The sequence below is a fragment of the Spermophilus citellus genome (genome assembly GCF_964194105.1).
Source record: "Spermophilus citellus genome assembly, chromosome: 6".
NCBI classification, from domain to species: Eukaryota; Metazoa; Chordata; class Mammalia; order Rodentia; family Sciuridae; genus Spermophilus; species Spermophilus citellus.
The window spans coordinates 98529328-98642706 of NC_138187.1; the positions used below are offsets into that span (position 1 = coordinate 98529328).

At 42.9% G+C, this 113379-nt stretch overlaps 4 protein-coding genes and 1 pseudogene across 9 annotated transcripts; 1 reads left to right on the top strand and 4 right to left on the bottom strand.

Moving 5' to 3' along the window:
• Nucleotides 1–16231: 16231 nt before the first annotated feature.
• On the bottom strand, nt 16232–18142 carry LOC308651733 (geranylgeranyl transferase type-2 subunit beta-like; annotated as a pseudogene). Its single transcript has 2 exons — nt 17202–18142; nt 16232–17032 (listed from the first exon to the last, which is right to left on the bottom strand). The product of its transcript is annotated as a geranylgeranyl transferase type-2 subunit beta-like (transcript).
• A 3782-nt stretch (nt 18143–21924) lies between these two features.
• LOC308650827 (uncharacterized protein) lies at nt 21925–23482 on the bottom strand. Its single transcript, XM_081297192.1, has 2 exons — nt 23039–23482; nt 21925–22779 (listed from the first exon to the last, which is right to left on the bottom strand). Exons 1-2 carry the CDS (start codon nt 23348–23350, stop codon nt 22699–22701), a joined length of 393 nt encoding a protein of 130 aa, XP_081153318.1. The 5' UTR covers nt 23351–23482; the 3' UTR covers nt 21925–22698.
• Nucleotides 23483–23519: 37 nt separating this feature from the next.
• On the top strand, nt 23520–71349 carry B3GALNT2 (beta-1,3-N-acetylgalactosaminyltransferase 2). 3 transcript variants are annotated; one of them, XM_081297185.1, is made up of 13 exons: nt 23520–23771; nt 31697–31844; nt 36445–36545; nt 40481–40674; nt 45905–46000; nt 52765–52875; nt 54086–54253; nt 55855–55933; nt 58531–58714; nt 59516–59641; nt 60434–60593; nt 61119–61175; nt 63036–63729. In XM_081297185.1, the coding sequence occupies exons 1-13, from the start codon at nt 23660–23662 to the stop codon at nt 63168–63170; spliced, it is 1671 nt and encodes a 556-aa protein (XP_081153311.1). In that variant the 5' UTR covers nt 23520–23659; the 3' UTR covers nt 63171–63729. The 3 variants fall into 3 exon arrangements, with proteins under 3 accessions (XP_081153311.1, XP_081153313.1, XP_081153312.1); XM_081297187.1 differs by lacking the exons at nt 54086–54253; nt 63036–63729 and adding an exon at nt 71258–71349; XM_081297186.1 differs by lacking the exon at nt 54086–54253.
• On the bottom strand, nt 64252–113151 carry TBCE (tubulin folding cofactor E). Of its 3 annotated transcripts, none has more exons than XM_081297188.1 (17): nt 111712–113148; nt 100792–100922; nt 93505–93589; nt 84357–84542; nt 82521–82609; nt 78425–78524; nt 76831–76933; nt 75676–75752; nt 73834–73929; nt 73250–73314; nt 72891–72955; nt 72379–72531; nt 71435–71588; nt 69107–69175; nt 68344–68403; nt 64713–64804; nt 64252–64538 (listed from the first exon to the last, which is right to left on the bottom strand). In XM_081297188.1, exons 2-17 carry the CDS (start codon nt 100889–100891, stop codon nt 64446–64448), a joined length of 1587 nt encoding a protein of 528 aa, XP_081153314.1. In that variant the 5' UTR covers nt 100892–100922; nt 111712–113148; the 3' UTR covers nt 64252–64445. The 3 variants fall into 3 exon arrangements, with proteins under 3 accessions (XP_081153314.1, XP_081153315.1, XP_081153316.1); XM_081297189.1 differs by lacking the exon at nt 111712–113148 and adding an exon at nt 111607–111658; XM_081297190.1 differs by lacking the exons at nt 78425–78524; nt 82521–82609 and having other exon boundaries at nt 111712–113151.
• Nucleotides 103269–104046, bottom strand: LOC308652038 (S-phase kinase-associated protein 1-like). The gene has a single exon (XM_081299725.1). The coding sequence runs from the start codon at nt 103944–103946 to the stop codon at nt 103455–103457; it is 492 nt and encodes a 163-aa protein (XP_081155851.1). The 5' UTR covers nt 103947–104046; the 3' UTR covers nt 103269–103454.
• Nucleotides 113152–113379: the final 228 nt, after the last annotated feature.

The window sequence follows — 113379 nt, forward strand, 5'->3', positions numbered from 1 at the left end:
GGAAAAATCCTACATCACATGGAAAATGAACAATATGTTACTGAATGATCAATGGGTTACAGAAGACATAAAGGAGGAAATCAAAAAATTCTTAGAGATAAATGAAAATAAGACACAACATATCAGAATCTATGGGACACAATGAAAGCAATTTTAAGAGGGAAATTCATCGCCTGGAGGTCATTCCTCAAAAAAAGAAAAAACCAACAAATAAATGAGCTCACACTTCATCTCAAAGCCCTAGAAAAGGAAGAGCAAAACAACAGCAAATGTAGCAGAAGGCAAGAAATAATTAAAATCAGAGCGGAAATCAATGATATTTTTTTTTAGAGAGAATTTTTTAATACTTATTTTTCAGTTTTTGGCGGACACAACATATTTGTTTGTATGTGGTGCTGAGGATCGAACCCGGGCCGCACGCATGCCAAGCGAGCACGCTACCCCTTGAGCCACATCCCCAGCCCGGAAATCAACGATATTGAAACAAAAGAAACTATTGAAAAAAATTGACAAAACTAAAAGTTGGTTCTTCAAAAAAATAAATAAGATCGACAGACCCTTAGCCATGCTAACAAAGAGAAGAAAAGAGAGAACTCAAATTACTAACATACAGGATGAAAAAGGCAATATCACAACAGATACTACAGAAATACAGAAGATAATTAGGAATTATTCTGAAAACCTATATTCCAATAAAATACAAGATAGTGAAGACATCGATAAATTTCTTAAGTCATATGATTTGCCCAGACTGAGTCAGGAGGATACACACAATTTGAACAGACCAATATCAATGGATGAAATTGAAGAAGCAATCAAAAGACTACCAACCAAGAAAAGCCCAGGACCAGATGGGTATAGAGCAGAGTTTTGCAAAACCTTTAAAGAAGAATTAATACCAATACTTTTCAAGTTATTTCAGGAAATAGAAAAAGAGGGAGCTCTTCCAAACTCATTCTATGAGGCCAACACCACCCTGATTCTGAAACCAGACAAAGACACCTCAAAGAAAGAAAACTACAGACCAATATCTCTAATGAACCTAGATGCAAAAATCCTCAATAAAATTCTGGTGAATCGGATACAAAAACACATCAAAAAAATTGTGCACCATGATCAAGTAGGATTCATCCCTGGGATGCAAGGATGGTTCAATATACGGAAATCAATAAATGTTATTCACCACATCAATAGACTTAAAAATAAGAACCATATGATCATCTCGATAGATGCAGAAGAAGCATTCGACAAAGTACAGCATTCCTTTATGTTCAAAACATTAGAAAAACTAGGGATAACAGGAACTTACCTCAACATTGTAAAAGCTATCTATGCTAAGCCTCAGGCTAGCATCATTCTGAATGGAGAAAAATTGAAGGCATTCCCTCTAAAATCTGGAACAAGTCAGGGATGCCCTCTCTCACCACTTCTATTCAATATAGTTCTTGAAACACTGGCCAGAGCAATTAGACAGATGAAAGAAATTAAAGGCATAAAAATAGGAAAAGAAGAACTTAAATTGTCACTATTTGCGGTTGACATGATTCTATACCTAGAAGACCCAAAAGGGTCTACAAAAAAACTACTAGAACTAATAAATGAATTCAGCAAAGTGGCAGGATATAAAATCAACACGCATAAATCAAAGGCATTTCTGTATATCAGCGACAAAACTTCTGAAACGGAAATGAGGAAAAACACTCCATTCACAATATCCTCAAAAAAATAAAATACTTGGGAATCAACCTAACAAAAGAGGTGAAAGATTTATACAATGAAAACTACAGAACGCTAAAGAGAGAAATAGAGGAAGATCTTAGAAGATGGAAAAATATACCCTGTTCATGGATAGGCAGAAGTAACATCATCAAAATGGCGATATTACCAAAAGTTCTCTATAGGTTTAATGTGATGCCAATCAAAATCCCAATGGCATTTCTTGTAGAAATAGATAAAGCAATCATGAAATTCATATGGAAAAATAAAAGACCCAGAATAGCAAAAGAAACTCTAAGCAGGAAGTGTGAATCAGATGGCATAGCAATACCAGATTTCAAACTATACTACAGAGCAATAGTAACAAAAACAGCATGGTACTGGTACCAAAACAGGCGGGTGGACCAATGGTACAGATTAGAGGTCACAGACACTAATCCACAAAGTTATAACTATCTTATATTTGATAAAGGGGCTAAAAGCATGCAATGGAGGAAGGATAGTATCTTCAACAAATTGTGCTGGGAAAACTGGAAATCCATATGCAACAAAATGAAACTGAATCCCCTTCTCTCGCCATGCACAAAAGTTAACTCAAAATGGATCAAGGAGCTTGATATCAAATCAGAGACTCTGCGTCTGATAGAAGAAAAAGTTGGCTCCGATCTACAGATTGTGGGGTTGGGCTCCAAATTCCTTAATAGGACACCCATAGCACAAGAGTTAATAACAAGAATCAACAAATGGGACTTACTTAAACTAAAAAGTTTTTTCTCAGCAAGAGAAACAATAAGAGAGGTAAATAGGGAGCCTACATCCTGGGAACAAATTTTTACTCCTCACACTTCAGATAGAGCCCTAATATCCAGAGTATACAAAGAACTCAAAAAATTAAACAATAAGATAACAAATAACCCAATCAATAAATGGGCCAAGGACCTGAACAGACACTTCTCAGAGGAGGACGTACAATCAATCAACAAGTACATGAAAAAATGCTCACCATCTCTAGCAGTCAGAGAAATGCAAATCAAAACCACCCTAAGATACCATCTCACTCCTGTAAGATTGGCAGCCATTATGAAGTCAAACAACAACAAGTGCTGGCGAGGATGTGGGGAAAAGGGTACTCTTGTACATTGCTGGTGGGACTGCAAATTGGTGCGGCCAATTTGGAAAGCAGTATGGAGATTCCTGGGAAAGCTGGGAATGGATCCACCATTTGACCCAGCTATTGCCCTTCACAGACTATTCCCTGAAGACCTTAAAAGAGCCTAATACAGGGATACTGCCTCATCGATGTTCATAGCAGCACAATTCACAATAGCTAGACTGTGGAACCAACCCAGATGCCCTTCAATAGATGAATGGATAAAAAAAAAAGTGGCATTTATACACAATGGAGTATTACTCAGCACTAAAAAATGACAAAATCATAGAATTTGCAGGGAAATGGATGGCATTAGAGCAGATTATGCTAAGTTAAGCTAGCCAATCCCTAAAAAACAAATGCCAAATGTCTTCTTTGATATAATGAGAGCAACTAAGAACAGAGCAGGGAGGAAGAGCAGGAGGAAAAGATTAACATTAAACAAAGACATGAGGTGGGAGGGAAAGGGAGAGAAAAGGGAAATTGCATGGAAACGGAAGGAGACCCTCATTGTTATACAAAATTTCATATAAGAGGTTGTGAGGGGAATGGGAAAATAAACAAGAAGAGAAATGAATTACAGTAGATGGGGTAGAGAGAGAAGATGGGAGGGGAGGGGAGGGGGGATAGTAGAGGATAGGAAAGGTAGCAGAATACAACAGTTACTAATATGGCATTATGTAAAAATGTGGATGTGTAACCGATGTGATTCTGCAATCTGTATACAGGGTAAAAATGGGAGTTCATAACCCACTTGAATCTAATGTATGAAATATGATATGTCAAGAGCTTTGTAATGTTTTTTAACAACCAATTAAAAAAAGACCTTGTCCCAGATATAAAAAAAATAAAAGAACTGGAGGTAGAGTGGCAGAGTGTGACAGAGTTCAATGCCTAATACTGAAAAATAAATAAAGGCATGCAGTTCAGTGATAAAGCACCTTGGGTTCAATACCTAGTACTGAAAATATATATATATTAAACTTAAACTTTACCAGTATGATATTTATAGTTAGACATAAGTGAATAATTCATTTGTGATCACACTGAGTCAGATATTTATAATGCAAATTATATTTTTAGCACCCAGATAACAGCAATATATTACCAAGAATTTATTTGCTCACCAAAGTCCTTTATTAGCTTGCATATAATTAAAGCAATTTTTGGCACATGTATGCTTCAACACAACTATTTACATTTTTTAGAACATATTTGTTTATGAACCAGCAAATGCTTTACAGTCTTTAGTCTTAATTGGAAGAAGAAAAATAGAAATTTCAATAAAGAAATTCTCTCTAAGCACCCAGCCAAATAAAATATGTAAAACCAAGGTAATCAGTAAACCAGGCACTGTGGGAGACACCTGTGATTCTAGTGACTCATGAGGCTGAGGCAAGAGGATGGCAAGTTCAAGACCAGCCTCAGTAACCCAGCAAGACACTGTTTCAAAATAAAAAATGAAAGGGACGAGGCTCAGAGGTAGAGCCCCTCTGGGCTCAATCGCCAGTACCACATATACACACAAAAAGGTAATTCATGCTAGATTTGGAAAAATTCTAATTTATAATGTATGTGTCATCAGTGACTGTTTCATAAACAACACGAGACCACTCATTTCCTGTCAATTATGAGCTGGTCGTGTTAAGATCCTAATCTTAAGTGATTTTTAAAAATCTGATTACCAACATACATGCTAGTAGATCTGACTGATCCAGTGTTTAAAACTGTGGCAGAAAAAAGCACATGAAGCCAGAAGCCACTAGACCAGGCAAAATGGGAGATGAGCCAAGAGCAGCTCATGCTCACCAAGTACTCACCGAGCAACAACCTACTTAGCTCTCTCACACACTTCACCACCAGGTGTGCATCCCATTTTACGGATGGGGAAACTGAGCAGCGCTGTTCTGGTCCATGGTAATAAGCAGGTTGGGGAAAGGGGCTGGTGTCGACTTGCTGGTTTCCTTGGTGCAGAGACTCCCTCCAGGACCAATCTCTAGCTACCAAGGTAGCATCTACAGGTTTGCCAGCTCCTGAAAACTCAACAGCCTGCTCAGACTGGCCAATCTAGTTACTTGCCTACGCTCCTAGTCAAGGCAGGAGTTTGGATTTGAACTCAGGAACTCTGATCTCAGAACCACTGTTTTCAGGAAGGATAATCTGCAAGGGGAAGATGAGGGTACATGCATGGGGCTCCCAGGGCTGCTTCTGAGCAAAAGCAGCTGGGGCAGTTTGCACCGGTGTTCAACCGCTCTGACTGGAGATTTTAGATAGAAGAGGGAAGAAAAAGTCAATCTTATAGTATATGGACACTTAGAGGAAGAAACATTGACAAATTTGACAGTTCTTAAGTTTGAAACAAGGTTATATGTTTTGTTTTGTTTAATTAAATGCTGTGTTCCAGAGAGATCCTCAGGTGGTGGGGCAGGCAGCTAAGCTGCTGTCATTTGGTGGAGTCAACTCAAATTCCTTTAACCCCTGGGAAATGGGACGCAATCAGAGATGGTAGTGCTGTGTGGGCCCGTGCCCAGGAGGTCAGTGTTCTTCTTGACTGGTCCTCATTCCTCTTCATTTCTGTCAGAGGCATTATGGAATACCTTGGAAAAACATAGAAAGTATTGTTTTCTCCAAAGCAATTTACAAAATCCATGTGTTCTCTGCATTTTTATGTATTGTCCTCTATATAGTTTGTACCTCGGCACACAAAGGCAAGAAAGGATGTAATTCCTTTTCTCTGAGCTCAGGGCAAAGACTGTCAACTCCATGGGCTGATGGGGGAAGTATGGTCAGGGCTATTCCCAGAGGGGGTTTCTTGGAATCAGTGGGGGCATCTAGGAGGGCAGGAGCCTCATTTCCAGGAGTCAGGAGGCAGGGCTGTCCAAATAGAGACCCAGGGTAAATTAAAGTCTCATGAGACCTAAGGCTCAACCACTTTAAGAAAAGGATAACCAGATTACCAAATCAGGTGCAAGGGCTCCGGGTGGACTCTGAAGCTTCAGCTTCATTAGCTTCGTGGGAAATGTGCCATTTCTGGTAAGACCTGAAAAATAAGTGGGAGCTATCCAGGCCAAAGACCTGGAGGGACGGAGAGCAGGCAGAATGTGTGACTCATGGAGGACAGGAGAGTGACGGTTCCTAGCCTTCAAGAGGTCCGGGAGTCAGGAGTTGCAACCAGATGGAAGAGGGCAGCGCCTGAGTAGGTGAGCAGGCGAGAAGGAAGAGCCAAAGCGCTTTGAAAACAGAGAGGGGAAGACCGTGGTCAGAGCTGGTTCCCTGGGACATTCCAGGCCCCCATCAAGGTGCAGAGAGCTGTCAGTTTTGCTTTGTGCTGTAATGCCGAGACTCTCCCTGTTTGAGCATAGTCCCCCAAAAGAAATGCATTATATATCACAACTGAGAACCTACATGAGAGGTTCAGAATGCATCTGACCTTTACTATGTGCAGGGGCCGTGTTTTCTACTGTGTTCTCTCATTTGTTAACTGCCAGGCACGATGCACTACATTGCTTCCACACACAGCAGTGGCTCCTGACCCCAGTTCAGAAACTGCCTCTGTATAATGTATGGAATGTATAGCTGGAAGCCTTTGAACTCCCCAGAAAAAAATCCCACTCACATTGGAAGCAGTAGCGGTCACTGGAGAGTTTGCAGGGATGATGGAGGAGGGTTCTACATCAACACAGCCTCATCAAGTTCCCCTGGACGTGTCTGCCCCACCAACTGAGAGTCCCCAGCCTTCTCTCCAGCAGGCCCAGGCCCCTCTCCTCCTTGTCTTTCCCTCCCAGGAACACATGCACCCTTTTCCATGTTTCCCACTGGCCAGCACAACTGGTGGCTTTCACTGGTCCACCTCTTACAACCTGCTAAGAAGTTACGATTCTTAAATTTTCCCCCGTTCTTCCATGTATCTATTTCCCCTGCCCACTGTGACTCCAGGTGCTCAACAAAGGTGCATCAATCCAAGAATTCACTAATCAGTGACGTGGATGATCAAAGCCATTTTATAAATTAGGGAAGAAAGGCTCACAGGGATGGAGGATGATGGCTCCGCTGGTGAGCCGAGTATCCCCTTCCAAATGGAAGCCCAGGTGGGCAGGACTCACTCCAACCAAATGCACAAGTCAGTTCTTTCAATGCCCCTGAAGGGGCCCAAGAATGAGTCAGTGACAGGGAAAGAGTGAGCCTGGGTCTTACCACTGTGGAGGGGAATGTGATGGTGAACGTGTGCACTATTTCAGATTGAGTCTGGGCAAAAGGGCCTTCAGAGAGTACTCACAAAAGGCCCTACGTTCAGTTCCATTTGACATTCAAGGTCACTGGTGGCATCTCATCTGTAAAATCATTTTCCTTATTCAATTTGTGAGTGCTCTGGTCCGCTCCAAGTGTGTTGGTCCTTTTCAATTGAGATGCTGTATCTTGTGCCCGAATGGGAACAAGACAGTGAGAAGACTGGAAGGGGGCATCAGTGGCTGACTTCCACAAACACGTTCTCAAAGACTTCCATTCATCATACCAGATGCTTATAAATCCAAACGCTAGAAATATTGCAAAATTGTGATCTAAATTGTTAGTTTTTGCTGGGAGCCATCTGTGAGCCATGGGTAAACTGAGAGATGTTGGAGCCATTAGGCAGGAAAGCCTGGTATCAGGAGCTCCCAGAAGGAATCCACTGGTTCGAGAACACCTGATTCATGTGTGGCACCCTACTAGCTCATTGCTCAAGTTCTGGCTCAGCTCCGAGATGCGAGAACCAAAACAAGACTCCTCCCCCTGAAACCTATCCCTGCCTTTCATGTACTCCCCCTTAAATAAAGAATCGGGGCCTTGTTCAGTTTCAGCTCCTATCAGGACAGGAATACTTATCAAGTGCTCCACTTTAAATCTAATTTCTGGATCTGTCTTTATTTCTTACTGCTCATTTCAGAGTTTTTATTTTCCCAGGCAGCTCATACCTCCTGGGCAGGAACCTGCTCCGTTGGGGTGCTGACTACCTTAATATAGGTTTAGGAAAACACACAGAATCCATTTTAGACTTTTTGTAATTCGAGGTCATTTAGCAGACTGAGTCGTTATATAGAGGAAATGCCCAGTTCCTGCAGGGCACATAGCAACATACAGGTGTATTAGAAGGGTTTGTAAGGAGAGAGAAAAACAACTCGGTGGAGTTCCTCATTTGACATTGGAGGGGCTGGGGATGCAGCTCAGCAGCATTTCCTTGCATGCGTGAGGCCTGGGTTCAATCCCCAACATGGAAAAAAAATCAGTTCACATGGGTCAAGGATTATGGGTTACCTTCTCTCAAAGCATTTTCATGTTCTATTAACCTCATCTCAGATGATCACAGCGACCAAAAAGGGCCTCAGTGAGCTGGATAAAACATGGAAGCAACTGTCTACCTGCTCTGAATTCGTGAAAGCCTCAGAATCATTCCCATAATGTTTCGTTCCCCACTCGAGCTCACACTATGGAAACTCACCCCAGTGGAGGTGTCAGACCCAGCAATCCCACTTCTGGGTATAACTAGAGAGAAATCCATGTGCACACAGCAGTGGGTGTAGGAGTAAATACTGCAAGACTGCTAGAGTGAAAACTCAGACACTTCGAAGGAGCAGCAGGCCCAAGGTTAGGACATAGAGCCTGATGTGAAAGGGAACTTGGATTTGAATCCTGGTTTCCCATGCACCAGCTGTATGACCTCACATGGGTTAGTTGGCCTCTCTGTCAGCTTTCTCATCTATAAATAAGGATAGTAACAATGCCACCTGTCACATGGTGTCCAGCCCCAGGATTGCAAAGGCCAGGCATACTCTGTTCCCATCCCCAAGAAAGAGCTTGGAGTACTCAACAGGGAGGTCTTGGACTCTCTTACTCACACACTTCTCATTGGCAGTAGGCAGGGAAACAATGGAGGGCCGCTCTGGGCCTAGGAGCAGGGGGATCTATAGGGTGGGCTGCACGCCCACTGCACAGGGGGTTTCCTGGTGATTTATTAGTACATTCTTACTTTACAACCCAGATCCTTTGCTTTGATCTTCACCTAAGGATTGGAGACCAGGGAAGTGGCCAGGGGCCCTCTCCATTCCCTCTGTTATCACATTCTTTAGAGCCCCAGCCACCTCCCACCCTGGCTGGTCTGTGGCTTACTCCGCCTTCTATTCTCCCCACCTCACTCTGTAAGGCCTTCAGCACACGGACCCCCCATTTCTCTCCCTGACTAGGGGTCTGTGACCTTACTTTGACCTCCCTCCTGCCTGCCAGTGCTCCCTTCACATACTTTCTAGTTTCCAGAGAAAGCAGGTGACCTGGGCTTACACCTGCATAGAACAGGTGACTGTCTCCTCCTATGCTCTGGAACTGAGGGTCAACCTGCCTCCTCCTGAGGCCATGTCACTCATGCGGCTTAGCAGGGTGTCCTGCTGCCTGTCACCTGGTGAGGATTATGGGTTACCTGCCGATAGCCCACTGTGGTGAGCCCCCCCCCCCCCCGGCACAGGCCCCTACTGCCTGGCAGATGGTCCAGGCGGTTTTTGTTTATTTGGGGGGTTCCCTGGCCTTCCTTCCTCCCTCCCTTCCTTCCTCCCTCCTTCCCTATCCAGGCGAGGTTTGCAGGTGCTGCAATGAGCCTGAGCAGGCCTGTGCACATAGCCTCCTTCCCCTGGAGTCTGGCTGCAGTCCTCTGCCTTTGGAGAACCAAACCCTCATGAGCAGAAGGCCCTCGGCCTGGCCTTCTCCTTGGCTGTGGGTAGGACAGCCTTTTCCCTCCTAGGGGACACAGCACCTGGCCTGCACCTCCAGAAGCTCCCTCTTCCCTGGAATCCCACGACATCTCCAAGGAACCAAGGAGACCTCAAGGTCCTCCCTGAGGCCAGACCAAAAGGAAGGACCTCTGGGTGTGTCCATTCATGGGTAGGTCACTGATCTTCAGGAACCACGGGTTCACCCACCACCTGTTCGTAAACATCAGGTAATAAATGTCAACAGCAGAACTGTCACTTTCACCAGCATCATTCATTTGGTCTGTCTGCTTTGCCGAGGGCACTGTACTGTGTCCACCCAGGCTCCATGTGAAATGATGGACATTTCATTGCTACCCGTCCATTCCTGCTCCCCCAGTTCGCAGGCTGCCAGCTCCTTCTTGCTTTTCTTCTTTTTTTTTTTTTTCTCCAGTGCTGGGAGTTGAACCCAGGGCCTCACATGCCAGGCAAGCACTCCACCACTAAGCTGTACCCACAGTGGTCCACTCCTTGCATTTTGTTAGCCTGACCCAGACCAGGCCCAGTTCTTTCCAGTGAGGTCCAGGGACTGCTTCTCTGTGGCCCAGGAGGTTGCTCCCAATCCTCATCCCTCCACATCCATGCCCTTTGCGTGAGTCTTTGTAGCTCCTCCTACAGAGGTGGCTTTTGTCTCATTGCACCACCCAAGGTTGTGCAGGGCCTGTGGGTAAAAATGACATCACCCACCTCTCAGCTGAGGTCTGCTCAACCCTCCTGTGCTTCTACCTCTGTCATTAGGACAAGTCTGAGCCACCATTTGTTGGGTTGCACGAGACTAAAACACTCAAGGTCACTCCAGGGGAACTGGGCTAATTGGGCTGTGCAAAATAACCACACAAGAGACAGAAATACCTTTTCCTTTGGGGTCACTGTGACGGCTCCTCTGACCTTAAGGTCTACTGGAAGAGAACGAGTGAGCACGTGCTGACCACTTTTATTGAGGAGAAGCTATTCAAATGAGGCAAGGGGGTCAGGTTTCAGGGGGCTGAGTCCAGCTTCATAATGTCCACTGTCAGCAGGTTGACTGACACCTGGATAGGCCACACTCAAGGGCAGAGTAAGAGAAGGGGACTCACAAAGGGCGTTTCCATGCAACATTCTATCCCAAACAGGGCAAAGGGGTAATATTACAAAGAACAGGTGAGCATAGCTCCACCCATGGGGCTGTAGGAAGGCACGCCCATGTACAAAGACACAGTTGCTGGCACCCATGAAGACCGGGGCTATCCAGATCATGGCGTGACAGCCAGATGCCACACCGGTCAGCAGGGGAGTCTGACCCAGCCACGTGCTAGTTTGGCCTCCCACAACCACTTCCTCCTGCATCGGACACAGGAGCAAGAATGAACACTGAGTTTGGAGTTCAGGTATGGTTTCTTACACTGAGTAACTAATCCTGAACTCTCATTCCTTTGGACTCACAGTTCATCTTTATTTATTTACTTTGGTACTGGGGTGAATCCAGGTGTGCTTCACCACTGAGCTACATTCCTCTTTTCGATTTTTTTTTTTTTTTAATTTTGAGACAGGGTTTTGTTAACTTGCTGAAGCTGGCCTTGAACTTATGATCCTCTTATCTCAGTCTCCCAAGCTGCTAGGAATACAGGTGTGTGCCACCACATCCAGCTCAAAGCTCATTTGTAAGCAGCTGCCAGTGGTAACTACTTTCATAAATAGCATAAGTTTGTTTGGTTTTTAATCTTGTGGTCATTCTTTTTCACATTCTACAGACAAGGAAACTGAAGCTTAGAGGAGTTAAATTAGCTCCTCTGACATCAGGATTAGGATTTCTTACCAGATCTTCTGATGTCACGAGAACCCTATTTCCACTACCTATGACCTTAGTAAGATCAGATGATGTCACTCACTACTGCATCTCTACAGAAGATTATCAAAGGTTTTGTTCCCCAGCTTCTGTTTATCTGAAGAAAAAGATTCTCAGCTCATTGTGTCTAAGCCAGAAGAAAAAAAGTTTAGTAGTGTATAAAGCAGAATCTAGTCCTAATATCACACAGGAAATTCACCTAATACTTATTCCAACATGAACAGTGAAGCCTATGCATAATAAGCTACTTGGAATTGCCCTTTTATCTTTTAAGATCAAAATATATCCTGTCCTCTGACTCAGAATGGCTCTAAGATATTCTTGCTGAATTAATGTAACATCATTTTGAAAACTATCCTCTCTGCTAGCATTTGAAATTAATTTGCTTTGCAATTCAGTGCAAGACTTCTTTGCACACATTTTGGTCTAAAAGCTTTGAAGTAATTTTAATGATGTGTCTTGGGCAAATACAAAAATAATGTTGACTTTTAACCTAAACAAAAGACAAAAAATATGGGAGAAACTGGTTTTTCCTTTTCTTTGATCTCCTAAAAGCTAGGTTTCTAACACATCTCAAGGCACAGAAGGAACAAGGAAGAACAAGATGAAAAAATGAGAAGAGGAGGGGACATAAATCTGAATCACCCGAGTACGGAGCTATAGAACTCTGCAATCTGGGGAAGGTACACTGGTGAAGAATGCTTAAGAGAAATAACAGATGTTTAATAAATATTTTAGAAATAACAGTTCTACATAACACAGTTAAGAGGAATCTTAGGGGACAGCCTTCTCAGAAGGCTTTCAGATAAGCAAAATTGGAAAAACCTGAAACCTCTCTAGAAAAGGGACTTGCTGTGTTCCCAGAGTTGCATTCACAAGAAGAGACCAGATGCTTCTCAGGTGCCTTTAGACTTTCTCATTAGAGCCGTCTCTTTCATTTTTAAAGTTTTTGTTTATTATTTTATTATTATTATTATTATTATTATTATTATTATTATTATTATACCATGTGGAACGCTGCCATCTGCCCACTGCAACCTGGAGAGCCCCTTCCATCCATATCACAGAGCAAGTCACTCCCGTGTGTTGGCCATTGCTGAGTGTTTGCTTCCCGGGCCATAACTGCCCCCTTCCTTGACTCCTTTGGGATTATTTCTGTTCCTCCTAATTGCCCTCTTTGCTTCCAATTACCTTGATTCCTTCTTACCCAGCTGCTGGTCATCCTCCGCATCTGCTGCCATCTCCATCCTCTGTGAGGCATTCTCTGTGTGGCAACCTTGACTGCAATCTGCCTGAAGGCCCAACTAGTAGAAATCGACCTTCATCCTACCTGCCCACTGCTACCGAGCCACAAGCACAAGACCGTGTGGCTTTGAATCAGACACAAGCGGGCACTGTATGCAGGATTTTCAAATGTGACCCATGTAGGAGAAAATCCAAGAGCATCTCCTGGATTCAAGACAAGTGGCGGGAGCCCACTGGACAGGTGGGGGTAGCAGTGGTTTGGTTTATGCAGCAGTCATTGTTGGGACTCTGAGCAACACTGCACCACTAATGTTTTTGTTTAGCTATAATTATAAATGTTTCTTGGTAAAAGGAAATTGAACCGCCATGCTTGCAAACCTGCCAGTTGTTCATTTCAGTGGGAAATCTGGTTGTGCAGACCACACAGCCACGAAGCCACGGAGGTGTCACCATCCATGTGGCAGTGGATCCTAAATCCAATCAATTCCAAAGAAAACCAGCAGTTGCCCCTTTCCACCCATCTGCGTGTTCTTTGTGTGCCTTCCCACCAGAAGGGTTGACCTTGGGGCTGCAAGGCGAGCTGAGACGCGTGGCCAATGTTGAAGAGTCGAGTGAATGAATGGATGCCATTAAATTGGGCACGTTTTTATGACAGGTAAACTTGGCCTTCCTGGTGCAGTCATGCTCCCATGGTCTTCCTCTTCTAGCCCTCACCTCCCTCCAGCCTTCCTCCCCAGCCGCCCCTATCACACTTCTCACACTCACTACCACTCTAGCCACTGGGATGTCCAGGACTGAGGATCCTCCAGCCCATGAACAAGCATGTCTAGGATACTGGCAGAACGCCAGGAGAACTTCTAGGAACAGGGGCATTTTAGAGAACGTTGCAGAGTCAGACATGTCTCGTTTGTTGTCATCAGATCCCGTAGTGACGCCAGCTTTGACACTCCCAGGCTGGCCAGGGCATACTCTCGTCTCAGGACCACCCTAATGCAGCAAGGCTCTGGGTGTGGCAGCCCCCAGGACCAAGGCACCTCCACATGGCTCTAGCAGGAACTGTAGACTGCCAGTGTTTCCTCTCTGCCATGAGGAGGGAAAGAGAACATGGAGAAAACAAAGGAGTGACGTAGTTCTCTAACCAGGAAAAGGCAGCGGACTCTCAGCAGAAAGAGCCTGAATTCTGACATGAATCCAGAGATCGCAAAGAACTGTCCCCTCATCCCCAACTCTCTTCATAGGGAAGCTTCTTCCTAGGTCAGGTGATGCCCGAACAAATGAAGTCTGAGATGCAAAATTGAAGAATTACAGAATTAAGGTGTTTCCAAGTCTTTTTTGGTTGTTTCCCTTGTTGTAAAGCAGTCGTTACAATTAATTTATTTTTCTGAGTCTTCCTGGTACTTTTTCGAGGGATTAAAGGGACATATACCTAATTGTAATCTGAAAGTGTTCGTACTCATGTTTAGGGAAGAGAAGGAGTGTATCACGTACAGGCTTTACCTTCGTGTTTTCTCCTTTAATATTCAAAACAACCCACTGAAGGATGTCCCATGAGTCTCATTTTACAGATGAAGTATCTGAGACCTAAAGACACAAAGCACTTCCCTGGCTAAGGAAATAAAGGTGTTTGCCTTTATTTTGCTTAGATTTTGAACTTAGATTACTCTAATACAGCTGCAGAGAGCGTTTGATTCTGTTTTTTCTCTCATAGAGTTTTCTAAATTTTAAACTTTATATCATTAGATGGGGCCACAGTTGCCTTGGTGGCATGTGGTCTTTTGTGCTACCATTTGGAACCTCTAAAATGTTTTCTCTTTGGACATATCTAGTCCTATCTTTGATAATAAGAAATTTCCTACCACGTGTAATAGTTTTTGTTTTGTTTTGTTCTGTTTTGGTACTGTGGATTGAACTCAGGGGCACTCAGCCACTGAGTCACATCCCCAGCCTTATTTTATATTTTATTAAAGACAGGATCTTACTGAGTTGCTTAGCGACTGGCTTTGAATTTGCAATCCTCCTGTCTCAGCCTCCCAAACTGCTGGGATTACAGGCATGCACCACCGTGCCTGGCTTGTAATAATTTAAATAAATACATGTATGTGTGTGTGTGTGTGTGTGTATATATATATATATATATATATATATATATAACATAAAATATATATATGAATAAGAAATGTTTGCATAATGGTTGCATATGGGCAGTGCATTGTTGAAGGGGAAAAATTAATACAAATCATTCTGTGTGAGGAGGAAGACAGAATCTCATCTTTTTAAAGGCAAAATGACTCAATGTGGAAGTACAATACAACCGACATATTTTATAATTACTAAAATGTTATTTTCTCTTTGAGGACCAATAGACATACTCCTTTTCGTAAAAATGTACAATATGGATTTCCCAAAGGAAAACCTGAGTTGAGATCTATTTTGAGCTTACAACTGTTGCTAACTATCCTTTCCCAATCTTGTTTGCCACCTAATTTCTCCAGACCAATAATTAACAGGCAAAAAGAGGCAAGTTTTTTACTGCCACCTACTGTCAGAAAAAAATGGCCCGCTAAATGCAATTAGGAATGACTTCATGGAGGTGCGATGGGATGACTGACCACACGCCTGCAGGAAACCCTTGTTGTCTTGAGTCTGTCTAGGCTCACATTTGTCCGGCTCCCCTCTCTCCTCACTCCTCACAGCCCTGATTCAGATGACCATGGTATAGTTGCTACTGGCTCTTCCTCATCCTTACACAGGCCCCAATCTGGCTTGGCTTCCATCTGCAGTCTTCCAGCTCCCATTCTCCCCCTTTCCTGACTCAAAATAGCAAGGCACACACCATTTCCACATCACTACTTCCTTTTGCTCCTCACCTCCAAGTCCTGTCCCTCAGCCCTCCCTGCTCCTCCATGGAATCTCCCTGCCTCTGAAGGTGACGGCCCTGCACACACCCTGTCTTTCCTCCTGGGTTCTGGGTTATTCTCGCTGTCCCTTTTCATTTTCTCTCCTCATACCTAAATGTTGGGGTCTCAGTTCATCTTGACTCTGCGCTCCATCCCCAGCGCTGTGAAAGAAAAAGATGTTTAGTTTTTAAAACTTCCTACGGAATTACATACACAAAACAATATACGCTACATGTATTAAGCTATTTAAGGAATTTTGGGAGAGCAATTTTGATTTCATAGATTGATGATAGAACTGAGATCTGTTGAAGAGAAGATCATCAGCAAGAATGACCTTCTTGTGGAGGACATGGACAGGCTTTTGCAAGTGGCAGTATAGGAACAGGGACCTGTGGTAAGAGATGGGCCGCAGGAAACAACCCCTGGATCCCAGTTTCATCTCACACTTAATTTTATTTTATGCATCTTTTAATTCATATATGTTTATCCATTTATATCAGTGAACATTCTTGTTGACACAAACCAATTTACATGAACTATGGTTTTTGAATACAAGAGCACATTCAAAGAAATCAAGTAAAACTCAAGTTCTTTTAAGTTTCCTGCTATAGAGATAAGAGTAACAGATACACTTATACAAAAAAAAAACATATAAGTAAGAGCATTTCAAAAAGGAATCTAAAATAAAATGCAATGCAGCCTTTATTTTATAATATGTATAATTATATAATTTATTAAAATTAATTTAACAATATACAAAATATTAGCAGTAATTTTTAGGTTCAAAACAAGAAATGTTGAGATGGCAAAACTCTACAGAGATCTTTTCCATCAACAATCTGATCTAGCTCACTAGTTCAGGCTGAACATTGACTCTTCGAAGCACTTCTTCAGTCATGCAAAAAACAGGACTAACAGGTTTAATCTATTCTTCCCCCAAAAGTTACAATCCAGCAATGCCAAATAATATATGAAAAGGATCCACCATGTCTCCTGGCCTATCTGCAAACCCTCCAGCTTCTTCATCTTGATATGCCAAAATGAAATCTTGCAGTTTGTTTCTGTCAATCCACTGAAGCCTTCTAATTATCTTTAGGGAAGCCAATACCCACCACAAATAGCACACATCTGGTAACTTCTCCAGCCTTCCATTGAGTCCTCCTGAAGGTAACTGTCAGTTCACAAAGCCACCAACCAAGTAAATCAGAACTTACTTGATGCAAATGACTAGTAATAGCCAGGAATCCTGTGCAACAATAGATCTGTTCAGCATGGGATTCAGAACCAGGTTTACAACCCAATCCACCATCAAAGTTCATACAGGATAAAACAAATTCAATTGCCTTTTCCACATTAATAGCATCAAGTTTCCCCAACAGAGCCAAAGTTGCCACCGCACAAAAGGAGAATCTTGTATCATTTCTCCCTACTTTACAAAAGTAGATTTTCATATCCCATGAAGCAGCTGGTCTCTCTGGTCTGCACTTATGTTCAGCCCTTATCTTTTTAGATTGGGCCCCTCTGTTCCAGTGCTCCTATATGCTGATATTACTACCACAGGGCATGCTGGAACTCCAGTTAGACCAGTTGCTTACTGGGATCCCAAATGTTTCCAGCAAAAGAACCATCTTCTTTCTGTAGACTTTGAACATATTCCACAACCTTACTTACATCAATAACATTAATACTATCATAAAGAGTAAGAATCTGGACAGCACTAAGGGTATACAAAAGATGAAGATCATGTCCAATGCTTGCACTAATTCCACCACACTCATATTGGTATGACTTAATAAACGTCAGAATTTCTTCTCTATTCATCTGATCAAGTTGTCCCATGAGATCCATTACTCTCAGACCCCAGGAGATGCCACTCATTCTCAAATACTCAGACATACAGTATTCATAATCATCTTTCTTTGAGCCATAGGATGCAATATAATCTGCATGTTTCACCAGTAAAAGGGTGATAGGTGCATCAGACTTGAAGATAACATCCTTCTGTGGTGTGCCCATGTCTGGGAGTGAAAAGCTCACACCTAATTTTAAATGTTCCTGTCGGTCACTTGTTAGGCTAATTCCTTCCTAAAGTATTCAACATGCCAGTTGTGCCTTAGCTATGATTTGGGGGCCATAGGGAGGCACTGTGTCCATTTGTGCGGCCCAGAGAAGTGGCATGAGTTGAGGAGGTTGGTGGGGAAGGCTGGGGCAGTTGTTGGGACCAGACAGGGTGAGCGAGGATCAGGATGAAATGGGGGAAGCCAGTGCTCCTGGGGCACCCAACAGTGAGCTAGGAGGGAAAAGCATTTGTGGAGTCCCCAGCAAAGGACAGGCTGCGTTCATCACTGTAAAAGTAAAGTATATACATCAAGAAGAAATAACTAGGGCTGGGGTTGTGGCTCAGTGGTAGACTGCTTGCCTAGCATGCATGAGGCACTGGGTTCGATCCTCAGCACCACATAAAAATAAAAGAAAGATATTATGTCCACCTAAAACTAAAAAATAAATATTAAAAAAGTGGAGATGATGAGATCTGTTCAATGCTAATCACCAGCAGCCCCCAGATTTATGATTATCTTTAACTCCAGGGCAGTTGGTGTGGACAAGTTATTTCCCAATAAATGAGCTGACTTCTTTTGAGCTCAGGTACAAACTGATGCTAAAGGAACTGTTTTCAATAAACATTTATTGAGCACCCATTAGGTGGCTGTGGGGGTATCCCTAGGACTGTCAGTACTGTCCTCTGAATCTTCAAAGCATGGTGTCATGCAAGCAAGGAGCACAGGAGACAGGAGCACCAGCTCTGGGGAGTATGATGTATTCTCTTTGGGACAGGTGGAATTTGAGTGGGTCATGTAGGTGGAGGTGCCAGAGGATACTTGAGAATAAAAAGAAGAAGAAGGAGAAATAACTAGGCCATAGTAGTTAAATCTGGACAGAAAATTGGAGTGGGCTAAAGGAGGATCCCAACATTACATTTTAATTTACATTTTATTATATGTATCTATTCTGATAAGCGTGCATTCACTTCACGCTACACATGAGGTTTAGGGGAAGCAGAATAATCACGAGCAACAGTGATGACAGCATCAGAACGAAGAGCACTGAGACAGAGTCGCCCTCTTGGGTACAAATGTTAAACAGCCACAATCACTAGAGCGCTGCAGTGCTGAGGGAAGGATAGACTAATGCAAATACGGAGTTCATAAAAGGTGTCATTGTGTTTAGAACTCTAATTAAGTTAGTGACTTCATAAAGCAAGAGGTGGGGTGCAGTGGCCAATGCTTGTCAACCCAGGTACTCAGGAGGCTGAGGCAGGAGGGTCACAGGTTGAAAGCTGCTGGGGCAATTTAGGGAGACCCTGTCTCAAAATAAAAAATAAAAAGGGCTGGAGGTGTAGTTCAGTGGCAGAGTGCCCCTAGCTTTTATCTGTAGTAGAGCAAAATCAAAGAAAATACTTAAGTAAAGATATAATGTGCCCAGGGCAATAGTTAGCTTATGGAAAAAAAAAATTTAACTAGCTGAAAAAAAAAATTTAAAAAAACCTATTTAGAAGATTTTTGCATCACACCATATTCCAAAATAATTCCCAAATGGATTAAAAAGTTTAAAAAATAAGAATATGGATCAGATGGGCTGGGGCTCAGTGGCAGAGCACTTGCCTAGTGTGTGTGAGGCACTGCGTTTGATCCTTAGCACCACATACAAAAATAAATAAAATAAAGGCATGCTGTCCATCTACAATAAAAAAAGTGTATTAATCAGATGCCCTGGTCAGTAACTTCCAAAATTATGGAAAAATAAAATATGGATAATTTGAATTTATAAAAATGTTAAATGTTTTTGTGTTCTAAAAGTCATAATTCAAAAGAAAAATATTTTCAATAAAAGTAAAATATAAAAAGTTAATATGTAAAAAGCTCATCCAAGTGGTTAAAAAGCAAATACATGGATAATTCACAAAAGAATAGAAACAACTGAAAAACCATAAAAATATTCCATATAAAAAATGTTCTGCCTTTTGAATCAGGAATTCTTTTTAGTTCTGGGGATGAAACCTGGGGCTTCAGATATACTAGACAAGCAGTATACTATACTACTGTACTACTGAACTATACTACTGAACCACATCTTAGCCCTGCAAGGCAACATTTTTAATGCCAGGGGAAGTGGAATAAGAGATTCATGTTCAAGACAGCCACCTGCACTGATGATAGGGCAGTGTGAATAGAGACCCCTAAAATAGTATTTAAAAAGAATATGCTATGTAATGTGGGTTGTTTTGTGAGCAGATGTGCCCATATTACTTGTTTTAGCAGAATTAAGGCAACAACCTCTACATCCAATGATAGGTATACCAAATGAGAAATCACAATGGGATAAATGATCAGGTGGTTAAAAATGATAGTTTCTACACTTACAGGGTAGGAGAAAATAAATGAATATAAGTTCTTATTTATAGTATTCACAAAAATATTTTAAGTGGGAAAAAACTAAATAAAACATATGACTTGTATTTAGTGTAATTTAGTTCTTGACGTATCATTCTACATTTTCCAAATTTCTTCTCATGGTCACATTTTGATTTTGTAACAGGGAAACAAAAACAAAAACAAAAGTCCTCCCCTGGAGCCCTCAAGCTGGACTGTAAGCTCCTGGTGGCAGCCTTCGATCTGGTGCTGCCTTCTGTCCTCCTTCTCCACCCTGTTCCCTGGCATTGAGGTCATACCAGACTGTTGAGATTCCCTCACAGCAGGTCACCTCTCCTGCCTAGGGTACCTGTGAATGTCCTTCCCCACCCCTTTGCCTGCAGGCAAATGCGCTAGTGGCATTGGATGGTAGTGCAGTTGACCAGCCATCTGAGCTTGCCCTTCCCTAACCCCTAATCCTTGCACCCACAGGTCCAAGGATTTGAAAGATGGTAACAAGTTATAAAAAACTATTTCAGCTGTCAGAGAGCCAGTGACCACCCGCCCCTCTAGGTTGCCAACTGGAGGGATACCACCTTGATTAGTGAGTACTGTATGGTGGTTTTACTTATTTCTACCTTTAGTACTCACTCGAAAGTTGTTTCAATACTGATATTTAATACTGCATTCTAACTGGGCATGGTGGTACAAACTGTCATCCCAGCAACTCAGGAGGCTGAGGCAGGATCACAAGTGCAAGGTCAGCCTCAGCAACTTAGTTGAAACCTTTTCTCCAAATAAAAAATAAAAAGGGCTCAGTGATAAAACACCTCTGGGTTCAATCCCCAGTGTATGCGTGTATGCTTGTGTGTACACACACACACACACACACACACACACTGCTGCATCTGTCCACCTCAGGCTCACACTCAAATCCTCCTGCCCTGCTGTTATGATTTACATCTGGAGTGGCCCCCAAAGGCACTAGCCTCCTGTCTGAAAGGAATGAGGGGAGGCGGTGGAACCATAAGAGGGACATAGTTGAAGGGTTGTTGGGGGTATGTCCTTTGGGACTGTATCTTTTTCCCAGCCCCTTCCTCTCTGTCTTGGAAACTGCTTGCCAGCCTCCTCCATAGGCTGAGTGGCTTTTCTCTGACACACCCTTCTGCCATGATATTGTACCTCACCTTAGACCCAAGACAATGGAACTGGCTGAACGTGAAGTGAAACCTCTGAAACTGTCAGCAGAAGTAAATCTTTGTTTTTCTCAGGTATTTTGTTACAGCTAAAACACCTGCTCTTTTAATATTTTACATAGAACTTTCAAGAGCTTTGTAATGTTTTGAACAACCAATAAAAAAAATTTTACATAGAACTTATCACCTTCCAATATTTATGTGTCTATATATGAAGTCTGAGGTCTGCACTTGCCTCTCTATTACCACAGGGCAGGTTTTACTTAAAGTGCCCTGCACATACATAATATACCTGTAAAAGATAATAGATGCTCAGTGAGTATTTACTAAATGAATGGATCTGACAAAATTACAGGCAATTTCTCTTTTGGGGCTATCTCATAATTCTTTATTCACAAAATGAAATGATAGGTTATTAAGAGGGCATTACTACCTTTTTTAAGGATTAAAATATATCCTTTGTGATAACCAATTATTACTCTCTTGACAATGGGTTTCCCTCCCACACACACACACACACCCAGTACTGGCACTTGAACTCAGATGGATTTTACTAAGTTTATCTCAAACTTGCTATCTTTCTCCCTCCTTGCCTCAGCTGGGAGTTGTGACAACTTGACAACAACTTTTTTTTTTTTTTTTTAAAGATAGAGTGAGAGGAGAGAGAGAATTTTTTAATATTTATTTTTTAGTTATCGGTGGACACAACATCTTTGTTTGTATGTGGTGCTGAGGATCGAACCCGGGCCGCACGCATGCCAGGCGAGCGCGCTACCGCTTGAGCCACATCCCCAGCCCCGACAACTTCTTTTTTTTTAAATATTTTTATTTTGTAGTTGTAGTTGAACACAATACCTTTATTTTATTTTTATGTGGCTGAGGATCGAACCCAGGGCAGCACAGATGCTAAGCGAGCCACTACCCCAGCCCCGCCATGCTCTTGACAACTTCTAACTGAAATGTAGAAAGCATATCAACATAGCTTCTAAAACAGAAAATTCTCTTTGTGCAGTACTGGAAACTGAACTCAGGGCCTTGGACTTGTTAGGCAAGCACTTTACTACTGAGCCACATCCTAGCCCTGAGAGTTCTATCAGGATATGTGAAGACAATACACATTCTCCTTCCTTACCGCAATATGCACATGATGCCTGGGAAAGGGAAGGCTGATCTTGGTGACATTTTCCCATGTCAAAATGATCAGTCTTTGAATTCCATCTGTTTCCTACAGGAAGGAAAGTGTTCCTTTCTGTCTTCAGGGAAACTGCCCAGAAACAGTTTCTGCTCAAATTTGCATCCAATACTGCGGTAGTCAGCCTGAGAGGGTGCCCAACAATCCTCTTCTCTTGGAATTCACTCCGCATTGACTGGGGGCTGCTCTGTGCAATCAACAGGCAAGAGCGGCAGTCATCCAAGGGTTCACAGTGCAGGTGCCCACCGCGTGAGTCAGTCATCCAGGACGGGGCTCTCCAACCAGTGCCCGTCCTTCAGGTGACTTTAGGGCCAGCTGACATCTGCCTACAACTTTTTAAGATCCTGAACCCGGACTTAGCTCCCAAATTCCGGACCTACAGAAATTGAGATAGCAAAGGATTACAGCTGTTCTTAGAATTTTGCATTTGTAACAGATAATTTAAAAAAATACACAAATCTCTTTTTAAAAAAATATTTTTGGCCTCACGAGTTTATTTAAAGTATAGACAGTGTATAAACCCCGTAGACCCGTAGCTTTTACACGACCATTAAATCAAGAACACAGTGCAACAATGTTTAAGAACAACCAAATACAAAGTAACTGCAAGAGAGGGCTGCTCTGCAGAAACTAACAGGCCCGGCAGCGACGCTCGGACTCTGACGGCGCGGAGACCCGCGGAGGCCGCCAGAGCCTACGCGTCCGTGGGGGCCCCACCACCCGCGGCCCGCACACGCCCGGCCCTCGCACTTCCGTCCCGCCGGCCGGGTGCCGGCCTGAGTGGCGCCCTGGGCTGCACCGCGGGGGCCCCCGCGGCCCGACGTTCCCGCCCTGCGGTCCTGGAGGGCTGACCCCGCCGCCCCGCGCGGGGCCGGCCCCCACACTCTTCCTCGCCACGGCGGGCAGGCAGGCGCGGGACTTCGGCCCGGCGCGAAAGGCATGCGCATGCTCCGGTCGCGCGGGACCCTGGGAGCTGTGGTTTCCGGGGTGCGGGGCTCTGGGCGCGCCCCCTGCCTGCGGCCCGCGCGGGACTCCAGCTCCCGGCCGGCGCGCGCGGGGCGGGGCCTGCGCGCCGATGGGCGGGGTTGCGCGGGGCGGGGCCACGGCGCCGTGCTCCGCTGCCCGCTGTCGAAGGCAGGCGAGACGCAGGCCGGAGTCGCCCGCGGGGCCGGGCGCGCGCGGGGCCCTCGCTGTCGGCCGGGACGCGGGGGAGCCCTGCGCACGGCGGGGCGCGAGGGGGAGCGGCTGGGCGGCCAATGCGAAACTGGCTGGTGCTGCTGTGCCCGTGCGTGCTCGGGGCCGCGCTGCACCTCTGGCTGCGGCTGCGCTCCGCGCCGCCCGCTCGCGCCCCGGGGGCCGGCGCGGCAGGTGAGGCGCGGGGCCGGGGCTGGGAGTCTTGCGCGGAGCGTGGCCGTTGGGCGCCGGGGCGACAGGCCTTACGGAAGCCCATGCCGGGTGGGGGCGCTGTGCGCTCTGGGCCACGGCGGGGTCGAGTGGGACCGGCGCGGTTCGCGTGCCGCGGGTCCCGGAGCGCGGGGCCGGTTGGCGCGGTGCACTTGCGGGTACCCGTCCTGGCCGAGCGCGGCCACCGCGGGAGCGCACCCAGGTGCAGAGGGGTCCAGCTCCCCAGCACCCCTCCATCTTCCCCTGCCGTTCCTCCTTAAGGGTTTGCCGAGGACTGTACCCAGAGCTGGAAAGCAAGCTATTTTTAAAGATGAGGTAATACCTATTTTGTTTTTTTAACTATGTTGGGATTGTTTTCTTACCTCCTTTTCTCAAAACGGCTGTTTTTTTTTTTAATCGGAAAGTTTTAAAAACTGGAATATTTGCCGTTAGGCAGATGTCTCTTGAGTCTTAACAAAATATTTAGTAATCTTCAAAACTGGCTCACTGTCATATGAGATGATGTTGGAGTTATTTTAGTTTCCTATTTGACAAACCACCAGCTTTTTGAAAAGGCTGTTTATGTGACCTGAATAAATGAAATATTATTTAAGTGATATGATGGAAGTACATATCACTTAAATACATATCACTTAGTGCTGTTAGCCTATTAACAAGTTGGGGGTTTGTTTTTTTTCTAGACTGAGTTAATAAGAAATTGCCATACATTTGAAGTGCTTGGTAACATCTGTTGGGTTGGTGTTTTATCAATTTCCTTTTCAATCAGTGAGTCCTACTGAAATGTACTTGCAGAGCACCCTTAGAATATGTTTTACCTTAACAGTCTTTTGGGGTTCAGTAAAACAAACAAAAACCTTGCCTTCATGCTTCCATCTTTGTGAGCCTGCAATCAGTTTCCTAGTTGGAGACAGGCTTTTCCTATTTGCTTGGTGTGTGACTAGTGCCTGTCACCCTGTTAGACCAGGCTAGATTAAGTAAACAGGTGAACTGTGGGAAGGGACAGTGAGGAGATCAATACTGGTTGTAGAAATTAACTCTGACTTTGAGTGGGTATTGGGCATCTGGTCAGATAATAAATAGGATATTGTAATCTAAACCTGACAGACTCTTTTTTCCCTTAAGCACTTTCAAAACAAAACAGGACAAGGTTTGTGATTGCCAAGATTTCCCACAGCTGCTTTCTCTGTTATGCTTCTCCATGTTTAAACTAAAACATTTGGGAATTTTTGCATTTTGATCCTACTCTTTAAACCTAGACAGAAAACCCCAGGATTTTGCTAAATATTCTTCCCACGAGTTAGCATATTAAGATTTACTTCTGTTCTCTCTTCTGCCTCTTTGTCTACCTTCGATCCAATCAAATCGAGACAGTATTTTCTGGGAGATTTACCTCCCCAGAATATTAAGAAAGGCCTTCTGGCTAGCAGTTGGCTCAGCAAACATTGCAGCTTTCTCTGGGCCAGCTCCTGTTTTAGGTGCGGAATTAAGCAGTAATCAAGATAAAGGGCTTGCCCTTGTGCATTTATTAATTGGGAGACAGAGGATAAGAAAATAATTATAAATCTCATGGAACGGTGACAAATATGTTTCAACAGGGAGTCACCGAAGGCCACTGAAGAGGTGACAGTTGAGCAGGGACCTGAGTGAAGTGAGTTGTGTTCCTGCCAGGATCTGTTCTAATGGGGATTGCCTTCAACAGCTGAGACCCACAGGAAGCAGCTGTTAAGGGGAAGCAGGCCTCCTTGTGAGCTCCATGCATCTGGAGGATCCTGCAGGATGAGGGAGATAGCCATCAGGCCAGGCATGCAGCATACTGGTTTTGGGTAATGCCTTAGTAAGGATGTTTTAACAGTTAATTTAGAAGAATGATGTGATTTAAAAGAAAAAAAGGGGGTGTGGGGGGGCCTTCCCTGTGTAGGCTATTTGGAAAGAAGAAAACCAAAGAAAGGAAAGGAACACATTCACTGAGTGAATACCTGCAGTACAAGGTGTGCTGGATGTCTGGTATGCTCAGAAGCCTGTGGGGACCTAGGGCAAGTAGGTCAGAAACCAATTGCTGCTTGCTTTGCAAGTTTGCCTAGGCCTAGTTCTTCTAAAATTACCCCTGTATGCTGTGTGCTAATTGTGTCTCTGTACTTAAGTTTCTTTGTTTCGAAAATGATGACATAGGGTTGTTTTGCAGACTCAATGAGGCCCAGGACAGGGCCTGAGTCACAGCACTCCATGGCTTTGGGAGAGGAGGAGTAGTGTGCAATGGTGGTAGCTGAAGTCTGTTAGCAGGCTGTTTGGGAAGGTACCTCTGAGGCTGGCAAGAGCACACTGTAGTAGAGTACATGGTGATTCCTTCTCAGTAGGTCTGGGAGGAGCTTGTGTGGTTTCCTCATTTTCAAGATTTTCACCTTTGGTGATTGATATTATCCAAGAGCATGCAATGTTAGAGTGGAATTTTGTTTTGTTTTTGTTTTTGAGCTTATTTTGAATAGTCAGTTTGAGGTCAGCCTCCCTAGGTTTTTGGATGTGCACTCCCTAGGTTTTTGGATGTATAGTTAGTGCAGAGCCTAGCAGGTAGCTAGACTTTCAGAATGTATTACAGTGTTTAAGAAAAGAAATGGTCACTATCCTGGGGAGCTTCCCTGGAGATATGACTTATTCCTGACATTGTGAAGAACTTGCTTGCTGCTGTCCGCACCTTTAAGCACAGAGAACACAGGAGGTGCTCAGTAATTTGAATGAATGAATCAAGAGAATAAAACTGGGGGGGATGAATGAATAGGTCATCCATATCTGCTTTCATGCCACAGTGACTTTATGATTTAAAGTAGTTTCTTTGAAACAAGTTCTAAGTGTACTTGTTACAGAATCATATTGGTCATATATACATACAGTAATAATGTCTGTTTCATTCTACTATCTTTCGTATCTCCACATCCCCTCCCCTTCCCTCGCATCACTTCCCTCTAACTCCAATCATTTACTGGCAAATGCCATAATTTTACTCTTCTTTAAAGTTGAATAATGGGCTGGGGATGTGGCTCAAGCGGTAGTGCGCTCGCCTGGCATGCGTGCAGCCCGGGTTCATCCTCAGCACCACATACAAACAAAGATGTTGTGTGCCGCAGTCTGGCTGGGCACAAAATAACCGTGAGGTCACGAGCCACTTGTAGGTTCAAACAGTAACTACTTTATTGCCTGAACCCCACGGGAACTCTCTAGAACTCCATGAAAACTCCGCGAGAACCAACGGGAACTCAACGGGAACCCCGCGAGAACTCAAAAGTAGCGGGCACCTACAGCAGCAGGAGCCGCCCCACTGCCGGACAGCAGAGGTCCACATACACAACTGAATACACAGCTTGCCCCAATCCAGCATCATCCAGTTACAGCAATCAGTCATCATCCCAATAATTATACACAGCTTAACCCAATTATCACCATCCCAATGGCTCGCCAGTGTTACCTCCCAACCACTCCTGGCAAAATGCCAGGCACCATCCAGACTTGGTTGTGGCTCTCAACAGTTGTGTCCGCCGAAAACTAAAAAATAAATATTAAAGCTGAATAATATTCCATTGAGTATATATATCACATGTTATTTATCCATTCATATTTTGAGGGACACCTAGGTTTCTGGTACACATTTGGGGGAAATTATTTAATATGCTTTAAAATGTCATTGATGTAATACACATTCTTTTCATGTATCTGTGCAGCTTAATTTATTTGTACAAGTTCAAAATCCCCAGCTAATGAGCACTTAAATTTTTTAAAAAATCTCCACTGAAGTGCCCTTCCTGCTCTCCTCCATCCCTGCCTAGTAGAAGCCATCACCCTGACATAATGGCAGAGCTTTGCCTGCTTTTGTGCTGTATATAAATGGAACTGAACAGTATGTACATAGTTTTTACAGCCTATTTCTCTTGATATGATGTAGGATAGTATCTGTCTCTGTGGTATTCTGTCATAGATACACCATGATTTATTTGATGGGTTCCTTGCTTGTTCACTGTGGGCTTGCAGTTTTCACTGTTGGTGAGTGGTGCTGTGGTGAGCAGATATTTGTGTCAGTGACTGTGTCTTAAGAGTTCTCAAAAAAAAAAAAATTTCTCAGGATGGAATTGCTGGACAAAGGTTATTCCCTTCTAAGGTGTTTGCATATTGCCAGAGTGCCCTGCAGAAGGCAGCACCAGATTATATGTACACAGCAGTGAAGGAGAGGGTCCGTTTCCTTGAAGTCCCTGCCATCATTTAGTTCATATCACTTAAAACACTTGTCAGTTTGTACGTAAAGGAAAAGTGGTGTTTTACTGCTCTAATTCAAGTTGAACTTTTTTTCTATGGATTGTTGACTATTTGCCTTCTTTCGTGAGTGATCTTTATGTCCTTTTGTCCCAGGTTTTTCTTAGTTTTCATTTTTGTCCCTGTTTTCAGGCACCAGAGTCAAACTTGGTGCTGTGTGGTTGTAGCACATAGCAGGGTGGAGAGAGCACAGAGTTGGACTGGTAAAGGGAGCTGCCGCACATTCCTGCCCAGTGCTCATGAAGCATCCACTTGGGGTGTAGACCTGTAGCACTCAGCAGTCTGTCCTGCTGTTGCTTTTGATAGTGTGTGGGAGAAGAGGCCCGTGTTTCTCAAGTCTGACTTCCATGTATCTGGAAGCAGAACTTCCAACCACAATCCTATGGGATTGTCACATGCCACGTGTTTATCTTTGAATGTGTTTATTTACTTACTTTTAGAAAAATCTTGCAGGAATATGGAGAAATCGGGGAGAATAATTCATGTACTTTTGTCCTGGTCCAGGTGAAAGATACCACTGAGACAGCAGCTAGAAATAATGCCAAGACAGCGATAAATTTGAGGCATTTTTTATGAAGATTTTGATTCATTCATTTTGATTTGGTGGCACATGCTTGTAATTGTTGTGACTTGGCGGCCCAAGCAGGAGTTATAAGATTGAGGCTAGCCTCAGCAACTTAGAACCTTAGCAAGACATTGTCTCGAAATACTAATTATTTATTTATTTTAAAAAAATTATTCTTTTTTTTTTGTAGTTGTAGAAGGACAGAATGCCTTTATTTTGTTTATTTTTATGTGGTGCTAAGGATCGAACCCAGTGCCTCACGCATGATAGGCAAGTGCTCTGCTCAGCCCCAGACTGAAATACTAATTATTTTGATTATCACTAAAACTAAGGTAATAGCTGTTTGGCATTCAGATGGATATTTTAGTTATTTTGAAATTTTGCTTTTGTGAAACACTTTTGTTTTCTGATGGCATCAGATAAATGAGGCATTTAGGTTAAGTGTAATTTTTACCTTTCTATATCTTTAAATCTTTTGAGGTGACATTTTGAAAGACTGAACTAGAGCATTTAAATACTTTTTCATTCAAGTTTTCTGTCATTAAGAAATGAGACAACCAGTGGTAGCGCGCTTGCCTGGCATGCGTGTGGCCCGGGTTCGATCCTCAGCACCACATACAAAGATGTTGTGTCTGCTGAAAACGAAAAATAAATATTAAAAAATTCTCTCTCTGTCTCAAAAAAAAAAAAGAAGAAGAAGAAAAAGAAATGAGACAAAGCTGAGCATGGTGGTGTATCCCTGTAATCCCATCGACACGGGAGGCTGAGGCAGGAGGATCACAAGTTCAAGGCCGTCTTGGGCATCTTAGTGAGATCATCTCAAAATAAAAAGTGCTGGGCGATGTAGCTCAGCGGTAGAGCACCCTGATTTTAGTCCCTAGTACTTGAAGGAAAACAAACTGAGGCTGAGGGATGTAAATACCTTCTTGCTGAGGTCACATAGCACATTGGCTGTGGAATCCATGTCCGACTTGACTGGTGATGGCATTTGCCTACCTCCTGTCACTCGAAGGTCCTTACTGTTTTTCTCTGTGCAGGGAATGGTAGGAATGTCAAAATTTTCATGTATGCATTTCAGTTTTCCAAGTTCAGATTCATTTACTTCCAGCAACAGGTACAGCTTTCATAGTATAGTTATATATCTGAGAGAACAATGTTTCTGGGCTAAGAATTAAAAAAAAAAAATGTGTTAACCAGCATGTTCAGTGATTCGCCCCATTGCTGATTCCCCATTTTTAACTGGTGTTGTGGATAAGATCAAATAAGCTACATGGGGCTGTGTAGACACCGAACAGAATAGAGATGAGGGCTAGACTCGGGTCTTCTGGAGTAATGTCAGCCCAGTGCTGACTAGCTTTTGACTTGGGGCAGGTCCTGAGTTCTCTGTACCTGCTTCCTCATTTTGTCAGTCTGTACCTACCAGCTGGGTCGTGAGCATTAAGTGAACTTCTGTGTGTAATCATTTATCACATATCAGGTGTTCAGTGAATAGGACTGTTAATAAGCAGCTTAATCCATGAAAGTTTGGGTTTATTTTAAAGATATTTCTGTATTTATAAAAGAATTAATTTTGGTACAAATGTAATAACAAGTATCTGTTTCTTTTAGAAGTGAAGTCTTTTGTAAATATATATTATCTGTTATCTAGAAAATTAGGTATGCATTTCCTGTATTCCTATCATAATAATGTAACAGCCTTAACATTTTCCTAGAATAATCTTACCCTGATTTTATTATTTTAGTTGGACCTTTGAAAAAGCATCAAGGTGTTTTTTGTTGTGTGTTGGGCTAAAAACCTGGATCCTGTAGCATATAAAAGCACTACATTTAGTGTAGTAAAGATTCCTGGCTAAAAAAAAAAAAAAAAAAAAAGATTCCTGGCCTCATAGTTTATTTTTGCCAATATTCTGGGTCAGTTCCCAGACCTGGAGAAAGGTGACGTGGATCGCATCAGAGCTGTATATAAGCTGGTAGCTCTCAAACTGTAGCAATGAGAAACAAGGACGGAGCCTGTATCCTCTTTCTAAAGACAAGTTTTAGAGTTTGCATGTAGTCCTGCCCAGTAGAACTATGACAGTGAAAGATGAACCATTTATGACTTGTTACATGAATTTTTAACTAAAAATGTTGTTTCCCCTCTTTTTTTATTTTTATTATTATTATTTTTTTTTGCAGGGCTGAGGATTGAACCCCCGGCCTTGCCCATGCTAGGCATGTGCTCTCCACTGAGCCCCATCCCAAGCTCCTTTATTCTTTAGAATAATTTGTATATAATGAAAGTTTAGCTAGGTAGACTTCATTGACATAAGTAAGGGTTCTGATACTTTGCAGTATGAAAGTCCTTTGACTTCACCCCACAAACTTAATAACTAATATCAATGCAGGACTTTACCTGTCGAAGCACTTTTCTTCTGGCATTTGCTGTTGAGGGTCTCTTCTGTGTCTGGAGCCAACCCAGGACCTTGGTACACATTAAGTTTTACTAGAGCTTTATGGAAAGTGTTGTTATACCCATTTTTAGTCAATGAAACGGAGACTCAAGAAGTTAAATGGGGCTGGGGATGTGGCTCAAGTGGTGGCACGCTCACCTGGCATGCATGAGGCACTGGGTTCAATCCTCAGCACCACATAAAAATAAATGGGTGAAATAGAGGTATTGTATTCAACCACAACTAAAAAATAAATATTAAAATAAGTTAAAGAACTTTCAGCTGATTGTGGCAGAGCCAAGATTCTGTGGCCTGATTGACTTGTTGTCTGTTATTGTTTGACATATTGCCTTTTCCCTTACCACAAGCATCTTACCTGTTTTGAAAAACTTCCATGCTTGCATGAGTGCAGAAAGATGGAAAAGACTGAGGTAGTGTTTACCTTTGAATGGGGGCTTATGGGTAATTAAAGACGTGTTTTTCTTTGTAATCACTGCACACCTAAAGACATTTTATTTGTAATAAACTGCTCCTGTTATACACTGAACTTACAGCAACTGAGACATAACTTTTTCTGGTTTCTCATTGTTTGTTTATAGATTCCCCGGCCTTCTTTCCTCAGTGGAAGTCCAGTCACTATGATGTGGTGGTGGGTGTGTTGTCAGCTCGAAGTAACCGTGAGCTCCGGGATGCTATAAGAAACACCTGGCTGAAGCACTCGCTGCGTCACCCAGCCCTGAGTCAGCGGTAGGTGTTCTGCAGGCTTCTTGCCTGCTTTGAGGGTGTTAAGACCCTGTCTTCGGGAACTGGAGATGCTGATTGAAATACTAGGCCACCTTGCTTCTCTTACACGTTGTTGGGCCCCAGAAGTGGATTTGACCAGTTTGAAGCTGATGGGCTCTTGGAGGAGAGTGTGTCTGTTGGTTATGCGCCGTGGTTTCTTTTTGGCTCTGACCTCGTCTAGCAATCCCAAACATTTCCACTCCAGAGTGCTTTTCCCTGACTGCCCAGAGGTGGACGCCTGGGGTGTGGCGAGCGCCATGCACATGCCCTTTCCTGACTGCCCTGGCCACACTGTGCTTCTCAGCACCCCTCCTGCGGCCAGAAGGTGGCTCAGCCATTGGTTAGGAGCATGGGGCCCTGTCTGTTCTCCTTATAATGAGGGAGCTGCAGAAAGGAAGCTTAGAAGCCAGGCCCCGCGATGTGCAGACACTTGAGCCATGAGCAGAAGGGGCCTCTTGGGAGTTGAGCTAGCACTTTTGAGTAGCACTGCAAGTGAATTGCAGGTGTGAGTTTTCTTGTCACTGGCCATGAGCATTTGGGGATCTCCTGTCCTCCTCACGCAGCTTTCATTCCTTTCCAAGACAGGTTTCCTTAGTCATGATCCCAACGATGGTAGAAATCATTGCCCAGCAAGCAAAGGCCTAGGATTGTCACCACTGTCAGACCACCTCCAGAACACATACTTCCTACAGCCTTTCCCACCTCGGTGCCAGTTTCACCGTGGCTTCTTTGCTTTCATGGGCCACATCCTGTCCCTTGGTGCTGCTTTAGGTCAGATCTGGAATGGACTTCTTCCACCTTCTCTGTTCCATTGTTACCTGATTGTGCAGGAGCCCCTTCTGTGGATTTCTTGCTTCTACCTTTGGCCCTATACATTCTGTTTTCCATATAGTAGCCAGCGTGGTCCTTTTAAAATTAGTCAAATAATGGTAGTTTATACCCCTGCCCGACTTCCTTTTCTTGCTTAGAATGAAATCCCCAGTGTCCAGTGGCCTCTGTTCCTCTCTGCCACCATCTACTCTGCACTCTATGCCCCTGCTGTCACCTCACTTCCACTAGAAGTTCTCCTTGCCATAGGCCCATGAATGGGTGAAGGGCCCCCTGTTAAATAGCAGCCCCTTCTTGCCCGCCTCTTATTCCCTTCTGGTGGTATTGCCACACTCACCACCCGCCAGTGTGCTGCTGTACTTAGATGTGCATCTGCACTTCACCAGAGCAGCTGTATTTAGATGTACATTACACATCATTTGTCTCCTTGACTTGGTGAGAATCCGGCCTCTGTGTCTTACTGGCTCCTGGTGTGGCCTGGAGCAAGGCACTCAACACTTGAACGAACAACTCAGAACTAAATGTAATGAGCAGAATTTACATTCAGACGCTGGCCAGTAGTTCATTCACCTTCGTAGCAGTTCTTGCTTTAAATTTAGTAAGCTGGGTAGCTTGTTTTATGAAAATGATGGCTGTCTATATACAAATAGGTACTAGCTAAAAGCACCTTTCTGGGGAATAATTACATGAATTCAGTAAGAGCATTTAAGACAGCTGAAAGGCCGCTTTTGGTGAATGCATGCAGTAATTGAGTGCATTTGTCCGTGCCTGTTTTGTTCCTATACTGGCCGGCCATGTGTGTGGGTTTCTGCCTTCAGTGGCCTTTGGAGTGCTTGCATGTCTGGGGCCTGGCGCACTTTCCTTTCCTTTCTCTGAGAGCCAAACTCAGCACTAGACACCTTGAGGCCCTTCCTCAATTCTAGGCCTTTGTAGTGAAAACGTCATTTGTCGATTTGACATGTTTGTCAAGTGTCCTTTGTAAGCAGGCGGTGCTGTCCGTGGTGGAACACAGATGTAGGTGCAGGATAGCCCAGGTGTTTTTGGAGGGCTCACTATTAGGAAGGACCTGGACGTGATGGTGTTGCAAGGTGTTTCATGGGCAGTACTGTAAATAGGTATAAGATGGCCTGGGGTGTTTGGGGCTAAGGGGGTTGATGAGGGCAAGTGTTAGAAAGCCAGGGAAGGAAGGAGGGACCCTGAGAGGTTGTGCAGAGGGGTAGGGTGGGGTTCCTGTGCCTGCAGGAGTAGGCAGCGGCCGAGCAAGCAGAGCAGGTGTGTGGAGGCTGAGGGGGCTGGGCCTGTTCAGCCAGGGCTGCTGAGGGACGAATTTACCTGGTCAGAGAAAAAGGGACTGGGGTGACTGCTAGCTTTTGTCAAAGTACTGAGTGAGAAGAGCGGTTTGCATGGGAAAGAAGCTCAGTGCAGTATGCTGAGTTGGGAGCAGGGTGTCCTGAGAAGTGTTTGTTGCCTGGCTGTCTGGAAGAAAGTGCTTCTAGGGGCTGGGGATGTGGCTCAAGCGGTAGCGCGCTCGCCTGGCATGCGTGTGGCCCGGGTTCGATCCTCAGCACCACATACCAACAAAGATGTTGTGTCCGCCGAGAACTAAAAAAAAAAAAAAAAAAAAAAAAAAAACATTAAAAATTCTCTCTCTCTCTCTCTCTCCTCTCTCACTCTCTTTAAAAAAAAAAAAAAAAAGAAAGTGCTTCTATATACATTTTGTTCATTGTAAATTTCCCAGTTACAAAGGATGTGCACCACTTAATTGACAGATAATAGAATATATAGCACTCTCAGTGAATTCCACGTGGTCATTCAGTTCTCACAGAATGTTTTTGTTGTTTGCTTGACTCTCTCTTTTTTTAAAAAAATATTTTTTAGTTGTAGTTGGACACAATGCCTTTATTTCACTTATTTATTTTTATGGGGTGCTGAGGGTCAAACCCAGGGTCCTGCACGTGCTAGGCGAGTGCTCTACCACTGAGCCACAACCCCAGCCCCGTTTGCTTGATTCTTGTGTCTTAGCCAACTTGTGGTTGCAACTGGCAACTCTTTAAGTTAAAGAGTAAGACTGAGGGGCTGGGGCTGTTGCTCAATGGTAGAGCACTTGCCTTGCACATGTGAGGTGCTGGGTTCAATCCTCAGCACCACATAAAAATAAATAAATAAAAAGGTATTGTGTCCATCTACAACTAAAATATATATATAAATAAATAAGACTGAAGTGCCAGTTAAGATATGTCAGAGTTTGCTGGGTGCTGTGGTGCATAGCTATAATCCCCGCAGTTTGGGAGGCTGAGGCAAGAGGATCGCAAGTTCAAGGCCAGCCTCAGCAGCTTAGTGAAGCCCTGTCTCAGAATGGAAAAATGAAAAGGGCTGGGGGATGTGGCTTAGTGGTTAAATCCCTGGGTTCAATCCCTAGTGTCCAAAAAAAAAAAAAGATATATCAGAACTTGACTGTCAGACAATGAAATCAGTGATGGCTTGGCTGAATCAGACCATAGTCTTGAACACTGGGAGGGAGTTTCCTTAATTTTGGGGTCCCATCCACAGTGTAACAGCTATGGGTACTTTACATTAAGTTTAATTTGCATTATTAACATTTTCCCCACACTTTCTTGAATGGAGACAATCAAGAAAACAATGTGTTGAGCGCTTCTTTTTTTGCCAGTTTCTATGGTGGAAGTATTTCCGCCATAGCAAATTGCACACCACTAAAGTGACATTCCTGAATGCAGAATTGGAGAATGATGTGCATAACATGCCTTTTGTCACATCTCCATCATACAGCTATAGATACAAATAACTTCAAGTGCACAATAGTAAAATATAGTAAAATCAGAGAATGGTGAATCTGAACATTTCCTTGTTTTTGATATATTTAATGGTAAGATGTGCAATTCTAATTTTTAATAAAGGCTGTGCTTAATCATCATTTCACAGCATTCCTGTGAGAGATGGCACTAGCTGGTTCAGGACGCACCTGCCAGTGGGTTGTGCAGGTAAAGGTGGCTGACTTAGGGATCTTTTACTTAGAGGATGAGTCCAAACTAAAGATACTAGTTTGAGTCATTCCCAGGCTAGTTTACCCTTGGGGGTAAGTGACACTGTCCAGGGGGAGGGAGTGGAAAGAGTTAGCAGACTGAGAAGAGCTCCAGAGGTGCAGCTCAGGAGAAGAGCCGGTTACAGGCGTCCTGGTGGATGAGGTCTAGGAGTGGCGGGACCCTCCCCTTGGGGAGGCTGAGCTCGAGCAGCAGGAGTACCTGCCGGAGCAGAAGAAAGCAAAAAAGGAAAATTGTGGCCTCAGAGGTTTTTGAGACGCTGCTTCAGGGTAGTTTGCTTCTGCGTGGCTTGCCTGTTTGCTCCTGCTTGCTGTTAGTGCTGTCAGTGCGGCTCACAGCAGAGGGCTCTCTCAGAATGCACGAGCTGTGGTCAGCACTGTGCCATTTGCGTCTTCCCCCATTTTGCTTGACTAGAAGACTGTAGAGTATTCTTCAGTGATATTCAGATGCATCTGGAAATTCCTTATGCTTAGAATCTTGAATTACTGAATTTTGAACTTTGGAAACTGCTGATTTTACCAGTTAATTTATAACAGTGTTGATGCAAATACCGTAGTATGGTAGAGATTAATCCTCATGAACACTTGCATCTCAAAATAGAAGTTCTGGAATGGGTGAGGAAGCAGGCACGGGCGTGGTCAAGGTCACTGACTTGTGGATACCCACGTGTCTTTCAGGGTGCTTGTGAAGTTCATCATAGGTGCTCGGGGCTGTGACGTGCCTGTGGAGGACCGAGAAGACCCCTATTCCTGCAGACTGCTCAACATCTCCAACCCAGGTAGGTCATCTTCCTCCAAGCTGCATCCACAGCTCAAGTGTTGAGTAAAAGTTGCTAAGTTAAGTGGCATGGAGTCTGTTTTTTTGGGGGGTTGTTACTGGGTATTGAATTTAGGGACACTCGACCACTGAGCCACATCCCTATCCCTATTTTGTATTTTATTTAGAGATAGGGTGTCGATAAGTTGCTGAGGCTGGCTTTGAACTCGAAATCCTCCTGTCTTAGCCTCCTGAGTTACTGGGATTATAGGTGTGCTTCACTGAACATGGCTGGAGTCTGTTTTTAACAGACTAAATATTTGTCATGAGAATTTGTGTGTGTGTCTTCTCTGACAGAGTGACTAATCACTCAGGGTATCTGTAGAGCTTCTTGACAGATACAGAATTTTAGGATCCAGAAGAGTATTTTTCAATGATATTCAGATACATCTGGAAATTCCTTATGCTTAGAATCATGAATTACTGAAATTTGAACTTTGGAAACTGCTGATTTCACCAGTTAATTTATAACAGTGTTGATACAAATACTGTAAGTCAGCTTTCTCTTAGAATCATTGCCTAAGCTTCTACAAAAGGAATCATAAAAACTTTAAATGCATGTAGTATTTTTTAATTCTTGAGAGTTAAAGATGTGTGGGAGTCCAGTATGGTGGCACATGCCTGTAACCCCAGGTGCTTGGGAAGCTGAGACTGAAGGATCACAGTTTGAGGCCAACCTCAGCAACTTAGTAAGAACTTGTCTCAAGGTAAAATAAAAAGGGTTGGGGTTGGGTAGCTCAGTGGTAGAGCACTTCCTAGGATGTCAGAGACCTTGGGTTCTACAGCCCAGTTTGAGGAAGTGCCAATTCTCTCTCAGCATTTCCTGTGTTTGTTTATTAGTACTTTCTGTTGTGTTCAGCTGTGACTCTAAGGGAGGTTCAACATTTCCCAGTATTCAGTGGGCTGAGTTGATTTCTGGCATTTTGAGGTTTGTCTAACCTTTGCAGTGACCCATAGGTTGCTTTTAGAGACAGTGCTAGTGTACTGGTCAGAGCGTGGCTCTGTGGCTGGCTCTGCCCTACTCAGGCTGTGGGGCCTTCTGTGCCTTCCCTTCGTCCCCTGTACCTGGCCGCAAGGAGGGCGCTGGCTGCTGAAGTGTCTGAGAGGGCTCCTAGGACTGGAAGCAGGACACGCTGCCCCCACGGGGAGTCTGAAGATGTGCGTGTGCCGGGGAGTGGCACAGCATTGGCAGTGCTCCGTATTAGTTTATTTTAAAGAGCCTACCTTTTTATGAGGTTAGGTTTTAGTCGGCTTTTAAGTAAATTGGGCCGTGTTATTTGGGTCTGTGTTATAAAGCGGGGTTTCTTACTTAGGATGTCTAATGAATTAACGTTAATTAATGTTTATGTTGTAAGCAGAACATTGTATGTAAGTGTGTTGTTCTGGGGAGAGGATCCTTTAGCTTTCACTGGAAGCCCAAAGGGTTTTGAACTCCTTAAAATGCTGTATTGGTGATGATGTGGTAGCCTACGGCAAGTTACCCTTGAAAACCAAAACCAGACCGCAACCAGGAAAACCCTTACATTTAAACTAACTGGAACTTCATTCTCAAGAGCTGTTATTCACTAATAGCGAAAGAATGGACCTTTGCATTAGTAGAAAATTTCGATATATGTATTCAATGGGTTGCACACTTTTTTAAATATATAAAATCTAAGTTAATGTTGAATCTAACTTTATCTTTTTGACTACCCTGAAAGCATTTATAGTTATTTCAATACCTTAGAAGGTCATGCTGGGCATTAATTATGACACTGTGGTGTGTAGAAGGTTTGATTAGTAGCATTATTAAATCAACGGGGTTTCCTGTGTCTAGGGAGCTTGAGTGCAAGGCATATTTCAGACAGAAAATATGACTGTTGTGATGTGTTTGACCAGTTGCTTTTAACAGCTATGCTTCTACTTTTTTTTTAACATTTATTTTTTGGTTAGACACAATACCTTTATTTTGCTTATTTATTTTTTATGTGGTGTTGAGGGTTGAACCCAGGGCCTCGTGCATGCTAGGCGAGCGCTCTACCACTGAGCCACAACCCCAGCCCATGCTTCTACTTTTGATGTTCTTTATTTCTTGCGTATACAAAAGAGAGTTTTTGTTGTCCAGTGTGTTTGGAGTCTGGACTCCTGACGGTTCTTGCCCAGCTCCTGACCGAAGTCTGTCCGCTTTTCCTTCCTGCTCATGTCTGTGATTGACTAGGAGCCATCACTTCCCTTTAGTTACATTTTATTGAAGATCCAAGTGTAAAATAGCTCCTAGGAACTCTGAGGTTGGAATCTAAGTGATCTGCAGGTGTGTGGAAAGAAATTATAAGGTTTTAAAACTTATAAATTTAACTTTTGTGTGTGTGTGTGTGTGTGTGTGTGGTGCTTAGGGTCAAATCTAGGGTCTTGTGCATGCTAAGCAAGGGCTCTCCAGTGACCTACAGCCCCAGCCCTAATACCATTTTTATTTATCTGAAAATAAGTAAATAATCTTTATTTAAAAAAACAAGTAATTAATCTTTATTAATACTGAACATACAGAGTGACCAAAATGTATATTCCTGTGCATACAAATTAAGTAATTATGTGGGTTTGCATGTAGACTTAAAACTGATGGAGTGGTATAATCAAAATTTGAACACTGGGCTGAGGCTCAGTGGCAAAGCCTAGCATGCGTGAGGCATGGGTTCGATCCTCAGCACCACATATAAATAAATAAAATAAAGGCACGCTGCCCACCTACAGCTACAAAAAAATGTGCACACTGTAAGAACTTTGTTATGATAACTTCAAATAAACATAGGCTTTATATCATTTCTCAAAGTAGCTCTGATGTTCTTGGCCATATTGGTGGTTTCACATGATCTCTGGTGATTCTCTCCTGGTACCTGGGGAGGTAAACTGGGAAGGACTGGGTGCCCATCAGCCATCTGGGAGAGGGGAAGGAGCATGGGCTTTGGAGTCCTTGCAGCTGGGTTTGGTGCCTCCTTTGCCACTTTCTGCGGCTTTGGCAGATAGATTAAGGTCTCTGCACTTCAGTTTGTGGACCTGCGAGCTGGAAAAGGCCCCCACCCAGAGCCTGTGAAGGTGCCTGGGGTGGTGGGCGGGGATCAGACGCCAGCCTCTGTGCTGTGGAGATTCCTCTCATCTGTGGTAGTAAGCAGGCATTCTTAAATTGGCCGACAAGAAGCAGCATTTGGGGGATTTGCCTATCAAGAACAGACTTCATGACTGCAGTCAGTGCGTTTTTGTTACTTCTGTTCATCCAGTTCTTCTGGTTGACCTGAATTTAATATTCTCCTGTGGTTTTCAGGTGTGTCTGACCGTGTGTGCAAAACCCTGTTAAGGCTGTGCTGATAATTGAATGACTTACCTAAATTTGGCTGAAAACTTCTTTTTTTTTTTTTTTGGACACAATACTTTTATTTTTTAATTTATTTTTATGTGGTGCTGAGGATCGAACCCAGTGCCTCGCACGTGCTAAGCAAGTGCTCTACTGCTGAGTCACAACCCCAGCCCTGAAAGCTTATTCTTAAATTTCAAAATAGGTTTTTTTCAAGGAGCAGCCTTGATTTTCAAACATGAAAAAAAATTGCCATTTGTGAAAAATCATATAATAAGTAGTTACCTGTATTTTGCTGTTAAGTCCACTACTTTGTTATTTTTTATTTTTTTGGATACTAGGACTTGAACCCAGGAGCACTTCACCTCTGAGCTATATCCTCAGCCCTTTTGAGACAGGGTCTTGCTAAGTTGCCTAGGGCCTCGCTATGTTCTCAGGCTGGCCTCAAACTTTTGATCCTCCTGCCTCAGCCTCCATGGAGATGCTGGAATTACAGACTCCACTACTTCTTGTTGGTAAAGGAAAAGTTCATATCTGTTTGTGTAAAACCCATGTTCTCGTTATTTCCATAGTTTTGAATCAGGAAATCGAGGCATTCAGCCTTTCTGAGGAGGGTTCATCTGGGCTCTCCGAGGCCCGGGTCGTCAGTGTGAGCTTCCGAGTGCTCCATCCGATTGTCATTACCAGCCTGGGAGTGTTCTATGAAGCCAGCGATGAGGGTTTCCAGAGAAATATCACCGTCAAGCTCTACCAGGCGGAACAGGAGGTACGCGCCTTGTTCAGAAGCCTAAGCTCTTGCTCTTGGCGAACAGCAGGTGGGAGGCCAAGCAGCTCTCTCATGTGGGAGGCTCTCTTTTCTTGCCTCTCAAATTGAATACATGGTACTGCAATACATTATAAATGCTGGTTTGAGGGCTGGGAATGTGGCTAAAGTGGTAGCACGCTCGCCTAGCATGCATGAGGCACTGGGTTCGATTCTCAGTACCACATAAAAATAAAATAAAGATATTGTGTCCACCTAAAACTAAAAAAATATATATAAAAATATATTTGGGAGAGATTACCTATGAATAAATGTGTTAGATCTAGAAAACATAAGTAACTAGATTAGATTAGAAGTTCCCAGCCTAAACTCCCCTAAACCTCAAGGATTTCAAAATCTAGTCATGGAGGGGTCTGGGGAGATAGCTCAGTTGGTAGAGGGCTTGCCTTGTTTGCATAAGGCCCTGGGTTCAATCCCCCTCCCCCTCCCTCCAAAAAAATCTAGTCATGGATATATAAAGTTTGGGACTCTTAGGATACGTGAGTGTTACTATGTCTTCTAGCCCTTAAAATCTATAATACAAGGTTAATAGCTGCTTGAGATCTTTTTTTGTAATGAAGATGTGTGGGAAATGTGCGTTTACAAGAACTGAGGTCACTCTGTTCCTGAATTTGGGGAAATCTGATTTGAAGAAGCAGAGGATCTAAGAGGACCTGTTTCTGGGTCTTAAACGTACAGAAAACTACACAATTATGCAGTGAGCACTCACTCATAGCCACCAGTCATGGTCTGCAGTAATGCACATCTTGCTGTTTATCACCTATATTCATCCATCTTTCGAAAATGTCTTTCAGATTAGGTTTCAGGATGGGTGCCCTTCAACCCGAACGTTCAGCATGCTGCCATTCACCATTTGCATAAAGTACAACTTGTAGATTTTTAAACTGCATAGACCTGCTTAACCCACACTCCTCTCAAAAGTACGTGGGACACACATCCCCTAGAAATTTCCCTGCGTTCCCTCCGGGTCTATTCATCTCCCATCCTCCAGGGGCTGCTGCTGTTGGGAGTGTTTGCCATGCACTGGCCTTGCCTGTCCTGGGACTTGGGTGGAGTGGAACTGCACTGCAGTGCTCTGTGGCCGTGTTCCTTTTGCTCGTTTTCTGACTCACTGGTCCTGCTGTGTGACTGAGTTTTCCTTTAGTCTTCTGTTAGCGGGTTGTGCTGCAGCATGGTGCTCGCCTGTGTGTTCCTGCCGGTAGGCACCTGGGATGTGTCCGAGAGTTTTCTCCTTTACTCTGTGTGAAGAATCACAGTCACTGACTTAGTCTACTGCTCCTGGATAAGCTCCTCTTGGTCAAAGTCTGCTGTGATTTTCATACAGTGCTAGAGGTTTTGTTTCTCAATGGGCAATGTAAAGTTTGGTCTTTTTTTAAATCTAGTCCTAGAATTTCTGTTTTGTTTGTTTTATAGAAAGTGTTTATTCCATTTACATTTAGCATAATTATCAAAGAGTTTTTTTCATTTTGCTTCGTGTGTGTGTGTGTGTGTGTGTGTGTGTGTGCGTGTGTGTGCGTGTGTGTGCGTGTGTGTGTTGGGGCAGGGGGGTGCTGGGGATTGAACCCAGGGCCTTGTGCCTGAAAGGCAAGGACTGCACCACCTAGGCCATATCCCCAGTCCCAACTGAGCCATATCTCCAGCCCTATTTTTTTTTTCTTAAGCTGTAGGTGGACATAATACCCTTATGTATTTTTATGTGGTGCTGAAAGTCGAACCCAGTGCCTCATATGTGAGGGGCAAGCCCTCTCCACTGAGCCCCAGCCCTGTTGTGTTTTGTTCTGTCTTCTCTGTTGTTCCTGTTTTTCCTTTTTTGCCTTCTGTGGGTTGACTGAATATTTTTTAGAATGCTGTTTTTAATTTCTGTTCTTTCTTTAGCTTCAGCTCTTTGTCCCATTGTCTTGTGCGAGGATAACAGTATGCATTCCAGTCTTCTGTTCCTGTCCTTCCCCTTCAGGTCCAAGGCAGAGCGTTTCCTGTCGTTGCCCGTGGGTTTGCTGTATGTGCACCCTCAGTCCCACAATACTTGTTACAGTTTAAACAGCTGAGTACATGTTAAGGGAATATAGAGGAAAATACTCTTTGACACTTGCCCACATATTCACCATTTCTGATGCTCTGTATTCCTCCATGAATGTCCAGTTTCCATCTGATATCATGGTCTTCAACCCAAATAATAACCTTCAGTGTTTCTTACAAACAGGTTTACTAGTGATAAATTTACTTTTCATTTTTCTGAAAATATTCTTATTATACTTTTATTCTTTTTTTCTGCTTTATTACTGTGGAATATTTTCTGGATATGGAATTTTGCATTTTTTTTTCTCTAGTATTTTAAAGACGCATCCCTGTGTTTTTGGCGACAGTTGTGCTAGGGAGAACACAGTCATCCTTCATATTGTTGTTTGCGTATGGATGTGTGCAGTGGTGTGTGCGTTTGGGGCTGCTTTTAAGGTTCTTTGTATTTTGTTGTGAGCAATCTGGATGTATTGTGCCTTGGAGTGACTTTTCTCTCTGTTCCCTGAGTTGCTGAGGCTGGCCTCCCGAGTCACTGGGATTGCAGATGTGGCCCCTGCACCCGGCCCTGTATGTGCATGACACTTATTTTGGTATCGTCCCCTTTGTGAACCACTGTTCATTTTTCCTGTTTTTCAGAGTTAGGTAATTTTTAAAGTTTTTTTTTAATATTTATTTTTAAGTTTTAGTTGGGCACATTATCTTTATTTCACTTATTTATTTTTATGTGGTGCTGAGGATTGAGCACTCTACCACTGAGCCACAATCCCAGCCCCAGAGTTAGGTAATTTTTGTTGATCTACATTCAAGTTCCCTTACTCTTTTATCATCTCAATTATACAATTAAGCCTATCCAATAAATTTTTTATTTTAGATTTGTTTTAGATATACTTTTCTTCAATTTTCATCTGAAAACTCTCTCTTGCAATTTCTGTTTCTCTAAACTTCTTGTGTGCTCATTACTTTGAGCATGTTTCTCCCTGACAGACACTTGACTACAGTTATAAAGGCGTCATCCTTGACTGCTTGTCTGTGAATCGTCTTCTGTCTTGAGTGCAGTGACCTTTTCTGTTTGATCTTCTGTCCAGTAACTTCAGCTTGTGGCCCAGATGCTAGAGCAAGTCGCTGTGGGAGCTTGGGTCCCGCTGTCTTCCTAGGAGAGCGCTGGATTCCTGTTCTGTTTCAGCAGTTGCACTGGCCAGATTCAGGCTCTGCATGACTTCCCTTGCCAAGGACAGCAACTGAAATCTCTGTTCAGTTCTCTGGGCCTCAGGGGGGCTGCTTCAGTGCCCTCACACTGTGCTTCCTGAGCAGCCACAGGTTTGGGCAGAATCCACAGGAAGACCGTGGCTCTCCCTCTGTGGCCCCTTCCTTGCAGGGGTTTCCTCTTCACTGTTTAGCTGATGAGTCTGTGCCAACTCCACCCTCTTAATTCTTTAGCCAGAAAGACTGCAGGTCTGCATTCAGTCTCAGTCACCCTAGAGTGGTGCCTTCAGACAGAGATGGGATGAGCACCCAGGGTCCCTTCTGGTTTTGATTCTCCTCTATGTTAAGTGGAATTTAACTGCCTTCAGGTCACCTTTTTATGCTTTGTCCAGATTTCATGATTGTTACCTCTAGGAGAATTAGTCTGATATTACTGGAAACAGAACTCTGTTTTCTCAAATATTTCTGTATTATTGTTATTGTTAGTGTTGATTGTTACCAATGGATACCGTGTTGGAGTCACAGATAATGTATAAATCTATTTCAAGATTAAGTTTCTATTCTGCAGTTTTTCATAGTACTTCCTCTGAGAGCCTATAGTTAATGTGTTAATGGAAGAGGGAACAAGTGACTCCAGCCATTACGATTGTGGCATGAAGAGCTTTATCAGGTTACTCCACTTCGTAGTCTCTGTGTTCCTGTGGTTAAAGATTTCATGGAAGGGCTGGGAGTGAACCTCAGTGGTACAATGGTTCAGGGCTTGCATAGCAAGCCAGCACTGTCAAAAAAAAAAAAAAAAAAAAAACCCAAAACAAAGCAAAAAAAGCCAGGTGTGCTGGCACATGTCTGTAATCTCAGCTACTCCAGCTCATGAGGCAGGAGGATGCAAGTTCAAGGCCAGCTTGGGCCACTTAGCAAGACTCTGCCTCAAAAGGAAATTTACAAAGGGCCGGGGATGCAGCTCACTGGTAGAGCATCCCTGGGTTCAGTCCCCAGTACCGCCTGCCCCACAAAAGATTGAATTGATACTGAAGTTTAGATAGGTAACTGAAGTAACAGTACTCTGAATTCTGCTGTTGTCCTGATTTAGAGATTTGAATTACTCTTGAATTTTTGATGTACTTAATTGTCTTAGTGCGTGTAGTCTATATGAAAACTATTTGTAATGCTTGCATTATCAGTCAAGTAGTTTAGTTCAGACACGTAATACTTTGATCATGTTGAATAATCTCTTGCTGTATTTTTAGCTAGAGAGAAGTCCATAGTTTCTGTCTTTGAGGATGCACTAGTCTAAGGTGGATACTAAAGGGTTCACAGGCAGACACCAGAAGTATCCTCACTTCATTTCTAGAACTGGTGTTCATGAAAGATGTCATCTTAATCCATTGACACACCTGTGGTTGTGACTTTCTGCATGGTCTTGATCCCTGTGGTGACTTGGTGTATAAAAATAGTCATGGAAGAAAGAAATGCTCCTGCCTCACAGTGACATCCTGAGAATTGTCTTTTTTGTAGTCCCTGTTTTGCTTAAGATCAAATTCCTTTTTTGTGGTTTCTCCTATTCTTACTTCTTTTAGAGAGTATGGAGGTTCATTTGAAGGCGGTTTCTGAGTGCCTTCTGTTCTCTGGAAGCTGTATTCCTCAGTCTGTTCTGCACTCTCGGGAGCGCTGGGGTTTGACACTGAATTGGCCTAACTCCATCTCCCTTCCCTGAATGCTTCTCATTTCAAATTTCCTTTTAAGGTCATGTGGGTTACATTAGTATGTGAGAACCTCGTGACAGTTTTGATTGTCTTCTGTTTATTTAATAAGCCACAATGGTACTAGAAAACCCCAAAGTTGCTAAAACCTCCATGGCACGATATTGGTGACCATGGTTGGGGTGCCTGTGGATTTTACGTACCAAGGGGCAGCGTTTGTCTTTGTTTTCATGTCTCTTCTCCCCCATGTGCAGGAGGCCCTCTTCACTGCGCGCTTCAGTCCTCCGAGCTGTGGCGTGCAGGTGAACAAGCTGTGGTACAAGCCCGTGGAGCAGTTCATCTTACCCGAGGTAAAAGCACAGTGGAAGCCCCTGCCAGTGTGGTCCTTCACAGGACGGTTGTGTGTTGGTGGGCAAGGCAGATCTGCAGGACGGGAGGCAGATGCTGGGCGAGGTGTACTGGAAGGTAGCCATCGCTTCTAGACCCCGAGGATGCTGTGAGCCCTCGGGTTCTGAACACACTTGGGAAGAGTCTCGCACCTGGCCGTGTTGGCTCCTTGCAGTAGACACCCCATGACTATTTTAGTGAAAGCCCAGTGGGGGTGCTGACGGATGGACAGACATTCTGGTAATTCAAACTGTCTGCTTATCTGAAGAAGGAAGGAGAGCCAGGTGTGGTGGCGCATGCCCTTAATCCTAGTGGCTCAGGAGGCCGAGGCTGGAGGATCGTGAGTTCAAAGCCAGCCTTAGCAACTTAGAGAGGCCCTGAGCAACTCAGCAAAACATTGTCTCTAAAAAAAATACCAAAAGGGGTTGGGACTCAGTGTGTCCAGTCTTGAGTGTGCTGGAGACGCCTCACCTGCGGGGCCTCAGCAGTCCTGGAGTTGGCCACAGTGTGCCATAGGGTAGGTGGCTGCAGGCATGCACACAGCGCCACCCACCACCTCAGCCCACTGTGAAGTGCTTGGCAATTGAGCACAGTAGTTGAAACGGCCTGTATTGATTCTGTGAATGACAGGGATCTTTTTTTTTTTTTAATACCTTTATTTCATTTATGTATTTTTTTATGTGGTGCTGAGGATCGAACCAGGGGTCACATGTGCTAGGCAAGTGCTCTATCGCTAAGCCACAACCCAGCCGGCCATGGGGTCTTTCACCTACATTTCAACTTCCACTTAACAAACCTCTCCAATAAAAGCAACACTAAAACATTGGGAAACAATAGAAAAATGCAGATAAACTAAAGAAAACCATTAAAACCACCAAAATCTCATAACCCAGGAATAATCACATTTTAAGATTTTGACTTCTGTGCATGTATAGATGTTAGGATTATACTTCCCCCCTGTTTTATAGTTTAACACAGCATGGACATTTTTCATAGAAGTATAGTTCACTATTTTAATGCCTGTGTAAAATTATGCTATATAAAAATATTGTCATTTTTTAACATTAGCTGCATTTTGATGTGTTGAAATTTTTCAGTGTTATGAAAAAAAATTATAGTGAACATCATTCCACTTCTGTGTGCATCACTGATTGGTTTCTTAGGATGAGTTATTAGACCGAAGGGCATATATGTTTTGAAGGCGTATGATTTTTTTTTGGAAGGCATTTTAGCAATTGTATCAATTTGAATAATCATTAGCATTATATAAGAGTGCCTATATCTTTTTGTTTCCTGTATCTTTTTTTCTTTCATTTATGAACTTGTTTCCTTTCTTTTTAAGGCATGAACAGCGTGCCTTTATTTTGCTTATTTATTTTTATGTGGTGCTGAGGATCGAACCAGTGCCTCACACGTCCTAGGCGAGCGCTCCACACTGGGCCCCAATGCAGCCCTGAACTTGCTTCCTTTTGAAGTGCAGCGTGTACCATTAAATTATCCTTTATTTTGGATTAAGATTGTGGCTCAGCTAAGCAGTGCTGGCCAAGCATTGGATCTCAGTTTTTGAAGGAAACTATCTTTAGTTAGTTCCTATGTTTACCCAGAAGGTTTTTGCTGTGTGCCAAGCGTGGGCCTCATCAAGACTCAACCTGGGGTGCTGCTGCCTAGTGGCTCACATGCGGTGGGTGCTGCTACCTGTGCCAGGATGCTGCTGAGAGTGTCGCCTGGTTACCTAGTTGGTTTGGCTCCTTTAGACTGAAGCAAGCCAGTAAGAGTCCCTCCTGTAGGCTTTTCCCAGTGTGGGCAGAATCTCCCGCAGACTGGTTCCCACAGGGAGGGTCACTTTGTCCCAAGGGACCAGGAGCACTGGTGTGGTGTTGGGTACTACCCAGAACCATCTGAAGCCTGCGGAAGGCCTGCTTTTCACAAAAGGTGCGAGAGGACTGGTCTGAGAAGATATGGGGATACACGTGACTTGAGTCGGAGCCACCTCTCTGTCACTCTGGGGCTTGCGACCCTGCGAGGAGCCTGCCCTCACTGCCTGTTTCTTCTGGGCTGCGGAGCCTTGCCACCCAGGTCTGAGGCCATTCCAGGGACTTGGTAGTCCATGCCAGGAGGCTGCTGAGACACGGCAGGAGGTGTTTGCACGCTCCTTAGGCTGCTGCTCCCCGTCTGGACTTGGGTCTTGCTTCTTAAGAGCGGTGTTTCAGTCAGGGGCATTGTGCCCTCGGAGGACATTTAGCAATGCTTGGGGACACTGCCCAAGCTGGTTTCTGGTGGCTGAGGAGTAGGACGATGCCGCACGTCCTTGTCACTGCACGTCCTTGTCGCACAGGAAAAAGTGGCGCGGCCAGTGTCAGTGACGCTGAAGTTAAGGGAGAGAAGGAAGAGCAACCCTGGTGCTCCAGCTGGTCACAGTTAGTCTGCTCCTCAGTTGTCCTGGCTACACACTGTTCCTTTTCTCTGGATGCCCTTGTTCTTAGGAAGGCCACACTGAAATGCTTAAGGGTGTGCTGTTGTGATGTCCCTATTTTACTTTCAAGTAATGTGGCAACTGTCAGTGTGGTGAGGGGCCCAGTGTGGCCTCATGGGAACTGCTGGGGGTCTCTGAGATCAGATGGTAAGTCCAGGCTGACCACCTGCTGATGCTGGTGAAGGAGGAACTCGGTGGAGTAGTGAGTGCAAGGCAGTGTGCCTGTCATCCTGAGACCTCCGGGTCCCCGTAGGCTTTTAGATGTACTTGCTCCGTCATGATGGTTGAATAACATTAACAAAAACTCAGTTATTTAACAGGGCTACATGGGAGATGAATGGTTTTCATTTTCTTTTTTTAAATTGGTTTCCTCAATGGTCTATAATACATATTAGCTTTATTGGGAAAAAAATAAAACCATGGCTTGGTGCGGTGGCCAGTTGTAATCCCAGTTGCTTAGGAGGCTGAGGCAGGAGGATTGCGAGTTCAAGGCCAGCCTGGGCAACATAGCAAGACCCTGTCTCAAAATAGAACAAAGGGGGCTGGGGATGTGGCTCAAGCGGTAGCGCGCTCGCCTGGAATGCGTGCGGCCCGGGTTCGATCCTCAGCACCACATACCAACAAAGATGTTGTGTCCGCCGAGAACTAAAAAATAAATATTAAAAATTCTCTCTCTCTCTCTCTCTCTCTCTCTCCCTCTCCCTCTCCCTCTCCCTCTCCCTCTCCCTCTCCCTCTCTCCTCTCTCCTCTCTCCTCTCTCACTCTCTCTTTAAAAAAAAAAAAAAAAGAACAAAGGGCTGGAGATGCAGCTCAGTGGTAGAGAACCCCTGGGTTCAATCCCCAGCACCACCAAAATAAACATACACACGCCTGTGCAGGAAGCACGAAGCCGGAGTGAACATGGGGAATGGGTTGCAGACAGCTTGCAATGTCACGGACAGCAGGTTTCCAACCTCTTGTCAGGCTTTCTCCTTTTCTCTTGGTTTTATGTCTTGGCACAAGTTGCCATGAACATGTTGCTCCCCTCCTTTAGGTTCCTGGTGCTGTGACAGCTTACGTCAGAGGATGGACTGCAGGCGTGTGAGGAAGAGGGGAGGGCGTGGCGCAGCCTGGGTTTGCAGGCAGGTAGATGCAGCTCCAGCGGGTTCAGTATAGAAAGATGGTTTTCTGAGCCAGGCCTGGGGGTCATCTCCTTTGGGCCAGTGAACTCTGGTACTTACCTACCCAGAGTGTCACAGACAGGCACAGTGGAGTTGGGTGTACTGAAGGAGCACAGTGGGAGAGCAGATCAGACACCAAGCGTCAGCTAGTGGGTAGGGCGAGAGCAGTCTTCAAGACGGGGAGGGACTTTCCTTGACATGCTGGCTTTTCCTGAGGTGTGGGTCATTATTTCTCCTTTTGCTTTTTGATGCTCGCCTTCTGTTTGGCTTATTCTTCTCAGGCCATTTCATCTGTCACTGCCAGTGGGCTGGTGTCCTGTCACTGTAGCCCAGACTGCTTTTGACTGGCTGCTTGCTGAACTCTGCATGCACATCCCACAGGCATCCTACTGGGGACATCCCCTCTGTGCTACCCTTTCTTGTCTTCTGTGTCTTCAGCCTTAGGTCTGGTGTCTCCACCTGAACCAGCACCATGGGACACATTCTTGGCTCTCCAGTCCCCATACTGGCCAGCGGGCACTCTATTTTAAGGTCCTCCATGGTGTCCAGTGGGTACATTTTGAGGTCCTCCATGGTGTCCAGTGGGTACATTTTGAGGTCCTCTGTAGTGACCAGCAGGCACATGGCTTTGAGGCATTGGTTTTGCTGCTGGAGCCCTGCTTCGCAGCTCTTCTGGTCTGGGGACACTGCCTCCTTCCTCTCAGGCGAGCTGATCCTGACCCAGCCTAGGCACCTCCTGCCCCTCCCTCTCCAGTCACCCTAGCAGGTGCCTGCTCTTCCCTGACCTTTGTGTGCGTGAGCCTCTCTCTCTCTCTGCCCCTCCTGAGGCCCTCTCCTGCTGCAGCCCTCTGTCTTCTGGCTTCCTGTCCCGGGGGTGGGCGCCCACCCCCGCCTTGGCTGGTGCCAAGCTCTTCATGGTTTTCTGTGTGTGCCTGTGGTTACCTCCCACTTTCTGACCCAGAGCCCTTGGGGACAGCGCTGGTGGTACTGGGAGCCTGCCGAGCCCCAACCCCGCAGTGACTTCCTTCCCTTGTCATGGAACCTCATCTCGGTGTGTTTAGATAATTCCATATTAGGGTGATTTAAAGATATGGGCTCTTTCATTTTTGTTTCTGATCTTGAAACACACAGCCAGAGGCCTGGTAAATCATACATACTGAAACGTTTAAGTAATGGCTTGTGGAGGAAGACTGACCTTAAATTTACTTGTTGGTCATATGTTCCAGGTTAACATTTTTTTTCATGATTATCAAAGTACAGAAATGTATGAAAGTGACATGTATTCATTGTTGGAAATTTGGCAAAATGCAGAAAGTTTTAAGGACATGACTTCACCCATCTGTTGCTCAATGTATTTGGTGTATTTCTTCCCTAATCTTTTTTCTTTATCTCCCTCCTGTATATTTGTCTATTTATGGGAAGGTTTTGTTTTTTTAACACTCAGATTTGAGCTAGAGGGTTAAGGACACCTAGGAAAAGTAGAGTCTTTGAAAAGGACAGTTCGCATCCTTCTGTGCTTCTGATGGTCAGAAGCCTATTTTCTGAGCAGAGAGTGCACTTCAGAGCAGCCCTCAGAGAAAGATGTGGCTCTCTGTGTTTTATTAAGAACTGAGAAGCAAGGACACAGGCTGCAGTGTGTCTGCAAGGTCATCTCCAAGGAAGGGGGGGTGGAGACAGTGCCTCAGGGGTTTGCAGATGAAGGTTAAGGGCACCTGAACAGCATAACCCAGGCTCTTGCAGTGTTTTTGTCTGCTTTGGTAGAGAAGAAAAGTTTTATTGCTTTAAAAAAAAAAGTTTGTAAGCCACTGACCTAGTCATGAGACAGATTCACTCACTTTGCCTAGTTTTCTGAGCTGTTGACTGAACTAGACGGTACTGTCAGTCCTCACCTTTTCATTTCATACATGAGACTGTTGATATGTTAGAGCCGGGTCTTCATGTGCCACATGGAGGTCATCTACTTGGCTTTAATTCCACAATTCAGTTTTAGTTACGTCAAGCCATTCTCTTGCTGGGGACACGGTGGTTGGAAAAACAGCAAGATGCTTGTGTTCCAGTGGGAACCATCAGTTTGACAGTGGAAAAACCAGAAATAGCAGAGCGATAAATGGCATTAAGGAAATGAAACAGGTCGATGTGGTGGGCAGATTGGGCCTTGGTGGCTTCTGTTTCTGGAGAAAATGGAGCTAAGACCTGAGCAGTGTCAGGAGCCAGCTGCAGAGTTGAAAACTGACCACAGAGAAGTCGGAAGGCGTCAGGACCTTGGGGCGGGGAAGCGCAACTGGCTAACTTGGAATTCAGCAGTGATCATCACAAAAAAGCTTGTCAGAGTCCATAAGGAAGCATTTTATGGACGTTTGAATTTCAAAAAAAAAAAAAGTGGCAAACAACTCTGAAAAAATACTTCTAGTGCATACAGCATACACAGGATCAAGATAAGTATTCTGCAGAATTGCACACAGATGAACAAAGAATAAAAAACTCAAAAACCAGGTGACGCAAAAGAGGACAGGCCGAGAGGAGAGAACAGCCCTGGGATCAGAAGTGTAGCTGAACCAGGGGTCATTCCCTGCACCCATATCAGGCATTCTCAAAACCCGCTCATAAGGTGATTGAAAAGAACTTTTGAAAAGCACCTTAGCGATGTGTCCCAACACACACAAACCTCAGCCTAAGAATTTCACCTCTGGAAATTTAGTTTTTAAAATACAACTTATTCGGGGAAAACAGACATTTAAGCCAAAACACTCCCGCATTGAGGTGGTAGCTGTTTGGCAGCCCCAAATGTCTGCCGCAGGAAGTGTTCCAGTAAACCCAGGTGCATCCACCCAGGGCGCACTGTGCCCACTGAAGGAAGCTGCTGGGCTGCACGGGGAGGCTTTGGGCCAGGGGAACCGAGGCATCTGCCGCCCAGCCTTATGCACTCTGGTTGATTTCTAGATGTGCATGGAAAAAGGTGTTAGAGTTGCAGCATAATAGCTTAACTGATGTGCTTTGGGGAAAGAATAAGCATTTCTCTTAGGTCTGAACCTGAATACTTAATCCAAATGACAACAGTAAAGAAATTGGCTCACTCTTCATCTTTTCCCCAAAGAGCTTTGAAGGGACCGTGGTGTGGGAGAGTCAAGACCTCCATGGGCTCGTGTCGGGAAACCTGCACAGGGTGACCGTGCATGATGGTGGCGGAGTCCTCCGGATCATTACTGTAAGTCAGCCTTCTCTTGGGCTTTTCCTATATCTAAAAGTGTCTTAAAATTTATACCATCCCAGGCAGTATTGAATAATGATTCTCATGTGCTTTTAAAACATATGTAGTAGTAAGTGTTGTTAAGTCGCCATGGTAAAGACAGAAAGCTCAAGTGTTCAGTGTGATTCTGTAGTTCTAACACTGGTGAATATGGAGTTAGCCTTAAGATTGGTGCATGTTTTGGGGGCTGGGGATGTATCTCAGTGGTAGACCACTTGCCTAACGTGCGCAATACCCTGAGTTTGATCCCCATTGCTGCAAAAAAAGTGCATTGTTAAAGTACAATATTTTATTTCTCAAAAATTTTAAAATAATTAGTTAAGAATATTTGTTCAGTAGTTTAGAATGTTCACTAACTCACCTTAATAGTGAAATATCAGCTAAAATTCTATAGATACCTGCCACATGCCTGTAATCTTAGCTACTTGGGAGGCTGAGGCAGGAGGCTCACAATTTGGAGCCAGCTTCAGCAACTTAGACTCTGTCTCAAAAACAAAAACAAAAAAGAATGGGGATGTAGCTTAGTGGTAAAGTACCCCTGGATTCAGTTCCTGGTGCCAAAAAAATATATGTGTAAAATAAAGTACTAGAGATAAAGTGCCGAGTCAGATGCAGTGACATGCACCTGTGATTCCCACTACTCAGGAGGTTGAAGCAAGATCACTTGAGCCTGAGAGTCTGAGAGCAGCCTGGACAATACAGTGAGACCCTATCTTAAAGGGAGAAGTGGAAAATAAGTTGGATATTTGCTTTTATTTTTCTTGCTGAAGCAAATCTGATTTTCTGATTCTCCTGTTTCTCATTTTTTCAGACTTGCTTCAATTTAAAAAAAAATATTTTTAATTGTAGATGGACACAATACTTTCTTTTGTTTATTTGGTTTTACGTGGTGCTGGGGATTGAACCCAGAGCCTCACACACGCTAGGCAAGCACTCTACCACTGAGCTATAACCCCAGCCCCCACTTGAAATTTAAAATATACAAATTAGGCAGATTTCCGAAATGTGGAGTGATGAGGAAGGTGGGGCGGCGGGCCTGTGTGTGCTGTCGGGCCCTTCTCTCATTCTGTCTCTGGGCCAGTGGTTGAGGGTGGGCAGTTGAGGGTGGGCGTGGGGCCTTCAGTGAGTTCTCTGAGTACTCATCTGTTCACGGGGTTGGGTTCCCCAGACGGAGATGCAGAGGACGTCCTGTGGGAGATGCAGAGGACGTCCCGTGGCACAGGGGCGCTCTGCTGCTCCTGCTGAGATGTTCACTGAACCTGCCCTGCCGCAGACCTGTCATGGGAGCTTGGTGTCCGGGAGAGGAAGGACACCAAGCACACAGACTCAGATGCATGTCCGACGGCTCCCAGCCTTGGCCATTTGCATCCCGGGTTCAGGATTCCACCCTTTTTTGAAAAGTCCTTTGGGTAGAAAGTTCTATGGAGTTGATAGGTTTCTCTTAATTTCCATATTTTTTAAGTCAAGTGCCTTTAATTCTTGCCTCCCTATAGTATTTGAGTTTATTAGAGTCAAGGAAATAAGTTCGGAGTTGAGAAGCGGGTTCGGACGTAGACTCCGGTGCTCTGCTCTGGAGTACCCACGGTGGCAGAGGGTGAAAGGTCAAGGTTCAGGTGGGGGAAGAGGAAGCTCCGCAGAGAGGTGCTTGGGCAGAGGAGGGTTTTCACCAGTTCTGCTCCCTGCCAAAGAATGCTGTCCTCCAAACAGGCCAGCACAGCACAGTGGAAGCAATTCAAAGATGAAGAGTACATGACCTTTCACAGAACTGCAGGGTTGGGAGGGAGAGGAAGTGCTGGGGAGTGGTACTGGCCAAGTTGTGTTGTGTTATTGTGTAGTGTGTGCAAGTGTGAATGTGTAACAACAAAACCCACCAGTAAATACAGCTGTCACACACCAGCAAAAAAAAAAAAAAAATGGTGGGTAGAACTATGTGGCTGCATTCTGTAGCATTCCCCTGGACTAATTTCTTCAGCATTTGGCTACAAACCGTATTTTAAATTAAATGATGTGTTACCACAGTGCCTTCAGAATTCTCTCACTGCTGGCCCTCGAAATTGCAGTAAAACTCTGCTGAACAGATTTGTTTGAAAAGCAAATAGCCCAGCAGTATCCCTTCTGCTGAGGTGAGTTCACAGAGGAAAGGCCGGGAACACTCCGACCAGTAGCAGCTGGAGTGCAGCTCTGATGGACGCTCGCTCTGAATTGGCGTGTGACACTCGGTTTGAGTAGGGGTGTCAGGCAGCTTTTGAGGTGACTCTAATAATAAAGGCACTCTAAGCCTAATAGGCAGAAAGGTCTGTTTCTGGCTCTCAGCAGAATTGGCTCTAGCCCTGAAATTCACCAGCAGTCCCTTGGGTTCCATCTGAACTGTTTGGGACAGAGTGCTGACCTTAGAGAAGCTTTTCTCTGCATGTTCACTGAAAGGTAAAACATGCTTATCTATTTGAACTTATAAGAATGATCAGTCTCCAGAAAGTCAAAATTTTCATTAATTTTTAAAGGGGTGGAGTTGGGATGTAAAATAAAGTGGTTTTGGTACCATTATGGTAGCGAATATAAGAACATATGATTCCACATTAAGTTGGAATTCCGAACACCTTTGAGCCACCAAGCACATATGATCTTAAGACTACAGTTAAACCAGGCATGCTGGCGCCCACCTGTAATCCCAGAGACTCCAGTTTGAGGCCAGTGTGGGCACTTAGCAAGATTGTGTTTCAAAATAAATAAAATGGCTGTGGGTGTAGCTCAGTGGTAGAGCACCTAGGTTCAATCCCCAGTACCAGTACCAAAAAAGAGATTGTAATTAGATAACAAAAGTAGCAGCTCACTGTGTGCTGCAGTGGGATCCTGTCAGGACCGGTCAGGTGATGGTCCAATGCAGTGCGTTCCCTTCTGCTGTGCAGCCCTGTACACTGCCATTCTCATTCATTCCAGGCTGGGGAGGGCGCACTGCCTCATGAATTCATGGAAGGTGTGGAAGGAGTTGCAGGTGGCTTCATTTATACCATTCAGGGTAAGTCAACCTGTTGAGAAGAACACTGAACCTCCTTACACCTGATCTTTTTATTTATTTATTTTTTTAATACTTGGACATAAAACGTGATCTTGTTAGTCGCTGAAAAAAATAGCTTTACTGAGGTAGCTTTACATACCATACAATTCACCCTTTTAAGGTGTTGATTCAATATTTTGGGAGTTCTGAGACCATCTACACTAATTCAAGAACATTTCCATCCTGCCAAAAAGAAAAGAAAAACCCTATACCCACTAGTCCCATTCTGTTCTCCCTACCTATTAAAACTACTAATTTACTTCTCTGTGGATTTGCCTATTTTGAACATTTCATGCAAATGGGATCGTACAACATGTGGTACTTGCCTAGCTTCTTTTGCTTAGCATAATTTCTCAAGGTTCAGCCTTATTGGCCAATATACTTCATTCTATTTTTGTGACTATAATATTCCATTGGATATATAATGCCATAGTGCCATTTGTTAATTGATGCACAATTGGGTTGCTTCTACTTCTTGGCAGTTATGAATAACTGCAGTGAACGCTAATGTACAAGCTTCTGTGATCATATATTTTCATTTTTTGTAGTTAAATATCTAGAAATGAAAATGCTAGGTCCATATGGTAATTCTGAGCAGCCATCTAAGGCCCTGCCAGACTGTTCCCAGCAGCGGCTGCCCGGTTCTGCGTTTTCGTCACTGTGTGGGTTTCCGTTTCTCCACCTCCTTAGTGTTTACATTGTCTGTCTTTTTAATATTCCCCTCCTAGTGGGTGTGAAGTAGGATCTCATTGTGATGCTGAGTGGCATTTTCAAGATGACCAGTGATGATTATATATATGGTGGTGGGGGGGAAATCTCCCCCAAAGTAACCACCCAGCTGAGCAAGGTGCAGTGGTACACGCCTATAATCTCAGCCACTCCAGAGCCTGAGGCAGAAGGATTGTAAGTTTGAGGTCAATTTAGTGAGACCCTGTCTCAAAATTAAAAATTTAAAAAAGAGCTGGGGATGTAGCTCGGTAGAAGAGTGCCCCTGGGTCCAAATCCTAGTACTACACAAGTACAGATTCCTGGGCCCCACCCCAGACCTACTAACTCTGCAGGCTTTGGGCCCAGGAGTCTGTATTTCAGGAAGCATTCCTCAAAACCACGGATTTAGTCTGCTCTGTTTTATTGCAAGAACACTGTGGCCCAAGGGTGTTCTATGGTGCCGCCTGTCTCACAGACAGTGGCAGGGGTGGGCCCCACCCACCCTTCCTGTGCAACAGAGAATGCAGTGCTAGGCTGCTCTTGTTGATCGTCTCCTAACCCCTTGGCAGCTCACTCTTGTTTTTTCCAGAAATTTTCCTTGAGGTGTTTGAGAAAATCCTGACTTACTGTGTCCTAGTGAAAGAACTGCTGTCCTAAACCCATAGGATCTGGGGAGAGTCCCTGTACATACATGATCTGTGACTCACTGCCAGCTTGTGAGCTGGTAAATAAAATATCTTTTAATGACATCAGTAATTATTTTTATTGTGGAATATCATAAATATACCAAAAATAAAGAATAAGAAATAGCTAGCTACACATTAAGGATTAGCAAATGCTTGCTTTTTGTTCTATTTGCTTTCCGTTGTTTATTAGAGGAGGTTTTTTTGTTTTTGTTATTTTGGTGCTTGGGGACTGCCATTTATTAGAAAAAAAAAATTTTACAGAGGCTAGGTTGTAGCTGGTAGTAGAGCTCTTGCCCAGCATGGGCAAAGCCCCCAGCACCAGGGGAAAACCAGGTGCAGTTGAGACCTCCTCCCTGGTACTGCTCCTGGGCCCTGTTATTCTCTGCCCCTCCAAAGGCTGCGTCTGCTTCGGCAGCCGTGTGCCTGCCCCACTGTTTTTCTGCTTCCTACTATATGTTAACATACCTGTAAACAGCATAGTTGAGTATTTTTTAAAATTATTTTAAAGCAGCATAATGAGTAAATGACATCTGTGCTGTACATACATCATTCAGTGGTTTTCATCAACATTACCTTTCAATGCCATTCCTTTTAACCTTCAAGGTCAGGTTGATTTTTATAACTGCTATATTCAACTGTTGGGCTGCTTTTGACTTAGGGGTCTGGTTCCCCCCACTGTTATAAACACAGCTGCAATCAATGTCCTTGCACCCAGGTCAAGTATGGTCTCCAGGGTTACGTCTTGAGATGGGCTTAGCTGAGCCACAGGACTTGCATATCTTCAGCTTAGCTAGATACCACCACATAGCTCCCGCTAGCAGTGTGTGGACTAGAGCCCCATCTCTCTACCTGAAGTTCCTAACTGTCCTGATGTTGCCTTGGCCCCGTGGTGCATCCTATAATCCTAGTTACATGAGAGGCTGAAGCAAGAGGATTCAAAGTTCAAAGGCCAGGTGTGGTAGTCCATGCCTATAATCCCAGCACCTTGGGAGACTGAGGGAGGAGGACATTCAAGGCCATACTCAGAAACTTAGCAAAGCTCTAAGCAACTGACCTTAGCTGGGTTTAATCTCTAGTAACACCTCCCCTCCTTGGGAAAAAAAGACTTTAGTAACTTATCCTACAAGTTCTGGATCTTGGCTTGTTTCTCAACTGTCTTTTCAGAAGGTGACGCTCTCTTGCGTAGCCTTCACTCTCGGCCTCAGAGACTCGCTGATCACATGAGGAGCCTCCATGAGGAAGATGCCTTACTTTCAGAGGAGAGCAGTGTTCATGGTGACATTGTTTTTGTGGATGTTGTAGACACTTACCGAAATGTTCCTGCAAAATTATTGAACTTCTATAGATGGTAGGTTGGGTGGCTAGAACTTGTTTTATTGTTCTTTTGATGGAGGAAAAAAAATGTATTGACATCAAACCACTGAGATTTTAAAAAATAGAAATTTAAGGTCACTGCACACCTGGGAGGTGGCCTGTTATGTCTCCGTTCCTTAGGAAGACATCTTCTAAGATGCTGCTGCTGCTGCTTATTTTGACGAGTGAATGTATTAACTGATCGAAAACAAGGCAGAAGCTAATCCATCTGGAGTCATTCCTCCTTGCCTTGGGAGTATCAGCTAGGAGTAGATAAAAATCAGTGAGTTTGGAAATGGTACCTTTCCAAAGGATCTACCCAGATCCTCAAACTAGAGTCACTCCCATCCAGGTCACTGAGTTCTGCTCAACTAAATATAAAACGTAGCATAGAATGCATCTTGTACAGTAATGTCCCATTATGCTGGGCATTCATTAAGAACACACTGGGCAAGGTTTAAAGTTTTAATAGTTATGGCAGCCTGACATGAATGCCTAAGACATTTGTTTGAAAATATGTTCCTTCAGCCAGAGAGTTTTCATTGTACTTTTTCCTTTACTTAAATGAGCTTGATGTTTCTCTGACTATCACTTAGTAAATATCAGTGAGGATTGTAATTGAGAGCAGTACCATTCTAAAGCCAGCGTTCTTGGTTGTACATGAGTGAGACACTGGGCATGGTCACACAGGCAGCTGTGAGAGGGTGCTGGTGATGGGTCTTCACTGGGTCTTCACTGGTGTCGCTGTGTTTCCTTGCACAGTTGCACCAATTCACACACCCTTTTCTGCCAACAGGACTGTGGAAACCACCAGCTTCAGTTTGTTGCTGAAGACAGATGATGACTGTTACATAGACTTAGAATCTGTGTTTAAAAGAATTTCCCAAAAGAGTCTGGATGGGCCTAATGTTTGGTGGGGAAAGTAAGTGAAACATGGTTTGTCTTGGCATTCGTGTACCTGAGCAAATGTGATTAGAGTGAAAATGTGCAAGCCATTTCCACAAGAAGAATGCGTCTGAGAAATGCATTTCCTACTAGATGCCTGGGTTACTGTAATAGTACTCTGCAATTAGAGTGAAAAATATTTTGAATGAAAAACCTCAGGCTGAGATAATGGTGGAGAGCAAAAGATGTGGTTTGTGTCTTTGTGCCCTAAAAATACGTTGTGCTCAGAAGCTTCTCTACCTTCTGTGTTAGAATGAACACATGACACGTCTCTGCAGCTATTCTCTGCTGCTTCAGGAGCACTGTAAAAGGTTAATGATTTGGGGTTTTTGTTTTGAATATACACCAAATCATGATAGCTGGGCTCAATGTTATATGCCTGTAATCCCAGCAACTCGGGAGGCTGAACCAAGAGAATCACAAGTTCAAGGCCAGCCTCAGCAACTTAGTGAAACCCTGTCTCAGAATTAAAAGGACTTAGCTTAGTGAGCAAACGCCCCTGGGTTTAATCCCCAGTACCTAAATAAATAAATAAAATGAAAACATGGTAGTACTGTTACCTTCCCATTCAGAAACTTAGAACTTAATATACCCGTCTTCTATATAAAATACTCCTGGATAAAATAGTTCCTTTTCTTAAGTTTTTTCTTATTATTCTCTGCTTTTCAAGCTCTTTCCTTTGTAGTGATAACAAAGGAGTCCACAGTCTGATAGTGGCAGGATACATGTCATAACAATACAGAGAATCCACGTTTTTTAAAAATCTCAGTTTCAGATTGAATTGGGCAGTGGACAGAACTGGAAAGTGGCAAGAATTGGAGTACCCCAGCCCAGCTTACCCTGCATTCGCATGTGGGTCAGGATATGTGATCTCCAGGGACATTGTCAACTGGCTGGCAAGCAACTCGGGGAGATTAAAGACCTATCAGGTAATTACAGATTTCTAACCCAAGGCAACTCACAGTCCAAGTCTCAGCAGCCTAGGGTTGCATCCCTGCAGCAGCCAGCTTGCCGTGGGGGGAGCATGCTGTTCTGTGGGAGTCACCCATCAAGGGTTACTGTTGCTCACATCTGGCTATCCAGTCTGCTCCCGAGTCGTTTGAGCCCACAAGTGTAATCGGTGTGAATATCAAGATTGCTGTTCATAGGAAGAAAGCTTGAAGAGCTTGCTCTCTGCTGAATCTGGGTATAGTGTTAACGTGCAGTTTCTCCTGGTTACTAGAGCCACAATTTGCTGCTGTTAGCCCCAGGAGTCTAAGGTTCATGAGGGAGGGGCTGTCTGCTTGCTCTGTTACCATGCAGTGTGGTGCTTTCTGTCTGTGATCACTGCTTTTACATGTGAACCCATGTTTGGCCTTAACAGAATAATAGCAGAACAAAGAAGTGGAAAGACTGTTTATTTGGGAGTGGGTATGGCATTATTTTATAACATTTAAACTTTGGGACCTGTGTAGGGTGAAGATGTAAGCATGGGTATTTGGATGGCAGCCATAGGACCTAGAAGATACCAGGTAAGCAGGCCCAAGGGTGCTGGCCTTGTGGTCTTGGGAGTTGTGGCGTAAGGCCATATAGTGCACAGCTGGTCCTGGACCACAGCTGTATGCTGGATTTAATTCAGAACTATCCACCTCATTTCTCATCCAGTATTTTTCTGAGTATACTAAAAAGGAAATGCTATGAATGAAAGTTCCCTGACTCACAAAGAAGAATTAGGTTTTCATAGAGTTGATCAGAAATTCTTTGCAGTTTTGAAACTTAGAGTTTGCTGGCTTGTGTTCCTAGCAGTGTAAGGACCTCTGGACCCTCCTGACTGATGTCCATTTCTTCTGTTGTAACACAGTATTTTTAAAACAAACTGACTGCTGAGCCAGAAAAAATGAATCTGCAAAGACCAAATCACTAAGTAGGAGCCCTGGGAAGAAAGCAAGCTTTTGTCTCATAGAGTATTGTTACATTCTGGATTCTTGCAACTTCCACTTTGGGCACAGAAGGTGCCAAGAGATGAAGGCACACACAGTGCTCCAGAGGAGCTGCAGGGACTGTCGCGTCCCCCCCCCCCCCCGCCCCATTGCAGCGTGCCCTCTACTCAGTAAATGAGACCGTGAACCCAAGTCAGCCTGGCAGCTTGGTGGTCCTGTTCTTTTGACCTGCTGTGTCCCATCTTTGATTCACTTTATGTTGAATATGATGTTTTACTTTCCATCTCTGAGCATCCTGAAATGTGCAAACCTGGCAGTTCTGATTTCCTGGTGTGCTGCTTCTGTAGGCTCCTTTGAGGCTCTTGTTCCTAATGTGTTGATTTTTTGGTGTGTGACCTCAAGTTTTTGGAACCCCAGCCTGTCTTAAAATTCAGCCCTACAGAAAGGGTGTCCACTGTCTTCTGCCTTGGGATTTTGTGGGCTGCACAAATTGGCCTATCAGCCCCAGGCACTCAGGAAGACCCCCCACTCCACTTGGCAAGACTGAGATGGAGCATTGACTTTGTTCTCATACATACCCTGGGAGGCTGTGGCCCTTCGGGGTGTTCGCTCTCTGGCCATTCTGATTGGTCTCTTGTCCTGTGCACATGGCCTTTATTTTAAAGCCCAAGTATCCAGGTACCTTCAAGTCACATACTGACTTCAGCTGTTTCTTCTTCATTAACGGAGTCCATCCAAACTTTAAAGAGTTTGTTTCTTATCTGTAAAAGGGAAATGATCCCTACCTAATTTTATTTTATTTTTTTCAATTTAATGGCGGGGTGGGGGGGTGGTTGAAACCAGGGATGCTGTACCACTGAGCTACACCTCCAGCCTTTTTTTTTTTTTTCAGATAGCTAAGGTGCTCAGGCTGGTCTTGAACTTGCAATACTCCTGCCTCAGTCTCCCTAATGCTTGTAATCCCAAGTGTGTGCCAGGCACCTGGCCTCACAGGGTTCTTGACAATTAAATGAGGTAATGTTTGTAAAGACTTGGCATAGTTCCCAGAATACTGCAAGCATTTCATCCAAATAGTAGCTGCTATGAATGCTGCTACACAACCAGTTTCTCAAAGCAGATATGAAACTCACCATTTGTAGTTCCCAAACTTTTCCTTCTTCTCCACTTGCTAACCCATTTTTAACAAACTAACAACATACTAATCGTGCATGTATGGGGTCCAATGCGGCATTCAAGACGTGTACATAGGGTGCCATTTGCCGACTGTTAATCCACACACAGCCGCACAACTGTGAGGCCTGATCTTTCCTGGAGACAGAAGATACCCCTCCTCAAACCTCGAGTTGGTTCATACATGGAGTTGTCCTTGAAATAATTTCAGCTTCGTTAGCATACATAAACACGCCCTGGTGCATGCTTGCACAGTTCACAGCTTGCTCTCCCCCTCTGCAGGACAGCCTGTGGCTGTGTGAGAAGACCTGTGAGACAGGAATGCTGTCTTCCCCTCAGTACTCCCCTCACGAGCTGACAGAGCTGTGGGAACTAAAGGGAGTGTGTGGTGACCCTTGTCAGTGTGCAACAAGGTGACAAGAGATTCATACGGGCTGCGTGAAGACCAGGGCAGGTGGATGATAATCTCCATGTAAGTCTGAGAAGAGCAGCCATGGTTGGCAGTAGAATAGATGGTCTTTCAGGAGAGCCCTCGGCTGGCACCTTCACCTGAACCAGTGTGGTACTAATTGTGCAGATATCCTTCTTTTAAAAAAAAAAATCAATAACTGTAGTTAAGTTTTTATTTATATATTGGAAAATGATTTAAAATTACCAAATTATTTTATAAAAGGAAAAGTATTTCTAAATCATGATTAATAGTTCATCTGAGTTTGAATTTCTGCCTGGATTGCATAGGTCTGTATGGCTTGATTAGACAACACATGCCAAAAAACTCACAAATACTGTGTGCTTACTTACATGAGCAGTGATCACTTATACCAAAGTTTTGGGTTTCTGGAAATAATGTCAGATTTTGTGGCTCTTGAATGAAACGAGCAGTTTGACCTTGGAAAGGAACTGATATAATTCTCAGTCGTGGACCTGGCTTAAATATGTTCATTTACTTAGACTAATATCCATGGTTTTTTGTTAATGCTTTTTTTTTTTTATTTAAGATAAATCCTGAAAATCAATTTAGTACTCCTGTTAAAACACATTTTTATGAATATATCTCTTTGGGTTTTTGTGCCATAGGGAGGATTTTGCTTTCATCATTGCCCCCTGGGTAAGTCGGTCAGAGCTGGGAACCTGCGAATACTATGCTCAGTTTAGGTATAACTACAGAGAAAAGCCTGTGATTGCCTTGTTAAGGACTCTCAAGATAGTATATCTGAGAAGAAAAAGTCCAATACTCAAATTCTAATAAATATGTGCTCCCTGCTCAGAACTGGACCATGTCAGACAGTTTAAAGGATGTGCCTCCCTGAATTTAAGGGACAGACACTTCCCCACGTGACCAAATCATTTTGGTAATCTTTTAAAATAGTATCAGAGAATTTCATTAAAACTAGTCTATGACAGACATTAGCTATATTCAGATGTTATTAGACTAGTTAGTTTCTATTAATAGTGAGGAGCTATAAAAATACATATGAAGTAAGATCAGAAGATCATGAGTAGTCAAAGCCTTTATTAGTGCTATTATATACAAGCCTACAAATGGTCTCTTCCTGGTGAAAAGTACATCCTTTGTTATACTTTGGGCAAGCTGTAAAACCTTGATAGTAGAACCGTTCCAGCAAATCATTTCTTCCCAGCGAACCCCAGTCACGATGAACAGTCTAGTCACTAAATTTTTAAAGCTGGTTGTTACCATCTCACTAGTAGACAATCTCCATTTTCCACAGAATAAAACTGTAATGACTGAAGGTCATTTCCTAGTTCAATTTCTCTGCCCGGCATCTAAAATTAGAACAAAGGTAGGGGGTAAGACAGATCTGACAAAACATGACCTCCATGCCACAGGTTACTTAAAGTCTAATAAATATGTGCTCCCTGCTCAGAACTGGACCATGTCAGTTTAATCATGTCTTACTGTGGAGAATTGAGCTTGACTGCCTCTTGGGGGTGGCTTACCTTGGGACTTTCATAGGACAGCAAAAGTTCTGACACAGGAACTTTGAGAAGACGTGACAGTAATGCCTTTACCTTTTGAATGGTCATGGAACCTATCAAAGAAAAGGAAGATGTCTCAAAGGACAGCTACCTGTAAAACCAGGTCACATAATGAGACCAAGCTGCAATGATAGCTGTCCCTGTTGGTTATCAGTTCATCCAGGAAAATAAGTAGAGGTAGATTTGTGTCTTTCTACCACTTACTTGAGTTATTTGGGAAACTCGTGGAAGTGAAGCCAGTGTATGACCCAGGTGCCCCTAACAGTTTTCGTGCCGTTTCAGTAGGTATTATTCCTTAATCTGATAATCTAATTTCTGGTTTCTGAGTTACTTACTGAAAGAAGCTTGGAGTGGGCTCAGGTGCCCTGAGGAGGTAGCTCAGCCTCCTCTGGGAAGGGAGGGTATAGACTGAGATGGACAAGTTCCAGCATAGCTATCCTGTGATTATCAAAAATGTGTCTCATGTTACACATACAAGCAACCACTAGGCCTGGAATGTAATTTAACTGAGCAAATGCTTTGGTGTGTTCAGAACATGGTATGGACTTCTTTCCAAAGATGGGTTGTGGTAAATAGTGGAGATTTAATTATGAAAACCAGTTTCTTTGAAGCTTTAGCTGGAGGTACAGCAATAGTGTGGTGTTCCCACAAATATCACGATATAGTCAAATGAGTATTTTTCTATCATTTTTGTAAAAGCTGTGTGTTTTTATGCAACTTGTGATAATAAATGTGATCTTTATTTTAGAATAAAAACTGGCCTTTTCTTATTTGTGTACTGAATACAGCTACTTGGTAGGTATTTAAAAACTTTATCATATTCACACCTAGGAGTAAATTGTAATTATAAATTAGACCTTTCAAAAGATTTGGGTGAATTGGCTTTCACTGTTGGAGGGTGGTGAGGAACTGATTCCTGCACACCAATGGGAAATAACACATTCCTAATCAATGCCAGAAACAAAGTTTCTAAGAGGCTTGCCTACCTCCACTGTGTAGGAAAGTGGCAACCTGTATGTAAATAACTATCATTTCTAATGTGATTGTCTTATTTAGAAAATATGAAGATAGTTACTTCTTTTTCTTTCTCTCTGACCAAGCCTGTTAAAGGCTTCTTGTGTTCTCATGGGGGGTGCCTGAGTTTTTGTATTTTTTACTTGCCAAATCCTCTAGACCTGCATTACCCAATATAGCAAGCACACATGGCTATGGAGCACCTGACAGAAATTAGTGAATTTAAACTTGCTTAGCCACACGTAAATAGTGGCAGGCACAGCGAGCAGCACAGAGCTAGGCCTGGTTAGCTTTCCTTGACTTCACATGATAGTATGGTTTTTTGAGTTTATTCAACTATGCCCTGCCCGCCACTGCCATCAAACTTTACGTGTTTTTTATCTTTGCCATTACAAGTGGTACAAAGTAGACCACTAGAAAGCCTGTACAGAGCATGTATGTATTTTCAGTTTTTATAGCAATTACCACATAACTTAATAAAAAGGGTATACGAATTTTTCATACCAGCCAATATTTGTTTTGTTAAATTCATGCTACTTTTTAAAGGGTATTTATCTACATTAGTCATAGCATGTGGCAAAAAAATTACAATTAAGAACCCTATAATCTGGTTTACTGCTGAGTTTATAGGATACAGGACTCAGATTCTGAAGTCTGAAGCAGTAATCATCACACATAATTTCTATGGTAATTCTAACCTCTGCTGGTTCATCCAAGGATTAAAAGAAACAGTGCATGGACATGGCAGGTGTTTCCAGAACAGGTGTGCAGTGCAAAAGAACCATGTTAGCACACATTCCCAGACTGCAGCCTTTGACTGATGGCAGCATTCTTGAGTATCAGTATTCCTTAGTGATAACATTTCCATATTTGTGGGAAAGAAAAGGGAAAGACATCCAAAGCTAGTAACACTGACAGAGTTCTGGCTCTTTTGTTATTTTGTACCCATGTAGCATTTACGTTTGGAAACTGAATATGAAAGGGAATCACTACTAATTTTAATAGTAGCAAAATTATACACTCTAGGACTAGAAATTGAATTGCTAACAAATACTTAAAATGGAGAAACAGTGGTAGATTAACACTAAATAAATAGTTATCGATCATAAATATACTTCTTGAATACCACCCACGCGTACCATAAGCAATGCCATGGTAAGCTTGCTAATGTGCAGTTACTGCACTGGGGCAGACATGTGAATTTAGTTTACTGAAATCCTATAAACTGATCCACATTTCATTCCTCCAAGTTTTCACTAGATTTGGTATTTTAACATTTAGCTCATGTTTAGCTATGAATCAATTATGGTATACTAAACAATTATTTGTCTTTTGAGTGAAAGTTTAATTTATTTATCTAATTTGTTGACATAAAAGTATTTTTCTAAAACTAATTCAGTTCTTGGGATTAAACCCAAGAATGCTATACCTCTAGCCCATTTTTATTTTCTGTATGTGTTACTTACTGGGGACTGAACCTAGGGGGTGCTTCACCAAGGAACTACATCCCTGGTCCTTTATTTTGAGACCTGGTCTCAAAAATTGCTAAGGCTGGCCTTGAACTTGTGGTCCTCCATCTTCAGCCTTCCAAGTTACTGGAATTACAAGTGTGAACCATTGTGGCTGGCCATAATTTTTTTTATTAACATTTTTTAGTTGTAGTTTCACACAATACCTTTTATTTTTTATGTGGTGCTGAGGATTGAACCCAGTGTTTTGCATGTGCTAGATGAGCACTCTACCACTGAGCTACAACCCCAGCTCCTGGCCATGTTTTTAAAAAGTTCCAAAGTCTTTTTTTTTTTTTCCCCCTAAAGGAAACCATTCCAGTGTGTCTGATAGGGGGGAAAAAAAACATCTGAGAATGTTTTCTGTGGGGTCCTGATCAGTGGGCAGAATGGGAGCAGAATAAAGTCACAAATGTGCCAGTGCCTCACTAGGACATGTCTCCTTTTCTCTTTAGACAAGAGCCTCCAGAATGATGATCAGAACTAAGCTCATTGGGCCTGAGGAATTCCTAAGAGGCTAAGCCAGTCAATCCCTTAGGCCATAAATATCACAAGCAAAGGCTCCCAATTAAAAACAAAAGACTTTTCCAGATAAGCTGATAAAAATTATGTCTTTTGCCTCCCATAACTTTAAGTATACCATGGTAATGGTATACTAAATTCCCAAGATTCCCAAGATAACTTGATTCATAGCTAAACATTAGCTAAATGTTAAAATACCAAATCCAGGGAGTTGGGAGGCTGAGGCAGGAAGATCCCAAGGTCCAGGACAGCCTGTGCAACTTATACTCTATCTAAAAACGTAGTATGTATCCTTGGGTAGAATCCCCAGTACTGCCAAAAGGTATGGGAGACCTGAATTTTGGGGGGCTAGAGGAGTGACATTAGCACAGTTGATTATATTTTAGAATACAAAAGACTAATGAAAACCTTTAAATTCTGAGGTCCACACTTCTAGATATGAATTGAATTAAAGGTTTCAATCACTGGTCTATATATAAGAGCCAACCCATCCCCACACCAGTGATTCGTAAGTGCAAGGAAGGCAAAGATGGTTTCATTCATCTTACCTGGCAGTTGCTTCTCTAAGACCTTCTGTTCAAGTTGGTTTGGATATTTTATCTTCAGTGCTTTAAGGAAAGAAGGAAGGACTACATTGATGTCTACTACAGTACTGATTTAAAGTTTACATGCAGGGTTGGTTTACATGCTCTTTGGTAGAAGTGTGCTTAGAATGTGCGAGGCTTTAATAACTTCAATCCCAGTAATAAAACCTACAAGTTAATATGACTGCCAAATAATAGAGCTGTTTAGTATAACTTGTGTCAGTCCTGATAAAGAAATCTATCTAAATGATGTTAAATTTTTTTCCTGTTAACACTTCCATGAATTCCTGGTGACTACAAAACAGCTGGAGCACCGGTCTTCCAGTGCTTTGCTTTTCGCTTCAGCATTCCTTTCCTGACAAATGAGCTGGATTTTCAAGTGTAAGAAAAGTGACTGGTTTCCAAATCACAATGTGGTTTACTACTCAAATCCCTCCCACCTTTATAACACTATTAATGAGTTTAAAGCCCAGGAACTGTAGAAACATTGAAGGTAGAATGTAGGGGGCTGGGTGTAGCTCAGCAGTGGAGGCTTGCCGAGCATGTGCAAGGCCTTGGGTTCCATCCCAGCAGGACACCACACACCAAGGAATTTCGGTATAGAGAATTCCTTTAAAGCTCAAGGCATTTCACTCAGTTCTTCCTAAAAGAAATGCACATCCCTATCAGGCCTTTGCTATCCCTTCAGCCTAGAATATAGAGCTGTGTGTGAATTTGGGATTCTTACTCAGTAGTTGGTTTTTCAGCATAAATGGTTGTTGTACTTTGAGTTCTCCATCCTCAGGTGCACCATATTCTGTTTTAGAAGAAATCAAGAGGGACAAATGATGAGAGGTGCATGTCAGTGCACCTCTTTTCCTTCCATGTCAGTGCACCACCTTTTCCTTCCCCAGGATAAGCCTAGCAACCACTGTGTGCTAACCTGAACAGTTTGCTTTTATTCAGCCGCTCTGATTTTTAGGAGAGTGGATGCGCCCCTCCCAAGGCAGAAGCCTCCCGTGTACATCACATCACTGTTCCTCAGGACCTACAGCGTCCTGGCTCCAACTGTGAGTTAACCTGCTTTCAAACACTTCAAGTGGACACACAGTTTCAATTTTGAAAAATGTTCCCTTTCTGTAAGGTCTGGGAAAAACCCAGTACTATTTGGGACACAAGTCACAGGACACCTTCAAGTGTTAACATGGTATAAGGTCAGACTGGGACAGACTGGGTGCCCAGTGCCTGCACTGCAGACCATCTCTTCTGCCTAAAAATGCAGTACAGCAGACCTCTAGTTTGTGGGGGACACTCCAGGACCTCAGTGAGTACCTGGCACTGCAAATAATGCCAAGCCTTATATCTGGAATATATGATAAAGTTAGGCACAGTAGATCAATATAGCTAGCAATTGAACAATAAACTAATAAAAGTTATGTAAATGTGCACTTTCTTTCAAAATATTTTACTTTTTCCTTTACACTTAAATGGAGCATTTTATAGCTTATCTGTGACTTATCCAAATTGTAAGCACCACTGCTTTTGTGCTTTGGGGGTCTTTTCAAGTGAAATAAGGATTACTTAAACACAAGCACTGTGACACTGCAACAAATCTACAAGGACATAGCTGAGCGACTTTAAGGTGGGCAGCATATACAGTGTGGATGCTCTGGTCAAACGTATTCCTGTCCTGGGGGGACAAGATATGGTGTTCATCACGTTCCTCAGAATGGTATGCAATTTAGAACTGAGAATTTTTTGTTATTTTTTTTTTCTAATGAAAGTTGCAACTGCAAGCTGGGAACAGTGGCACATGCCTGTAATATCAGTGACTCAGGAGGCTGAGCCAGGAGGATCAAGAGTTCAAAGCCAGCCTCAGCAACTTAGAAAGGTCCTAAGCAACTTAGCGAGACCCCATCTCTAATAAAATATAAAGGGGCTAGGGATGAAGCTGAGTGGTTAAGTACCCTGGGTTTAATTCCTAGTACCCCCCCCCCCCAAAAAAAAATTGCAACTGCAGATAGGGGTAACTACTGTACTTCTCTCCTGCTCTGGGCCAACAGATGAGGGAATTCCTCTACACACCCCAGAGATCTGCTTTTCTCTCTTGGCATTCTGAGCAATGAAATAGTCAACATAGCTGTCATCTGCTTTAGAACCTTTCCCTCCTCACCCAAGTGATTGAGAGTGGCCAGGAAATTGGGCCAGCTAATGAAGTAATTTGAAAGCATTCCCCATAGGCAGGTTTTCTTCCTCTCAGATAAGGTTCCAGCCTGAAGCATTTATGCAGTGAGCTTCACCTTGAATTTGAAAATATATAAAAAGGAAATTCACATAAAAATGAAATGTGGAATAATAATGAAGTTTTAAAAAAATTAAAAGTACATCAGGGACAAAGACTCACAAATTCTTAAGCTTGAAAGCCTGAGAAGCCAGGCTGAAGAATTTAAGGGACTACCACACATATCAAATGCCAAACTCGGAACATGAGCAAGCCTGGGGACAGAAGAGCTGAGGAGAAACCAGGTGGTGTGAACTTCTGCATAAGTTAGAATTACCCCAGGATGTTAAAAATACCAAGTCCTTGGGCTGGGGCTGTAGCTCAGTGGCATAGCACTCGCCTAGCATGTGTGAGGTTCAGGGTTCAATCCTTAGCACCACATAAAAATGAAACAAAATAAAGTCATGCTGTCCATCTACAACCACACAAAAAAAAAATTTAGTGGGGAAAAAAAATAACCCAAATCCTGTGAGATGAACTGGAATGCTTCCCACCCCCACCTGGAGTGGAGAGTGGTAACCCCTCATGAAACTGACCATCTAGAGAGCACAGGCAAAGATGAGAGGACTTACATTAAGGACTGCTTTCCCTTCCTCAAATGCAACTCTCCCCCTTCAGGAACCTCAGAGTCTCCCAGCTCTTTCTGCCAAGAGACACTGATTTACCTCTGTCTGCTCTCAACTTGCTGAAGTGGCCCCAAGAAAGTACCTATAGCTCCAAGAAAAGGAGAAAAACAAAAACACACTGAACTGCCTGTGCTGCCCCAGGAAAGACCAGCAGGTCATGTGGACATACTGTGGCACAAGAGCTGGTATCTAGGATGGGCTGCAAGAAATTCTTCATTTGGTCTGTTTTTCTCTGGATCCTGATGTCCACCAGCCTTTTTCCACTCATTTCCAAAAGCTTTTCGGTAATCAAGCTCAGCTCCTCGCCGTTCCTCTGGAAGAATCTATGTTGAAGTGAAATATAAACAAGTCTATGAAAACACTCACTTGTGTTTTGTACCTTGCCCTTCTCCTCCACTGCCCAAGCACAGAATAATCAAATTTAGAGGGATGAGATAATTATATTTTTTACCTTTCTTTTTTGACATTGACTGAACTCAAGAGTTTGTTCAAAAAGATTTCCAGTTTTATCTTTTTCTTCATGAGAACATTGCCCACAGGCTGGCTGATACTGGGTGTCTGGGGTCCCCTCTCTGGGGAATGGCACAGTGTGGCCAGGCCTGGCCTTCCCACTTCTATGGGGAGAAGCAGCTGACAAGGAGTAGAGACATGTTCTGTACTTTTTGTCTTTTTTCTACCTAACTCCTCCAAAGAAATCAGAGGAAGTGCCCTATAGTACTCTTTGGAGTGTGCTCCTTTGCGTCTGCTCAAATGAAAATAAATCAGCAAGGGCAGTAGAGCGACAGGCATTTCTGGCACTAAACTAAGTGTAATCCTCTCTCCTGAGGAGTCAGAAAAGAACCATTATTACTAAAATGGACAAAAACAACCTACCACCCTTTGAAGGAAAGTTACATTTCATACCCTTTTACAATATCCAAATATAATTTCTTTTTACAGTTTTTGGTAATTTACCTTCTAGTCTCAAAAATTTCTAAAGCCAGGCTTGGCTGTGCAGGAGGCTGTTCAGGAGGCTGAGGCAGCAGCACCTGAGCCTAGGACTTTGAGGCCAGCCTGGGCAGCATAGCAAGACCCATCTCAAAAACAGAATCCTGTCACGATACCACTGCTCACCTCACATTTGTTCAGGGTTTTCAGCTGACCAATTTTGGCAATAATGAGCTGTCGAGTGGTCTGTGCTTCCTTGCTTCCTTCAGTCAGGGGGTTCCTTAGACAGGACAGGGCATGCAAGCTCTGTAATTTGTTTAACTCATTGATGAATGACCACTGAAACCCAACAAGAGGAAATAAAAGCAATGTTTCAGACTACTTTTTCAGATTTTGTGAACTAACAACAGAAAAGCAGAAGTCCCCGTTCTAACCTGAGGCAGGGAAGCTTCATGCACAGAACATCCCATTAGGAAGACCACACTTTTCCATGACTGTGCCACCTGAAACCCTGGCAGCCTGCCTGGACATGCTACACCAAGCTCACTCTGAATATTTTTTACTTTGCATGAGGAGTTTCACTCTGAGGAGTTATTTCTCTTGATTTAAAAGGTTTTCAATAGAAGAAGGAACCTAGGAACTCCACAAGAGTGGGAATAGGCGATAATGCGCTGGGCGCACTGTGACGCAGCCCTTACTTGTGATATCCGATTGTCATTTACTACAAGGTACTGCAGGGACGGGAACATGGATGTTTTGCACCCTACAAAAAAGGAGAATTAAGTCACATGGTAGAAGTGAAAAGAAATGGCTAAAGAACAGGGGCAAGGAGGCCAGGTGCAGTGGACCATGCCTATAATCCCATCTTATCAAGAGGCTAAAGCAGGAGAATCAAAAGTTCAAGGCCAGCCTTGGTAGCTATAGCAAGACCCTGTCTCAAATTATAATTTTAAAAAAGGACTGGGAGTGTAGCTCAGTTGTAGCGTGCCTTTGGGTTAAACCCCCAGTAACATACAACAGATGGGGGAGTGGGAGGGCGGCTTTACTAATCTCATACCAATTCCAGCATCCGGAAAATGTATAGAAGAAATTCCAGTGTCAGAAAGGATTAGTTGTTCTAATCTGAAATTATAAATGTTAAAAGTTGACTACACAGAACAATATAAATGCTATGGGTTATCAACCAGTCTAGGTTTATAAATTCTTTCCTCTATCCTGGGTTTTCATTCCATGTAAAATGAACAGAAATCAGAGTCCAATTAAAGGCATGTAGAAGGATTAATGCTGTAGCCTAGTGATTCTACAGGCCTCTAGCATTCTGTGCCCCTACTGCTGTCTCTCTTGCTAAAAGGGTCTAAGAAATAGTCTCAATTCCCCAAGTTTAACAAAGTGCAGGCTCAGTATTATATCACCAAGGTCAAATTATCCATTCTTCAAATTATCTAGTACATAGTCCACATTGTATGTGGTTCACAAGTAAATTCTCCAAATGAATTAAAATAAAAACTTCCTACAGGAAATTGCTCAATTTAAGAATCTTATCACTATCATATTTCTATTAAGAAAGGCAATAGCATATGAAAATTCATTCTGTAAAAATTTACTAGGCCTACTGTAATAGCCATTTTAGGATCAAATTACCTGGGCAGATAGGCTATCAGGAACAGCTGGTTTTCATCAATTAATGGGTTAGAGGAAAGGTCTAACAGCTTGAGCGTCTGTAGAACATTACTGGGCCTGTATGGAAAACACCATCTTTTCAGCATGTGTTGCTGCCATGAGCATGTGACCTTAGAATACCTGCATTTGTTATTAGGGACCGCTGGGGTGGAAACAAGTGGGTGTGACCATGGAAAGGGAACCTGGGAGGCCCTCATGGTGTGATTCAAATAATCCTGGCCAAATCAGTATCAGCATCCTGCTTGTGACACTGTGCCACAGATCTGCAAGTTTTTATCAGAGAAGAAACTGGATTATGAGGACAGGTAAATTCTGTATATTATTTCTTATAAATGCAGAAAAACAGCTGCATTTGGCTGTATAATAAAACCATTCTGTACAATAAAATCTTACTAATTTGAATCCAAATTTGTTGAAAAATTTCCCACATGTGTTTATTTCACACAATTTAATGATGTAATAACGAGTAATTTAACCCATTACATCTAAACATCTCATTTATAAAACACCTAAAAAATAAATAACAAATTTGCCACTTACAGTAACTTTGAGATAAACATTTACATTTTTAGAATTGTACTCTTTTGAGGAAAATAATAGATGAATGATTATTAAGAATATTTATTAAATTACTGACATAATTAAAATTATTAATAAGCTTTATATTATGATTTCCAACCTATTTTAATGTACCTGTGTCAATTTCATTGAAATAGACAAAAACTGATACTCTGAGTTCAATCCCTGGTTACCAAAAAAAAGAAAGAAAGAAATAGATATAACTGAAAACTTGAGACTGTGTGTGTTAATAAGGAGAGGCAACAATACATATTTATTTAAAAGAACACACTTTTGGGGGCTGGGATTGTAGTTCAGCGGTAGAGCAGTTGCCTAGCACATGTGTGGCACTGGGTTTGATCCTCAGCACCACATAAAAATAAATAAAGGCATATGTGGATCTACAACTAAAAAGAAATACATTAAAAATATATTAATAATATATATTTAAAATAAAAAAGTCAAGGCTGGGCATGGTAACCTGTAATCCCAGCTATTCAGGAGGATCATGAGTTCAAAGCCAGCCTCAGCAATTTAGCGAGGTGCTAAGCAACTCAGTGAGACTCTGTCTCTAAATAAAATACAAAATTGGGCTGGGGCTATGGCTCAGTGAGCAACTGCCCTTAACTTCAATCCCTGGTACAAAAAAAACAAAAAGCATTCACTATTCAGCAGAGAACAACATCACATGATTGTAATCTCAGCAACTCAGGAGGCTTAAGCAGGAGAATAGCAAGTTTAAGGCCAGCCTGCGAAATTTAGACACTGTCTCAAAATAAATAATAGGAAGGTCTTGGGATGTAGCTCAGTGGTAGTTGCATTTGGCTGTCTCCAGTATCACCAACATAAATAAATAAATCTATTATTTAATCCTTAGCAAAGAAACAGGAGAAAGTGCCCAGCATATCCTACAGAACTGCTATTGAGAAACAGCAAGCTGAATATATTTATGCAAAAGTAGAAGTATTTAATTCAGGGTGTCACCCTCATGAGTTTCCCTCAATTCAACTAACTTTCTAATTGGTGAAGGCAATAAATAATCAGAATTTAAGAAAAAAAAATTTTAAGGCAAAACAGATTTATTGAAGGTGAGGATAAGTACAGCAGAGTAGGCTGAGTCCCAGAGGCTCAAGGCCAGTTTGTTTCAAACTCTTATCTGTAAATCCTCCTACCAGTTAAAACTGGATCTAACCATCTCACTCAGGGTGACTAAAGGGCGCAGGCTGAGATAGAGCCACCTATTACCTTTCGGAAATGAAGATGTTGTTGGAGTCCAGATACAGCTCCTCAAGGACTGGCCACCCCAGGGCACACTGCAGCACCTGGAAGGGAAAGCTGTTCAGGGCTACGTGGCCTCTGCTGGTGCTACTTCCTGCAGGCTCACTGCCACAGTTCCACAGCAATTCCATGCAGTTGCTGTTTTAGAAACACTGCCTCAAACACTTCTCACCAGCTGCATGTGGTCCGGGTGGGGTAGCAAATGAAAATGTTGATGGGCTGCACTGTAACATGCTGGAGCATTTTGAACCCAGCTGGTGGGCATCAGTAGCTGGCTTAGGGAAGGTGCTCAGAAAGTGGAGCTGGCGATGGTGATCAAGCACCATCTACCAGAGTCTGATTAGCCTAAGGTGCACAGTGGTGCTGAGCACCCTTCTCAGTTCTAGATGTCAGTATGGTGTGTAAAGGATGCACCATTCAGACAATGTGTCTCAATATTTCTAAGCATCCTTCCTGTCCTGAGGCTAAATCTATACCTGGTTGATATCTATCTTATCCCAAGAAGGAGTGTGGGAGTGGAGTGCCAGGGGTTGGGGCCAGGTCAAGGGTGATGGGACCCCACTGAGCTACATCTGTGGCACTCTGTAGACAAAGGACACAGCTGAGCATTTCTGTGCTTGCTTTAATGGTGGAATATTTTTGGTGCGGAAGCAGAGAAACCATGACTGAAGACGGTAGGATGCGAGTGCCAAATGCTGCTGTGCCGAGGACCCAGAGTCCGCTTCTGACTCTGGCTGTCTATGAGGAGCAGTGGTGTGAGGAGCTGGACTTTCTACAAGGAAATCATGAGGTCTCTGCTCGTGAGACCTCTATCTCAAACCCCATATCAAAAAAGAAAAGAAAGAAAACTCAGCACATATTTATTGCCTATCACTATGGAGTGCCAGTGTTTATCAGGCCACTAGAGCACATCCAAATGGGCTGAGGGAGAAGGACCAAGGAAGAACATGGATTCCTAAATATAAAATTCTGATTTTCTAACTCCTGTTATGCAGTATAAAGAATCCCATTACTTGGATAATAGGATGATTTAAATGAAGCCACATTTGTGCTTTAATTCCCTATAAAGCAAACATTTGCAACTGCTTATTACTATGTAATAAACCAAAGAAACATAATTACCTCAGCCCACGTAATTCCTGTTTGATTGAGAACTAATACCTTCAATGTAGAAAACGTTCCAGTTAGCACTGGTGAGCCAGAGGGAAACTGCAGCTTGTTTTCACTGTGTAGAAAGAGAAGATACAGTGTACTTTATTGCTTGTACAACTGAACCAATGAAGATAGCAATGATCTGGGAATTAACCTAAGGAGTTTGGTTTGTTTCAACCCTAAATTAAATGCTTATTAAAAACAGTGAGTGAGCCACCACAACTAATCTTAATATTTACAACATACAACCTTTTAGTAGCTGATGTGCAAAAGTGTTTCCACAGGGTTAGGCATAGTGTGAGGCTGCAGGTGCCTAGAAGCCTGAGGTGCAGGCATCTCTAAGGTGAGATTCCAGACTCACAGGATGAGTCTCTGGATGTTGCAAAGGGCAATCCTGTTATCAAAAGTGTTACTGATCTCATGCTAGAACATGAACTAGAATTCTGCTTTTCTAAACATGGAGTCTGCCCCTGTGCTATTAGGATAGATAAAATAAACTGCTGTCCTTTCACATCTTTCTCTGAAGACAAAGTCTCATCTTGGAAAGTTGACAGTCACTTTCAGACCTTAGTCCAGCCAAGAGTGGTAATGCACACCTGTAATCCCAGTAAATTGGGAGGTTGAGGCAGGAGGATCACGAGTTCAAAGTCAGCCTCAGCAACTGAGCAAGGCCCTAAGCAACTCAGTGAGACCTTGAGCTGGGGCTCAGTGGTTAAGTATCCCTGGGTTCAATCCCCAGCAGCTCCCCCTCCCCCCAAAAAGAATGAAAAGTGAAGAACAGGATATGATGTCACATGCCCATAATCCCTGAGATTTGGGAAATTTGTAATCCTATGATTGCAAGTTTGAGACCAGCCTTGAAACTTGAGGTGCAGGCAAGTTTCAAAAAGTGCTGAGAATGTAGCTCAGTGGTAGAGCATGTACCTATCATGTGCAAGGCCCTGGGTTTGACCCCTAGCACTGCAAAATCAAACAAACAAAAAGGAATGAAAGGGGAGGCCTAGATGAATCCTTGGAAAGTTAGATTCTGAGATTAAAAATAATAAAATATTCAGAAAGGCCTACAAAATTGTGACATTAATAGAGTAGTAAAATAATGAAAACTTTTTAACAAAACTGAATTAAACAGTATCCCAATGAAATCACTATTCCTAATACACTAAAAACATCCATATGAAAAAGCACTTTTAATAATATCACCTATCTTCTCCTCCCCAGCTAAATATCACCTCCCTTAATGTTCCACATTTCATTGTCATATTTACAAGACATCTGAAAATCTTCCAGTTTAATGTTAACCTATCTCATTCCCCCTCTCGAAAAAGAGTCAAACACATTTCTTATTAATGATCATCTTATTGGACCCTCTAAAAGACTATACTAATCAATGTGCCCTTAAAGAATAATTTAATTTTAGGGAATTTAAATAAGCCCAAATTTGTCCACGACCTAATAATATCTACTAGGTGGCAGCCTTACCATCTGATTCCCACAGAAATACTGGGAGGGCGAAGGACACAGGAGTTTTATGGTTCTCAAAAATAAGGTAACCAGGAGTTCATACCTGAGATTAAGAACCACCAGGTTTTTGAGTTGATCAGCAATACGAATCACTTCATCCCATGATGACAACAGGTTTTTTGACACATCTACTCTTGTAATATCTAAAAGCACATGTTAAGAAACAATAGTTTCAAAGGACTCATGGAAGACATAAAAGTATTTACCTCTTTATTCTGGAGCACGGGCTCTTTAACTTTTCACCTTATACTCACTGTTCTATTTGAAATTGTTTTTGTGTGAACACAGCATAATGCTTTTCAACCTTTTAAATTATCCCCCAGTTGTCAATTCAAACTAAAAAGCTCATTGTCATATACTTGAAATAAACATCTACAATCTTATGAATAAGAACCAGGTATCATAATTAAACTATTATCCAACAAAAAAGAGGGGGAAACGACAGAGATGGTAACTGATTCATTAAGCACCAAGCTGAACCCCGAGGCCTGGCCTTCAGAACTGCATTGTAGCTGTAGGCTTCACTGTTCTCCTGCGTCCTCCTATATCCGTGTTACTGTGACCTACAGGAATCTCCAAACACATGGCATCATCTGGGGGCGGGGGTGGGGAAACAGGGGTTAGTTTGAACACAGGTTCAAAAGTGTCAAGAATGATTTGGGAATTCAGAGGGTCTCTAGTACCCTGGAAATAGTATGACACCCACTGTCACTAGTACAGGGATTCAGAGAAGAGTAAGCTAGCAGGACAAGTAGCTCTGAGCAAGCACCAGAGCTGACGGGCAAGCATGACTGCTAACCAGAGATGGTCATCATGCCCTAAGAGGGCCCTGGCTCCAAGAGTTCCAGTGAGGGAAAGGACTACCAGCTAAAAGAGCTGGACCTTACCCTAGATTCTGACATGGGTAACCATTACTCAGTTCGCTCATCTACCTTACAAGTAATTACTGAGGGCCAGGAGGCCAGCAGTGGGCAAAGAAACGTCTGGGTGGGGGAGAGACAGGTGATAAGCATGTGTCTCCATGGTGTGTCCAAGATGAAACAGGGCACGTGGGAAGGCAAGGATGGTAGTTTGTACAGGGTGCAGGGAAGACCACCACCTCTTATAAGAGGGCATTTGAGCAGAGACCTGGAGCAACCGGGGAAACGACACCTTGAAGAAGCACATCAAGAACAGAGGAATGACAAGAGCAAAGGTCTCTGGTTAGGATGGGTTCAGCCTATGACAGGGACAGCCAGTTTCAACATGCTAGGAGTAGAGAGGGCTGGGGTTCTGAAAAAGAGGTCTCAAAGGGGCTAAGGATGTGGCTCAGTGGCAAAATGCTTGCCTTACATGCATGAGGTCCTGGGTTCAATCCCCAGTGCCACAAAAAAAGAGGTTGCAAGTCTCTAGGTGGCAGACCAGATCACAAAGGGCCCTCCCTAGGGACTATGTTAAAAAGTCTTTGCCAGCCTCTGCCTAAAATGAGAATTGAGTTTGGAATAGTGTGATGGGATCTGACCTGGGTCTTTAAAAAGTCACTCCTGCACAAATCTGTAATCCCAGCAACATGGAGGCTGAGGCAGGAGGAGGACTGAAAGCTGGAGATCAGCCTGGCAACTTAGCAAGACCCTGTCTCAAAATAAGGATTGGAGATGTAGCTCAGTGGCAAAGTGCCCCTGGGTTCAATCCTAATGCTGCAAAAAAGAGCTGAGAACACTAGGGGCAGGATGCTCCTTTCACAACTAGGCGCTGCTGAGTAGCACACTGCTTTGGAGCACACAGGCCCAGGTCTCCCTGGTGTCAAACAGGGAAGGAGCAAGGAAAGGCCAGGCCTTCGGCTATGAGAGTTTCTGCCCCAAAGAAACAAGGACCACCCTGAGGTGAAAGCTTGCATGCACACTGCATGGAATGCCAGATCAGCAAACAATCTAGTACCTGAGGGATCCCCCACCACCTGGCAACACAATGGCCCTCAGCTCCAACAGATGTGAGCTGTCCCTGCTGCTGTTCCAACGGCTTCTCTCAGGCTGCCCCAAGGTACTGATAGCCACTGCATCCTGGAGGACAGTGGTATCCACCTAGGACCGATGCGTGGGGTGCTTTTCATTGCCTTGCAGTCTGAAACTTGGGCCATCCCTGCTAACCAGGGCAACAGGATGCTTAGAAAGAGATTAAGGCCATAGCTCCTGAAGTCCATCATGTAGGCTGGGGCTGTGCACATTTCTGCTGGGCAGTACACAGCACATGGAATGGCTCTTCTCCAATCAAGGCTGAACACTGCAAAGGTACTTCCTGTAGTGTTCCTTTTCTCTCTCCCTCCCTCCCCCCCCCCCACACACGGTGTTCAAGGATCTCTGTTACTAACAGTTCCTGCTCCTGCACAGATTCTCTTCCCCAAGTTCAGAGCCAGCTGGTGAGGCAGGAGGTGGCTGGTCTCTTCCCCTGGAGGAGCACTCGGAGTTGACATGCTCAGATCTATAGCCCTTCCACTACCTATCCAGTGAACGACCTCAAAGACAGATCAACCCAGCCAGGCACAGTGGCACACGCCTATAATCCCAGCAGCTCGGAAGGCTGAGACAGGAGAATCCAGAGTTCAAAGCCAGCCTCAGCAAAAGCAAGGTGCTAAGCAATTCAGTGAGACCCTCTCTCTAAATAAAACACAAAATAGGGCTGGGGATGTGGCTCAGTGGTCGAGGGCCTCTGAGTGCAGTCCTCAGTACCAGGAAAAAAAGAGGGATCAACCCAAAGGAGGATGGCTACATTCCACACAACAGCAATACTTCAGTGTCATCAGGAGCTCAAGAACTAGACAGTGATCACTTCTGCAAAGACCAATCACAGTGTGATTAACTCTTGGAACCTCTTTGAGTGTTGGGGGTCTCTTTCCCTGGGAAAGAGCAGTATAAAGAAGCAATATATTGATTCTCCAGTATGCTGCTAACATCTCTCTTCAGCCAAACAGCCTACTGACTAGATGTTCTCTTACACTGAAAGAGCCTTGGACCGCCTGGTTCCTGATATTCTGAAATCATTTAGGAGTGGGGCAGGCAGAAGCCAGATGCTACAGACATTCTGTGGCATTTTGCTCCTTATCAGTCGCTCCTCCATGTCCAACTTACACACAAAGTGACCATGTTTGTGCAGCACACTGGAATCAGAGAGGGCTACTCATGACAGCAATGACCAGCCTAGATGTTACAGCATCCCCAGGTCCCAAGAGACCACCAGGGGAATGCTTAGGGGAGGAGTTCCGCTTAACTCCTTAAGTCACACCGTCAGGAGACAGCTTGCTAAGGAGAGCTCCTTTATGTGCAATCTTTATCGCAAACCAAATTAATTAATCATAAATTGCTACATTTTACATAAATTATTATGTAGCACTCAGGCCGATTTAGAGAACTGGGAGAAAACTTGAAGGTCTATTTGACTTGCCATTTGACTTACCTTGTCCTAGTTATGGGCATAAAAGCAATACATGGCAAAAACACAATGAGAGAAGGCAGAGAAGAGGTAACGACTAATTGAACTGCAGTCAGCTACCTGAAAGCAGAACAGCACTTCTTTTTTTTTTTTTTTTTTAGTTCTCGGCAGACACAACATCTTTGTTGGTATGTGGTGCTGAGGATCGAACCCGGGCCACACGCACGCCAGGCGAGTGCGTTACCGCTTGAGCCACATCCCCAGCCCCAGAACAGCACTTCTTTGTCTCATGAAAGGACATCACTACAAGGCAGTTAAGCTGGGGCACTGGCCTCGAAGCACCCTCAAAGCCACTGTTTCCCTTTCTATGTCACTGCTCTCCAGGCACTCCAGTCTTTCTCCACACTTGCAAGACAGGTGCCAAAGCCCTGAGCATACCACCTGCACTCAGGTGTGAGGGAGGCACAGGCAATGAGTAAGTGTGTCCCCTTGCAAAGAGCCCCATCTAGAAAATTCCACCTTACATCTCACTGGCCAGAGTGAGTCACACTGCCACACCTGCAAGCAAGAGTCAGAGAAGTTAATTTATCTGGGTACCAACTGCCCCAAGAAAAACAGTTGCTGATAGGAAGAAAACTGGGAAGAATGGACATGGAGTATGCAACTAGCAATGTCTGGCACAATTATCAAATCCAAAGTCAGGTTCAGGAATAAGCAATCCATGAAAAGGATACTAGGACATGTTCTGGCAATTCCTCCTTTTTCACCAGCACAACTTACTGCACAGTTCCTTAGAGAAATCTCTTGCAAGTTGTTCAGATGACTGCATGAGAAACATAAGAGTTCATATGTACACACAAGCACATAGGCTATCTAATAGCCCTTTAGAAACACGCATTTCAGATAAGAAAGCACTACCAACACCACTCAGGCTCCCTGGCCCTGGTCTCCCTCTTCATACACCCCCATGCATCCCCACCTCAGGAGAACCACACTCCACATCTGGAGGACAACTGATCCCAAGCAGACCATACTTCCACTACACACCCAAAACGAATTAAAGCATTTTTGCATATTATGAAACTTGATATGAATAATGTTCTCCTATATTAAAAGGTGCAATGAAGTAAACGCCAAATTTCTGATTACTACCGTCTTCTGACCATAATACTTACATATTTAAATTTCACTATAATTACATTACCCTAAAAAAGATTTTTGCTAGTTTTAAATACCTTTCAATTTTCATTAACATGTAAATAGATTTTATGACAATCAAAATATATAACTTCTTTATTAACATTTTTCTATAAATACTTTTGAACACTCCACAGAATCATCACATTAATCACTACAATGATTAAGTGTGAGCCAGGCATGGTGGAACACACCTGTAATTCCAGTGACTCAGCAGGCTGAGGCGGGAGGATCTCAAGTTTAAGGCCAACCTCAGCAACTTAGCAAGACTGTCTCAAGCTGGGCGCGGTAATTATAGCACCTTGGGAGGCTGAGGCAGGAGGATCACAAGTTCAAAGCCAGCCTCAGCAAAAAGTAACGCACTAAGGAGACACCATCTCTAAATAAAATACAAAAAAGGGCTGGGTATGTGGTACCCCTGAGTTCAGTCCCAGTAGCCCCCTCTCCTGCCATCCCCCAAAAGACTGTCTCAAAATAAGAAAAAAGGGCCTGGGTGGCTAAGTGATAGAGCAACCCTGGGTTCTATCCCCAGTACTGCTAGAGATTAAAATATATATATGTGTGTATATATATGTATATGTGTGTATATATATACACACACACACATACCTACCAGGGTCACTGCTGATGCCTAGTTCAGTCAGTCACCAGGGCATTACTGTCCCTTCCCTGAGTAGCCTGCCAGGTTCTGGTGCAATGGTGTTGAGTCTGTGTAAACATCAGCTGCCACTCTCTAATTCTGAATCCATTACAACAAGTAGTACACCCCTCTGCACAGGGTTACCATGCACAGTTTCAGAGAAAAGAGAATGCACTGGCACAGCAGCTGTAAAAGTGCCCTCCCAGACTGAGGCACTTCTCAGGAGCAAATTCCTTAAAGTATACACCCCAAAATTCTTATTCAGCGGGTCGGGATGAGACCCAGGATTCTGCAGGTCCCAAAGCTCCTAAGATTAAAATGTGCAGAAGAGAAAACCAACCTTACAGGTGGTACCTGTTCTCTCTACCACACAGTGGCAAGTTGCTTTGTGTCCATACCTAACCTGTCATAAGCTGAACCATGAATTGGAAAAGCACTGAAATATCAGCCTCAGTTATAGAGTAGTCCACAGTGATAATATGGTGAAAATATTAATAATGGACAAATTAGTGTTTCGATGCCAATCCAGAAAAATACAACCCTGCACTAAATAAGGATGTTAATTTCCTGGAACACTGAATCCTCAGATTGCTCAGATTTCAGTGTGCTGTTTCCATAGAAAGGATAGTCCAGTTTGGAAGAGTCAGGAGTGTTCACAGGCAGTTGGGCAATTTTGACTCAGAAGCTGGAAAAAAATGCCAAACTTAGCTCCACCACTATCAGCTCCACTTACCTCTGCTGTTTGATCACAGAGTCAAAACCAATGGTCTCCACAGGTTTCTTCCCAATTATAATTATTTGCTCTTTCCCATAGTCTTCTGGTCCATCTTCTAATGCATAGCGGTTCTTAACTGCAGTAAGAAAGTCCACTCCAAAATTTACCTTGTTTGGACGAATAAAAGATCCTCCCGTTGGGTGCCTGGAAAATGGAAGAAATGGAACATAAAAATTTCATCTCCCAATAAAGGCCATAAATGCAATGTTCTAAGGTTTTCAAAACTGCCTACATGCTGAAAAATCAAAACCAGCACATAATAAAAACAATAAGGAAAAATGTATAATCAGTATGACACAAAGGATGCACAAGCATATAAAATCACTGTAGAAAAACCGACAAGAAAGATGGAACAGACAACTAACATGAGAGAGAACAAAATTAGACTCACAGGGCAAAGCTTGTCTTTGCTAATGACAAGAAATACAAATTAAATGAAACTTTTCTGGCATAAAATGAAGAAAAATTATAAAACCTCAAAGACTTCAGGTTCGGTAGGTCTATAATCATATGCTTGCATTCCTCAGAATTTGTTAGCGAGCAATAATTTAGAAACATAACAAAATTGCATTTGCAAATATTTTGTATAATATTATTTATTTATAATTGAGGAATGCTGGAAGCCATAAAAATGGCTAGTCACTAGATAGTGACTATTAAGTAAACCAGAAAGATGTAGTTATTAAAAAGTGTAATACTTGAGGGTTGGGGCTGTGGCTCAGTGGCAGAGCACTTGCCTAGCATGTGAGAGGCCCTGGGTTCAATCCTCAGCACCACATATACATAAATAAAGGTACTGTGCTCATCTACAACTAAAAAATAAAAGTGTAATACTTGAAAGTTGAGATTTTTAAAAAACTGAACAAATTGTACATGAAACAATGACAGGAATCACTTCTAAATACAAATAAAGAAGAGGAATTAAAATGTAGATGGTAGGATTATGTACAAAATCCTTTACATGACCACTTATATATTTTTAAAATGCAGATAAATGGGAAGAATTCTATAGAACTACAGATTACCATACTTTTTATTCAGGTTTCATGGCAATTTTTAATACTAATTCCTGGCAGAATTTCATCATCCCAGAACCAACACAACATCACTGCTACCATCCTAAAGCAAGCAGGCCAGCCCACATTCAAAGGGAGGGTGTGAGCTGCTGTGACCAGAAAATGAACTGTGGCAGAGCATCTCCTCAGCTGGCTCCCAGGCCATATGCCTTTGGCAATGGGATTCTGCCAACTGTTCCCAAGTGGAGCCTTTCTCTCTCCTCAGTCAGTAACTAACTTCTTAAGGGCTAAGCCTTAAGAAGGCTTGATGTTTCCTGCTTTGCCTTCCTGGAGGCAGACAGTACAGACAGAAAAGCTGCTCAGTCAATGAGGAAAGTTCATAGGGGAGAGAGACTTAGCCTATTCACAGGAGACCCAGAGCCCCCCAGTCAGCAACAATACTAGACCCCAGTCGTGACAGGCCACCCAAGGGACACGCTGCAGCCAACACAACTACAGCAAAGAAAAGTATCTCCTAAGTGCTCACGTCCAGCTCCCAGCACAGAACAGCAATCGTGAGCCACCAGAACAGTGGTGGGTCATAGCTAATTGAAACAAGCTTGGAAGAAGAGGAGAAGTGTATTTTCAATAATCTCTAATCAAAATTCAGTATTTCTGGGCTGGGGCTTTAGCTCAGTGGCAGAGCACTTGCCTCATATGAGTGAGGCACTGGGTTTGATCCTCAGCACCACCTAAAAAATAAATAAATAAAAGCATTGTATCCATCTACAATTTTAAAATATTTTTTAAAATTCAGTATTTCCTTTTAATCGTAAATCCCAGGCAACAAATCAAGTAGTGTCCACAACTTTATGGCATCAACAAACAGAAAGAGATATTTTCACATCATGTTATACTTCTTGAAGATATATTAAAAAAAAAGCTTATTTCTATCACTATTTCAAAATTTAGTAGTTACTAGATATACTGGTAGATCTTATTACTTAATGTTATTGAATGAAGAAATATAGCTGGGTTCAGTAATGCACACCTATAGTCCCAGTGATTTGGGAGGCTGAGGCAGGAGGAGCACAAGTTTGAGGCCATCCCCAGCAACTTAGCAAGACCCTGTTTAAATAAAAAGGAGTACAGCACTTACCTAGCATTTGTAAGGCACTGGGTTCAATCCTTAGCACCACATAAAAATAAGTAAATAAAATAAAGGTATTGTCTCCATCTACAACTAAAAATTAAAAAATAAAAAGTTCCAGGGGTGTGGCAATGGTTAAATGCCTCTGAGTTAAATCCCCAGTACGCTCCCCCACCCACAAAAAAAAAAAAAAGAGGCAGGAGGAGGGAGAGAGAGAGAGAGAGAGAAATATACATTATTATACTCATTAAACATTGTTTTTTTCCCCTTGGCAGTACTGGGGATTGAACTCAAGGCTTAAACAGGTAAGCACTCTACATAGCTACATCCCTATCCTTTTTTATTTGGAACTAAATTCTAAGTTGCCCAGGCTGGCTTCCAGCTTGCAGTTCTCCTGCCTCAGCCTCCCAAGTATCTGGATTCCAGGCACACACTAACTTGTCTGGCTTTAAAACTACCTTGATCACTACATTTCAGTGTAACAAATTTTCTTTGTAATGCAATATATTTTTTCATGCTTTAAAAAATATTTTCTACTTGGTGCCAAAATCATTCATCGAACAACAACAACAACAACAACAAAAACCCTCTAGAGTATATTCCATAAAGAAGTAGAAGCTGAGCTTGGCCTTGAAGGATGAAAGATGAATAGGAGTTTGGCTTTTTTTTTAGAAAAGCTTTCACACGACAGTGGCACAAATCTGTAATCCCTGAGGAGGTTGAGGCAGGAGGTTCATGAGTTTGTGGCCATTCTCAGCAACAGGGAGGCCCTGTCTCAAAATAAAAAATAAAAAGGGGGCTGGGGCTTAGTGGTAGAACACTTGCCTAACATGTGTGAGGCACTGGTTTGACTCTCAGCATCGCATATAAATAAATGAATAAAATAAAGGTCCATCAATAACTAAAAAATTTTTTTTAATTTAAAAAATAAAAAGGGCTAATGATGTAGGTCAGTGGCTAAGCAATCTGGGTTCATTGCCCAGTAGCACACATACACACACCAAAAGAGCACTAGTTTTTTTTTGTCCTAACATAGGCATCAGGCAGAATCTAACATGTAAAAACCTATAAAAATAAAGTACTGGTATCAGAAACAATAAAGGTTACTTTTCAAAGATGTGATTTAAATGAATTTAAATAAACTATAAGAACTCACAGTAAAAATACTAGTACATTTATCTGGGTGGGGTAACGCATGTAATCCCACCAATTTGGGAGGCTGAGGCAGGAGGATCTGCAAGCTTGAGGCCAGCCCAGGCAACATGGCGTGACCCCATCTCAAAAAAAAAAAAAAAAAGAGGAACTGGAGATATAGCTCAGTGTTTAGTGGACTTGGATTCAATCCCAGGTACCAAAAAACAAAACAAAAAAACAGCCCAAAGCCCCACAAATAGAGTACATCTATAAGAATACAAATTACAAATCCCTCAGTTTATGGAATTCCAGTGGCAGAGTTAGAGCGTGGTTCTTATACAGATGGCAGTTTATATTTTTGTCCTATATTTACACTTCTTAAAACAGTGGCTATGAAGAGTAAAAAAAAAAAAAAAAAAAAAAGATCTTCAAGGCTGGGGCTGTAGCTCAGTGGCAGAGTGCTTGCCTAGTATGCGTGAGGCACTGGGTTCGATCCTTGGCACCACATAAAAATTAACAAAATAAAGGCATTCTGTTCACCTACAAGAAGGATAAGGAGAATGAGAGCTCTTTATTATTGTTAAGTCTGTGGGCAGGCAGATGAAAGAGTTAGGAACAGTGTTAGGAGGCTGCAAAGCAGATGCTAGGCCCTTTACAGATTAAAGGCCAATACTGAAGATTAATCTTTGATTTTTTTCCCCCAGCATTGGGGGATGAACCCAGAGACACTCTACTATGGAGCTATATCTCCCGACCTTTTTATTTTGTATTTTCAGACAGGGTCTCTCTGAGTTGCCCAGGCTGGCCCTGAACTTATGATCCTCTTGCCTCTCAGCTTCCATAGCAGCTGGATTACTACATGTTTACACCACTTTACCTGACAAATAACAATCTTTTATGGAACATACCCAGCAGGTTTCTTAAAAAACAAAACAGTTCAGTAAACAATGAAAAATGCAAGCTGGGCATGAATCCATCAACAAAAACAAATCTTCCAAAAAAACTGTAATGATTTATACAGTCTCTACTGAAATTCTAGATGGACATTTAGATGCTCACTGGAACACTGAAATTCTGAACTCTTGTCTAAAAAGAAAAGTCCTGGTAGAGACCTGTTTATCTTGTAAGCACTTGACTTGTTCAAGTTTCTACCTCTTTTTACAACAACAGCTCCTGACTGTGGCCTTCATGGAAATAGCAGCTGCTCAAGAAATTCGAAGAGTCTCAATCTGCCTTATTTCCCCAGTAGGGCTCCCATATCAAATTCAGGAGGTCCAGTTAAATTTGAATTTCAGTCAGACAGCAAATCATTTTAGTATACATCTGAAATCCAAGTTTCACTGTGCATCTGGAAGTTTCATTTGCTGAATCTGACAGCAACTCAAAGGTGAAAGTCCCCAACAGATTTCTAAACTCCCAGAATAAGTTCTTTCTTGTTGGGCTTTGGGTGCAGGATGCTGGAAAAGACTGGATTTCTGGTGAGTGTCTAATCAGTGCTGTTGGTCTTTCTGAAAATGTCATTTGTCCCAGGCATGTTCAGCCTTTCTAGCAAATGTGTGTTAACTGACATCCATGGGGAAAGAACTCTTGGCTCTCCTGCACTCCCCGCGCTGCACTATGTACTCCCCTTAGTACTACATCCCAAGGAGCTGACCTGGTGATACTGTCTCTCTCCTAAGGGAAGCAGCATGGCCGACAAGCATCTGATTGTAGGCTGCTTTGAATAACAATCATGACTCTGTCCATACTAGAGACAAGCTTTCAAAAACAAAGCAGATCTACTTTTGCCTTTTGGTCAGGTGTACCCTGCCTGCAAACTACTGCCACTGTTAATGGCTCTTAACACTCTTCTAACATCATACCAGAATACTTCATGCTGGTCCATTAGTGCTCATCCAAGAGCCTCAAAACACTTCACCACAACCTGTGACTCATATAAGATGAAGAAATCAAGGGCTTTGCCTCCTGAGGTGCCCAATATGTGGACATGGTCTGAAACAGTATGTTCTCTCTGATGCTAGGGACTAAAGTTAGATTCTCCTTTTGACTGCTCAGAAATCACATTTTAGAATTTAATTCTCACCAGAAAAGAGAAATCAAACCACTGCTTGGAAACAGAACCTTTGAAGTAAAAGCTGAGTGGGTGAAATAGTGACCCACACAGTTCTGCTTAGAGCAGACTGCAGCTTAGATTGAAAGGAGAAAATTGGAAACATTCTGCCATCTAGCAACAAGGCCAACTAACAGGTGCGAACCTCTCAGGTCCCCAAAAGATAGAGGTGGAGAGCAGGAGCACCTGGGAGATGTTGATACTGGTTCATAGCCATGAATTTTGGGTAAACCTGTAATTGACTATTAATTGATAATGTGGCAAATATTTACTGGGTAATTAACAGCTTAGATGATTGCCATTATGTACTGTAAGTTACACAAGAGAAAAGAAAGATTGGAGAAACTGACATGGAACCATCAGAACTTAAGTTCAGGGGGGACTTTATGAGGTGATCTGGTCCATTCCCGACTTACCAACTGCTCCATGAAATCCTACTATTTTTAGAGACCCACAATGCAGAGCAGTCCACAACCTGGATTTTAGCCCGACTCCAGATTTTTATGTTGCACTCAACTTTTACTTCAACTGGTCCTCAGTGAAAGGTACTACTAACAATGATGTCAGAGAGTTCGAGTATGGGACATGTAGTGAATACAGAAACCCTGTAAACAAACTGCAAACAGCTCAGCCCAGGTTAAGCTCTGGTATGTTTTACTGAAGATCTCTGTGGAAGCAACTGACACTACCTTGCAGTGAAGTTGGAAAAACACTGGCCAGGCCTTGAAAACCGCATAGTCTGTCCCCAGATTACGTCAGAGAGCAGAACTCAAGCCTGAACAGTGGCACAACATCTCTCAAAGGTGCACTCACCAAACATCCCGCTCAATGCTTAAGAAGCAGAGGATGCAATTTAACTTCCGTAAAATCCATTAGGCCCATGGCTGCACTGCTACATGCCATCAGTCACTTGATATTCAGACACAACTCTGAAGAGATGAGACCTTAGCTATGACCACTCTCACTTACCTTTTGCTCATTTAAAACAGTGACACCACAATTTTGCCACCGGAACTGGCTAAAATAGCAACTAAACATTAAAAATGAAGTTTACAGTAGCAAAACACTTTTTTATACTCATTGTTATTATGACAGATCAAGTAAAATTTGAAATATAAAAGACTCCAAAGAAATTTTTTCATTTTTTGGAATTATAGATTGAACCAAGGGGCACTTTACTACCAAGCTCCATCTGCAATCTTTTTTATGTATTTTGAGACAGAGCCTCGCTAAATTGCTGAGGTTGGTCTCAAACTTGTGGATCCTCCAGCAAAGTATAGGACATATTAAGATATCTGCACTAGCTTAATGACAACTATGAGGGGTGCACTCTGTTTTGCCGATTGGAAGATTCCAAGATCCTGATAAAGTTTTCACTAGTTGAAGTCAGGTTATAATTAAAAGTAACATTAAGCAGAAGGATGAACAACTGTAAGGACAAGTTATATTCTTGTACTCTAGACCAGTGGTTTTACACATTTACCCTTATGGTCCCTTTTGTACTGCCTCAAATCTTTTTTTTTTTTTTTAATATTTTTTAGTTGTCAATGGACCTTTTTATTTTATTTGTTTATATGCGGTGCTGAGAATCGAATCCAGTGCCTCACATATGTTAGACAAGCACTCTACCACTGAGCCACAACCCCAGCCTTGTACTGCCTCAAATCTTGACATGAAATTCATAGATAACTTTACCTATATAGGACATTTTTCAGCCAATAAAATGCCCATTTCAATGAAATGAAAGAAAAATAGCTAGAGTAAGGTAAAATGTATATCAATATGAGAAGGTGAGCAGAAATGGGTGAGGTAAGAACATGGCTGTGGCAGGGGTAAGTGCTAATACCGAGCCGAGTCCAGACCCCTGTCTCAAGGCTCCCTCAGTGCTTCAGCGTCAATCCTATATGCGCCAGGGCCTCAAACAACTCTGGATTTTTCTGCTCAGTGACCAAGACTTTGACACTATGGCTGTATCCAGAGACTACCAGGGACCGTGTAGCCAACCATCATTCGGACAAGCTTTTAGAAAAGGGAACTGGGCTGGGGCAGACTCAAAATGCACAGTCCCTCACCGCAGGGACTGGGGGGCCTTGGTCCTGGCTGAGATATCTCTATTTCCACACCTGGCTAAACACACACACACTGTTATCTTAATCCTCTGCTGACTGTAGCCTTGGGAAAACAGCTGGCTTGTCGAACCTGACTTTCTAAGTTAGGAAATGGGGAACCAGAAAGTATTTGCTATCTGATTCTGGTCTTCATCTCAGATGAAGTCTGGTCTCCCTCAGGATCAGGAAGATGAAAAAGCAGTCAAGAGGCTTCCAATTTCCTAGGCCAGCATTTTGCTCACTGCACATGCTTCAGGAAAATGGGTTGATAGTAAGAGATCCTTGTGGGACACAGAGAGTCAGGAAAACAAATGACAGAAGTGTAGAAGATGGCTCTGTCTGAAAGCTACCATGCTCAGAGCTTCAAGCAATTTCTCCAACATCAGGCAGACACATGAAATCATATGTGACTCGCTTTAGATAGAAACTTTAAATGCTGGCTCATCATTCCACTACAGAATGGATATTCTGGATTTTATAAAATCAATTTCTTCTTACTAAATATTAGGCTAATTCTCACCTCCATTATTCATTTAATGAGTGTAAATTACTGCATCATTGAGATTTATAGTAACCCAATTAAAAAGAAACAGTCAAAAAAGCACAGAAGGCTGAGTATGGTGGCACACGCCTATAACCCCAGTGACTTGAGAGGCTGGGGCAGGAGGATCACAAGTTTGAGGCCAGCCTCAGCAACTTAGCAAAGCCTAAGCAACTTAGCAAGACCCTATCTCAAAATAAAAAATAAAAAGGGCCGGGACATGGCTCAGTGGTTAAGTGCCCCTGGGTTCAATCCCTAGTTACCCGCAGCCACCCCAAAAAAGAAAGGAAAAAAAGGCTATGGATCTGATTCTGGGTATATAGCTCAGTGGTAGACTAGTTGCCTAACGTGTGAGGCCCCCGAGTTCAATCCCATTATCACACACACAAAAACACACATAGGCAAAAAAAAAAAAAAAAAGTCTGGGTATGGTAGTACACACCTAAAATCCCAGTTACCCAGGAAGCTGAGGTAGGAGGATGGCAAGTTTGAGGCCAGGCTACACAACTTACCAAGACCCTTTCTTGAAAAAATAAAAAGGGTTGTAGATGTAGCTCAGTGGCAGAGCACCCCTGAGTTTAATTCCCAGTACCACAAAACAGAGAGAAAAAAAAAAGGAAAGGAAAAAGACAAAGCAATCCCACAGGGAAAGTTAAGAGTCAGAATTTAAGCTGGGTACAGTGGCACACACCTGTAATTCCAGTGATTCAGGAGGCTGAGGGAGGAGGATCACAAGTTTGAGGCCAACCAGCCTCAGCAATTTAGAGACTCTGTCTCAAAATAAATTCATACATAAATAAAAAGGGCTGAGAATGTAGCTCATGGATAGGGTACCCTAGGAGTTTAATGCCCAGTACAAAAATAAAGTGTTGATTTAAAAGAGGGAAAAAACTCTACAAACAGCATGATTAAGTCACAAATCAAAGAGGTGTCTTTTCAGAATATTTCCCAAATTGTACCTATAACCACCCTATGAACCAAACAATGCTGTTGCTTCTCCATCCTTCCCATTCAATGCTTCAACAGGATCCTGACCAAATGACCAAGCCAACTGAGAAGGAAAGTTACCTGCATTTAAAGTACACAATCCCTTCATGGCTCCCATCATGCTTTCCTCTCTCTGGATTGTCCCATTCCACTCCTAACCAGAGTCCTAGCAGAACAAGAAAAAACAAATGAGTAACAAAGGATGACAGAGGGATGCTTCACTTTCCTGCAAGTAAATACAATTTGTAATGGAAACCACATCCCGCAGCAACACTGAGGGAGGAAGAATGTCTTGGGAATAGACAACTTAACCTTATGCTCAGAACTTCAATCAGAACAGCTAAGTGTAGTGGCACAAGCCTGTAATCCCAGCAGCCTGGGAGGCTGAGGTAGGAGATCACAAGTTCAAAGCCAGCTTCAGCAATTTAGCAAGACTCTGTCTCAAAATAAAAAATAAAAGGGACTGGGGATGTGGCTCAGTGGTTAAGCGCCCCTGGATTCAATTCCAAGTACCAAAAAGGAAAATCCTCATGTTTAGAAATTAAGCAATATTCTTCTAAATCATTTTGTGTCCAAAAAAAAAAAAATCACAACATAAACTAGAAACTATTTTGAACAGAATGACATAAGACTACACGTGAAAATTTGTGAATTTGTGGAATGCAGCCTAAAGTCGTGTTCAGATTCATAAGTTGGATGACAACTGAAAATAAATCATCTGTCTCAAAATGTTCAGGGCTAGAAGGTAAAACTAGAAAATCAAATTTACAGCAAGCAGGAGGAGACAGACGACAATGGAGAGAAATCAAGACAGAAAACAAACAAGATGGTCTCTTCCCAACAGCACCTCAGTCATCTTGCAGGACAGACTTGTAGACCAGCGGCTAGCATAAAGGAAAGTACGGGTGCTATGGGAGCACAGATAAGGGTGCTTACTGGTACTGCTGTGGGGGGAAATAGAGGCCAAGGCAGGGATATCCCAGGACTTGTTGTGGGAACCAGAAATCATCCAGCACAGCTGGAGTCAGTGTTGCCCAGAGTCTGGGGCAGGAGCATGGTCAGGAAAACTAGATTAAAGATGAGGAAAGTGGCTGAACAACTGGCTGGGGCCTGACTAAAACTCTGATAAAGCACCCCAAAGAACTTGTGCCTCATCTCTCTTCTCCCAAGAACCATGTTAATAAGCAAGGCAGAAATGATCTGTTTTAAAGAATAAAAGCTCAGAGAAAACATCTAACTTGCTGAATAACACTACAAATAACGACCAGACCATAGCCTAGCATGCTCAAAATACACAAATCTTTTGCTTTTTTTTTTTTTAAAGAGAGAGAGAGAATGAATTTTTTTTTCAATGTATATATTTTTAGTTTTTGGTGAGCATAACTAATCTTTATTTTATTTTTATGTGGTACTGAGGATCGAACCCAGAGACCTGCGCATGCCAGGCAAGCGTGCTACCGCTTGAGCCACATCTCCAGCCTCAAATCATTTGCTTTTTAAACCCCCCCTTTTTTTTTGTACCAGGGATTGAACTCAGGTACGCTTAACCACTGAGACATATCCCCAGCCCTTTTTATTTATTTATTTTTAAATTTTGAGACAGTTTCACTGAGTTGCTTAGGGCCTTGCTAAATTGCTGAGCTGGTTTTGAACTTGGGATCCTCTTGCCTCAGCCTCCCAAGCCACTGGGATTACAGGTGTGCACCACCATGCCTGGCTCTAATCCATTTTTTGTCAAATAATAAGCTGTTATGTGAGAAGTAATTATAACTATGCTCTTCAAGAAAATTCTCAGAATAGGTTGAGTTGATGATTGTTAACAAGAAAGCAATTCACAAGGCCATTCTTTCACCTGATGAAGAATAAGTCACTTTTCAGCTGAAGCAGGTAGAAGGGGCAAGACCAGCCTTCACTGTGATTCCCTTAACTATCTGTTATGGTTTAGAGATGAGGTATCCCCAAAAGCTCAAGTGTGAGACCATGCAAGAAACTTTAGAGGCAAATGACTGTCATGAGAACCTTAACCTAATCAGTGCATTAGCTTACTGACAGGGTTAACTGGGTGGTGATAACTGGGCAGGTGTGGCTGGAGGAGGCAGGTCACTGGGAGTCACTTTGTTACACATTTTGTATAACATATACATTTTGGGTATACATTTTGTCCCTGGTGAGAGAGAAGCTTTTTCTCGTTCTGTTTTCTGATTGTCAATGTCCTGAGCTGCCTTCCTCTTCCACCACGATGTTCTGCCTCACCTTGGTTCCAGAGCAATGCAGCCAGCCAGTATGGACTGAGACCTCTGAAAAAGATGAGGATGGGCAGTGCCAACCTTAGTCTTGTTGTTTCTCTGCTCCTTGGCTTCCTGGACTGACCAACTCCTGAGACAACTAACATTTGTTTTTTAAAAAAACATGTAACTACATTTAAGTGATGTAAATCTGAGCAATTCAGACTAAACACCCCCATTAAGCAGCATTGCTTATCTGATTCTTTTTTAAATTTTTAGATGGACATAGTACCTTTATTTTATTTATTAATGTGGTACCGAGGATCGAACCCAGTATGCCACGCGTGGAAGGCAAGTGTTTTACCAACTCCAGCCCCAGATTAATTCTCTTTTAATTTCTACATTACACTCAAAAAGGCACTCCCCTAAGGGCTTGAGTATGGACAACAGCTCATCATCAAAATAAATTTTCTATACTCCAATATCTGGAATCATGTTATTTCAATGTTAGTGTAAAACAATCTTAGGCTCTTGGAAATTACAAAGCAGTTTGGTTTCAACATCACCCTACACAGTCTCGAGTTCATATCTTCCAATGCCTCTGAAGATAGCCTTTTGTTTTTATAACCTACAACTTGAGGATGTTTTCAAAGGAGCTGCAAAAACACAATAAAAAAAAAACACAAACACTTCAAGGAGAAAGAAAAACATAATACTGAAAGATCAAAAATCATCAACAAAAAAGGGGGGTGGAAAAATCATTAGAATAGAATAACTGAGAAAGAGTAATGAAGATGTGGCTCTGAGCTTCCTTACAGCAAGATGCAATTCTCTTGACCACTGTTAGAATCCTTTCAGTTCATTAGAAAAGATGTCCTTCCTTTTCCTGAGCCAACAGCTCAGCTCCTGTCACAGGAGTCCCTTTGTAAGGAGCAAGCTACTTTCAGAAACAGCAACATCATCGGTTCACAGATGTTTCACAGAAGCTGTGTCTCACATAGGCCTCAACAGGGCTTAGGGTAAAAAGCTCAGTTCTGCAAAGGCAGCTAGAGAGAGGGCCCAGAGGTTCTATGTGGCTTTCTAGTGATTTCACTTTTTAACCAGAATATTAGCACTTCCTAAAGGATAAAAGCAACTCCTCTCAAAGCATGGGCACTAGAATCAAATAGGGAGCATGTTAAAAATGAGGAGTCCTTAAAAAAAAAAGAGGAGTCCTAGGGCTGGGGTTGTGGCTCAGTGGTAGAGTGTTTGCCTAGCATGTGTGAGGCACTGGGCTCCATTCTCAGCACTGCATGCATAAATGAATGAATGAATGAATGAATAAAAGTATTGTGTCCATCTACAACTAAAAATATATATTTTTAATGGTGCAAAGCTATTTTAATAACCTAAACTGAATGATTCAAAAAAAATTTAAGTATAAAATGTACATATTATTTTGTAAGAAGATGTACTTATTTGTAAGAAAATGTACAGTGAGAATTTAGGGATAAAAATTCTACAATGCATATAATTTAAAATGTTAAGCAATGCAGGGTGTGGTGGTACATGCCTATAATCCCAGTGACTAGGAAGGCTGAGGCAGGAGGATTGCAACTTCAAAGCCAGACTCAGCTACTTAGCAAGGCTCTAAGCAACTCAGTGAGACTGTCTCTAAAGAAAACATTAAAAAAAGGGCTAGGCTGGCTGGGGATATAGCTCAGTTGGTAGCGTGCTTGCCTAGCAAGCATAATGCTCTGGGGGTTCAATCACCAGCACCAGCACCACCAAAAAAAAAACCCCAAAACAAAAAACAACAGGAGTGCAGGGTTAGGGGTTAGGGATGTGGCTCAGTGGTTAAGCACCCCTGGGTTCAATCCCTAATGCCAAAAAAAAAAAAAAAAGAAAGAAAGAAAAAAGAAAAACCACATTAAGCAAAAATAGCGATAAAACAAATATGGCAAAATGCTGACGATTGTTAAACAGACATGACAAGTAAACACAGGTGTTCATTACACTATTCTCCTTTTCTCTCATTTGAAAACTTATAATAAATACATATAAACCCTCCTTAAATCTATTCTATTTCTAAGAAGAATCCTCCAGATATATCTCTATTCACTAAAAATGCCTAGAAACAATATCATCCTGGTAGCAGTGAGTACCTCTGGACCTCAGACTATGGCCTCTACATGCTATTTGCCATTTAAAAAAATAGACCAGAAGAATGAACCTTACACTCTTGACAGCTTCCTTATCATACCAGGGCAGCTCTCAAAGCTGTAGGGGGTGCACACATCCCTGGCTTATGACCTTCTTCCACATTCAAGGTGAGATGTGGCTAGTGAATCATCCCACATCACTTCACTGACAATGCTAATGCCTCTTCTGCCTTCTCTTCAGCTTCTAATGCTTCCTATGATTACACTAGGCCCACCTGGATGAACCAGTATAATTTTCCAATCTTAAAATCAGCCAATTAGCAAACTTAATTCCACCTGCAGCCCTAACCCTCTTTGACATGTAACTTAGCATAACCACAGGTTTTGGGGACATCTTTGGAGTACTATTATCTGCCTCCCACAGGAGCCCATCTTTACCTCCATCTTAACAGTTTTCATGCATAACACTCTGTAATCTACAGTAATGCTTACCACAGGAAATTATATCCAGTCATAAGAATCCATTTATAAAACATTAGAATTTGTTCCTAAGTAATTTTTTAAATGTTTACTTATAACAATGGCTAACAATATGATCAATGACTGGTCTAATGACTGGCTTTAAACACATCAATGCATTTAGCTGCCATGATGGCCCTACAACCACATCTGGTGAAATACCCCTGAGAGTAATGACTAAATGTGTTTTCACTCTGTCTACATCTTTGTACAATTCCACCAGATGCCTCTAACATCAGAGCTCTCAAAGGGGAATGCCGAGCCCTTTGTTAAGACCAGTGACTAGGAAGGCTCAGGCAGGAGGATTGCAACAGCCCACCTAATCCTTTTGCCCAATCCTTCCATAAGTATTGCTTCCTAATGAGCTTTCTGAACATTGAGCTTTCTGGATGCAAATCTCTACCCCATTCTGCTTTCCAAAGAACTTGGGTATTAAAAATTTCCAAGTACTGCACATTGATTCAACCTGCAGATGGCAATCTGCCTATATAATATGTACCTAGAGAATATGTATGTTCTTGGAAAGCAACAGAGTAGAAATGGCATGGGCTCTGAAGCAGACTCATATTTGAGTTCTGCTATATGGAAGTTTTGAGATCTGAGACTTGGTAGAGACCAAATCTCTCTATATATCCATATCTTAAGGTTGTTACTATAATATTCAAAATAGAGGGCATACATGACAGAACCTGGCACACAGTCATTATTATTTAAATGTTACTTTCTTTTCCCATTTATCAATCATCCCAGTCAAATGGAGGCAGAAGGAGGACCCCTTTCCCTTCTCCATCTTACATGCTTGTTTAAAGCCTTCCATGGCAATTTCCATGAAGGCAGAGTCACAGTGATCTACGCAGGGGTTCAAACTAAAACTTAATGCACAGCCAGTATGGTAGTGCATGCCTGTAATCCCAGCAGCTCCAGAGGCTGAGGCAGGAGAATTATGAGTTCAGAGCTAGCCTCAGCAAAAAGCGAGGCACTAAGCAACTTAGTGAGACCCTGTCTCTAAGTAAAACATAAAAGAGGGCTGGGGATGTGGCTCAGTCGTTGAGGGCCCCTGAGTTTAATCTCTAGTATCCCCACATCCCCCACCCCCCACCAAAAAAAAAAAAAAAGAAAAAAAAAACTTAATGCACATAAAAATCTTCTGGAAGGCTGTATTTTTATTTTTTTGTGATGCTGAGGGTAAAATAATCTAGGGCCTGTGCATACTAGGCAAGCACTCTACCTCTAAGCTATAATCCCCTTAGAGAAATACTTTTTTTTCATAATATTTTATTTTATTTATTTATTTTTATGTGGTGCTAAGGATCAAACTCAGTGCCTTGCATGTTCCAGGCACTCTACCGCTGAGCCACAGCCCCACCCTGAGAACTACTTTTTTTTTTTTTTTTTTTTTTTTAGCAGTACTAGGAATAAAACCCCAAGGGTACTCTACCATTGAGCTATATCCCCAGTCCTTTTTAAGACAGGGTCTCGCTAAATTGCTGAGACTGACCTTAAACTTACAATCCTTCTGCCTCAATCTCCTGAATTATATGCATGTATTACCATGCCCGGCCCTGGACAACTTCTTGAAACACAAAACTGCTGGGCTCTGCTCCCAGAGTATTTGTAGATATAGGGTGAAGCTCAAGAATCTAAATTTCTAAGGAGTAATCAGATGAAGCTGATTCTAGTTAGGGGCCACACACTGAGAACTTCTGGTTTAAATTTCTCACTGAGTCTCCCTGTACCCACTCAGGCCAGTTCAGAACATACAGAAAATACTCAAATATTTAGGGCAGGAATTGTGTCTACCTACAACTTAAATAAATAAATAAATAAACCCATCTAAAATGCTTTTTATAGAAACATGTAATTATACATCAAATAAATGAAAATAGGTGACAAAAATTGCATGTATATTAGTTTACAATAAATACATTTACATATAGATTAATGGCAAAGGACTTTGTAGAAAAATTATTTATTTTTTGAGTAGCAAATTATAAGAGTTCAAGACTTTTGATTGCTTAAAATTTCCTCAGATAACATTTTATGGTTGATTTAATATAAAACATAAGTACTAAATAATTAAATAGCATATAATTAAACAAAACTATGTGTACCACATGATATCGTCAACCAAATAAAACTACTATGGGTAAGTGTCTATAATTGGTGGTTAATTTCCCAAAAATTGATATTAAAAAGTGCTACTGAACTAGGTGCATTGGTGCACACCTATAATCCCAGCATCTACAATCTACAGCGTCTTCAGGAGGCTGAAGCAGTAGGACCTCGAGTTCAAAGCCAGTCTCAGCAACTCAGTGAGATGCTATTGCCAAATAAAATACAACAAAGGGCTGGGGATGTGTCTCAGTGGTTAAGTGTCCCTGAGTTCAATCTCTAGTACAAAAAAAAAAAAAAAAAGGTGCTACTGAGAATCCTACACAGAAAAAACTGCAACACACATACACACACACATACACCCCACTTACCTGCCACAGGAGGGACAACGCCAGAAAAACGCACTGTTGCATATTCTCCATTTACTTCAACTCTTTGACCAATGACATCTAATGTCAAAGTGTCACTCATGTTAAGACAGCCAGAATCCAAAATGTGAGATCTAGGGGGGAAAAAAATCATAGCATTGAGAAGAATTTAATAAAATTTATTTAAGAAAGCTAGAAGCAGTAAGTGGGGCACACCCATAATCACAGAGATTTGGGAGGCTGAGACAGAAGGATCAAAGTTTGAAGCCAGCCTCTGCAACTCAGCCAGGACAAAGCAATGTACCAAGACCCTGTCTCAAAATAAAAAAATCCAAAAGGGCTGGGAATGTAGCTCAGAGGTAAAGTGCCCTTGGGCTCGATCCCCAGTACCAAACAAAAACCAATTAAATTTAAAATACACATACACAGAATTCTAAAAATAAAGACAAGGTCTTAAAAGGTGCCTGGGTATCTTAAGTGTCAGGATGGATGAGGGTCTGCAGCTCAAGACATGTTGGCATCAGAAATGGGTATCTGGCCAGCACAGTGGCTCATACCCATAATTCCAGCAACATGGGAGGCTATGGCAGGCAGGACTGCAAGTTTGAGGCCAGTCTCAGCAACCTAACGCTATCTCAAAATAAAAAGGACTCGGGATGTAGCTCAGGGTAAAGTGTGCCTGAGTTCAATCTCCAATACCAAAAAAAGAAAAATAGAAATGGGTAACCTAGAAGTCATCAGAAACTAATACAGTAAGGGTGGATGAGACCGAAGGTGCATTGGAGGAAAGAAAAGAGGAACCATGGCAGAACCCCAATGAAAGGGAGAGGGAAGAAAACCCTAAGGAGTGAGATGAAGAAGAGCCAGAAAGGAAAATAGAAAGCTGACTCTGGGGTCTTGGAACTCAAGAGGCAAAGCTTACAGAAGGGGCAGAAGCCGGATGCTGCGGAGAGCTTGCAAAATCAGAGCTCAACTTGGCTTCCTCTTGCTGGACAGATATGATTCACAAACACAGTCTCAGAATAAAACTTGATTTTTCTTATAAAAGGTTAGCAATGTGGCAGTGCAAGAATTTCCTTTTCCCAGGGCCTCATGCATGCCAGTGCAAGGATTTTTAGATGCATGCTACAGGTCTACTGAACAAAAAAGTTCTATATTCATGTAATACATGAAAGTAATAAAAGCTTAGATTGTGAATCACGGCTTCTTGGGTCATAATCATAGTTTGCTTGTATGTGGGCTACTGGAGGCTCTGGCACGACACCTGTGCACCTCTCCTACCACAGAGAATGGGAGACATTTCTTCCGCTCCTGGATTTTTTTTTTTTTTTTTTGAGACTACATATGGGATTTTATTAGGCAAGATGAATTTGGAACAAGTGGGAAGAGAAATAAACAAGCTATTGTCATGATAACCTACACCAGAACAACTCACAGTAAGTGTGAAGAAAATACAGTAAAATTACATATGAATACAGATAATAACAACTAGTAAAGATAAAGGGAACATAGTAGGAAAGGAAAAAAATCTGTGAAATATCTCAAGCCATCAAAAAATTTTCATTCTACTGTAGAGGGAATGGCATGCGGTTTTGTGTGAAGAAGTGAAGCGCTGGCTCCAGTTAATCACATAAATGACAAAGACAGAAGTCATTAGTATTGTCTGGTTATGTCAGTAGCCTTCAGTGAGCTAGAACATGAACTGTCTAAAAAAATTTTTCAAGCTAAACCAAATATAACCAAATTTAACCCATTTAAAGTAAGTGAAAAGACACATATAAGTCCACAAAAGCAAACTATTTACTACCTACTACGTAACTTACATTTATTGAAAGTATCTTGCACTTATGATGTTTTCTGGATTTTGCCACATATTTCAATGTTAAAAGTTACTTTTTACATGCAAGTAGTATGAATAGTTTTCTCCATATGGGAACACTGATTTATAAAAGATGACATACCACATGAATGAAGTCTTTTTTTTAATTGAAAAGCTATCAAACTGTCTAGTTACATTTCTCCCCTCCAAATCCACAAACTGGGTAATAACTGAGTCTCTAGGCAACATATTCAAAACTGATTAAAAAACCAAAAAACAAACTAACAAAAAACCCGAGTCCTCCGGTCCGATTAAGGGAACCCTGCTACATACAGGCAAATCAATCCCAGTGGTACTTCTCGACTCCAGGAGGCTGGAAGAAATCCTAACAACCCCAACTCAGAACATTTACTTCAAGTAGCCTTTTTCCAGTTTCCAACTCATGAATAAAGATAATATTTTGTTAATTCTATTTCAGAAAACTTTTTGCAAGTTGTTTTATTTACAACGCCAACTTTTAAAAGCTCACTAAAGTTAACTGGACAATAAACTAGGCAGAAATCGCTTTACAAAAGGAGGGAAAGCCCAAAATGCCACTTTCTACAGAGAACCCACAGTTCAGTTTTATTCAGAAAAAAAGAAACTTTCTCTCACACTAAAAGAAATTCAGCCATAGGTTTGGAGTCTGTACTCAAACTACACATGCAATAAGGACAATATTATGCTAATACAATTGATTTGCTGCTGCATTTGTCTACTGTTTGTCTAATATTAACAATTATAAACAGAGCAGTGCAACTAGTATTTGGAACAATCCTTATAGTGTTATAGTGTCAGGTACAACATTTCACTTCTCTTCACACCACTGGTTCTCTTTGTGTACCTGGGCTTCCTCCTCTTCAGTAAAGTCATTTTTGATATTGAAGGTTTTGCGAATCTCCTCAGGAGTTTTCCCCTTGATCATATTGGCAACAGTCTTGCACGTAACATCAAGCAAACCTTTGATGTCTAAGTAGTTTGCAGCCAGAATAAGTTCAAAAAGTGTTCCTTGGTCAACTTTCAGGAATTCTTGGTCCCAAACAGGGATATCGTCTGTTCGCTTTTCTTTGTTCTCATCATCCTCAGGAGGAGGGGGGTCATCCTTGTGGTGTGTGCACCACTGAATGACCTTTTTTAATATTGCTGCATTAACATTTGGTAGAGGAACTGGGTCATCATCTCCTTCATCATCCATTCCCAAATCTTCCAACATGGTCTTGATTGTCACAGATTGTTTGGCAATTTCTACGTCAACTTCAAATATCTCCCCATCAGAACTCTGCAGCTTAATTGAAGGCATGGTGTTTGGTCTCAAGAAAAACGGCGGTCCGGAGGCTGAAGGGAGCGGGGCGGCGACCACACGAGGAAATAAAAAGGTGCTGGACAAGGCCACTCCCGCTCCTGGAATTGTCTGTCACGTCCGCCCATATTCTAGAACAGTATGAGCATTATTATCTCAGACTGCAGAACGTAAATTTATCAAATTTCAGTGTTAGTTCCTGTTAATCAAGTCCTCTGGCTTTCATAAAATATATTTTCCCAATTCTTGTGAGAAAAATCCTATTTCAAATGGAGCTGAATTTGTTGAAAAATGGGAGGAAAGGTACACATTTATGAATATGCCAAAATGAACCCCACTGCTACATAAAGCTATAATGTGCTAACAGAAACACTAAAAAAAAGGGGAGGGGGACAAGGTTGGGATTTGTAGTTCAGGGGTAGTGTCTGCCTAGTCTGCGTGAGGTTCTGAGTTCAATCTCTAGCACCAAAAAAATAAAAAAGGAAGACAGTCAGCAAGGAGCCGGAATCTCTAGATCTAGATCCAAACCTGCCCAATAGTACTGAAAAGCAAAAGAATCATTCCAGAGCCTAAACGTGGTAGGAAAAGTTTAGACGATTTTGAGGTAAGATCCATGCGCTGTAGGAACTGGTGGCGGAACCTTGAGTTTTAGGAAGTACAGAGACAGAGCTGCTAAGAGGTCTGGCCAAGGCTATGTTCAGAAGCTGAGTTCTAGTCCCTGAGGAGAGAGAATTAATAAATGGTTGTAGAACTCCATTCCTACAAGGAATTTCCATTAACTAGAGTGCATGGAGTTATCTAACCAGAAACTCTTAAGGCCCTACCATCAGTCTGGAGCTCTGGATGGGGCTCAGCCCTAACTTCCCACCTTGAAAACTGGGCTACCAGTGAAAAAGAACAGAGTGATGATCAATGGGTGAGTAAAACCAAGTGAGCAATTACAAGAGGAGGAAGACACTAGGAAACCATTCCACTGACACTCTTAACATGTACACATAATTCACGAATTATGAAGTTCCATGTGCTAGATCCTCTCTGATCTCCAGTAGCATTTTTTTCATTCCCACAAGCATGCTACAGCCACAGGACCAATTACATCAGCAGGTATAAAATATCTACACTTGTCAGGCGCAGTGGCGCATGCCTATAATCCCAGCAGATGGGGAGGTGGAGGCAGGAGGATGGATTGCGAATACAAAGCCAGCCTCAGCAAAAGCAAAGCACTAAGCAACTCAGTAAGATCCTGTGTCTAAATAAAATACAAAATAGGGCTGAGGATGTGGCTCAGTGCTCAAGTGCTCCTGAGTTCAATCTCTGGTACCCTCCCACCAAAAAAAAAACAAAAAAGACACCTATGGTCAATCATCAAGTGGCTCTGCATTAAGTCAGTATTTTGATGATCCTGCCCAAGCTCTTGACTCTTCAAATAATGTTTCTTTCTTTTTTTTTTTAAAATATTTTTTAGTTGTCAATGGATCTTTATTTATTTATATGTGGTGCTGAGAATCGAACCCTGTGCCTCACACATGCCAGGCAAGTGCTCTACCACTAAGCCACGTCCCCAGCCCAGTGTTTCTTGATGCTGTGATTTTTCTTCAGTGATGACTTGAAAACTGGATCCATGTCTCAAGAACTATGCCTCAGCTCCAAGGCCTTTACCCTGTTTCTCTGACCAGTAAATGAGTCCCTGCTTCCTGTTGTTGAACCTACTTGATGCCATTACTGGCCCCACTGAACCTCTACGGCCCACTGCTGACCCCACCACTTACATCCTCCCTACTCCTACCTCCACTTTAGTGTTCAAACTGTCCTGAAGTTAGCAGCCCACCTAGATTTTCGGTGATTGCCTGCACTGGGGACCTGAGTGGGATCTTTTCTGTGGTGGCAATCTGGATGCCTTGAAACCTTCATTAAACTGGGATACCTTTTTTAAACACACGTGTTTGCTAGTGAATGAAGGTAGACCATTTAGTTTTGGAGTAACTCTCCTTGTTAGATTATTCTTGTCTTAAAAGAAACAGACGGGGGTGGGAGTGGGAGTGGGGGTGGGGGGGTTGTGGCTCAAGTGTAGAGCACTTGCCTAGCATATGCGAGGGACTGGGTTCGATTCTCAGCACCACATATAAATAAATGAATACAATAAAGATCCATCAACTTCTTTAAAAATTAAAAAATAATAATAAGAAGAAAGAAATAGAAAGGATTCGTTCCTTTATGCCTACAATCCCAGGAGACTTGAGAAAGGAGGATCCCAAGTTTAAGGTCAGCCTTGGCAACTTAGTGAGAGCCTGTCTTAAAATAAAAACCTAGAGGGGCTAGAGCTGTGGCTCAGTGGTAGAGTGCTTGCCTCACACATATGGGGCACTGGGTTCGATCCTCAGCACTATGTAAAAAATAAATGAATAAATAAAGGTATTTAAAAATAAATAAATAAATAATAACAAGAAAAGGGTTGGGGAGGCTGGGGTTGTGGCTCAGCGGTAGAGCGCTCGCCTCGCATGTGTGAGACCTTGGGTTCGATCCTCCTACATAAAAATAAATAAGTGAAATAAAGGTATTGTGTCCAACTACAACTAAAAAGTAAATTTTTTTTTTTTTTTAAAAAGGGCTGGGGATGTATGTCAGTAATAGAGGACCCTTGAGTTCAATTTCAATCCCTAAACACAGCACACACACACACACACACACACACACACACACGGATGTGCGTGCACATGTGCACCATGAAATCTACTCATCATCTTTTAGTATTGTCCTCTCCAACTGTGACCCACCAATGCACTCCCTTTCCAGTGGACACTGGAATATTTGAAGGACATCCTTATGTTATCATTTCTGCTTTCCCTCTACCTGTCTTATGTCTCAAAACTTTGTACCAGGTAAACATTCACAGGCCTTTAAACCATCCTCATAAGAATTGCAAGTTTTCAGGCTAGGATTACAGCTCAGTGGTTGAGTGCTTGAGTGTGAGGCACTGGATTCAGCACCACATAAAAAAAATTAATTAAATAAAGAGATTGTGCCCATCTACAACTAAAATGAAAAAAAAAAATTCCAAGTTCTCAGGTACAGTGGTGCATACTTGTAATCCCAGAAGTTTGGGAGGTCGAGGCAGGAGGATCGGGAGTTCAAAGCCAGCTTCAGACTTAGCAAGGCACTAAGCAACTTAACAAGACTCTGTCTCTACATATATTTAAAGTCTATTAAAGGGCTGGGAAGGTTGTTTCAGTGTTTAAGCACCTGGTATCAAAAAAAAAAAAAAAAAGAATTCCAAATTTTCCCTATAATTCATTTACAAATTCCACTGATAAATTTTAACACCCAGAAATGAAAATCATGTTGCAAATGTGACATGTGACCTGTCTGGGTATACAATGGTCAGGATACCACTCACCCACCAGCATAGACTTAACAACACATTCGCCTTTCTCCCTTTTCATGGGAAAGACAGTTGTAGGAGATTAAGGTTGCAACGAAATAAACACCAAAGCCATTTCTGATTACCACCATCTTCTGTCCATAACACTTAAATAAATATTTAAATTTCACTATAATTACATTACCCTAAGAATGGTTTTTACTAGTTTTAAGTACCCTTTTAATTTTCATTAACATGTAAACAGATTTTATTACAATTGAGATACATACTTCCTTTATTAAACATTTTTTTTTCTTTTCTTTTTGGTACTAGAGATTGAACTTAGGGGCACCTGACTGCTGAGCCACATCCCCAGCCCTATTTTGTATTTTATTTAGGTACAGAGTCTCACTGAGTTGCTTAGCACCTTGCTTTATGCTGAGGCTGGGTTTGAACTTGAAATCCTGTCTCAGCCTCCCGCGGCTGGGATTACAGGCATGCGCCATCACACTTGGCTATTCCATAAACACTTTTGAACAGGGCCACAGAATCATCATATTAATTGCTACAATGTTCAAGTGTGAGCCAGGCATTGTGGCATACATCTGTAATCTCTATGACTTTGGAGGATGAGGAGGAAGGATCTCAAGTTTGAGACAAACCTCAGCAACTTAGTGAGACTCTGTCTCAAAATAAGATAAAAAGGGTTGGCTCAGTGATAGAACACCCCTGGGTTTAATCACCATTACCCAAAACCAGCCAAAACTCTGGGAATGCTGAGTCAAAGGTCATATGTATTTTACATTTGAGTAGCTAATACCAAATGTCCCTTTATAATGGCAGTTCCAATTTATAATCCCTTCAGGAGTATTATGAGGGCAGCTGAGTATCTCTCCTTTTATGTGAACTACCCATTCATGTACTTTGCACATTTCCTACTAGTTTATTTATTTATTTATTTTTTTCTCATCAGTCTGAGGTTTTTTTCATTGTTGTTGTTTCTTTTGTTCTGAGATGGGGTCTCACTAAATTGCCAAGGTTGGCCTTGAACTTGCCATCCTCCTGCCTCAGCCTCCAGAGTAGCAGGAGTCACCACAGCTGGCTCCCTCATGATCTTAATAATAACTACATGATTCCTCAAATTAATTTTAAAAGACTAGAAAAGCATACACTAAAGCATCTATTTGCACTTACATGTTTATAGCAGCATTATTCACAAAGGGCCAAAAAATGAAAGCAACCGAAGTGTCCTTCAATAAATGAATATGGTGTGCATGTGCGCACAAAGGAATATTATTCAGCCTTAAAAAGAAATCCTGACACCTGCTACAACATGGATGAATCTTGAGGACATTATGCTAAGTAATGCCTAGCATGTGTGAGGCACTGGATTTGGTCCTCAGCACCACATAAAAAATAAACAAATAAAATAAAGGTACGCATGCCTGTAACCCCAGCAGCTGAGGAGGCTGAGGCAGGAGGATCACAAGTTCAAAGCCAGCCTCAGCAACAGCAAGGTACTAAGCAACTCAGTGAGACCTTGTCTTAAATAAAAAAAGGGTTGTGGATATAGCTCTGTGATAGGGCAATTGACCAGAATGTGTAAACACACATGCACCAAAAAAGAAGAAAAAAGCTATAGTGAAGATAAATCTTGCCTCAAACTGGTTTTTTTTTTTTTTTTTTTGGTACCTGGAATTTAACTCAGGGTCACTCAACCACTGAGCCATATCCCAGCCCTATTTTGTATTTTGTTTAGAGACAGGGTCTCATTGAGTTGCTTTGCACCTCCCCACTGCTGATACTTTGAACTTGGGATCCTCCAGTCTCAGCCTCCTGAGCCCCTGTGATTACAAGAATCTGCCACTGTGTCTGGCTCTTGCCTCAATCTTTAGAGGAACTCCAGTGACCCTGATCAAGTGTGATGAAGTAAATCACCAACATGTGAACACTGTAATCCCAGTTGCTGAGGAGGCTAAAGCAGGAGGATTCCAAGTTGTAGACCAGTCTGCACAACTCAGCAAAACCCTGCCTCAAAAATTTAAAAGATTAAAAAAATAAAAAAGAGCTAGGGTTGTAGCTCAGTGGTATAGCACTTGCCTGCCATGCATGGCCCTGGGCTATATCCCCAATATGGAGGGGGAAACAAAAAGGAAAAAAACCAAACATTATTGACTATTTTTTTGGTACCAGGGATTGAACATAGGGGAACTTACCAGTGAGCCACATACCCAGCCTTTTTAATTTTTTTACTTTGAGACAGGGCTTTGCTAAATTGCTGAGGCTAGCTTTGACCTTGCAAACCTCCTGCCTCAGTCTCTCGAGCTGCTAGGATTACAGGCATGCACCACAGTACCTGGCACATTACTGACTTAAAAAAACAAACAAACAAACAAACAAAAAACAAAAAAAACCTTTCTAACTGAAAATTTTTACTAACTTTTAACTGAAAGTTAGAACTTTCCTTAATTATGTACATAGACATAAAATATCACAAGTTGGATTAGCAGCATCTGAGATTCTCATCTTTAGAAATCATAAATATTTTTATATCATATTACAGCTGTTACAGATTTCTCAAAGTATAGTTTATATCCATCACTATTTCAAAACTATTTCTTAGACCTACTAGGCCTGAGGCAATAGCTCAGTGATAGAGCGTGCCTTCCATGCACAGGCCATGGGATCCATCTCCAGTACCTTAAAACAAACATAAAAGACCTGACACCTAGATCTTGTTGCTTAATGTGTTAATAAAGAAACACATTATATTACTGTTTCAAAATATTTTGACAACTTTTTCATGAGAGTAGTTACCTTTGAAATCTTATGTATTTATTTTCTGTAATTAAACAGTCTATGAAGGAGTCTACAGGCTTTTCAGACTAAGAACTGAGAAAACTGGAGAACATGAAAGGAATTCAGGGGTTGAGTATCATCAACAAAGCAAAAATTTAAAACTAAATTATGCACTTTGCAAAGACGCTTTCATTTTATCTCAATTATGCAATATTAGTTGAAATTTTTATTATTTTTGTGATTTTTATTTTGAGATGGGGTCTTACTAATTTCTGCAGAATGACCTTGAATTTGCAATCCTCCTGCCTCAGTTTACAACTGACTGGGATTATGTGAGTGGGTCACTGTGCCCAGACCATAACTGTTACTTATTTATTTATTTATTTTAGGTGCTGGGGACTGAACCTAGGGCCTTGTGCATGCAAGGCAAGCACTCTACCAACTGAGCTGTATCCCCAGCCATAATTGTTATTCTTTAAAAGTAGAAGATCTGTTGGGTGTGGACTATAATCTCAGGGCCTCAGAAGGTTGAGGCAGAATTGAAAGACTGAGGCCAGCCCCAGCAATTTAGCAAGATCTTGTCTCAAAATAACAAATACAAAGGGCTGGGGATGTAAAGAGCCCCTCTGTTTTCAATTCCAGTATCCAAAAAAGAAAGAAAGAAAAAAAAATCCCTGTCCCCATGAAGCTACTGGGGAGAAACATGATAAAGAATAATGATAAGCACAATGGATCTGTTAAAGAGGAAGGCCTCCCTGAGAAGGTAATATTCCAAAACCTGGAAGAGAGAGAGAAGGGATTGAATCATTGAGACCATTCCAGGCAGAGAAAAAAGTGTAGATAGCCTGGGGGAGTGCTTGGAGAGGCAGGCCACACAGCAGTCAACAGATTAGTAGAGAGGACATCCAGCATTTAGGTCTCCAAACAGTTGGCTTTACTAAGTGAAATGGCAGATCATCTGATTTATTTTTTCAGGAGGATCCCTCTAGGGATGCTAACAGACCAAAAAGAAAAAAAAAAAAAAAAAAAGCAGAGTCTAGTTGGGTGTCCTTAGGCCAGGTGAGAGGTAACTGCAACCTGAACCACACGCAAAGGTGGTTCGGAGTGGACGGATCCTGCTGACAGCAGCTGCTGAAGCTCAGGGGAGAAAGCTGAGTCAAGAGGACTCCTAAGCGAGTTCTCAGTAGAGACAATTAAGTTCAACATAATAAACCTGCAATTCAAAAGGCAGACCATCACCTTGGATGGGGAGACCCCAGCGGCATATTGTTTATAACAGCATATCTCATATAAAACAAAAACACCAGGAAAAGCCACGAAGCAAACAGCAAGGGCGGCGGCAGGGCCTGCGCACCCGGCGAGGCGGCGCTGCCACACCGTGCTCCTCCCCGGCTGGCGCCGACGCGGGCTCCAGCCGCCAGCTCTCCTCGCCAGGCGCCGACCGCGGCCGGGGACCAGCGCAGCCCCACCCCTCCCCAGCGACGGCCGCGTCCCCGCGGGCACCTCAAAGCCCGGGCTGCCGCCCGGGTAAGTCCAGGAAGGGAAAGGACACAGTGCGGCCAGACGAGCCCCCAGTCCGGCCTCCGCGGCCCAGCTCTCAAGGCTCACCTGCCAGCAGCAGCTGGTGGTCTCGGCGGCTGCCCCTTGACAGCGGAGGGGAGCAGAGCTTCCAGCCTCGAGCGGAAGTGCCATGGGGGAGACCGGAAGTCCCGCCCCGCTGAGCGAGCGGCGGCCCCGAGAGCTGGCTGAGAGCCTAAAAGTGTGCCCTAGGCCAGCCCAGCCCCGGCGCCGGAGCCCGCCCGACAGCGCGTCCCAGTGACCGCGCATCCTCCGGTCCAAGGGCCCTCGCCACGCGGGTTGCCAGCCCTGGAGAGTCAGGCTTGACGTAGACAGGTGTGTACTACATGGGCAGTGCGCAGTCGCGCGTGCCGGCCTCCCCAGCGGTAAAGGAAGGCCGGCTAGGACTGCAGGCGGGTGGAAGGCAGTATGAGTACCGGAGACAGAACGGGGAAAGCCGCCCCTGCGCACGACAATCTCCACCGTCGCCGCTCTCGGCGGTTAAAAATCTAGAGATTGGGCTGGGGACGTGGCTCGGATAGAGCGTTTGTCTGGCGTGCCGGGATTCCCTGCGTTGCCGGGGTGACGCAGCGCATCGTGGTGAGGACCGGCAGTGACACTAGGAACATCTTGCGCGGGGTCTGGCACGTGATTACAGCACGAGACGCCGGGTTAAGCGTGAGCGGTGTTGGAGAGCTTGCCTGTCAGGCGCCGGGTCGTGGGTCGTCTCCGCCGCAAAAGCAAGGGGTAAATTATCGAGGGGGTCACTAATCCAACCAAAGGCTGCTGCAACACGCATGCTGAACGTCAAGGTTGAGCAGAATTTCAACTGGCAAAGGAGAGAGAGACTCCGGTTGTGAACCTGCTTTTGTTGGTTAACGAAAGGACATACACAGTGAATCTTGGGTCCTAAAAATAAACTTTCAGAAACTGCTGTTTGGAATCCTATAAGAATACACCATCCCACTCTTGCTTGGAGAATCCTCTGAGCCAATCCTCATTGTCGCACTTTTCCAATACAGATATAAAACTTCAAATAAGGATTTCAGATAACATTCCACATTTATTTTATATCTTTAGAGCTCTATCTGTGGATATGTATGTTTTGAGACCGGGCTTGAGATTGGAGGCGGGCCTCAGACTTGTAATCTTCCTCCTAAGTATCTGAGATTACAGCCCCGAAAAAATTAACCTCATCCACTAAATTCAGATGATCCAAAAATATAAAACATGAATTTTTCTTTATAAAATAATTTACTTTGTTAATTGTGATAATATTTACCCAGTTTTTCTTAGAATGAAAAGATGACACCTCTTTACTGTCAAAGTCTTCTCTCTTCATGTTGATCAGCACACTCTTACCTCAACTATGTTATCTTCTTCAAAGTAGTTGTCCTCTAAATTCTTCTCCCAAAGAGGCGGGTTTTAGGTCAGTGGTAGAGAGATTGCCTGGTATGCTCAAGGCTCTGGGTTACAATCCCAGCAATACAAAATAAATACGCTCCCCTGAAATAAAGTCTTCCCAAATAGAAATCTATATGCTTGTCTCTTATTCCTCATCCCTCTCTCTTTAATCCTTTCCAGCCTGACACTTTGTCTATTCTTCCTCCAGTTCTTCCAAAATCACCTACTCAAATGTTATTAGTGACTTCATATCACCAAGGTGCTTTCTCAGTCCCCACATCCTTTGATTTTTGTACAGCACAGTTTCATAGGGTT

What these genes read in the sequence shown, in the direction of transcription:
- LOC308650827 (XM_081297192.1), bottom strand. Translation starts at nt 23,350, where the DNA reads ATGCGCATGCCTTTCGCGCCGGGCCGAAGTCCCGCGCCTGCCTGCCCG. An exon ending in CGAGCGTCGCTGCCGGGCCT is followed by an intron (nt 22,780 to 23,038) that starts GTTAGTTTCTGC and finishes CAATTTCTGTAG; the next exon opens with GTCCGGAATTTGGGAGCTAA.
- B3GALNT2 (XM_081297185.1), top strand. Translation starts at nt 23,660, where the DNA reads ATGCGAAACTGGCTGGTGCTGCTGTGCCCGTGCGTGCTCGGGGCCGCG. An exon ending in TCTACCAGGCGGAACAGGAG is followed by an intron (nt 40,675 to 45,904) that starts GTACGCGCCTTG and finishes CCCCATGTGCAG; the next exon opens with GAGGCCCTCTTCACTGCGCG. An exon ending in CCTAATGTTTGGTGGGGAAA is followed by an intron (nt 59,642 to 60,433) that starts GTAAGTGAAACA and finishes TAAAAATCTCAG; the next exon opens with TTTCAGATTGAATTGGGCAG.
- TBCE (XM_081297188.1), bottom strand. Translation starts at nt 100,891, where the DNA reads ATGAGTGACACTTTGACATTAGATGTCATTGGTCAAAGAGTTGAAGTA. An exon ending in CTGGTGGTTCTTAATCTCAG is followed by an intron (nt 76,934 to 78,424) that starts GTATGAACTCCT and finishes CTTTCTACACAG; the next exon opens with TGAAAACAAGCTGCAGTTTC. An exon ending in ATACCAGCTCTTGTGCCACA is followed by an intron (nt 69,176 to 71,434) that starts GTATGTCCACAT and finishes CTTCTAAAACAG; the next exon opens with AATATGGTGCACCTGAGGAT.
- LOC308652038 (XM_081299725.1), bottom strand. Translation starts at nt 103,946, where the DNA reads ATGCCTTCAATTAAGCTGCAGAGTTCTGATGGGGAGATATTTGAAGTT.